This window comes from Carya illinoinensis, chromosome 16, assembly GCF_018687715.1.
Source record: "Carya illinoinensis cultivar Pawnee chromosome 16, C.illinoinensisPawnee_v1, whole genome shotgun sequence".
In the NCBI taxonomy this organism is placed as follows: Eukaryota; Viridiplantae; Streptophyta; class Magnoliopsida; order Fagales; family Juglandaceae; genus Carya; species Carya illinoinensis.
Window position 1 is genome coordinate 14,692,063 of NC_056767.1, and position 144,179 is coordinate 14,836,241.

Here is a 144,179-nt window from a genome sequence, read left to right on the forward strand (position 1 = left end):
TCATTTTCGGCGGATCCGTTTTGGTTTCCGGATTGAGGATTGGACCTCATTTCTTTCCTACATCTTTTCTTTTCCCTTTTTCCTTTTTCTCTTTTCTTTCTTTTTTTCTTTTTTCTTTTTTCTTTTTCCCTTCCTTTTTCCCCTCCCCTTCCCGCGCGTAACCACCCCCGTTCGTCTCTCTCTCTCTCCTCTCCCACGCCGGAAACATCATCAGCCCAGACCCACCACCGCTGGCCACCGTGAGGCACACCCCCCCTACCAAAATCTTCCCCTCCCTCTGGTGAACCACCCCACCAATTTTCACCGCCAACGGAGCCACCGTTTGGTCGGAAAAAGCCTAACAAGCCTTACGGATTTTGCTCCAATCCGCCGCCGTCACTCCACCTCCGGCCACCATCTCTTCACCACTTTATCACCGGCTCCTTGCCATCCTAACCCACTCATTTCCGACCTCTAATAGTCACCGGAACAACTCCCACGAGCTAGCTTTCCATTTTGGAAAATCCGGCCTTCCTCCGCCATTTCTGCCGCCACCCACGGCCAAACTTCACTTCCATTAGCTTCATAAACATCCTTAGACCCTTCCCTATCAATCCCTAGCCTTGGTTTGTCCCCGTTCAAAAGTGGGTATTTTACAACCCACGGCCACAGTGAATTTTCACTGTTACGTTGCTTTCCTTCCGCCGTTTGCAACGCCGCGTGTTTTCTAAAAATACCATATAGCGCTGTAAGTATTTTCCAAACCCTATTTTCAAATTTAAATATATTTTGCTCATTCAATAAATATTTATCTATTGGTTGGTTGATTCCGGACTGAGTCCGAGGAGTTCGGGGGTCGGATGGATGGAGGACGGAGTTGCTTGTTTTATTGATTTATGGATGGTTGATTATTTTGTGCATTGATATCGCATTTACATGGTGCATGCACGTGCATTTTTATTTAATGGAGAAAAGCCTGTTTTATTGGCGTAAGTGGTTTTTCGGGTGTATGTGTATCACGACCCCAAGCCGGGATGAGGTATTATCTCGGTGGAGCTCCTTTGGTCACTCGGGAGGGGAATAAACTAAGTGACGTCCCTGAGTTGATGCTGGGCGACGACGGGAGCGGGGGCTAGGGGATGCTTGGCTATGAACGCGCCGGCCGCGGAACCGGGCATCGCTCTACGCACCGACTCTGTGACCCTTCGCTGGCGAGGGCTAGAGGATGCTTGGCTACGAACGCGCGGGGCGCGGAACTGGGCATCGCTCGTTAGGTGTCACATGCGTGGTCGTAACCTACTGTGTGGCACTGGAGCCAGGGTGTGCGGATGACCCCTAGGGGAGGTCATGGTGCATACGGATTAATTGGATAATGGTTTGAGATGGATATGGGCCAAATGTGACTTTTGGCGTGATATTTGGAAAGGATATGTTTTTGGGCCAAATGGGATTTTTTTGGCGTGCGTGGTAAAAATATATTTTTATGGGTTTTGAGATGTGGTTTTATGAGACATGTGCATTGGGCATACTTCATGCATATTGTTTGAGTTTTATATGTTTTCATCTGGTAGTGTTTGGATTTTACTTACCTGCGGCGCCATTTTTGGTTCCGTAGATTTTGGTGCAGGGTTCGAGGAGGAGAAGGAGGGTGAGCCCGAGAATGTGGCTCCGCCGGAATTTTGAGTTGAAGTTGTGCTTTGTAGCTGTTTTTAAAACTATATTTGTGTTATGTAATATTTAATCTATGTATGTTTTAAACAGCTTGTATTATATTAAGAAAAATTCTGGTACTTAATTATATGACTTTCGTTATCCGCTGCATTTCCTGTTGCACATTTGTTGCTCTTACACACACTTGGCACTCGTCGATAGGGTGGTGACCCGGGTTGTCATCATCCGGATGTCTGGATTTTCCCGTATCCGTGCGGGAGGATTTGGGGGCGTCACAAGTGTCCAATTCACATCTCATACCTGCTAGAGTCCCTACCATATTCACTCTGTAGTGTATCAAGGAAGTGGAATAGCTTTCATGATTGTGGGGCTTGATCATAAAGTATTTGATCATGAAGTGATGCTGTGTTGATAGCAATGAAGTGTAGCAACAAATAATAGGAAGGGAAACAGTCATTATGTTAAGTGCTATAAGTTGTAATGTCATTTTGTGTAAATGATACATTGTCAGTTAGATAAGTTGAACGTCGGCATTTTGCTCAGTGTCATATAAGTGATTATATTTATAAGTGGTGTGACATCATTAATAAATTTTAATACAGTGTCGTACTGATTCATGTAAGTATGTAGAAACTATAAAAGAGCATAATGCAAGAAGGAAAGGCATCAAAATTGATTCACAAGTTTACATCTCTCTCTCTCTCTCTCTCTCTCTCTCTCTCTCTCTCTCTCTCTCTCTCTCTCTCTCTCTCTCTCTCTCTCTCTCTCTCTCTCTCTCTCTCTCTCTCTCTCTCTCTCTCTACTTTGGGACTAACCATCTTGAACAGGTTAATTATGCAATGGGTCCATTATAGTTGGTATCAACAATCATGGTTGAGGGAACTTGATCCTTTGCTCAGTTGAATGAGGTTGTGCTGCAGTTGAGGCAATAGTAAGAGAGGCAACAGAAGTAGCTTCAAGAAACTGTTGCAATCTTGATACAACAACAACAAGAGAGTCAATAAGAATGGATAGAGAAATCCATGATAAGAGATTTAATAAAGTTTTATAGCAAATTTCAAGAATCTCAACTAGTACATCAATGGGTAATAAAGATGACTGCAAAAATGGCAATGATAATCAAAATCTTGTAAGGAATCGGGAATCAAATGAAGGTGTTGGGGGGATTTTTGTCAAGGGCCTAAGGCCCACAGGGACCAGCCCAAGCCCAATATCAGGTAGGTTCCCCATATTCCAGATAGTCGAAATGGCCTGACCTAAACCTGCAGGAGCCTCCCAATGGCTTGGGAAGAACCATGACCCATGTAAATCAGGCATAACTATCCAAGTCAAGATGGGATGTTACAGGAGAAGCGCGAGAAGCTGGGCTGGAGGATGAAGAAGGAAGCACGCCAACAGGAAGGGACTGGACTCCAAAGTAACGTCAAGAGACCACACTGCATTAAATGAGTTCACTAGATAACTACACCACATTAATGACTAATCCCAGAGGGCCACGCTGTATTAAACACAGTATGGCAAAGGGAGCTTTGAGAGGACTTTCCTTCTCCCAGGCCATAGGGTATGGCCTCCTGACTCTTTGGGCCCAGTATAAAAGGCCCCTTTGACTTCCAAGTAGAGGATCAAATCTTCCCACTCAAACACTGGCACTCACTATCTTCTTGCTTCCCCACTGCTTAGTAAGCTATTACTAACTTAGGCATCAAAGGGCACCCAGGCCACCCAAGGGCCACCTTTCCCGATCCCTTCTTCATTATTGCAGGCCTTGAAAATGAAAGACCCAGACCCAAAGGTGTACGAAACACATCGTTAATAGAAGGTGTAGGAGAGGTTCATCATAGAGAAACTTTTGATAAAGGGTTTCATAAAGCCATAAAGTGGAATTTCCAAGATTCTCTAGCAAGAATCCTACATGTTGGGTGTATAGAGTTAATCAATACTTTCTCTATCATCAGGTTCCACCAGGCCAGAGAATATTCATAGCCTCTTGTCATTTGGATGATGAAGCCTTGGTTTGATTTCAAGATACTAGTGATGTGGGTGTTTTTCATTCTTGGGAGCAGCTTGTGCAAGCATTGCAAGTGAGGTTTGGGTCATCTCCATATGATGATACAATGGAAGCATTAACAAGATTGAAGTAGTTGAGTATAGTTATAGTTTGTAAGACTGAGTTTGAGTCACTTTCTAATAGAATACGTGGCATTTCTATAAGAAACAAGTTAAGCTACTTTCTGAGTGACTTGAGAGATGAAATTAGGCTACTTGTGAGAATGCTTAATCCTACCAATCTAAATGATGCTTTTTGGTTGGAAAAGATACGAGAATAGTATGTATGGAGTACTAGGAGATCTTAGAAGAATGGATCTTTTGAGGGTAAGCATCAAATACCTAGGTGGAATGTGAATAAGTTTGGTCCATCTGGTTCTATCTTGGGTGCTCCTAAGGTACAAGCTATTTCTAAGATGCCTTACCAAAAGGTGTCTGAATGTCAAATGCAAGAACAAAGAAAAGCGGGACTCTTACTACTTTTGTGAAGAGAAGTGACATCAAGGCCACAAATGTGTTAAGCCCAAGTTGTATTTGATGAAGGGTATGGATTTTCCTGGTATTGTTGATAAGGAGCCAGACTTGGAAATGGAGACAGTTCTTGAAAGGGCAGAAACTTTTACTGATGTTTCTACTGGGATTGCTTCAATCTCAATCCAAGCAATGGAGAGGACACCTAGTCCTAAGATTATCAGAGTGATTGGTCAACTGAAGAAAAGAAGGGTGGTGATACTTATAGACACCGGTAGTACCTTTGGGGATACTATAGTGGCTAGTAAATGTGGACTAATGATGCAACAATGTGGTGCCCCCATCCCCCTCTTGGAATTTGGCAATGACTAAGATGTCAAGACATGTAATACAAGGCCACACACCCCTCGTACATGACAGATAACATGCAATGCTCCTAGATATACTAGCAATACACCGTAAACATGCAATGAAATATAATAAAAGGTCAAGTAATCTAAGCAATGTCGTAGGCAATTGCATAGCACATGGTCACATCATCCTTAAGAAACATAGTCATCAAAATATAGTAACGAGTTTCAATCTCCCATAACATGAGACTAGTCAAAACAAAACATGTCTCCTAATAAAAACTCATTTTTCACATCCCTTTATCAAAGAAGATCTAAATCTTAGGCTCTCACCCTCTTCATTCCAACAAATCCACCAAGACTTAGACTCCAAAAGACCCTGTGTGATTGCTGAGGCCTGGGAGCTAATAGTCCTAAGTCCATGGCTATTCCCTTTGCGTCAGTCGAGGCCTTAGAGGCTCGCTCAAGGAAAATAGACAACTGGTCCATGTTCCACCAAAACTTTAGATTCTTGGAGGGCTCAGTGAGTGTAGCATCAATCTCAGTCTCACTAATACTAGCTAAGATTTCCCTTAGAAGCGAGGCCGTTTACTTTAATACATCTGTGGTATAGTTGTAACGAGCTTCTACTGTATGCTCATCCTCCGCCATGGAACCATCTATATTCATAGTTTCGTGGTATCCAGGATACCTATCAGAACTTCTACTATTCCATTTGGATAATGGTAGTGGAAACTACCACAATGAGATTCAAAAAAATCTCAGCAAGTAAACACACAACATACCAAAGTAAACACAAGCAGACAAGAGGTATATCATGCAATGCGTGCATGGACATGTACTTGACACATGACTAAAACCAAACTTTGACATATGCACTAACCACTTTCAAAGATTTGTGTAACAGAGACTTGACATTTTTAGAAAAACATCTTTAACTTTCCTTTTTCATGTTGATCTTTAATAGAACTTTCATTTTCAAAGAATATCACAAGATTTGCATCGAGTGATCCATAATATATGAGCTCTTTTACGTATTCAAAGGGTGGAAGCAAAACAGTTCCCCTTTGCACCGCGTGCTCCTACTAGTTACCGCACCATTACCAGTCCGTGCACCGTGATGAATACATCTTAAACATAAACATAACTTATTAACTCAATAGTACTTCCTCGGGTTACTTGCCTTATGCACCTACTAGTGTTAGGTGCTACCTTGCTCCAGTATTCTTTAAAAAGAATTCATTCGAGGCAAGTCGACAATTCTTTGTTGACACAGGGGTTACCACTTCATTCTTAAGCACTCCAGAGTGGACAGAGGAGTTCCACTAAGACATTCCCCCACCTTAGCACTTGGGGTTGTGATAGAACTTTTAGACTCATTTTATTTCAAAACATTTTTTAAAACACTTCCCTTTTGAAACTACCTCTCCCAAATGCATGTGACATGAGAATTAAGATATGCATGCTTGTACTTGACATATGACATAAGAGATACCATGCATGAAATAACCAGGCATAATATGTTCAATTCATGGCATGATAACGTAGAACTCATAAGATATTAAAACACAAACATGGAACTATGAAATCTAGCCTTGGCCAAAACTTATAGGTACAAGAACATGGAAAATCATCACTTAAACATACTCCACACTTCAACCATATTGCTTAGAAATCAAGGCATAGTAAAACAAAATAGAAAATCATAGCATTTGAACAAGATTCGAAACTACCAAGACATGTTATAGCGGAATCATCGAGTGTCTCAAATTAACAACATTGTTTTCCTTAAAATCGAAACATGCAAAGAACATTCTTGCCATTTTTATCATGAACCAAATCATACTATTCATTCTATATTCATATTCCAAGTTCATGCAGGAGTATTCAAACAAACAAACAAGAAATAACAACCAAAGCAATAGAATCAAACCAAAAAGGATTTACATAAATATATACATGAATTAACCAAGAGCAAGTTGAGTGTATACATAAATATATACATGAATTAACCAACGAATTAGGGTTTCCATGAAATAAAATGAAAAAAAAGTTGTAATTTAAAATAAAACCCATTAGAATAAGTATCTGAAAACCCTAATTCGTGTTCTTGAGTGTGTGAGGGTTTTCTAGTGTTACAACTTTTGGCCTCTAGGGTTTTTCACCAAGAAACCCTTCGTTTCACTCCTAAACTTGTACCAAACTCAAAATGGGACAAAAACATATGATGGGGGTCAAAAATAGGAAGGATGAACACCTTCCACCAATCGATTTCATGGGTTTCCAAAGCAATCGTGAAGGAAACGTGTGTGTTTCACCATTTTGAACTCCATTGAGATTTGGACTTCATCGTTGAGTTAGCATGATGAAGAGTGAGTGCGAAAACTAAGGAAAAACCATGTCTTACCTTGGCCTCCCTCTTGAAGATGCCAAAACTACTCCTTGAATAACCCCTTGCTTGGATGGAAAGAAAAAGAGAGAAAATATGGAAACCTTCAAGTTAAAGTGTGAGAATGGTTTGGAAAGGATGAGGGCACATACAAAAATCGAAAATGGGCAAGAGGAAAAGCCCATAGGCTTGTACTCCTTCCCTTTTATACTTGGTCCCTTCATCTCCCTCTTGTTTGCCTCCAAAACCCTAGCATGAGTGCCAGGTGGCATATTCTTCTTCTTCACTCTTCTCCATTGCTGAGATGGCCTCTTGGTATTCCCTCCTTGGAGTGCATTGGGAATGGGCAACATGGGTGGCATGTAGATTTTCCCCTTTTGGCCAAAATCCACATCTTTCCCTTTATGCCTTTCCCTCTTCTAAAACATATGAATATTTCTTCAAGGGTATTTACATAAAGTGACTTGTGCATTTTCCTTTTCCCAACAGGCAATCTCTTGGCATGAGTAACAAGTGGCATAGGCGTGTGCCTTGCCTATTGCCGTCCACTGTCTCTCTCTTTCTTCTTGTTGCTTCATCTTCCCAAGATGACTCTTCATATGCCATTGGTTCAATTTTAGAAACTTAGTGACAAGTGGCAAGTGGTGGTTCAGCTTGGACTAGTGATGGCCAAAAATACAAGGGTAAATTTGTCCATAGTGCAAATTTCTTTTCATCAAATCTTCTAGAATGGTGTGACTTAGGAGTGTGCATTGCTTGTTATCTGTCATGTATGAGAGGTGTGTGGCCTTTTGTTACATGTCTCGTCATTTCAGTCATCGCCAAATCCCAAGCGAGGGTTGGGGGTGCCACAGAGCATGGTATCAGAGCAATTACATCTCTGGGTAAACCCACACAATCTTAGGAATACATGGTACTTCTAACTAGGTTTGAGATCTGTAGTTATAGGCTACGATCCTATGGCAATAGGCTTGAATCTCTGAAGAATGGAAAGAAGAAGAAAATTGCATATGCGACCTTGGGAATGCTGAGTAATGGAGGGTTAAACTATTAGAAGGAGACTGATCTACATTGGTTTTCTGCTTTTCAGGAGAAAGGAGGAACTATGGAACGAAACCGGCATGAGAATATTACTCTAAGAAGAGAGCAGGATGCCGAGAACCCACCCTTGGAAGGAGGACAAGCGATAGCGAAGGCTATTCGTCAAATGACTGAAGTGCTGCGGAATCAAATGAAACAAGGGTACAATGCTAGACAAGGACCGCCCAGAGGAGAACAAGGATATTCCTATGAAACATTTTTGGTGTATAGGTATATATCCAAACTTTATGAGAACAGAAGGACCACTAAGGCCCAACAAGTCGCCCTTGGACTTGGAAAGGACGTTCGATATCAATGTATGCATGGAGGAGCAAAAGCTCTAGTATGCGGGACATATGCGTCAAGGAGAAGCTGATGTATGGTGGGATACCAAAAGACTGCTATTAGCTCGCGAATTAGGGAATTTGACTGCACTCACATGGGATCAATTTAAGATGGAGTTCAATAATCGTTTCTTTTTGGAAATGGCAAAGCAGCAGAAGGCTTTAGAGTTTGCAAACTTGACCCAAGGAAGCATGATAGTCGATTAATATGCGGCTCATTTTATGGAGATTGGGAGATTCGCACCTCATCTGATTGGCACAGAGCAATGCAAGCAAGGAAGTTTCAAGATGGTTTGCAACCCTATATCTGAAATCAAGTAGCCTATATATGGATAGAAAATTTCCAAGAATTGATCAACATGGCTTCAATAGCAAAGGCGGAGCAGCGAAGACTAATTGCATAAGCCCAAGCAGATGGGAAGAGAGGATTGCCTTACTTACCAGGAGGTAGTACGGGAAAACAGAAGGCCCCTGCAACCCCAAACAAAGGAAAAGGTGTGGTAATCGGGAAAGCAACACTCGTTACTCCACCACTATGTTGACGATGCAAGAAAAGGCATAGTGGAGAATGTCATTTAGCCTAGGAGCATGTTTCAGATGTGGCCAGACTAACCATATGATTCAGGATTGTCCACAGAGTATGCCTAGAGGGGCATCGATGCCAAGCGGTAGACCAAAGACCTCTTTGAAAGCTAAGGTCTATGCTATTATGCCAAGAGAGGTAGACCTTGAAGCTTATGAGATAGCAGATGCGAGAGTAATTATTGGTAACATTTCCAACTTTGCCTTAGCTCCTAGTTAGCCTTTTTTTTAGAATCTTTGAGTAATCTTAGCTACCCTATTAGGTAAGGTTAAATTGAAGTAGTACATGGTATGTGCTCTGTTTGATTCCGAAGCATCAAGATCCTTTATCTCTAATATTTTTGTGCAACAATGTGAGCTTGAGGTAGAGCCAATGTCTCGGAAAGTGTTAGTAGCTACTCCATATGGAAAGGTTATTGGATGCACGAGTATAGTTAAGAATTGCCTGTTAGAGATCACAAACTTGGTTTTGATCACGAATTTGATTGTTTTCCATTTAATGGAATTTAATCTAATCTTGGGGATGGACTGGTTGTCAAAGCACCATGCCAAGATAGACTGTCAAAGTCAGGAAGTAATAATCAATCTACCTACTAAAGAGAGGCTTTGTTATATGGGTGAACTGTTCAGTTAAATCCATCAATGGTGATGACTGGACAAGTCAAGAAGAGCTTCATGAGTACCGCTTATCACGTGATGGTGATAGACGTAGTTGAGGAACCTAAGGGAGTCCAAGGGATCCCCCTGATTGAGGGTTTTCCTAGGGTTTTTGCCGATGAATTACCTGGATTACCCCAGAATCGAGAAATGGAATTTGTAATTGAGCTTGAACCGGTCACAACCCAATGCAAAAGGCACCTTACTGAATGGCCCTTGCAAAATTGAAGGAGCTTAAGGTTCAAATTGAGGAACTATTAGAGAAGGGTTTCATTCAACCCAACTCATCGCCATAGGAAGCACCGGTTTTGTTTGTTAAGAAGAAGGATGGGACTCTGAGGATGTGTATCGATTATAGAGATTTGAACAAGGTGACTATCAAGAATAAGTATCCCTTGCCAAGGATAGATGATCTGTTAAATCAATTGCAAGAGCTGGGATTTTCTCGAAGATTGATCTACGATCAAGATATCACCAACTCAGAATTAGAGATCAGGACGTGTCTAAGATTGCCCTCCAAACTCGTTATGGACATTTTGAGTTCTTAGTTATACCTTTCGGGCTAACTAATGCTCCAACAGCATTTATGGAATTGATGAATCGGATCTTCGGGTAGTATTTGGATAGTTTCATGGTAGAATTTATCAATGATATATTAATCTACTCATGAAATGATGAGGAGCATAAGAAACATTATTGTGTTAGAGACTCTCCAAGAGCATCAACTTTACGCCAAGCTTAGCAAATGTGAGTTTTGGCTCCAAGAAGTGAGATTTTTGGGACATGTTATCTCAAGTGTGGGAGTAGCAGTGGACCTTGCTAAGATAGAAGCAGTAATGAAATGGCAAAGGCCAACAAATGCACACGAGATACGTAGTTTTCTTGGATTGGCAGGATATTATCTAAGGTTTGTGGAAAGTTTTTCCAAACTTTCTAGTCCTCTAACAGTGCTCACCAGAAAGAATGTGAAGTATGTTTGGACTGAGGAATGTGATAAGAGTTTTCGGGAGTTGAAGAAAAAATTAACTTCAACACCCGTGTTAGCATTGCCCAAACCCCATAAACCATATGTGGTCTATAGTGATGCATCTAGCATCTAAGATGGATTTAGGACATGTCTTAATGCAAGAAGGTAGAGTTGTCATGTATGCTTCATGACAACTCAAGGATCATGAACAGAACTATCCTACTCATGATTTAGAATTGGCCGCTATAGTTTTTGCCTTAAAAATCTAGAGGCCTTACTCTCTTTTTTTTTTTCAAATAGTCGGTAACCACTTATAACATGGCCTCATCCCAAGTTTATTAATAATCCCTCACTTATGGAGGAGGAATACCATGGTTACAGATTAAACAATTGGGAGATGACAAACCCTCCCAAGTACCAAACCAACAAAGACCAACCCAAACAAAAAAGACAAAGACCAATCTAAAGCCGCCCATAAACAGCAAGTCTAAACAAGTATTGAAAAAGAAGAACAAACCACACTAAACAAGCCTAAGCCCACGGCTAGAAAAAAGCCGCAAACCTACAAAACCAGAAAAGAAACAAAACACTAACTAAACAAGCCTATTGTCGAATAGAGGGTAGACCCCACCTATCCAAACAAAGGATCCCTTTAAGATAACGAGGTAGAGGATGCTGCTCTTCGTAGATCACGTTCTTGCCCATTTCTCCCTCTCTAGCAAGAAAATCAGTAGCATTATTACCTTCCCTATATTGATGAAGCACCATGAAATTCACCCCTGCTAACTCCGCCACGAGCTCCTCCCAAAAATCCCAAAGATACCATAAGGTGCGTTTACCTTTCCGAAGCCAATCAACAACAATGCGCAAGTCACTTTCAATTATCACATTAAAATAGCAACGCCGTTTACACAAATGAATTCCTTCCAAGATTGCTTTTAATTATGCGCTATTATTTGTACCGTGTCCAAAATTACTAGAAAAAGCCGCTATCGCCATGCCATGGCAATCTCGAATAATAACCCCACCTCCTGAATTACCGGATTACCCCTACAGCTACCATCACAGTTTAGTTTGATCCAACCATAAGGAGGCTTAACCCATGAAACAAATTTATTGGCCTGGTGCAAATAGGCTGATTCAGAAGTTGGAGTTCTCTAACAATAGCAATATCTGGCATCGTAAGTTTCCATAAGGCACTTGAGTTCTCGGCAATAGAACTAACCCAGTACCTAACTTGTCAGCAAACTTGTTCCGCATTTTGTTGCACAACTTCCATTCTTGCTTTGCATCTTCTATTCTAGAGGCACTATGTAGTCACACATAGAATCACTCCAATTAAAATACCTTTGATAGATGATTTTCTGGCATAAGAAAACCAGCTTGTAACTGTTTTCCCAGGGAATAAATTGTTGAAAAGGAATCCCCAACATCACACTAGCCTAACGCCAAACCTTTGCAGCTACCTCGCCTAAAGAGAGGATGTGATCAACATTTTCCTAGCACCTCTGCACACAGCAATCACATGCCAATGCGATGTCATCGAAATGCCTTTGGCTTGAACTCTATCATCTACCGCCAAGCATTTGAACCAGACTTTCCATAAGCAAAAAGATATTCTTTTAGGAATTAAAGGACGCCAAAGCCAATCACTCCACACCAAGTTTTCTCCACGGCTTCTCACCACCTCCCATGCTATTCTTGTGGAGAAATAACCATCCAAGGTAGGCTTCCAAATGAATACATCCTGACCTCTTTTACGGGCCAGTACATCGTGCAAAATTTACTTAGTTTTATTGGCTCCCACCAGCTCCAATAATAAATCAAAATTTCAGTTATTATTTTTCCAGCAGTCCCGAATACATAACTTATTGTTGGAGATCACCTCTGTGCTTACAGATAACGGCCCTAAAGCAAGCCACCTTTCAAACCAAAATGAAGAGTTTCCACCTCGCACCAAGATTTTCACATTATCCATGACTTCCGAAAAGATGGCCATCATAGATCTCCAAAACCGCGAGTCATTTGGTCTCTCCTGCCAGGCTAGAAAATGGTTATTTCTACAGTATTTGGCCCTGAAAAAATTTGCCCATAAATTGTTAGATGTAATCAATCTGAAAGCAAATTTCATATTAAGAGATTTCTAAACTTCTTTAAGATCTCGCACACCCAAACCCTCTTCTGAGGTTGGTTTACAAACCTTCCCCCAAGATTGCCAATGAAACTTCTTTTTACCTTCCACCTCGCCCCACAAAAAGTTGGCCAAAAGAGAATTAATGCAAGAGATAGTGCTCAGCGGAACATTAATAACGAAAATCAAGTGTATAGGCATATTAGAAAATACATGTCTTAACAAGATCAATCTTCCACCTTGCGAGAGCAACTTAAATTTCCACCCTACAATTTTCTTTCGAATCTTTTCCACTGGATGCTTTACTTGTATGGTGAACAATATGAAGTATACACGGATCACAAGAGCCTCAAGTATTTGTTTAGTTAGAAGAACCTAAACATGAGGCAGAGAAGATGGATTGAGACTATTAGTGACTACTAGTGCGAAATCAAATATCACTTTGGTAAGGCTAACGTTGTGGCAGACACACTTAGTCTCAAAGCACAGGCTGGTATGGCATCTCGTTTGGTTGCAATGAGGAGTTTGTTGATTGGAAACCCTCCTCGAGTTTCTAACTGGGCATTGATGCAAGAGATTATACCGGTAACTGATGAAGAAATCCTAGATGAACAGTATAAGGATGACAAGTTAGAAAGGCTAAGACAGAAAATTTTGAAGTCCGAAGGACGTCAACATTTCACAATTAGGAAAGTTGGGATGTTACTCTACAAGGAGAGAAAAGTGATTCCTAATGTCGTAGAATTAAAGGAAGAGATTTTGAAAGAAACACATTGTACCCCTTATTGATTGAGCTGAAATATTGAATATTTTTATACATTTAGAACCAATATATTTTAATTTTTTCATTACATTATTATTGGTTTTAGATGAAAAAATGATTAAGATGCATAAATCCGAGTTGTGATTTAAATTAATAAATAGCATGGTTTTTACTTAATATTATAACTTGTGATTTAATAGGACAATGTTCCTTTACATGCATAACATATTTTTAATATTCTATTCTTTATTTTTATTTTATTTTATTTTACTTTATTTCTAATTTTTATTTTTATTTTTTTATATAGACTAAGAAATGAAAAGGGACTTAAAGCGCACAACATATGCTTTGTAATTTGACATGAGACTTGGAGAAGGGCACGGCATGAAGGGTTTTTCATTTTATTTCAATTTTAGCAACACACTTCCATTTTGACTACTTGGTATATATTGGTGGAGTTTGACCTATGCAACACTACTTTATCATTTGGGGAGTTCAAGACTTATATATGGCAACCACTATTCTATGAAGACTTTGACTTGGGACAAAAGGAGAGGATGCATAAATTCATTTTATTCATTGAATACTGCACGTTGATTGGTATTAGGACTTCGACTCATGCACGACATCATTTATTTTGACCCAACGCCGCAACACATTTGGAGGCAATATATTCATTATGCGCCGCAGATAGCAATTTATTATTTTGGGGGCATTTCGATGGCAAACTATTTTATTATCTTTGGAGCATTTTTCAACCACACCAATTTTATTTCTTCGAGCATTTTGTAGGCTACACATATTTTTCTCTTGGGGGCTTCCATTCAACTCCACACGGAATTATTAATTGGTAGAAGATGAACTACAGCACCGTTGAAGAACTCCTTAAGGAGTCCAATTGCTGCTACAGTTCAACCTCCTCCACTGCTTTCAATCTTCATCTCCATTCATTTGGCTTGATCTTTTTATTCTGTACTTTTTATTTAAGTTCAATTTGAAGTTTATGGTGTATTCTTGATATTTTTGGATTAAAAGTTGGTCATTTTATTTGCTGTTTATTTTATTTTATGTCAGTTATTTTTCTTATTTCTTTAAACTTCTATTAAATATGCATTACAATTACATTTTAGATTAATTTTAGTTTATTATTTAATTTTTAGATTAATTAAAATTGTTTAACATAGTTGAATATTTAATTGTTAATTTCAATTTGTTAATTTTTTATGTTCCATTTTGACATTAAAAATCCAAGAGTATGAATCTAGTCTATGACTAGTGCCTTTTTCATTTCCATTGCATCCTTCCATTTTCGTTGTACATACCACCACTTTTATTTGTAAAAATTTTCACCATTTTATACGAATTTAGATTTAAACAACTTTCATCCAGGAGATGATCTAGGAATTTATTCCTAATTATTACATGACATCCTCCTGCACTTGGGATAGCATTTGTGATACTCAATTTTTAGTGAGTCACTTAGACAACCCATCCTGACAGTACTAAGATGTATAGGGATTTGAAAAGTCATTATTGGCAGAATGGTCTTAAGAAAGAAGTGGTAGAATTTGTGGCAACATGTTCTGTCTGTCAATTAGTGGTGAAAGCTGAGCACCAAAGACCTGCAGGAGAATTACAAACGTTGCCTATTCCAGAATGGAAATGAGAAGACATATCAATGGACTTTGTAATTGGTTTGCCAAGGACCCCATCTAGTAAGAATTCAATACAGATCATAGTCAAGGCTATACAGAAAACTGACTGGAACCAATCAGACAGGCCGTAGGAGCAAGGAACCAACCGAAACTGGCAGACAACCGGTCGGCCTGCGGTAGGATTTAAGCAAAATCGACTTTGGCCAGTTCGGTTCGTGGTTTGACCTAGGGAAAAACCACTGAACTGGCCGACGTCACTTTATGTATATTTTTTTTCAAATATACTTATATGAAATAACGCCGTTTCACTTAAATAAGTAAAACGATTTCGTTTTGGGAACACAGGTTGTAAAAAAAAATATAAATGCAACGGGCCAAACGGCGCCGTTTTGAATTAGGGTAAAAGACATCTTACAGCCCTTCTTCCTCATTTTTCCTTTGAAATTTCTCCTTCATCATTTGGAACTTAGAGATTCTCTCCAGCGGCAGCCACCACCCCAGCCTCCATCTCTGATGCGATGATACCATCTCCATCTCCGATGCAGTGATGTCCTTTTTTGATGCAGGGATACCATCTCCCTCTCCCTCTCCCTCTCATCTCCCTCTCAGTCTCTCAAAGCCTCTTTCTTAGACTCTCATCTCCCTTTCATCTCTCTCTCTCTCTCTCACATTCATGGGATATTTGATGTTTATTGTTGAATCTACATTGTTGAGTGTTGAGAAATTTGTATGACTCATTGGAACTGATGTTCACATCGATGAACCGATGGCAACCAGCTAAAACTACGCCTATCAGTTTTACCACTCTCCATCAATCGGTTTCGGTCGGTATCTTCCCCTGAAATTCATATTGGTTCTGCTTTGGTTTTGGACCAAAACCGAAACCGAATGGTCAGTTTTCACCCTTGGTCATAGTAGATAGATTGACTAAGAGTGCATTTTCTACCTATAGCCAAAACAGATTCTTGGATAAACTTTCTCGAGTCTATGTGAAGGAGATAGTTCAGTTACATGGAATACCAAGAACCATAGTTCAAATCGAGATATTAGTTTCACTTCACATTTTTGGAAAAGCTTGCAGAAGATGATGGGCACCCAATTAAAATTCAGTAATGCATATCACTCTCAAACAGACGAACAAACTGAGCATACGATTCAAACTTTGGAAGATATGTTGTGAGCATGTGTTTTGTTTTGGAACTCGGAGGTAATTGGGAAAGTCATTTACCATTAGTTTATAACAATAGTTTCCAAGCTACAATACAGATGGCCCCATAAGAAGCCTTGTATGGAAGAAAGTGTAGAGCCTCTTTATATTGGGATGAAGTGGGAAAGCGAAAAGTACTCAGACCAAAGTATTTGCATGAGGTTCAAAAGCAAGTAGCTCTAATCCAAGAAAGAATGAAAGCAGCACAAAATCGACAAAAGAGCTACGCTGACAATTGACGAAGAAGCCTAGGATTCTTAGTAGGAGATTGGGTATACCTCAAGGTATCATTGATGAAGGGGGTTATACGTTTCGGTAAGAAAGGAAAATTAAGTCCCCGATATGTAGGACCCTTCGAGATTGTGGAAAGAGTAAGTCTGGTAGCCTATCGACTGGACTTGCCAGCAACAATGCAAGGAATACATGACGTGTTCCACATTTTGACTTTGAAGAAGAACTTTGGAGACAAGCGACCAGTGGTGATCAATACTAGCAATTTTTAGTTGCAACCCGATTTATCTTACGAGGAACAACCTGTTCATATCATAGATCGCAAGGAGCAAGAGCTAAGGAATTGAAAGAGACCGTTGGTGAAAGTTCTCTTGAATAACCCAGACTTTCAAGAAGCAACTTGGGAGCGGGAGGATTCAATGAGAAAGAAATACCCTCATTTGTTTGTATCTTAGAATTTGGGAGCTTTCGATGCATGTATGAATTTGTTATATATATATATATATATGACTATTTTGTTGGATTGAATCTTGTCTGCTGAATGATTGTAGTCTTAAGCGTAGTAACCATGTATGCAACTACCATTCCCTTTGAACAGGGGATGGCACAACCTAGGAAGACGCCTCATATGTCAGTCAATCTCTTAAATGGCACAATTGGGAGAGCAAAGAGAACATAGTCGCAAAGAACACCTCAAGAGAAGGAAGCAAATGATGGCAACTCAATTAAGACAGGTGGAAAGATTTGAGCACCATCATATGCACGTGATGGATGCGGACTCTGAAGACATTGAAGCTTTTGCTCTCTTCAAGAGCTTGCAATTCATTACACACGACTCTAACTTGTGGAATGGGAGTCCTCGTTGAGGTCAAAATCCTCCAATTTAAAACGTTCTTATGAATGCTAGGATGCAATTGCTTCATATTCTAAAGAGTTTTTCTATTGAAAGATAAAAAAGGAAATTGACTTCATATTATGTAAACTCTTTTGATACTGGGTCCGATACTTTGATTCAATCGAAAAAAACTTCCCACTAACATTCCTCGATTTTAAGTTTTAACAATGTTGATTGGCAGTCCCTTTTTTTTTTTTTTGTTTTTGTTTATCTTGAATTAGAAGCACGTACAATCATACGCATAATAATTCAAAGGAAAATTACTAATCAATCGGGACAATAGAGTGGACCAAATGCGGCTGGGAAGACACATTTGGGTAGAAATTTCCAAAAACAAAATACAAAAGGGTTCAAATAACTTTAAGAATCAAGGCTTCAAATATTAAAATAGGGCTAACTTCTCGTTTGGTTTTCGGGTTTTTCATTTTGAATCAGAATGATTTTTCCATCAATAACTCTTCGTGCGACTTATAAAAAGTAAAATAAATAAATAAATAAACTTTTCATGCTTCACTTCAGTACCATTAGCCTCGTTTGTTTTCTTATATAAAATAAAACGAGTTGAGATAAAAATTAAAAGTTGAATAAAATATTATTAAAATATATTTATTTAATATTATTTTTTATTTTAAAATTTGAAACAGTTAAATTATTTAATTTATTTTGTATTAACTTTATTTTATATAGAAATTTGAAAAAATTATAATAATTAAATATATCGTGATGATATAAGAATAGTTGTGAAATCAAACGAAACAATGTCCAAACCGTGAAAAGTGTCCAATTCACATCTCATACCTAAGTGTAATGATTAGACTTGTGACAAGTGTCCAATTCACATCTCATACCTGCTGGAGTCCCTACCCTACTCATTCATTGACAGTTAATCCGAAATGCACAGAAACGATACTCTTCATTAATAAGCTCAGAAAACCTAGTTCCCAAATAGTGATGTCAAAACTGCTAAAACATAAATCATAATAATAATATTAAGGAAATAGTTCGTTGGTAGACGCTTATCTGGGCTTCCACTAATTCTTCTTACCCTGCTCTAATCTTTTGGTTCATACTCTCTCTCTCTGACAGCTCTCTCTGCAAGTACATAGGTAAGACTCTTGAATTTTATTCCTTCTTTTAAGACATCCATGTATTATATTTGAGTTGACAGGATTTGAAAATGGCTTCATCTTGTGCTATTAAAAGATACGGCATACAAAAACATGATACTTGTTCTTAATCCTGCACCAAACCGTGAAAAGTAGAGATAATGAACAGATTGCAAAAAGATATCTTCGAAAATAAAGGAATTTCTGACAATCATCAACTTAAAAAATATTGGTATACAAGTTCATGAGGCTTACAACCTTCCCAGACTTTGTTGCCTCAAACTTCTCTGGTGCAGATTCTAACCAATCACAATACCCTGATCACCAAATCAATAGCAGTTCATTTAGAATGCTCAACGTTTATATTAGAAAGAAAATATACTACTTCAAAGTCCTTTTTGTCTGCATACATATTCCAATGTCTGTTCTGCATGCCTTTAAAGGAGTTAAGATTGCAAGTTGTTGGTTTGAAACCAAGAAACATATCAAATCGAGTTCAACAAAAACATTTCCAAAAGTACAGAGTATTTGAAGTTTTGTGATGCAATTTAGCACTACTCGTACAAATATTTTTGCTGCTTTTGGGATTTTATCAATGCTATTTTTTAGCATTTCAAAATTGCTACTTTAAGTATTTGAAAATTGAGGTTTGAAGTTTGGGATGAACACCAATCAAGACCTACTTTTAGCAAAGGAAGTTTCTTGCACATTCAAAGTAAAAAGAACCCCTAACATGTATTTTTCGTGATGACAAAGAAAACTGCGTCACATATCGATAGGCTTGGCGAAACATAGTCTAGTTACACTGGTTAGCATAACCATGTCATGCCAAAGGCTCAAATTGAACTAGTTACACTGGTTAGCATCCTCGACAAAATCAACAAACACAAGCACTTTAGAATGACAAACCTCTGGAGGATCAAATTTGGCTCCAAGGTTGCTCAGTTTGGCATGGGCTTCAGCATAATCCTTGAAGAATGTTTCCTGATCTTCAGCATATTTCTCAGCATATACCTGAAAATCAGGCATTATATCGTTAAAAGGTTTTACACTATAAACCCTGTCTCACAGCAAAATGTGATTTTGTTTTAACCTTGAATGATGGATCTTCAATAAGAACTGCATCAGTTGGCAACACCAGTAAATCTTCATCCCTTCTTTCTTTGATATCCTGATATGGTAATTACAATCAGCAAAAAGTATTCTGCAGACAGCTTCTTATTGGATGCATGGGCTGGATTTCATAATGTTCAAGAGGGCATTGTGATTTTCAAACCTTAAAGTAGGAATTATCAAACTTCAACCATTGCACTGTCCAGGACTGTCCTCCTGGTGCTCCAGGCCCAGATTTCTGTAATTAAATAGATGACAGTCATATTTCTATACCGATCAAAACAAGAGATCGTCATATTTCTATCAGTTGGATTTGCTGTTTTTCATCTTTTAATTTTCTTAAGCTGTGACTAGTGGTTAATCCTAAATTACTGAGCCATCTTCTTTGGGTTAGTTCTTAACCTATCATTCCTACAGAACAGAAGAAAATGTAGAAATGCCTGACTTAGTTAAGTCAGAATCAATTTACAGACAGCAAACAAAGACAGAAAAGAGGTATAATACAGATAAAAAAAAAATACTCATATGTTGCTCAATAGCAGTAACGCTAATGATAAAATCCTTGAGAGCGTTTATTCAGCATCATTTACTGCCTCGAGTGACCAGGATTGAATGATGTTCCTGATAATATAATCATGCAGTACAGGCAAACATGATGGGTGGTAATACCATGAAATTGGCATTAACCAGTCTCATAATATTTTTACATTACTTTTAAGCTATCTTTCACAGTAGATTATGGAATCAATCGTATTGCCATAATTTATGATGGTTCACCCTTTAACACGAAGCAGTGATTTTCTATCCTTGGTAGGTTTGATCAGAAAAGAAACTTTCACAGCTCTGACTAATGGGTATGGATCTCATTTTCAATTTTCTAAGATTACAGATTTTGTCATCTAATGATAAAATCCAAAATCCATGGAAGAGTATAGCATGAAATGCACAACTAAGTCACAAAAGGCTCTTCTGCACTCATGAATAGAAGATGATTCAATACCGTGTACTTTGTCTCTGGCTTACCCCAACCACTGCGTTCTGGTCTGGACCTTCCCAGTGTGTGTGCACCAGATAATGCAACAATTTCCTGCACATCAAACAGCTTCACAGGTAAACATCACATGCATGGTTTGGTTAAAAAAAGAAAACCAAGTATACAGACCATGAAATTACCTTGTCACTTAAGCCCATTCTGTAGAAAACATCACGTAGATGATCAGCAGGTGAAGGGGGACCAGCAGCTAACAAGTGGATGATTTTCAAAAATAAGATAACAAAAGTAGAAGCAAAGTGGATTTACAAGAAGAAAATATAACGAAGCCGGTGTGTGTGTGTGTGTGTGTGTGTGTGTGTCTATATATGGCTGATCAGTTAAGCGGGAAACATGTGGAATAAGGAAAAAAAAAAAAAAAAACTGTGTTTGTGTCAGAGTACCAACATGCTTTCACTCAAGGGCCCTTTATATTTCCATTATTATTTGGTAACAAACATGTTTAACGTTAGAGTCAAAGATCAAGAGCAAAGCGTTATTTGCAAAATAGTTTTTGAAATATGACCCAGTTTATTCAGAGTCTAATTTATTAAATGGAATATTTGGCTATTAAGAGACATGGAGGAGATGATTAATTTCTTGTATTTTCACTGTTAGATTATTGGTTCTGGTAAATGCCTTTTTAAAAGCTCTAGGAGTCAAAATATATGAGCCATCGCTTCCCCTGTTGTTTTGTAACACCCCAGCCTTAGCTCCTTGTGGCTGATATGTGAGTATTTTTATTGGACCCACGAAATCTCTGGAAGCCTCTGTGAGATTTAGATTGGATAGTGCTTGTTTTTGGTTGATAGACCCTGCCCATTAGGTATCAGCCAATTGACCTGCCTGATTGTCCCTGGCACCCTGCCCTCTAGGCATTTGAAACCTCATCACTGTAGGACTACATTGACTTGCAACCATCCCAATTTGCCTAACTTGCCACAGTCCTACTTCTCAAATCTCTCTTGCCCACAGCTCCAGATAAAGCCAAAGTACCTTCCTCCTCTTTGTATACTGTTCACGCACATGTTCCCTTCTCTACATCTTTCATGCACTCACATTTCACCCCAGATCGGCAACCCCCCCCCCCTATTCTCTCTCTCTCTCTCTCTCTGCCTCAACATCGAAAGCCAGCTCTTGAGCTCATGGCCATCTCATCTGCACTAATAAAGACACCAGAAGCCAGCTCAAGTACACACCCAAATTCTCGTTGGGTCTCATGTCTATCCTTGTGCACCGTTAAAAACCAAAAAAACTAAGGCCAGCTCCCTTTCAAAGCACAGGATGGTAAAGGGTAAAGACATTCAGTATTTTAGCCAACTCTGTTGGGTTGATATTTATGGTAGTTGGAAAGGAGAAAGATCATTTTCTGGAAGATTTAATAGGTGCAAAGTATGGAGAAGCATGGGGTAAATTACAATGACCTCATTAGTGGTCTTGAAAAAACTATAGCCAGCTCGGATAGATTTTGTGTTTTTATTTCTGAAGGACAGTAGATAGATGGAGATTTCAGTTTTGGTAGGATGTTCGGTCTGGGAACTATATTTAATGCAAATATTGCTCAACTCATTTGTATGGTCTTCTTACCAGGAAGCCTTCCTTCTTCTGGGCAATCTGTAGGTCCTGTAACATCCACTCTTCCATACTTCATGGGGATTTTGGGGCCCCCAGATTCCTGAAATTTCCAACAAACTCGTTAGGAGATTCTTTTTTTTTTTCTTTTTTAATTGAATGATTGATGTAATGCAAAGGCACATTACATCTGCACATTCCAATCATAGCAATTTCTACAGTTAAAGAAAGGACAACCTCCACTGCGGTAGCACTGGCCAACTGAAACAAGTCTGCATATGTCACACCAGAATACTTGTCTTTGATAGGATGAAGAAGTTTCAATGCATTCACAAGACCTGAAAAATGCAAGCATATAAGACTACGGGCTCGTTTAGACACTTTAGAATATCTTAGAATTATGTGAATAGTAGCAAAATGGTTTATGAATAATAATAAAACAGTTTAAGTTCAGATGCTTTATTGAGTGTTAGAAAAGAAGAGAGAAAAATTGAAATAAAATTTTATAAACTTAAAAATTGTTTAAATATAATTTTTTAATATTTTTTTTGGAAATTTGAAAAAATTATCATTTTTTATGTTTTGTTTGAAAGTATGAGAAAGTTGTATTAGGTTTTGTGCTTGGATAATGATTAGATGAAAAAGTTAAAAATTTGAAATTGAAAGGTATCTTGTGTTTTTAGTGATTTTTAAAAAATAAATTATGAAAAATTTTAAAAATATCTGAGAATACCTCGTCGCCCAAACAAGGCCTCATGACTGTCAACCAAAGCTAAGTAACAACCAATGATGATGAACCATACCAGCATTAGCTCCATGTTTGAGCTCAATCTCGAATCTCAAACTCCCATTAGCTCCACCTCTTTGTGGCCATTCCTGAATGTTTTTGTTGTAAGTACCAGCATCATGCCAACCCAAGCGAACCTGTTTTCCACACATGAACTACGTTAGCTATAGGGAGACGCCAGGGGGGCGGGAATTTTTTAATCTTTTCCCAAAAGATGTGTCTACCCCGTACTTTAACATCCACAACGATCAAATAAAAGTCTCGACAGATCGTAGATTTAGAGGGCACAGGATGAAATAAAAAAATAATTTATATCCAACTAAAAATGCATCGGTACAAAATGCAATTGAATCTCGAAAAGCTGCATCAGAATTTTGTCAACAAATGAAGTTTGCAACCGTTCTGAGAAGCATTTTGTGGAAGTGAAAAGCGAAAGAACCCTGACTTGTACAACATACTGAGGCATTCAACGATATGGTTTAAGTAAATGCAGAGGAAAAGTATATGTACTAGAATAGGATGGCAGAACGTGGTCTTGAGGAGCTCCTTGATATCCTCTCTGGCACTCTTCAACTGGTCAGGATCAGAAGCCACGCATTTCGGAGTAGCCGCGGCGCTCAGACCTCTCTCCGAAAAGCAAGGTGATGGTGATCGTCTCTAAAAGTTTATTAAAAAAAAATCAAAAGATGCGGACAAATTTTCAGAGAAAATAAAACAAAAGCAGAGACAAAGCATTAGAGAGAGAGAGAGAGAGAGAGAGAGAGAGAGAGAGGTTGGACCTGATTGAGAAATAGATGAGAGACGAGAGGAGAGGATCTGAGGCATTTGAAAGAGGAGAGAGAAGTGGCAGAAGAAGAAGAAGAAGAAGAAGAGGAGGAGGAGGAGGAGGAGGAGAAAGAGAAAGAGATTCTGGCTGAAAAGGCGGCGGCCGCGGGGACGATGCGAGGAGAGACGGCGGCGGCGTTGCCGAAGAAAGCAACCTGCATGGCTAGGGCTGGCGATGGTCGGTTAGTGCAGTGACAGTCGCTGTACCATTTGCTGCCTCTCCTTTTATTCTGGCCAACGGCACCACGAAACGCCACGGAACGCAAGCAATTGCTCGGGCCAGACTCCCTTTTTTTTCTTTGTAATAATTTTCTAAAAAAATTAAGTAGAAGGATAGTTACTATTAATCTATATAGTTTTAGATTTTTGAGTATCAAAATAAAATATAAAAGATTAATAAATTGAAATTAATAATTAAAGAATCAATTAAATTGAACAATCTTAATTAATATGAAAATTAAACAATAAAATTGAAATTATTTAAGTCCTAATTAAATTTTAATCAATCTAATATGCAATGGAACTAAGAGACTAATAAAACTAAGCTGATAATTAAATTAGATTAGAAAATAATTGACAAAATACGAATTGAAAATTAAAAAATCTCAAAATCAAGATTCTAGAGTTCATTCTTGTATTCAAATCACATGTGACGCCCCCAAATCTCCGCTCACGAACACGGGGAAATCGAGACGTTCGGATAATGACATCACGATCACCACCCTCTCAACGTGCCAAGTGTGTGTAAAATCGACGAATGTGCACGAGAAATACGCAGCAAAAAGCAAAGTCAATAACTAAGTATCAGAATTTTTCTTAATTCAATACAAAGTTGTTCAAAACATACATAATAAAACATTACAAAACACAAATATAGTTTTAAACCAAATAACAAAACTTTAACTTTAATTTCAGCACCCCGGCGAAGCCGCATCCTCGGGCTCAGTCTCCTCCTCCTCATCCTCGATCTCTGCACCAAAATCTACGGTACCAAAAATAGTGCAGTAGGTAAGTAAAATCTAAATACCACTAGATAAAAATATATTAAACTCAACAATATGCATGAAAGAATGCCATGCACATGTCTCATAAAATCATAATTTTTTCACGCACGTCAAAAACTCATTTGGCCCAAAAACATAACCATTAAAACCATTCTTCGTCATTATCCCAGATAATAGCCCAAAACCGCTACTACCATTTTTTCAGAAAATAGATCAAAAATCTCAACACATCCTCGCCATTATCCCAGATAATGGCCCAAACCACTATTTTCCCAGAAAATGGATCAAAAGCCTCGAAACCAAACCTCGCCATTTTCTCAGAAAATGGCCCACATCCGAAAACCATAAAAATCATCCAATTATGTATGCATCATTATCTCCCCTAGGGATCATCCGCACACTCTGGCTCTGTGTTATACCGCAGGTAACGACTACGCGTGTGACACCTAAACGAGCGATGCCCAGACTCGCGCCCAGCACGTCCCTGGCTAGGCCATCCTCTAGTCCCCACCACTCTAGGGACCACGGAGTCGACACGACAGCGTTACCGTATCGTGCGATCCGGTCGTCACCCTGCGACAACCCAGGGGATGTCACTCAGTATTATCCACTCCCGAGTGACCAGAGGAGCTCCACCAAGATAATAACCTATCCCGGCTTGGACTCGTGAGACACACGCACCCAAAAACCATTTACGCCAATAAAACAGGATTTTCTCGATTAAAATGAAATGCACAAATATGCAATATGCAACGCACACCTCATGGCACGAATAACCAACCAAATCACAAATAAACATAACCAAGCACTCCGTCCTCAAACCATCCTACCCCCGAACTCCTCGGACTCAGTCCGGAATCAGCCAACCAACAGATAAATATTTATTGTAAGAGCAAAATATATTTAAATCTAAAAATAGAGTTTAGAAAATACTTACAGCGCTATATGGTATTTTTCAAAAGCTTGCGGCGTTGCAAAAGGCGGAAGAAAAGTAACGTAACAATGTAATTTACACTGTGGCCGTGGGTAATAAATTACCCATTTTCGAACGGGGACAAACCAAGGCTCGGGATTGATAGGGAATGGCCTTGATATATTTATGAAGCTAAGGGAAACGAGTTTTGGCCGTGGGTGGTGGTGGAAATGGCGGTCGAAGGCCAAAAAGGGGCTGAACGGAGTTGAGCTCGTTGGAGCTGCTCCGGCAACGGATCAAGGCCGGAAATGGGTGGTTTAGGTCGGCAAGAGGTAGGGGAAGAAGTTGTGAAGAGATGGTGGCCGGAGGTGGTGCGACGGCGCCGGAATCGGTGAAAAGCCATATGGCTTGGAGGAGCTCGTGGTGGCTAACGGTGGCTTGGATGGAGGTGAAACTTGGTGGGGATGTTCACCGGTGAGAGGGGAAGAAAACTAGGTGGGTGGTGTAGGCCACGCCGCCGGCGAGCGGCGTTTTTGAGCTGCGAAAGCAACCGGCGACAGGGGAAAAAATAGAGCAGGTGTAGTAACTTCCAGGGGCTCATGGCGGCTAACAGCTAGTCCGATGGCTCTGAAAATTGGTGGGGATGATCTCTGGTGGGAGGGGAAGAGAATGGTGGGGGTGGTGTACACACAGCCGCCGGACGGCGGCGCACCAGGCGGTCAAAGGGGCGTCGACGAAATGAAAAGGAGAGCTGCTGCTGCGCACGGGGAGAGGGAAAACGGGAAGAAAAAGAAAGAAAAGAAGAAAAAGAAAAGGAAAAAGGGAAAAAGAAAAAGAAAGGAAAAGAAATGAGGTCCAATCCTCACCTCTGAAGTCCAACAACTGATCCAACAAAAATAAGTTTAAAAGCAATAAAACTAAGAAAATATTTTAAACACAACGTAAAGATAAAATATAATAAATAACTAGTAAAAATAAACTATTTAATTTTAAATCCAAAGACAAGCTAAAATAAATTCAACAACAATTTAAATTCAACAGCAATTAAAATCTAATTAAAATCCGATAATTTAAAATAAAGGAACTATTATATTAATTAAATTAAATATTCCTTCAGTGAAAATACATATAAAAACGGGGTGTCACATCACAAATTTTCAAAATTAATCTATAATAATTATAATCACTGTTAAATGAAAGCTTAAAGGAGCGAGAAAAATAAATAATACGAAATAAATAAATAGCAAATCAATTTTCCAAATTTCTAAGTCAAAAATTTCAAAAATATTCCATAAATTTTAAATTGAAATTAAATAAAAATAAAGGAATAAAAAGATCAAGCCAAATGAATGAAGATGAAGATTGAAAACAGTAGAGGAGGTTGAACTGTAACATCAATTGGACTCTTCAAGGAGTTCTTCAACACGGTACTGCAGTATGAGTGAGTGCCCCAGAAAAAAATAGTGTTGCAGTGTGAATGAATGTTTGCAATCTCCCCCAATACGCGGTGCCTCTTTCTCTAGAAAAAAATTCTCCTTTCGGCTTAGGTAAAAAAAATATCTATATCCCTTTTCTCTCCCGATCAAAAGTCCCATATATCCCTTAAAGTAGCATGCGGCGCTTCTTAAAATCTCCCAAAAGGAAATCTATATTTATGTGCAGCGCCATTCTCCCAAAAATAAAATTGCAGGTCAAAAATAATAGAATTAATGTTATCTCCCACCAGGTCGTGTGGCGTGCCCATCAAGGAAATTATATATATGCTTGCCGTCTAGCAATCCAAGTCCAATATCAAATGAAATGTCTAGTCCGTACAATTCTCTTTGACTTTTCAAAATGAAAAGATCTTTTTTCTTGTGCATTTCTTTTGATCACTACATTTAAAAATAAATCAAATCAAATAAGAATAATAAAATATATCTAAAACAAATATGTGTTGTGCATATAAAAAAAAAATTACTCAATTAAATCACAAATTCTAAAATTAAATATAAATCATAACTTGGATTTATTCATCTTAATCATTTTTTTATATAAAATCAATAATAATGTAATAAAAGAATTAAAATATATTAATTCTAAATGTATTAAAATATGTAATAAATCAGCTCAATCACACCTCCCAACTAGCATTTTGTTAATCTTTGAGCAAAATAATGAAAATCAATTGAGATGAATATTGCATAAAGATCGAAATTCAAACAGAAACAATCAAACACAATTTTGAATTCTCACAAAAGTGACATGTTACTACTCAATCCCCAAGGGCTATACCCACCAAGATTATCTCAACAATTTTTCACATAGAACTGAGGCAAATGTCTCAAAATTCAAATGTGTGTGTGGAGCTAAACTAGCTGTGTGTTCCTCATTTCTAGCCATGATTTTTCATAGGATTTTTCAACCTTAAGATTAATTATTGCTGATTCTAACAACCTCAAAACCCAATGGACTAGTAGTTTTCACGCCAACTCTGTTTTTAAAGGTTGAACACAACCCCCAAAATCTTGGGTAATTATTTCTAACCCTTGTACTTAGGAAAGTTCACTAAGTCGCCTTTATTCATTTTTTCTTTACAAAAATCTTATCAAGTTTCATCTCAATAAATATAACATCCCGGTATTTCAAGCCACACATCAACAAAATATAATGCATCAAAAATCATGTTCTATGCTTAAGCTTGAAAATAAATCTTCACAAAATGATTCCGCTCGACTACTCCACCAAGATGCTCAAATTTCACAAAATGCCAGAAATGGAGTGTGTGTGATGAGTATGCGAAAGTGCACTCTATATACCCTATTATTGGACTAAAATGCTAAAATGTGAATAGAAATCATAGGAGTTAATATGTATTCTTAAATTGAATTTCTATTTACGTTGGGATACTCTTAAGCAGTTTTTTTATGTCTAATTTCAAAGTTTATAAAAGAGCAAGTCAAGCCCAATCAAATTCAAAGGAGGACATTCATGGGGTTTGAGAGTAATTTGGAAGAAAATAAAAAGAAAAAAATCATAAAATGAAACCACAAGAAGTCCAAGTTCGAAATTCGCTAGGAGACAGTCTGGACATACTTTAGTCTTTTGACTGTATCTTTTTACTCACATATCAGATTGATGCGATTCTTGATGCATTGAAAAGCTATCTTAAAGGGATATAACTTTATCTCTAATAAGGATTTCCAAATTCAAACTCCTGAAGGCCGTACGTGGCTGCCAAGATAAGTCCTAAAATTTAGACGTGGTTTTTATGCTGAAATTAAGAGGACATTAGGGTTTATTTCCTACCCTATATAAGCATATCATTAGCACGAAATAGAGGTGGAGGAAGAGGCACAAGAGGCAGATCTGAAAAGAGGAGAAAATCACTTTCATGACCACTATTCGCTTCAATTTTTTCTGGAGATTTTTGTTCTCCAGTATATTTATGGGTAACTAAATTCTCTAGTAGGGTTAGGGATGAACTTGCACATTAGATGATATTTCTAATTTATTTTTAATTCATGTATTTGATTTTTAATTTCTAAAACTTTTTTGTTTTATCATTCTCAATTCATCGTTGATGTTTTCTTCTCCGAATAATCATAGAATTTATTCTGTTTATGGATTCAGTCATGCTTTTTCTATTGAATGGATTAGTTCTTTGATTATGTTTGGATCAATTATTTATCTATATTGATTTAGTTTTTGCTGCAATATCGCTTCCTGAATATATTGTCGTCATTAGATTTTATCAATAGGGGTAGTAATTCACGTTTTTTAAAAGTGGTGAATATTTTTTCAAAGGGTTACATTTTATTTAAGTCTTATTTATAAATCTATACCTTCCAATTGAGAATTGCGGGAATTGAGTTCGTAATTGAGTTATCCAATGAATTAAGAATAATTAAAATACCAGATTTGTGCAAGGGATTCCCGACGCTCTACTGTTTGTCAAATTTGAGTACTTTTTGTGTTAATCACTTTGCTTCACTTTAATTTACATTTAAAATTAATATTTGTTCTCTATTACTTAGTTAATATTTTTCTTTAGTTTCTTTGTTCCTCTTGCTATTCTTTTAATTTATCTCCCTGTGGAATCGACACTCCAAAGTTGTGCTACAACTACCGCGTTATTCTTTGGGCGTAATCAAATTTTGGCGCTATTGCCGGGGAGACGGTAGAAGAATTGTGAGAGAGTTTTTCTTTTCAACAGTTTGTAAAGGCGGTAACTTCGTTCCCTCTTTTAGCTTGCTGCATTTTTTTTTCTATTTTTTTTTGTAGTTTTTTTTTTGTGTTGCGTTTTTCTCTACCTTGCATGCACAGGTATAGAGACGCCTTTGGTCGGTTTGCTTGTAAACCTATGTTAGAGTCTGAGTTTAACTTTTCTGATCATTTGTTTGAAAATTCTTCTAATTCTGAGAAAATGAGTGAACATGAAGATCAACCCACTAGGACCCTTCAGGATTACCTCCACCCTACACGCACAGCCACACCATCATACATCATGTTTCCAGCTAATATTCGCCAATTGGATTTTAAAACAGGGATGATACAGTTACTCCCTACTTTTCATGGCTTGGAAAATGAAAATCCATATGTGCACATTAAGGAGTTTGAGGAAGTAGTTGCGACTTTTCATAGTCAAAATGCAACTGATGACATTGTGAGACTTAAGTTCTTTCCTTTCTCTTTGAAGGATAGAGCTAAGAGTTGGCACTCGTTGAGACCACGATCTATTGGATCATGGAATGAGATGACTCAGGTCTTCTTTAATAAATATTTTCTCCAATATAAGACCAATGCTTTAAAAAGTCAAATCTCCACCTTTGTACAAAAGGACAGTGAGACTTTGTATCAGTCTTGGGAGAGATTTAAGGAGCTATTGAGTATGTGTCCTCACCATGGGTATGAGAATTGGCGCTGAGTGAGCTATTTTTATGAGGGACTTACACCTAGAGAGCATCAATTTGTGGAGATGATGTGTAATGGTGAGTTCTTACAGAAAGATCCTGATGAGGCCATAGAATACCTCAATGAGCTTGCTGAAAAAGTTCACACTTGTATTGGACCTAGTGCTACTGAGAGCACAAATAGGTCACGACCTGCAGGAAACCTAAATGGTGGTGGAATTTACCATCTCAGGGAAGAAGATAACCTAAAGGCTAAAGTTGAGATGCTCACTAGGGAGCTAGAGGTGTTGAAGAATAAAGACTTAAAGCCAACACACGTGGCTAATCATGCAGAGTCTTTTGGACGATGTTTTGTGTGTGGTGGGGTAGATCACCTTGCCCAAAAGTGTCCCACATTTGCTGCGATGAGGGGGATGTATGAGAAACAATGTAATGCCTTAGGTATGTACATGAAGCCTGTTGCACCTTTCTCTGATACCTACAATCCTGGGTGGCGTAATCATCCCAATTTTAGCTGGAAGTCTGAAAACCAGCCGCCTGCACAACCCCCTAGATCATATCCTGCACCATATCATGCACCTTCATCTTCTAGGAGTCCTTTAGAAGAAACTTTGCATACTTTTATTGAGACACAGAGTAAAACTAATCAAAAGTTTGAATATTTGATTATGCAGGTTGTTGAAGAAAACAAAGAGATAAAGAGTCATATATCCAAGATAATGAGCTCCTTGAGTGTGAATGAGCGTGGCAAGTTTCCTTCTCAAGCTCAATCCGCACCCCAAGGTCAGCATATGGCACAAAAAAATTTAAAAGAAGTCAATGTCATTATGACAAGAAGTGGTAAGTCTTTACACATCCCAACAACTGATAAGCAAGAGGATGTTGAAGAGGAACAAAGCAATGATAGCACCGAGTTCCCCAAGGATGCCGAGGTAATCAAGAGTCCAGTTAAGGTACCATTTCCTCAAGCTTTAAAATCTGGTATGCGAACTTTGGATCCTAGTAATGAAATCTTGGAGAACCTCAGGCAGGTAAAGATTAACCTTCCTCTTTTGCATGTTATTAAACAAATTCCCACTTATGCAAAAATTCTTAAAGATTTGTGTACAGTTAAGAGGAAGCACCATGTTAAGAAGACAACATTTCTGACAGAGCAAGTTAGTGCTCTAATTGAGCAGCGAATTCCTCCTAAGTACAAGGATCCTGGTTGTCCAACCATTGCATGTAATATTGGGAATCATGAGTTTGGACAAGCCTTGCTAGATCTAGGAGCTAGTGTTAATTTGATGCCTTATTCCATTTATTTGCAGCTTGGTTTGGGTGAAATTAAGCCTACTTCTGTCGTGCTTCAGTTGGCTGATCGTTCAGTTAAGAAACCGAGAGGGATAGTTGAGGATGTTTTGATCCAAATTGACAAGTTTTATTATCCTATTGATTTCTTAATTTTGGACACTCAATCAGTTGTTGAGTCTAACTCTAAAGTTCCTCTCATATTAGGTAGACCTTTCCTTACTACGGCTAATGCACTTATAAATTGCAGGAATGGGTTGATGAAGTTATCTTTTGGAAACATGACCATGGAGGTCAACATTTTCCATATTGAGAAGCAGCCAACAGATGACGAGTGCCACCAAACGTATATGATTGATGCACTCATAGACAAGGGAGTTCACACAACTCATGATTTTAATCCCCTTGAATATTCCCTTGTGAATTTGAGTTTAATACATCTGTTAGTGATTCATCTAATGTTATTGATATTTGTGCTATTTTTTATGAAACTCAGGATTATGACACACAGGTTTGGCAACAGAAATTTGAGGAGTTGCCTAAAAAATGTGGAAAACAGATTCCTGTAAGTATGAAAGCACCAAGAGTTAAATTGAAATCTTTGCCTAAGTCTAAAGTCTATAAGGTTAAAACGAAAAGGTTTCATGATAAAAATATTCTTAAGAAGAGGTTTAAACCTAATGACCGAATATGCTTATATGATTTTGGATCTCACAAGCACAAAGGAAAACTTCAGTTTAGGTGGACTGACTCATTTCTAGTGAAAAATGTTTTTGTAAATGGGGTGGTAGAAATAGAGGATCCTAAGGATGGTCGGATCTTTAAAATAAATGGTCAACGCCTTAAAATATTAATTGATAGGCAAGTTCTGGAAGTGGAAGACATTCCACTTGTGGATCCAGTCTATCAATCTTGACCACACCACCAAGGTATGTGTTCTTTATTTATTTTGTTTTGCTTTGTTTTGTTTTTATTTTTTCTTATTTTCTTTCTTTTCATTTTTGTTTACTGTTGTTTTCTTTGTTTTTTATTACAGGATAGTTTCATTTCGTCATTTCAGATTACCATCTTTGGTGTTTAGGAGCTACCCACGTCACTCATCAGGTGTATTCTGCCATTTTGATTCTTAAACATTGAGGACAATGTTTCATTTAAGTTGGGGGGTGGTGGTACAAATTTAGTATTTAAAATGCTTGTTGGAACTCTGTGACATATTTTCATATGTAAATTTTTTTTAATTTGCATCACACGTGCATCATTTTTACATGTGTACTCATTCTCATTCATAGCCATCTTCGTGAATTCACCAAACCCACCATAATCATTTTTGCTGAAGCATTCATAGAACCCTTAATGCACTTATCCAAGTTTTGTGGTAAGATGGTGGTTTGACACATGTAGCTAGAGAACTCTTTTGCTTAAGTATTCATGTGAGTTTGGAGAGGATTGAGAGCATACAAATGCAGTAAATTGTGATAAGCGTTCATTGATCTGTTGAATTGGACACTTCTTTTGAGAATATCATTACATGGTTTGCGGTAAAATGGTGGATATACTTGGGATATGACGAAGGTCAACTTAGGATTAACGTTCGAGCTTTTCAAGCTATCCTTTCCATCATAGACTCCTAGTAGCCAACTTTGAGCCAATAAACACTTGTAGCTTTTTCTTTTCATATGCCCATATCATCCATGCCTCTCCACATTGGAGTATATAACCTATACACAGATTTTCTTACCCTTTTTACTTCCAAGTGTATACTAGGTATGAAATTTGTATTTTCTTTCTTTAATTTTATCATTTTCAATTAAGAAGAAGAAGAAGACGACAGAAAAAAGAGAAGAGTATAAGTTGCAAAGTGTTCAATTGAGTGAGCTCAAAAAAAAAATGTTGGTAGAGATGGAAAGAATACAAAAGTGACATGTGTTTGTCCATCAAATTGTTGAAAAAAAAAGAGGAAGAAGAAGAAAAAGCATTATTATTTGATGATCTGAAAAGTTGGAGAGTACATCAAGTGAGAAGTATGGTCTATTGAAATATTTAATAAAATTCCCTTTGTATGTACTTGAAAGTTTTTGAATCTCTTTCATCCTTTTTTTTCATATAGCCCCGAAACCAAGCCACATTACAACCTTTTTTGTTGACCATTCTGATCCTAAGTAAGCTGTTGGAAAGATTGATGGAAGTCTCATTTGTTAGTGTTCCTATCATAAGATCAATGTTTGCTTGTTGCTTGTACATAATTGCCTAATTTTTCATGAGAGTGTGTATACACCCATTGTCAACTCCATACAGAGAGCCTTTACACGAAACACTATTATACCCGTGAGTTATGGAGTTGAACCTTTTGCTTAAGATGTTCTTGATGTTGCATGTGTCAAGGTTAGTGATACGATGGTTATGGCTTAGAGAACACACACACACTCTATGGATTGCTATAGGTGGATTGATCTTGATGGGTTATTGGATTCCTTAGATTGTTTTGATATGTGAATCTGGAAAGTGTGACTTGATGGCCTTTATATGTGATTTTCTTTGGTCTCTTTCGTTGTTTTGACATGAAAATTGCTAGGGACTAGCAATGAGTAAGTTAGGGGGTGTGATGAGTGTACGAAAGTGCACTCTATATACCCTATTATTGGACTAAAATGCTAAAATGTGAATAGAAATCATAGGAATTAATGTGTATTCTTAAATTGAATTTCTATTTACGTTGGGATACTCTTAAACAGTTTTTTTATGTCTAATTTCAGAGTTTATAAAAGAGCAAGTCAAGCCCAGTCAAATTCAAAGGAGGACATTCATGGGATTTGAGAGCAATTTGGAAGAAAAGAAAAAGAAAAAAATCACAAAATGAAACCACAAGAAGTCCAAGTCCGAAATTCGTTAGGAGACAGTCTGGACGTACTTTAGTCTTTTGACTGTATCTTTTTACTCATATATCAGATTGATGCGATTCTTGATGCATTGAAAAGCTATCTTAAAGGGATATAACTTTGTCTCTAATAAGGATTTCCAAATTCAAACTCCTGAAGGCCGTACGTAGCTGCCAAGATAAGTCCTAAAATTTAGGCGATTTTTTTATGCGAAAATTAAGAGGACATTAGGGTTTCTTTCCTACCCTATATAAGCATATCATTAGCACGAAATGGAGGTGGAGGAAGAGGCACAAGAGGCAGATCTGAAGAGAGAAAATCACTTCCATGGTCACAGTTCGCTTCAGTTTTCTCTGGAGATTTTTGTTCTCCAGTATATTTATGGGTAACTAAATTCTTTAGTAGGATTGGGGATGAACTTGCACATTACATGGTATTTCTAATTTATTCTTAATTCATGTATTTGATTTTCAATTTCAAAAACTCTTTTGTTTTATCATTCTCAATTCATCGTTGATGTTTTCTTCTCCGAATAATCATAGAATTTATTCTATTTATGGATTCAGTCATACTTTTTCTATTGAATAGATTAGTTCTTTGATTATGTTTGGATCAATTATTTATCTATATTGATTTAGTTTTTTACTGCAATATCGCTTCCTGAGTATATTGTCGTCATTAGATTTTATCAATAGGGGTAGTAATTCACGTTTTTTAAAAGTGGTGAATATTTTTTCAAAGGGTTACATTTTATTTAAGTCTTATTTATAAATCTATACCTTCCAATTGGGAATTGCGGGAATTGAGTTCCTAATTGAGTTATCCAATGAATTAAGAATAATTAAAATACCAGATTTGTGCAAGGGATTCCCGATGCTCTACTGTTTGTCAAATTTGAGTACTTTTTGTGTTAATCACTTTGCTTCACTTTAATTTACATTTAAAATTAATATTTGTTCTCTATTACTTAGTTAATATTTTTCTTTAGTTTCTTTGTTCCTCTTGCTATTCTTTTAATTTGTCTCCCTGTGGAATCAATACTCCAAAGCTGTGCTACAACTACTGCGTTATTCTTTGGGCATAATCAGTGTGTCAATCATATATGTATCAATGCACATCATTTTTTTTTTGTGCACACAAGCTACCCCAACTAGTAAGAGACATGGTCCTCAATTAATCGAATGAAAGAAAACAAAGTGCACAGAAAGAAGCAAGCAAAATGAAAAAAATCAACATAAAATATAAAATCAAAGCAAAATAACAAATAATAATAATAATAAAATGCAAGTAAAGAAAACTGTAAATAGAGAAAAAATCAAAACACTTCCCTGGAATCTTGCACAAATAAGATCTCTTCGTGTGGATCAAAGACCTTCAAAAATGACTTTAGACATTGTCCATTAACAGTGAAGCAATTATCATTCTTCGAATTGATAATGTCTATTGCGCCGTGAGGATAAACCTTCTTTACAATGTACAGCCCACTCCATCAGGATTTCAATTTACCAGGAAAAATATGTTAGTAAAACTTGTAAAGAAGAACTTCCTGGCCAAGTGTAAAATGATTTGGATGAATTTTCTGATCATATAGAATTTTCATGTGTTCTTTCGCCAGCTGAGCGTTGTCATAAGCATTCTGATGAGTTTCATCCAATTCATTGATCTGCAATTTTCTCAACTCTGAAACTTCATCAAGTGACATGTTAACATGTTTTATAATCCAAAAAGCTCGATGCTGAATATCAACAGGTAAATGACAAGCTTTACCATAAACTAATCGATAAGGAGACATCCATAGATTTGTCTTAAAAGCTGTCCTATAAGCCCACAAAGTATCAAAAAGCTTAACTGACCAATCTTTCCTATTAGGATTGATAGTTTTCGCTAAAATAATTTATCTCTCTGTTTGCCAATTCTGCTTACCCATTTGTTTGAGAGTGATAAGGGGTAGAAACTCTGTGTGTGATACCATATTTCTTCATGAGTGTAGAAAATGGTTTGTTACAAAAATGAGAACCCCATCACTTACGATAACTTCGGGCATGTCAAAATGAGTAAACAGAGATTGCAAAAATTTTAGGACAACACGATGGTCATTTGTTTTGCAAGTGATGGCCTCCACCCATTTTGAAATATAATCCATAACTAATAAAATATATATGTTTCCAAAGGAAACTGAAAAATGTCCAATGAAATCTATTCCCCAACAATCAAATGTCCAAGAAAAGAGGCATCATGTCTCTTTTATTAATGGATCACAATTTTCGATAAAACTCACAAGCCTTACAAAAATTATAAGCATCTTTAAACATGGAAGGCCAGTAAAAACCGCTTTGTAAAATTTTAGCGACTGTTTTCTTTGTTGAAAAATGACCACCACATGCACTCATATGACAAAATCTCAACACCAAAGACAACTCATCATTAGGAATGCATCTTCGAATCATTGGTCCGAACAATATTTAACAATATTTGAAAAGCTATGGATCATCAAAGTAAAAATGTCATACCTCAGAGAGAAATCGACGCTTATCTTGGGTGGACCATTTAGAAGGCATTCGCTCAGTCACTAGATAATTGACTATGTCAGCATACCAGGGAGCTCTATTAATCACAAACAGCTGCTCATCCGGGAAACTATCACCAAGAGGAAAGCTGACATTTGAAGAGGAGAATGATGACAATCTAGAGAGGTGGTCAGCTACCACGTTTTCAACTCATTTTTTGTTCTTAATGTTGATGTTGAAATCTTGAAATAGTAGAATCTAGTGAATCAAGCGTGGTTTTGCATATTTCTTAGCCAACAAATATTTAAGAGCAGAGTAGTTAGTGAAAATAGTAACAAGAGAACCAAGAATGTAAGTCCGAAATTTATCAAGTGTAAAAACCACTGCAAACAATTCTTTTTCAGTAATGGTATAATTTTTTTGGGTATCATTCAAAATTCTACTAACATAATAAATCACAAAAGGTTTATTATCCATACGTTGCTCCAAAACAGCTCCTAAGGCATAATCACTTGCATCTGTCATGATTTCAAAGGGAAGGTCCCATTGTAGGGGTTGCATAATAGGGGTAGTGATAAGCGATTTTTTAAGGGTATCAAAAGTTTTTTGGCACTCATCAGTCCAAACAAATTCAATATCATTTTGTAAAAAAGTGCACAAAGGTTTTGCAATAGAACTGAACCCTTGAATAAACCGCCTATAAAAGCCAGCATGACCAAGAATGTGAAACCCCGTTTTTACGTATATTTTCACTGAAGGAGTTTTTTAATTTAATTAATATATTAGTTCTTTTATTTTAAATTATTGTATTTTAATTGGTTTTATTTTAATTTGATGTGGTGTTTAATTTATTTTAGTCTTTTTATGGTTTTAAAATCGTTTTTGTCGGATCAGTTTTTGAACTCCGGAGGTGAGAACTGGACCTCATTTTCTTTCTCCATCTTTTCTTTTCTCTTTCTTTTTCCCTTTTTCCTTTTTTCTTTTTCCTTTTCTTCTTTTCTTCTTTCTTTCTTTTTTTCTTCTTCTTTTTCCTTCTCTCCACACGCGCACACGAGCTCTCTCCCTCTCATCCCGTCGCCGTCCAGTTGAGCCACCCAGACCCGCAGACGTGGCTGACACAGCCCCCACCGGTCGACTCCCCTCCGGCTGGTGAACCACCCCACCAAAAACCAGCCTCATCCTAGCCGCCGTTAACCCCCTACAGCCCATCTAAGCTGCATGGCTTTGGGCCATTTCCGGCGCCGTCGCTCCACCTCCGGCTACTATCTTTTTACCATATCATCCCCTACCTCTTGCCGTCCTAACCCACCCATTTTCGGCCCCGATCCATTGCCGGAGCAGCTCCCATGAGCTCAACTCCGATCTGCCCCTTTTTGCACTTCCACCGCCATTTCCAGCGCCATGCACGGCCAAAACTCACTTCCATTAGCTTCATAAACATCTTTAAGCCATTCCCTATCAATTTTAAGTCTTGGTTTGTCCCCGTTCGAAAGTGGGTAATTTACAATCCATGGCCACAGTGTAAAATACACTGTTACATTACTTTTTCTCCACCGTTTACAACGTCGTGATCTTTCAAAAAATACCTTATAGAGCTGTAAGTATTTTCCAAACTCTATTTTAGATTTAAATATATTTTTTCTCTTACAATAAATTATTTGACTGGTTGGTTGATTCCGGACTGAGTCCGAGGAGTTCGGGGGTCAGATGGATTGAGGACAGAGTTGCTTGGTTTTGTTGTTTTGTGATTGGTTGGTTAATTGTACCTTGAGGCATGCATTACATGGTGCATTCATGTGTATTTTATTTAAATTGAGAAAATCCGATTTTAATCATGTAAATGGATTTTCGAGTGCGTGTGTGTCACGACCCCAAGTCGAGATGGGGTATTATCTCGGTGGAGCTCCTCTGGTCATTCGGGAGTGGATAATACTGAGTGACATCCCCTGAGTTGTCGTTGGGCGACGACCGGATCGCACGATATGGTAACGCTGTCGTGTCGACTCCGTGGTCCCTAGAGTGGCAGGGACTAGAGGATGGCCTGGTCCAGGTACGCGCTGGGCGCTAGTACTAGGCATCGCTCGTTTAGGTGTCACACGCGTAGTCGTTACCTGCGGTGTGGCTCATGAGCCAGAGTGTGCGGATGATCCCTAGGGGAGATCATGGTTAATGCAATGATTGGAACGGTTTTTCGGATATTTGGATACGGGCCATTTTCTGGGAAAATTGCGAGGTTATGTTGAGGTTTTGTGATCTATTTTCTGGAAAAATGTTTTGGGTCATTATTTGAGATAATGGCAAGGATATGTGATAAAGGTTATGCTTTTGGGCCAAAATGGGATTTTGGCGTGCGTGGAAAAAATATGGTTTTTATGGGACATGTGCATTTGCATTCTTTCATGCATATTGTTTGAGTTTAATATGTTTTTTATCTAGTGGCGTTTGGATTTTACTTACCTGCGGCATCATTTTTGGTGCCGTAGATTTTGATGCAGAGGTCGAGGAGGAGGAGGAGGCTGAGCCCAAGGAGGCAGCTCCGCCGGAGTATTGATTTAAAGTTTATGCCTTGTAGTTGGTTTTGAAACGTATTTGTGGCTTGTAATATTTTTATTATGTATGTTTTGAACGGTTTTGTATTAAATAAAGAAAAATTCTGGTACTTAGTTATATGACTTTGTTTATCCGCTGCGTGTTTTCTTTTACACACTTGTTGCATGTACATACACTCGGCACTTGGCGATAGGGTGGTGACCCGTGTTGTCATCATCCCGAAGTCTCGATTTCCACTTGTCCGCACGTGGAATTTGGGGGCGTCGCAAAGAAAAGAACGAATATCCTTAACCGTCCTAGGTATAGGAAGTTTATATATTAATTCAATTTTTTCCTTGTCAACCTTTATACCTTCAGAAGAAACAATATGTCCAAATACAATGTCCTGAGTAACCATAAATTGGCATTTCTTTCAATTAGGTAAAAGATTTTTTTCCTCGCATCTCTAGAGAATACGTGCCAAATTATGCAAACAGCTATCAAAAGGTTTTCTAAACATAGAGAATTCATCCATGAATATTTCACAAATATCAACAATCATGTCAGAAAAAATACTCCTCATGCATCTCTGAAAAGTAACTGAAGCATTACACAAATTAGAAGGCATTCTGGTAAAAGCAAACGTGCCAAAAGGACATGAGAAAGTGGTTTTCTCCTGGTCCTCAGGCACTACAGCAATTTGATAATAACCATAGTATTCATTCAAGAAGCAATAAATTGCATTACCAGCTACTCTTTCTAAAATTTGATCCAAGAATGGTAAAGGAAAATGATCATTCCTACTGACTGAATTAAGTTTTATATAATCAATGCACATTCTCCAACCAGTAACTATTCTAATTGGAATCAACTCATTTTTATTATTTTCAACAACAGTTAAACCAGATTTTTTTGATACTACTTGAGTTGGACTTATCCACTTACTGTTTGAAATGGGGTAAATGACACCCATTGCAAGCAGCTTAAACACTTCCTCTTTAATAACTTCCTTCATGGTAGGATTGAGCCTAATTGAGCATCACGAACCGGTCTAGTATCATCTTCAAAATGGATTCTGTGGGTACAAATAATAGCATTCATACCTTTGATGTCGGCTATTGTCTAACCAATTGCGCCTCAATGCTTTTTTAAGACTTCAATCAACTGGGTTTCATCATTTTGATTTAACTTTGAGGAAATCACCACAAGAAAAGTGCATTCTTCAAGACCAAGAAACACATACTTTAAATCTTGAGGAAGTGATTTTAGTTTCAACTGGGAAACTTCTTCTTCTGAAGATTTAAGTATGTCTGGTGGTGGTAGAGTTTCAAACTGGGGTTTCCATCTTGCGCCTCCAAATTGTACTTCAAGTGGTAAAGAAGAATCTGCAAAACAGTCCAAAATTCAACATGGTCAGTTTTTTCATCAAGTAAAAACTCAGGTGTCTGAAAAATAGAATCATTATCAGAGAAAGGAAAAGTTGAGCAAATGAATCCTGTTGGTGTCAAACTCTCCACAGCATTCAAATCACTTGTGTCATCAAAATGTACTGGCATCTTGCAAGTATTGAAAACATTCAACTCAAGTGTTATGTTCCCAAAAGTAAGCTTCAGAATTCCACTTGTGCAATTAATTAAAGCATTGATGTAGCTAGAAATGATCTTCCAAGGATGACAGGAGCTTGGTAAATAGTGGAGGCTGGCTGCTGCATATCAAAAACTACAAAATTCACTGGGTAGTAAAATTTGTCCACCTGGACCAGCACATCCTCTACAATATCCCTCGGCTCCTTAACTGATCTGTCAGCCAACTATAGCATGATGAATGTCTTTTTCAGCTCACCTAATCCCAACTATTCATACACTGAGAATGGTAGCAAGTTCACACTACTCCCCAAATCAAGTAAAACTCTACCAATGCGTGACTCACCAATCATAATGGAAATATTGGGAGAGCCAAGATCTCCAAACATCTGAGGAGTCTCGCTCAATATCAGTGCACTAACTTGCTCTGTTAGGAAGACTTTCTTCTTCACATTTAGCTTCCTCTTCACTGTGCACAAGTCCTTCAAAAATTTTGCATACGAAGGCACTTGTTGTATGGCATCCAAAAGTGGGATATTAATCTTGACTTGCTTGAAAATCTCTTGAATCTCAGTGTGATATTTGCTCTTTTGGCCAGTTAACAATCTCTGAGGATAGGGAACCACAGGTTGGTACCACCTACCAGTTTCAACATCCGTACTCGCAGGCTTCTTCAGCTCTGGTCTCACTACCTTTGGTTCTTTTTCAGCTTCACTAGTCTCTACTGCATCTTCAGGTATAAGAGCAACTACCTGTGTGTCCAAAGTCATCTCTGGTTGGGGAACTTTCTTCCCACTTCTCAAAGTAAGAACAACCTTCACTGTCTCAATAACGTCCCCTGAGACATTATGCACTTGCTGTTGTTGTTGCCTGTATACTTGAGGATTAGACTGAGGTTGTGCTGGAAATTTTCCTTTCTCTAGAGTGCTCAATGTCGTGCTCATCTTATTAATAGTGCCATGCAACTCATTTATGACCTGAGTGTTCTAATTGTTTGTGGTGGCCTGAATCTGCATAAATTACTGAAGTGTATTGGCCATCTGTGTCATACTGTCATCTAGAGACTTCTTTGCAGATGATGGAAGTTGAGAAATCTGTGCAGCTACATGAGGCTGAAATCCAGGAAGAGTTACAAAAGGATAGCTCTGAGAACTCTGATATGGCTAATACTGGTGCTAGGGAGCACCCTGATGAAATGGCTGCTGCTGAGATGTGGAGACCGGCCAGGCTGATCATTTCTCCATGAGAAATTTGGGTAATTCCTCCACCCCAGATTATATGTGTTGAAAAAAGGCTGATTATGTGCTCTGTTAACCCAGTTAACTGATTCCATCTGCTCAGACCAACTTTCTTGAAATACTGGCATGATCGGGCAGTCTTGGGTCTTATGGTTCGAATCAGCACATATAGAACATGCCTCTACTACTTTCACAGCCTTCACTTTTTCCATTTCCATGACCTCCAGCATTTTAGTTAAAGCAGATATTCGGGCTTGAACATCAGTGTCCTCCTTAAACTCATATCTGTCCCCTCCAGAAATAGCCCCTTAGTGGCTGTGTTGTTAACGACATTCAATCAGTACTAGTGTTCTACTGTTGTGCGCTCTCTCAGCAAGATAGTCAAAAAATGATAGTGCTTCTATCAGGTTTCTTGCTAAAGAATTTTCCATTGCACATCGTCTGAACAAACTGCTTGCATTCTGGAGTGAGACCAGTGTAAAAATAGCTCACCAACCTTTAAGATTCGAAACCATGATGTGGACAGATGTTTACCAAATCTTTAAATTTTTTCCAACTAGCCTGAAAGGTCTCATTAGGTTTCTGATTAAATTGACTGATTTGCTCTTACAAAAACTGAGTTCTCTGAAAAGGAAAAAATTTTTATAAGAATTCACGCTGCATATCAGACCAATTAGAGATAGAATTATGTCTCAAAGAATTAAACCAAATCTTCGCTTTATCCTTTAAAGAGAAAGGAAATAAACGAAGTCTAATAAATTCATCAATGATGGCCCTAGTAATAAAAGTAGTGCAAGCCAACTCAAAATCTATCAAGTGCTAGTAAAGACTCTCAGAATCCATCTCATGGAACTGAGGTATCACTGACATCATACCATGCTTAATAGAAAAATTAGGTGTATCTTCGGGTAAAACAATGCATGAAGGTGTAGTGGTGCGAGTGGGTTACAAATAATCCTCGTGATGCAGGTGTAGCCATGGTTTGTTTAATTTCAATATCCTCGCTCATAGAAGAGACAGAAGAGCTATCTACCTCTAAGCTATGTATACTACTCTCAACACTTGATGTGACTCTAAGCAACCTATTTGAGTTGTCTCTCACCCGTGACATGAAACATCAGTCTAAATAGCATATATAAGGTTCAAGAAACTGAGTGGTAGATGCAAATGAAATGTGTAACCACATATAAGATAGTGAAATAAAATGAAAAAAAAAAACAAATTTAAATTTAAGTTAGACAACTTTTTCCGAAAATGGCGCCAAAAACTTGACTCATTTAAAAATGAGCAATACAAAAGTATCCTAAGTAAAGGAGGATATCGCGTAGTAATTAGGAATAAATTCCTAAATCGTCTCCTCAAAGAAAGTTACTTAAAATCAAACTCGTTGAAAATTGTGAAAATATTCACAAAGAGAAAATAAAAATGATGGTATGTGCAATGGATGGAAGAGTGCAACAAGAATGAAAAAGGGCACTAGTCATGGACTAGATTCATAGTTTTAGATTTTTGAGTATCAAAATGAAATATAAAAGACTAATAAATTGAAATAAACAATCAAAAAATAACTAAATTGAACAATCTTAATTAATATAAAAATTAAACAATAAAACTGAAATTATTTAAGTTCTAATTAAACTTTAATCAATCTAATATGCAATGAAACTAAGAGATTAATAAAACTAAACTGAGAATTAAACTAGATTAGAAAATAGTTGACAAAATACGAACTGAAAATTGAAAAGCCCCAAAATCAAGATTCTAGAGTTCATCCTTGTATTCAAATAACAATTTTTCAAAATTAATCCATAGCAATTGTAATCACTGTTAAATGAAAGTTTAAACGAGTGAGAAAAATAAATAACATGAAATAAATAAATAGCAAATAAATTTTCCAAACTTCTAAGCCAAAAATCTCAAAAATATTTCATAAACTTTAAACTGAAATTAAATAAAAAGTAGGGAGTGAAAAGATCAAGCCAAATGAACAGAGATGGAAATTGAAAGAAGTGAAGGAGGCTGGACTGTAGCATCAATTGGACCCTTCAAGGAGTTCTTCAACGGTACTGCAGTATGAGTGTGTGCCCTAAAACAAATAGTGTTGCAGTGTGAATGAATGCACTGCAATCTCCCCCAGTATGCGGCGCCTCTTTCTCAAAAAAAAATTATCCTTTCGGCTTAGGTCAAAAAAAATATATATCCCTTTTCTCTCCCAGTCAAAAGTCCCATATATCCCTTAAAGTAGTGTGCGACGCTTTCCCCAAAATGAAATCTATATTTATGTGCAGCGCCACTCTCCCAAAAATAAAATTGCAGGTCAAAAGTGATAGAATTAATGTTGCCCCCCCACCAGCTCGTGCGATGTGCCCATCAAGGGAATTATATATATGCTTACCGTCTAGCAATCCAAGTCCAATATCAAATGAAATGTCTAGTCCATACAATTCTCTTTGACTTTTCAAAATGAAAAGATCTTTCCTTGTGCATTTCTTTTGATCACTACATATAAAAATAAATAAAATAAAATCAAATAAGAATAATAAAATATATATAAAAAATATGTATTGTACATATAAAGAAAAATTACTCAATTAAATCACAAGTTCTAAAATTAAACATAAACCATGCTATTAACCAATATAAATCACAACTTGGTTAATCATTTTTGTTATATAAAACCAATAATAATGTAATGAAAGAATTAAAATATATTAGTTCTAAATGTATTAAAATATGTAATAAATCAGCTCAATCAACCACCAGCCACTAAGTGAGCAGCACATGTCAATTTGGGTGCACGACAACGTAATGGAATCCTCGCTTGCGCTTAGGTGTTTACAGTAGTGTTGAATTGATGAATCAAGGGTTACCTCAGGGTAACACCAAGATCCGAATTGGTTGGAGTATGAAAATCAAGACTAACTCAAGCTAGCACTTAATTCTCAGCAACATGTGTTTAAACTTTTATTGAAAATAGCATAATGAAAATACAATATAAAACCGAAATAAATAGAGTTAGTATTCAGCTAGCCCTCCCACAATCTAGATCTCAATCCAAACTCTTAAATCTAAGGGAAACAATCCCTAAATTTTAATTAAATAAATCTACTAATTAACAAATTAGTAAAATTCCTAATTTTTAGAAATAACAACTAGGTCACTTCCTCCAATCCTCGTCATCCCTAAAATCAAAGGATTTGCCTCATTCTCTACAATTAAGGGATTTCACTCATCCTCTAAAATTAAGAAATTTGCCAACAAGTCTCATCTCTAAAATCAAGGGATTTGCCAACAACTCAATTAACCTCTAGGTGGCAAGTGGTGGGTCCTTTTTGCATCTCCATCAGTCCTCCCCTTTTCAAGACCAACCTTGTCCTCAAAGTCAAACACCAGAAATTGCTCCTTACTTTTTCTCCCCTAAGTCTTCCTCCTCCTCCGACTCCATCTCAATGAGAAAAATTTGCTTCACCTTATATTTGTGGCCCATTGTGAACATCTCATTGTAATTGAAACAAAACCCATTTTCTCTTCGTCATTGCATCTCTTCCCATGATAACCTCTTCATGTATGCGGATAGTGGTTTGACTTCATTTGATGCACCTCCACTAGTGCCTCCCAGTGAAAAGTCCTTACTAAAAGTTTTGTTTGCACCAAACTTGAAAATCATTGGGGATGGTTTCCTTACTTCAAAGCAGCTATTCTTCCTCAAATTTTGGAGTTGATCCTCCTTAATCCGTGCAACCTCCAAGGCTTGCATCGAGGTTTTTGACTTCTGAAACTTTACCTTCACTGCTAATTCACTCTTCAAGCCTCCCACAAAAGTTCCAATGAGGGTTTTTTCCAACCCCATGTACCCTTGTAAACAAGTATTTGAATTCCCTTTGATAATCCTTTAAAGATCCAATTTGCATGATCTTTGAGAGAGTCTCATGGTAGTCCAGATATTCGGTTGGTCTAACCTTCCCAAAAGCTCCTTGAAAAATTTCCGCCATTTCAATTCCCTCATTTGAGTTCTATAGGTCTTCATCATCCATTACCACCATTGGTTAGCTCCCCTTCAAGAAGGTAAGCGGCATATGACACCTTAGCATGGCCCTCCATGTGATTATTCTCGAAGTATTGCTCGGTCCTACTTACCCAAATGCTCGGGTCATCACCATTGAACTTGAAAAAGTCCATCTTAGGTTTGATTGCTTCCCCCCTTGGCCTTCCATTACAAACACCTCTTCTCTCATCTCGGCTTTTTTCTTTCACTTTCCTCGGTTGATTCCTCATCGGAGTTTAAGGATCTTATTAGATGAATCCGAATCATCCACCCTCTCATGGTGTTGGCTTCTTCTAGATCAATGAAACTCTCGGGATTATGGTGTCTCTCAGTCCTTCTTCTATGGCACCTTTCGCTTCCATTCTCGGGTACCCTTCTATGGTTTAGCAAATACTAGAATACCTTCTCTATCCTTCCAAGTTGTTGGGTTGTTGTGCCTCCAAAGTGGTTTCAAGGTTCTCAATTCGCTCCTTATGTGTTAGTTGTCGATTGGCCATGATCTTCCTCCTTGGCTTCTTCTCCACGGGTTGGATGCCTCTCAACAAAAGCGCCAATGATGGAAGCCTGGCTCACGCTTAGGTGTTTACAGTCATGTTGGATGGATGAATCAAGGGTTACCTCGAGGCAACACCAAGATCCAAATTGGTTGGAGTATAAAAATCAAGACTAACTCGGGTTAGCACTCAATTCTCAGCAACAAGTATTTAAACTTTTATTGAAAATAGCATAATGAAAATACAATGCAAAATCAAAATAAATAGAGCTAGGGTTCGGCTAACCCTCCCACAATCTAAATCTCAATCCAAAATAATTCAAACTCATAAATATAAGGGAAACAATCCCTAAAATTAATGAAATAAATCTACTTATTAACAAATTGGTAAAATCCCTAATTTTTATAAGCAACAACTCGATCATTTCCTCCAATACACCTCATCCCTAAAATTAAGGAATTTGCCTCATCCCCTACAATAATTTGCCAACGAGCCTCATCTCCAAAATCAAGGGATTTACCAACAACTCAATCAACCTCTAGGTGGCAAGTGGTTGGTCATTCTTGCATCTCTATCACACAGTTCTAGTCTATCCCTAGGTCAATTTGGAGTCACACTGGCTTTCCATTGGTCGGTATGGACACACGACAGTGCTATGGTCCTTCTCTAGGTAGATGTTGACCTCCGACAATGTCATAGATCTATTCGTGGGTCAACAATATCTACACAATGTGTTGTCATTGCCATGGATCTCCACACCATCAAATGGTCCCTACTATTTTTTTTTTTTAGAAGAGTTGAAGCCACATGTCCACGAGCAGCCCTTTCCCACTTTTAATCATAAACTCTCACTTATGGCGAAGGAAAACCGTGGTTACAAACTAGCGAACCCCACCTATATCCAAAGCAATAAACAAAACAACACCAAAACTCGAATGCTCCCTACTTGCATGTTTATAAATAACAACTATAAACACCTCTCACCCTTGACGCCTCAACCATTTCTTCACAATGCAATATTATCACTCTCCTCCACATTACTTGATACTCATTGCTTGTTCGATTATATATAACAACCATAACCACCTCTCGCCCTCCACACCTCAACCAATTCTCTTACGATGCAATATTACTACTCTTATCAACTATTGATTGTGCCGACCTTGAGTCTTTGGTTCTCATGTTTGGGTGATACTTTTCAAGGAAAAGTGAATAAGGAGAGGAAAATAAGTAGTTACATTTTTTTGTGTTGGAGGAAGACAACTAAAAGAATAAATAAGACAATCTTTCTCATGGCAGGGCTCTCGATACGAATAAAAGTTACATAATAAGAGTGAATGAAGAAAGTTTGTAGGTGAAAAGGCACTACGTACGCAAAGCTGAAAAGATAGAATAAAAGAGGAAGTAAGCTAATAATGGTGTCAATTTAGTAAAATAGGCACAAACAGTAGACTAGCCCATGAGTATGCCAACTAGATTTATAGGCACAAAAATTATATTTTAGAAAGAAGAAATGCTACTATGTCGCTCCAGTTATAACATTCATTTTATCCCATTGACATAGCATCATCATGTAGTGCCATGTGATTTATTAAAAAAAATTAAAAATAAAAACATAAAAGGAGTAGAGGGAACTTAGGGGTTGTCTTCCTCTTTTTATGTTATCAAATGTCATTTTGTTTTGAATAATATTTTTTTTAATAAACTACATGGCACTATGTGGTGCTGCCACATCAATACGATAAAGTGAGCAATATGATTAGGGTGACATAGTAGCAATACTCTTTAAAAATATGGCAGAAAATCCAACAAAGTATACCATATTTTATACAATTCTACTTCTAGGTGGTTGGGCTATTTTTTGAAGTAAAGCAACCCTCCTCAGCACTGCTGCCAAGTCAGAAATCATACAAAAATATGAATAGTCTCAACCACACACAATAGAAAAGAGACGTTTCACCCACGAGCCCCTCCCTTTCATCTCTTCTATTAGAAATTCATCTACTCCAACACCACCATCTTAGTCCGACGCCACCGCCCAAGAGCAAAGTTTGTTCCACCACCACCATCTCAGTCTGATGCCTACCAACCGTACGTTGCCTACTTTGGTGTTTCCTACCATAGTTGCTCACATGAATTTCACACCATCATTGCACCTTTGCATCCATGTCACACGGCTGCCCCTTCACATCTTAGGGCATGGCTGGATCTGTCGAGAGAAACGAGGCAAAATCGCGTAGCAATACAATATACACTTGTGATTTTCTCTTATACATTTTAGCAAACACCTTGTATGCACACTGTGTTCTCCATCGTAGCAGCTCTTCTGCCTTTCCATCATCCTTATCCTTAATACAAATAGCCAAACTCCATACCTCCAACGTAAACCCTAATACTTCAATCAATCAAAATAGAGAACAGAAAAATTTTTCAGGTCCCCTTTTCTTGTTGCAAATTTTATGGATTTTGCTCTTGTGCAATTCCAAGAAACAAAAACCCTTGATATTGTATTTATTTTCTTTGTATGTGAACTTGAAGAAGCCTTGAACCTTTTGGGAAAAACACACTCTGCTCTCCATATACTTGTATTTGACTCCTTGATCTCGAGATTTCACCCCTAAAGATGGCGATGGAGGAGATTTAACTATGCTCGAAAATGGAGCAGCTGCCTAAGGAGGAGCAGAAACAGTAGGAGTCACTACCGAAGAGGTGGGAGATGAGACTGGTGGAGATGTCTTATAGGACAAGGTGGGAGATGAGCTTTTTTGTAAAGAAAGAAACAAGTGGGGGTTGAGATGCACAACATCTCCATAATAGTTGTGGTGGGATGCCTACGTGTCACTTAATTATTGATGGGCTGTTAATTGAGTAATATTGGATGGACCGGTGCTAAGGTTTTCTTTATTTTATAAGGAAGACCCATTTCAATTTGAGGACGCGCTTTCATGCATGTATATTACTTTCATATATTTTTTGAAAGGATCCTACCATTCCAATTATGGTGCTGACAAGCACATGATGTTAATTTTTCTTTTTTGGGTATAAGGTTGCCATACACGTAAAACAACATCAATGCTCTAAGTAATATGTTTGAATAACAATGTCCTAGGAATTGATTGTCATGATTAATTCATTTTCAAATAAGACATAATTCAATAGCATAAAATTAGTCGCTATCAAATAAGCCATTATGATATCATAGTTATATAAAATCATCACTTGTTCTAAAAATTTAAGCTGATGGAATAATGTAGATTTTATTATTTATTTTATATATTAATATTCCTTCTCACGTGTGGGCCAAATTCTCCCTCTATATGTAACCCAATATATGGAATATTTAATTAAATGGGATAGAGTGTAAAGTTAGAGTTTGAACTCAGGACATTTACTTTGATACTATGTGAAATCATTACTTATTCTAAAAACTTAAATTGGTGGGAATACTTAGATTTTATTGTTTATTTTATATCTTAATAAGTTACATATTTCATCCTCCAATAAGTCTTTGTCAAAATAAAATGTAATAACTAACTATTATATATCAAGATAGGATGAAATATCATATTACTTAATTGTTAGGCCTATACATGAGTTTCAATAATAATTCTTTACGGACTTTAACACCAAAGAACACCTCCTCATACACTCGATTGAAACATACTATCTATATTTACAATTTTACTTATATAATCATACGCACTGATATGTTGGCTATTGAAAATGATTAAAATTTTAAAATTCAAAATTTAAATTTAAAAAAATACTAAGTGGCAAATACGATACCAACATATCAAAATGTCCACTCACAAACTTTTAAAGTTGGTTTGTAAATCTCTTAATACCAGCTTTAAAAATTTCTAATAGGGAATGAAGAAGGATCAAAATCACAAACTATATATGAAATCTTGAAAGTCCATTTGTCAACCAAAAAATGTAGGAGGCTTAGGACTGCGTCCCATGGAAAATATGAATGCAGCTTTACTAGCAAAAATAGGATCGGAAATGAGTCAACCCAGTACCTGTTTTCAAATTTTTAATGGCTCATCAATAAGGGTTTGGGTAGATCCTTGGATACCAACTATGGAGAATTTTAAGCCCCTCCCACTTAGCCACATTACATATTTCCCATCAACTCTTAGAGTTTCATATTTGATAAACCAAGCCACTAATATTTGGGATGCTCAGAAAATGCAAACCTTATTTAAGCAAGAATGCATCATAGAAATACAAAAAATACCTTTGCCAAATTCCACTCATAGAGATGATAGTCTGATCGGACAAAAAAATCAAAATGAGAAATTCTTAGTCAAAACAACTTATCATCTTACTTCCGATAGTGGGAATACAACATTGAATATACTCCCAAACTTTCCCATGGACAAGATTTGGAAACTGAAAATCCATGATCGACATAAGCTCATTCTCTGGAAAATAGCTTGGGGATATCCTTACCACGAAAGAGAGAATCAAAAGCTTTATCCTCAATATTCCATCGCTTCAATGCCCACTCTATGATGGTCAGGAAGAATCTCTACTCCATCTCTTTATTGAGTGTCCGATCACCAGAATTCTGTGGAATCAAAGTAGTTGGCCTCTAAATCTCTCTTCATTGGCTATAAGTTTGATGAAAGACTGGATCCTCCTAATTCTCAACCCAAAGATGAAATTTGGATTAACCACTCAAGAAGTGCACCCTTTTTTAGGAGTGTAACTGGTCCGGTTCAGTCTGGTTTTGAATAAAATCTAGGACTGAACCGGTATGTACCGGAATTACACACCAATTACCCCCCTAAACCGGTACGTCAGGTTTTACCGGCTCTGGTTCGTTTTGGTCTGGTTTTCCGATTTTAATATATTAAGTATATCAGTATTACTAATGTATTTATAAAAAAAATATATTGAAAATTTATTAGATAATAAAATGTATTTAATATATATTTTATATTTAAAACATATGATCAAATAAATATTCATGTTTAAGATTAAAATGTTATGTTATAAATTATAATATATTATTTCATACATAATTATATATATTATATAATATTAAAAATTAATAAAATATATATAATATGTGAACCGGACCTGTTTGGTGTTGGAAAATATAAAACCGATTTCAGACCGGATTTGACTAATTTTTAAAATAAAAGAATCGATTTTGAATCGAACCGGTTGAAAACTGGACCGAACCAATCGATCCGGTCTGGTCTGATTTTCCTGTTTGTCGGTTTATTCTTACACCCCTACCATTTCCAGATTTTTACAGCACTGACTCTATACTTTATATGACAACTATGAAGTGATGTAGTCCACAATCAAATTGAACCCTTTCTCAAAAAAGCATCAAAGCAACTGAACTTCTCATACTAAGAAAATTCTTGAAGCTTAGACAAGGAAGAAGATGTCAAAAACTGCAAATATATGGCTGTGCCCATTCGGAATCATTTTAGTATATCTTTTGATACATTTGTTAAAATCTCATCTTCAACAGCCTCAACTATTTGCAGAAACTCAGAAAGTGAAATCATATAGATATGGACAGAGGAGAACCCTTCTATCATATCGGTTTTCACATAAGCTTTAGCAGCAAAATTGGAAACCTAATTGGCAAAGCACCTAAACTTTTCTTCAATCTCTCTAGAAGGCGATGTACAATTTTTAATTTTATCCATCAGAGGAGAACTCACGGACTGGAGAATCTCTACTATTATCGATCATATTGCATCAACACTGATTACTCACAAATGTTGGTACTTTAAAAAAATTGATTGATCTCAAAATTGATTTGCGCACTAGGTGGCACAATGACGCTACATTCATTTAGGTATTATGTCTTCTAGTTATCTGTTTATTGATAGTAGAAAAGACCTTCCTTAGACTAATAGTGAGTATCCTTATTTCCTCTCAATAAAAGCTTGACTAGAAAAAAAGAAAAAGAAAAAGGATAGTCGACTATGTTGTAACAAAAATTTTATATACAGTCAATTTTACATATTTTTTTATACACTTCATTGATTTGATTAATTCTATATTAAAAAATTAATGTAATTAATTATATTAATAGAGTATATAAAAATTACATAAAAATAAATATATATAACATTACTTATATTGTAAACCAACCCGGGATCGGCATCCAAGTTTACACCAAAACTGTCTCTTTCTCGTTATGACAGATGGTACGATTTTACTAACTACACTACAATATCGAGATCTTCGTTTGAGTTTAGACCGTAACTATCTCTTTTCTTATGACTACGATTTCAATAACTGCACCGCAATATCAGTACATAATAAGTGTATAAAAGGATCAGAATTGCTTTTGCTCTAAAATAATTTTATAAAAATAAATTTATAGATTAATATAATTTAATATTATATTAAAAATTATTTTTATTATAAAATAAGTCGAATTCATTTATGAAAATAATTTTCGTACTTTAATTTTATAAAATATTTTTATTACTCTAACTTCTCTAAAAATTAGGGGTATAACCGATCCAGTTTTAGATAAAATTTAAGACCAAACCAATATAAACCAAATACGCAACGGTTATTTTTCTAAACAGATATTCTAATTTTACCGATTTTCGATCCAGTTCGGTCCGAATATAATATATATAATATAATATATTATACTATATAATACTATAGTGATAATATTATAATATTGTAGTATATTATAATATATAATATAATAATATATTATAGTATATTATAATATATAGTGATATAATATTAGTATAACTGTTAATACGTATTATATAATATTAGTATAACTATTAATACAATAAGTAAAATGATATAAGATTTTAAAATTTAATATTATATTAATTAATAATTTATTATATAATACAAAACTATTTTATATATAGTTATATATTATATATAAATATTATATACAATATAAAAAATTAATATATATATATAAATTAGTTCGGTTTGATTTAAAAAAAAAAAATTAAAATCGAATCGATTTTAACCGGTTTAAAAAAATATTAACTCGTTATCGGATCGAACCAATTTCGACACCGGACCAATGACACCAATTTGATCTAGTTTACCAGTTTATCAGTCATTTTTTACCCCCTTACTAAAAGTTTACACCCGACCCGTGGGCCGTGAGAAAAGAAAAAAGTTTTTTAAGTCTACAGAGCTAAAGAGCTCATGGTAGCCCTCACAAACTTAAAAAATAGATTCTAACTCAGCAATCGGTGCTTCAAATATTTTAAATAGCTCCTAAGTCCTAAGTCTTAAGTCTGTCCCCTTATAATCTTAAAAAGTGCTGTCTTTTTAAAAACAAATTAGATCTCCTTAAAAAGAATAATTTTTTTACATTTTTTTTATAATATGGTCTCTTTTTTTTTTTTAATTAAAAAAAAAAGAAACCACATATTTATCCATTTAAAATTTGCACAAAACTTTGCCCCTGTCAACCATACGTCTCTCCAATGGTCATTCAATTCAGAATCCATCTCTAGTTTAAAAATTAAAACAAAAAAGAAAATTCCCTGTTCCTACCAATTTTAAAATGAAAAAAATAAAAATAAAATTACGAGGAAAGAACCTCGAAGAACCGAAACACAACAAATAAATTCCAAGCCGTCATTCAACAACTACAGCAGGATGCCAGGATCCTGGATGTGACCACCACCCCCAAAAACCCCATTGACAGACAAATCCAAACCCCTCAAAGTCAGATACCCGGAAGCTCAGAACAAACGAAGGGTAAGGAAAAGTATCACTTTCCTCCGTTAGACTTGTACAAATTCAAAGTTAGAGAATTCATACAGCCTTCCCCAGTTCTCTTTCATTTGTTATTTTCTGTCGGTTTTGTCGGCTCTCTCTCTCTCTCTCTCTCTCTCTCTCTCTTTTCCAATTCAATTCTTGACAGTTGACACTTCCCAGAGCCGGGGAGTGCCGGGGTTCTGTTTCCTCTCCTGAAAAAACCCTTTTTGACATTCAACATTTCCGTATTGTGGATATTAGACATATAGACCGACCCACACCCAAACAATCGATTTTCGGTTCGTATTCTTAATTTGCTAACCCAAGCAGCGCTGCAGCGGCCGGTACTGGATTGATTATTCATTCATTTCGCAAGTACGTGATTCTCCTGAGGAAAAAAAAGTACTTATTCTCCTATTATTACTCTTCGGTGGCTCTTTCTGTCTGAATCTGTTGGCTGTCGGATTACGCTCCCTTTCTCGAACTCCCCAATTTGTTGTTCCTCGCCAAATATTCAACCATTTTTCTTTTTGGGTTCTCTTTCTTAGCATATCATCTATCTCTGATCTCACCACAGCCATTAATTGTATCTTTTTTATTTTTTATTTTTCATTTTTTCGGCGATGGTATTTTTAATGATTTATCATGCGGATATTTTGAATCCTTTTGGGTGCAGATTAGGATAGAGAGCAATGTTCAGAAGCGTGAATTTACTTTGTAAGCTGCGCTCTCGAATTGTAAGTTCTTTTTTTTTTTTTTCTTTGCCGTGACGAGAGATGGATATGGGATCGACTTTCTTGGATAGTGAAGACAATTATTTGAATTTGTTTGGAATGGAAATTAATAATGACTTAAACCATGCAGGGCGAGCAGACTAGTCTCAAGAATTCCGTTAGATGGTTTCAGATACAGAGCTCCTCTGATCTTGTAATCTCTCCATCCCTCTCAAGTTTTCCTGCTGAAAAGGATTGCAGCTCGTAATTTGAGTCCTTGGTGCTATTTCTCGGTATTTCGTACTATATAGATTTGATGCTAAATCAAGTGTTAGTGCCCTTAGTTGATGTGTTTGGCAACCTGGTGGTTATATTCAGTCGGCTGTCTCATGTCAACGTTTGTATACAGTAATGCAGCAATTGATTTCTAATCTGGCTTCACTGCCGAGCCCCTTTTGATAGAATTCTGCTTATTTTAGTTGTCCTTTTGTCATCGTATATTTTATTTTATTTTTCCTGCTGCTTTCTTTACCAAAGCTTCTCTAAACTATACGTGTTATCTACATCCCAAGGTATGAATGTGGTGAAGCTTTGGAGTATGTCTTGTGCGTTGTTATTGATTGATAGTTGCTGGTACTTTAAAGTAATAGCTTATTCTGAACCTTTGTCTTCCGTAAATTTGCTCATACTATTCATTTTTACCACAGGATCTTCATTCCCAGCTAAAGGAGTTGATTCCTGAGCAACAGGTTTGTGTATTCTTGACTTCTGATTACGACTCATGTTCCAGTGCCTCTCCTCTTGTCTAATAAGCATCTGAGTTATTTATTTATTTTTATACTTCTGTGTTGAGTTTTCTACTAGTATTAAATCAGCAACCTATTTCAAAAAAAAAAAATCAGTAACCGATCCAGTTGTGATGGAACTTGTGTACCTTGGGAATTAGTATGGAAAGAGGAGTGGTTGCTAAGATATCAATTCGTATGGGAAGGAGGTGTTAAGATATAGATGTGGAAAACATAGAACAGCAGCTTGCGACTCTAGCAGATGCATTGGCTTGTAGTACTTGTTGGCCATCAAATGAATTGGAAAAGAATCATAACTGGGTCTTCCTTCCACCATGCTGTTATGATTCTTCAGCTTTGTTTTCAAACCAACCAACTCCCAAATTTGAACTTGTAATTCAAGTCATCATGCATTTGGTTTATCTAGGATGTGCAGTGAGGCAAAGGCAATGGTATTGACCGTGGACATTGTTCTTGGTTTTGAATTCTTTGCATTGCATTGTAAATGGGTTTTACATTGGATTGAAGTGCTAGTTAAGACTCCATATCCTTTCCATAGACAAGGATTCAACCTGCATCAGACTCGAGCTTGCTTTGTCATTACATTTCTAGACTAGTTGTATAGCTACTTTTTTTTTTTTTTTTAACAAAAAAAGGACTGGTTATATATGCTACAAGTGATTAGACTCTTGATTATAGCTAGCAAAGTATGTGAGAAGAAGTCTTGATTAGATGCTCATTTTCTTAATTTTTTTTATCTGGTTGCAGGAGCGCCTGAAGAAACTTAAGGCAGAACATGGGAAGACTCAACTTGGGAATATCACTGTTGATATGGTACATATGCTTCCTAACATTGGTGGTTGGTCTATTGCTACAATCTAATGTCAATGGCAAAAGTGAGCTATAACTTTTTTGTAACTTCTCACTTAATTATATGTCTCTCCCCAAGGTTCTTGGTGGAATGAGAGGAATGACAGGGTTGCTGTGGGAAACCTCATTACTTGACCCAGACGAGGTATAATGTTCAATAATAATTCTTGATTGTTTGCACAATAAATTTCATGGAGTGGGGATTTTCTTTTGCTTCATGTTATTGATTAATTTTAGGTTATGACTTTCATTCTATTGGTTATAGATCTGAAGGTGGCTTGTAATCTTGCAGGGAATTCGCTTTAGAGATCTAACAATCCCAGAATGTCAGAAGTTATTACCAGCTGCAAAGCCTGGAGGAGAACCCTTGCCTGAGGGTCTTCTCTGGCTTCTTTTGACTGGGAAGGTGTGTACCTTGTGTGTGAAACAATACACCGTTTTAGGATATATTGAGAACTCAATCCATATAAGAAAGCAGAAGAAATTACATATAACTTGAAATGTCAATAAAGATATGTGAAACCTTATTTGATTCTGTTTTTAGATGCGTGATCTCAACAGGTTTAGTTGTAGTGATACTTATAAAAAAAGTTTAGATGCAGTGCTACTTATAAAAAAAGTTTAAATGCGGTGATAATTGCCTATCATTCAACAATATCTTTTGCTTTTATTTTTTGGTTGGATGAGTGTAAAACCCCACTCCCCCAGGGTTACGAATCAAGTCATTTTTAGAAATCTCGGGAAACCCGTATGCCTAACCTTGACTTTAAGATTTTTTCTCCTTCATGAAGCACCAACTAGGAAGGATTCTCTATAATAAATAAAGTCAATCCTTATGAAAACACTTAAAGTCTAAAAGAGAGTTTGTGGAAGCACTTATTAAAATAAATTAAATCTCGTGCTTATCAAGAATAACTTCTTAAACTGAAATCATGAAATTGAGCATGTCATAAACTATCTAGGCCTCCGCCTCGCCTCCCTGGACCAAGTCCTGTCTTGCAGCTCCATCCTTACAAAGATCCTCACCTGGGGTGGTTAAAACATTTTTTTTTGATAAGTAATAATTTTATTGAAGAAATAGGCATAAGCCCAAGTACACAGGAGGTATACAAAGGATAAACATACAACTTCCAGAAAGAAAAAGAAAACAAACCCAGAAAACTAAAACAGGTTCAGAAAATTATCCACCATTACATAAGCTTTAGCCCCAAAACCCAAAGTACTCAAGAAAAAAACCCTAAGTTCTTCCAAAGAGCGTTCTTTATCTTTGAAACATCTCCCATTTCTTTCGATCCATAAGCACCACATAAGACAAGGGGGAATCATCTTCCCAACACATGCCGCCTTCTTACAGCCCTCCAAACCCTTCCACCCTACCAATAAATCCACCACATCTTTGGGCATTACCCAATGTAAACCTGTCCAGCTCAGAACCTCATCCCACAAGAATCTAGTCGCTTCGCAGTGAAGGAAAAGATGATTTACTGATTCTCCATCCCTTTTGCACATGACACACCAGTTAGTAATAAACAATCCTCTCCTTCTAAGATTATCAGATGTCAAGACTTTGCCCAAAGAAGCCACCCAACAGAAAAAAGCAACCTTGGGAGGAACTTTCGTTTTCCATATACTTTTCCATGGGAAAACACAACTACTATGACTTGACAAAACTCTATAATAGGATGAAACTGAAAACTTAGCATTTCCAGCAGAAGTCCATACCATGCTATCCTCCCTTTCAAGCACCAACTTTAAGTTGTAAAGTTAAACTGCAATGCCTGAACTTCATCCACTTCCCAATCATTAACATCCCTTTTGAAAATAACATTCCATTCAACCTTATTGTTGCTGCTGCAGTAAGAATCACAAACAGCTGCATTTTGATCCCTTGCAATTCTGTAAAGGGCAGGAAATTCCAGCTTAAGAGCAGCATCCCCACACCACAAATCATGGCAAAAGAGAATTTTCTTTCCATCTCCCACCTTCAATCTAAAATTATTAGAGAAGAAGTCCCATCCTTTTCTAATAAATTTCCACAAACTCACCCCATATGCTCCACTAGAAGCTTTAGAACACCAACCTCCCCACAAACTTCCATACTTCACATCTATCACATTTTTCCATAGAGCTTCACTTTCCAAATAATATCTCCAAAGCCATTTCCCAAGTAAAGCTCTATTAAAAACCTTTAAATCTTTAATCCCCAAACCACCACTATCCAATGGTTGACAATCTTTCTTCCAACTAACCAAGTGAAACTTTTTTTCCTCTCCTATACCGCCCCATAAGAAGTTATGAAATAAACTCCCAATTCTCTTTTCAACCCTTGCAGGAAGAGGAAAAAGAGAAAGGAAATAGGTGGGCAGGTTAGACAAAGAACTTTTAATAAGATTTAATCTTACCCCCTTAGACAAATAGATCCTCTTCCAACCCGCTAACCTCATTTCAATTTTTTCAATCACCCCATCGCATATGTCAAAGACTCAGTAATAGCACATCAGACTGTAAATGTAGTTTAACTTAACCTTAGGCTTGACTTTGAAAACTTCCATGCATAGTCATACATACGTATAGCATTTGGATCATTAATCAGTAACTTAAGTGGAATTTAAGAAGTAATCATGGCAATACATATAACATGTATGAATGAGTGATTGACTCCATGCATCTAACATGATTTATGCATGACTTGTTAATCTTGTTTTTCACTGGTATAGTGACCATTATAGCATATTTGTATCGATCCAATTGTCGTTGACTGCATAAATCATAGCATAACATATGATGAAGCACGCTTAGGTCCGTGTCACCGCATACATCATAGCATAGCATATGGTGGAGCATGCTTAGGTTTGTGTCACCGCATGCATCATAGCATAGCGTATGGTGGACCACACTTAAGTCTTTGACTTGAACATCCACCCATAAAATAAGGCCAATCATTAAAGCTTACCTATCGTTCACATGGCTTCTTTCTTATCTTATCTTATCATAATGCATGTGAACATGTTGACTTCATTAATTTTCATGATGTGTCATATGCATGGCATATCACTAAACATGGCATATTAGCATGATCATTACGTATCATAACATAAGCATTACATAACGTAATATAGCATAAGCATTACATAACATGACATCCCTAATAATATTGGGTCAGGGTGTTACAATGAGTGATTTTGAGGCGGTATTATCAAGAACTCCTAGTTTGGAAATGATTTATGTTGATCCTCTTTGTTTCAATTAATGAGTTAGTCATTTAAAAAACTGTGGAATTTCGAATCTGGGGACTTTTAAGTATCCAAGTTCAAATTCCTTGGGGGAAGGCGATGTCCTACAAGTATTATCAACTTTGCTATTCTCGTGCTATTATCACTACTCTTTCACACTGCTACTATCATCCTCCCCTCCACTTCCCCTCAACCGCTAGCACCACCACTATTGCACCTGCACTTGCCATCATCATGATCAGCTCACCATTCCAGAACCATTTCCAAGTTACTATCGTTATCATTGTAATTATCATGCCACTATTTCTTAAGTTTAAGTACACTGCTTGTAAAAAAAAAATAAACTCATAAAAACCATAGAGATGTACATGAATTTCCATGATTTTCTTTATAGGTGAAATTTCCATGAATTGAATTCCATCCCTCGAAAATTAGTTTTTTTAAATGTTCATCCAAATACAACCTTAGTTTTGAAAGTTTTGGTGTATTTGAAATCATTTTTTTTTTTAATCTTAGGTACCAAGCAAAGACCAAGTAGATGCTTTATCAAAGGAATTGCAAAGTCGTGCAAGCATCCCAGGTTCTGCAGCATATTTTTCTATATTAAACTACTTATAAATGAATTATATTCGTGTAGAATGGGGCAAATGCTCATACCCGAATACCAGCCTATAGTTTCTTCTTTATTTGAGCTATTGGAAAAGGTGATTGGATTTTGTTTTTGTTTTTTTATATAAGTAAGAAGAATTTAATGATCCATGTAATTAGGCCTTGCACGGGTACACAGGAAGTATACGAGAGATGAACCTAATTACATGCTAAATGCTATGGAAAATAGCATAAAAGTCATTAAAATCTCATTAAATACAATAGCCAAAGCCCAAAGTAACAATTTAAGAAAGGAACGGTCATTGAGTTGATTTGTATTATTCTTTATAATCACCATCAAAATACCAAAACGCCCCATCTTCTTTGCCTGGAGTCATGAGGTGCATTGCAAATGAATTCACTGTGCATTATCTCTGGTTGCAGATTATGCATTCAAGGCCATTGATTCTCTACCTGCTACAGCTCATCCAATGACTCAGTTTGCAACGGGTGTTATGGCCCTCCAGGTTGATTAATGGACTTCCAAACATATTGATTGTTAAATGATCTTCTTTTCTTGGATATTCTGCAAGTCAGTCTGTTCTTCATCAATTTAAATTTTCGTTTGAATGGTCAACCATTTGGTTTTGCTGGTTGTCGCTTCATCTTAAGTTTTCCTGAGCTCCATACCATAAAATCTTTGGGCTTCCCTTTTTAATTCATTTCCATCAATACTGATTTTGGAAGCCCTTCTTTACTGATCACGGTCAAGAGGGGTTCATAAGGGACCAACATAATTGCTCTTGGGCTTGGGGGTTATTAACTGCAATTTATTTGAAGAGTTCTTTGTTGCTCGCTGCTTCTTCTGATGTGCTTTTGTTTTCCTGATCTTAGTGATGCATGATACAGAGACCAATTTTCTGACCTCAACAATTTTTTTAGAGCTTTTACTTGATCCTTCTGCGTTTGGCCTTCTTATTAACAGATGCATATATTTTTATTCATCTATAGTTTCATTGGGAGTAGATGTTATGTTGTTCTCCTTGGGATCCCACTTCTTTTTACAAAGGCCTCATTGCTAATGAAATAATTTTGTGCTCATATGAAGCAATGAGAAACTCAGTAGTTCAACTACAAAATGACGAGTTTCTTCCTAAAACCTAGGTTGGTTTTATTGATTTTCTGAAGGTGGATGAGAAGCTTTCAAATATTTAATGATCTGATTTTTTATTTCAGGTTCAGAGTGAATTCCAGAAGGCATACGAAAAGGGAATTCATAAATCGAAGTAAGGTTCTTTCGACTGTATATTTTTTCCCCTAATCTGAACTATTTAAATTACATTTGGGTGTATATACTTTGTTCTTAGGTACTGGGAGCCTACATATGAAGACTCTCTTAATTTGATTGCTCGAGTGCCAATAGTGGCTGCCTATGTGTACCGCAGGTCAGTAAGGATATTATTTGTTGTTGATATTGCATTGGAGTTGTTCTGCAATGATGTAAACTTAAGAGCAGAGTTATAGAAGCCTTTAAAATCTTAAATGCAAGGATAAGTGTACTTATTTCTTACAAAAAATATCTGTCTCTTTGCAATTAGAGCAAACTTAGCCTGTTTGGGGTCAGAATTATTGCTGACTTCTTACATGCTTTTTTTCTTGAATTTTCTAAAATCATGTTGGGTTCTATTTCTTTTGTACGTGCATGAAGGATATACAAAGATGGGAAAATCATACCACCGGATGAGTCACTGGATTATGGTGGAAATTTCTCACACATGCTGGGATTTGATAGTCCTACAATGCAAGAACTTATGAGGCTTTATGTCACTATTCACAGGTTTTCCATAACGTTTTCTTCTAAACAATTATATAAATTATGAAATTGATTCATTTTTATTTAGCTTGACCGAGACATATTGGTAGGTAGGGAAACTCATGAGATTTAAACATGTTATTTCATATGTTTTTTGCAGTGATCATGAAGGTGGAAATGTTAGTGCTCACGCTGGACACCTAGTAAGTTACCCTTATTTGTTTTAAGCATTTTATTTGAGGCGCGTGTGTTTTGTATTTAATACACAGAATTTTCTGACTTGTACTGGAGTTAATGAAATAAGAATCAGTTTTTTTATAAGTAATAATCATTTCACTAAAAGGTATATTACACTTACAAGGAGATGTGTAAAGGACAATTATGTAGCTATAATTTGAAAAAGATACAAGATATTCATGAAGATTATGTCCATTAAAATCTATGGATGCGGTCTAGTGGAGAGAGTGAAGGTCTTGATCTCCTCTATTGCCATTTCCCTATCCTGCAAATTTTCTCATTTCTTTCCCTCCAAATGCACCATATGAGACAATGTAGGGGGGCTGTATTCCACACCCCTGAGATTTGTGGACTTCCACCTAATCCTCTCCATAAGTTAAAAAGATCTACTGTACATCTAGGCATAAACCAAGCCATACCAAGCCGGTTAAAGAAATAATTTCTGGAATACTAGCTTCCTGGTAATGTACTAAAATATAATATGCGGACCGACTGCTCTTGCATATATAACACTACTACTCAGCCTGATATATCTTTTTCTCCTATTTTCCATGGTAAGAATCTTCTTGGGTAATGCTGCCCATGTAAAAAATTCAGCTCTTGTAGGTACTTTTGTCTTCCATATTTTCTTCCAAGGGGTATGCTCCCCCTAGGTCTAAGGTTCAAATCACCTTTGGTGCAAACAATCTCTAGGAGCTATCGAATTGGAGGATTATTTTGTTGAATTACCCGAGGTGTACTTGCGGGAAACTCCTTGCCGAGGGCCTGTGCACCCCTGGGATTAGTCGGGATGCTGTTCCAGAACACCCAGTGCCAAAAAAAAAAAAAAAAAAAAAAAAAAAAAACAACTTCATTGCGCAAAGGTGTTCCAATGCTCGTGGTCACTACATGGCTTTAGTGGAGTACGGTGGTGGCGGTAGACGTAGTTTTATTTTTATAACAGAAGAGAGAGGGTTAGGGATGGAGGAGGTGCTGTGGGAGTTTGTAGAACAGGGTGGAAATAAGAGGGGTCCTAGAGGTGGGGTAGCTTTGAGGCTAGTGGCAGTGGTGGATCAATAGCAAACTCGATCATACAGGGAGGCCTTGGTGCAGATAGTGGTGCCGCTGCAGTCTCATGAGCAGAAGAAGGGTGGAGGTAGGGGTGCTATGGAAGCTCAGAGAGGAGACACCAGAAGAACCAACAAATGTTGGGGCTAGAAATGTATGGCCCTTAGGAGGATTTTATGTCCTTAGTGCCGACGCAAGGATTGCACGTTTGACAGAGTGCTCTTGATTAACGTGATCCTGCCACCTTTCGACAAGTACAATCTCTTCCAACTTGCCAATAAACGTTCAATCTTCTCAATTACTGGGATATGTATAGCCCTTGAGGCGGCCCGTAGGGGAAGACAAAGGTAATTCATGGGGAGAGAGGAGACCTTACATCCAAGAGTGCTAGCTTGTTGCGGACATTACCAATTGGAACCAACTCAGACTTGGCTAAGTTCACTTTCAAACTGGACATAGCCTCAAAACAAAGTAGAAGTGCCCTTAGTGCCCGAATTTGGCTTTGTTCTGCCTCACAAAATATTAGATTATCATCTGCAAACAACAAGTGAGAAATATTAAGAGAATCACTGACCAGAAAGCCAGCCACATAACCTTTGTTAACCAAGGCCGAGATCATTTTGCGGAGCGTCTCCATGACAATGACAAACAGTAGTGGGGACAAAAGGATCCTTCTATCTTAACCCATAGGAGCTATTGAAGAAACCCATCGGACTACCATTCACCAACACCGATAATTTCACTGTTGATATGCACCATTTGATCCATGAGTACCATCTCTCTCCAAAGCCACACCTCTCAAGCAAGTAAAGTAGGAACTCCAAATTAACGTGATCATATGACTTCGCCATATCTAGCTTAGATAAGACACCTGAGTTGCCAGACTTGAGTTTACTATCTAGGCAGGCAATGAGAATCAAATCCAGAATTTGTCTGCCCCTAACAAATGTGTTGTGGGGGAGATGAAGCACTTTGGAGGTACAAGGGGCGTTTGGAGTGGGAGTGTGGAGGCATATTAGACAAGGATGAGGGGTGTTTGCCTGCCACACTAGACTTGTGTTGGGGGATGGCTCTAGAATAAAATTCTGGTACGACTTATGGTGCAGAGCAAATGCCCTCAAGGACTCATTCCCTTCAGTTTTTAGGATTGCAGCTGAGAAAGAAGCTTCAGTGGCAGAACTCATGGAGATATTTGGGGGCCTAGTCTAATGGAATGTGAGCTTTACTAGGGCTGCCGAAAATTGGGAAGTTGATAGCTTTGAGGACGTCTTTTGACTCTTGTCTTCCATAAAACCGAGCCCTCAAAGAGCTGCTGACCCATTGTGTTGGGTACCCTGCAAGTAAAGGTATATTCTTGGGTCACTCTTTCTATAAGTCTCACACACAATTGCCGAACAGCCACTTTCCATGGAGAACGATTTGGAGAAATAAAGCGCCTCCCAAATCGGTGTTTTTTGCTTGTACAGCTTCACTGGTTACAATTTTGATGATTGACAACTTGCGGAAACATGAGGTGACTATAGTGGACTGGTGTTGTATGTGTAAAAACAGTGACGAGACTGTGGATCATCTCCTCTCCTCTTGCATTGTTAGGTTGCCAGAGCTTTATGGGACGTTATATTCAAATGGTTAGAGCTAGCCTGGGTTATGCCTGCTATAGTGGTTCAATTTTTGGCCAGTTGGGCAAATCTAGGCGGTTTTCCACAAGTTACTGCTATATGGAAGATGGTACCTATTTGTATTCTTTGATGCGTATGGCAGGAGTGTAATGACCGAATGTTTGAGGACAAAGAGCGCACACTAGAGGAGCTGAGATTATTTTTTGTTAGAACTTTGCTTTTATGGGCCAAAGTTGTTGATTTTAATTAATGGCCTTGATCTTCATGATTTTCTTATTTCCATTTCTCCCTCCTAGATAGGTGTTAGCTCTTGTCTAGCATCTTGTGTACTTGGGTTATGCTTATTCTTATTAATAGAATGGTTTAATTATAAAAAATTAAATAAATACATTATAAAAAGACCAAGTGCCTCCCTTTCTTGGATGGGGCTTAAAGTAGCTTGTCTTCATCGCCTTCTCTGAAACCAGTGGAGTACATCAATTAAAGATTGTCATAGATGCCTTGGTCTCTCTCAATCATGAGGCACCTTGAAAAACTTAACATTTCATTGGGGCTTGATGGAGTCAATTGGTTGATTCCATAAGATCTACCTGAGGCATTCTTATCTTGAGCCAGAATCTAATCCTAGTATCATATTTCACTTCAAATCTAGTGTGCTTAGCAACCTTTCCCCACCCTTTTCTTATATGCTTACGTAATCCCACCCCCCATAAGAGCCTTGAACCTCACCCTCCTATGAACATCTATACTTAGCATCCACCATCACTCTCTGCAAGGCATTTCTCTTGTTCAAATATAACCAAAGCCACTTCTGCAATAGTGCACAATTAACGAAGATCAAGTTCCAAATTCTTAGCTCACACTTGGGGACTTGAGAGCATACTTTGACCACAATCTTACCATGTGGAACTTATATTCTTCTCATATCCCAACCCAAATAATTTCCCTCTGTATCTTTTCTATACAGTTAGCTACATTGGCTCGAAGTTGAAATAAAGACATGAAGTATGTTGGTAAGTTATAATACTGTTGATCAACATGATCCTTCCACAATTGGACTGATGCATCCTTTCCAACCTGCCAACCTTCTTTCTATTTTCTCAAAATTGCCTTATCCGGGAAGCCCCCAAAGGAAGACCGAAGTACTTCATTGGTGAAGTTGATTCCTTAGACCCTAAATTGTCTGCTAAACCCACTGCAACCAGCTCAAATTTATCTGAACTTTTAGCACTGGGACTCCTTCAAAGCATAGGAATAAGCATGAACACAACGAAGGTAATTTGGGTTTACCCACAAAACAATAGGGTATCGCCAACATAAAATTAGTGTGATATGTTAATGTTACCATTATTTTGCCTCCCAAAAAAAAAATAAAAAATAAAAAATAAAAAATTAAGGAACCATCCATCAACGCTGCGAACATTCTGCCGAACACTTCCATAACTATGACATAAAGCAAAGGTGACAGCGGCTCTCTTGGCATAGGCTACGTGAGCTACTACAGAAACTGGAAGGAATCACATTCACCAAGATAAAAAAGCACGCAATGGATATATATTGCTCAACCCATGAGCACCATTTTCCCTTGAACCGCATCTCTTCAATGGATATAGAAGGAGTTCCCAATTGACATGATCATAAGCCTTTATGATTTGTACCCTATACAATACTCTTAGCTCTTTGGATGTGAGTATATTATATATATTTTCGTTGGCAATAAAAATGAAGCCTATGATTTGTCTTCCTCTAAAAAAAGCATTTTGAAGCTTCAAAATCATATTTTCTCACTGTTTGTACCCTATTCGCAAGTACTGGGGAAATAATCTCGTATACCTCATTCACCAAGCCAATAGGTCTATAATCTTTGACATCACTACCACTAGTACTTTTTGCATAAGTGTGATGATTTTAGCATTGAACTTTTTTTGAACTTACCATGGGCATGGAATTCATGAAATACGTGCATTATATCCTTATCCTTATTCTCCTTAATCACCTCCCAACATACTCATAAGAAAGCCGTAGGAAAACCATCCAGACCCGGTGCCTTGTCACTGTTAACAGCTTTCACCACTTCAAGAACCTCCGTCTCCTCAAATGACCTTTCTAGTCTGATAAATGACTCCTCAATGAAACCAAAATATACGCCATTCAGCTTAGGCCCCTGGTCAGCGTGCTCAGAAAACAATCTTTCATAAAGCTGTGTGATATGGCTTCTTATCTCCTTTTGATCCATACATGTTGAGCCGTCAACCATTAGAATCTCAATAGAACCATTTCTCCCATCCAAGTTGATAGAAAAACCAAAGCACTAGCTTTGTGCAGCTCACCCACAAGTCTATCCCATCCCAGTCCTTTAAGGCCTTCTGGTATAACTACAAAGCCTTGTCGACCTCCTTCTCCATACTCTGCAATGGCTAATATCTCCGAACGTTGTTGGGCCAAATATGCTCTGTTTCCTCCCCGAGTGTGTCTGATAAACTCTGGCTGGCTGACTGCCTGAATCGTCGACACAATTGTGTCCTCCACCTACCCAACACTAGTATGGCTTAAAGAGACACTTATCATCGCCCCTCTACTCTTCTCTATTATGCTCATTATAGTAGCTCCTGTTTCCATTCTTGCCTCGAAAACCTTGGCTTCACCCGAAAGAATCTCGGTATACCCATTTTTTCGTCTTTGAAAACAGATTTAATAAGATGTTGGAGTTATCCCATAACAGTGAAGGAGAAAGAAAGCAGATAGACGAGGAAACTATTCCCAGCAAGGATCACTGTTACTATCCATTGGAGTGAGGGCGAGAGAGAATGCAGTAAAATAAAAATTTGAATTTATCAGTCCTAAAACTTGTGATCATTTTATTAATGTTATGACTTTTTTATGGGTTTTATTAATGTTATGACATTTCAATATAAACAGTTCATTCTGCTGATGTTCAATTGATGGGTTATACTGAAATCAGGTTGCTAGTGCACTTTCAGATCCTTATCTTTCATTTGCAGCTGCATTGAATGGTTTGGCCGGACCACTCCATGGTTTGGCTAATCAGGTACGCTATCTTCTGTTGTGACATCATAGATGACCTGCTTTATAGAAGAAATCACCTCATATTCCCTTTTTATTCCCTTCCTTTTAGTAACTAATATTGGTGTTGGAAATGCATGCTTGTATTATAAAGGTTGATACAGAAGTTTTTATGCTACTTGTGTGTGCTGTGGTTAACAACTTAATTGGTTTTCAGAAGTTTCTCTTGTATACTTCCTGTGTATTTGGGCTATGCCTATTTCAATATTAATAAATATCTTCTTACTTATTGAAAAAAAATAAAATTAATTGGTTTTCAGATCTCAAAAGACATGAATTGTATACTTCTCGATGCAATACTTCAATGTATATTCAGTGGTCATAATTGCATTGTATGTACTTATATGGAATAAGAGTCAGCACCACAACATTTATATATCAATATTAGCTTTAGCTGGTAGCTGGATGCCTATTTTATTATGTGAACTTAAAAATAAGATCTTTGAGGCCTCCTCCCCCCCTCTCTCTATAAAAAATTTATATGTACTCATAAAAAATATGTGATTGAAGAAACAACAATACATATCCTTGCTAATTTTGTAAATGAGGCTGTATGCTGTTTATGGATGTCCATAGCTGACTAGCTGCTTCATTTTACTTTTGCTGTAATCATAATCAGCGGTGTCTTGTATACATAATCTCACTCCTCCATATACTTGAGCATTCTCTCTTTTCTGTTGTTTTTTTCTAAAAGACAAGAAGTTGTCATAGTTGCTTCAGTATTTTGGCTTTACATGTCTTGAATGGTCATCCTAGCAACACTTCCTAAATTTCTAATCATGGGATACATCTCCTTTCTGATTGCAGATATTTGTTGCTCCTCCCTTTTTCTCTCTCCCTTCTCTGATTTCCATGATATTGTGATTGCAGGAAGTTCTGCTTTGGATCAAATCTGTAGTTGATGAGTGTGGAGAGAACATAACCACAGAGCAGTTGAAAGAGTACGTTTGGAAAACTTTAAAAGGTGGAAAGGTAAATACTATCTTAAAGTTATCGCACCCTAGCGTTGAGGTTTAATTTAACCGGGCAATTTGAACTGCATCCAACTGGGTAACCATAAGTGCATATGCTTATATGGTTTGAGATTAACAACTGGGCGGCCTGTAGGTGGTTCTGGTTACTCATATATTGTAGTTCTAGTTAAGATATATTGTAGTTCTAGTTAAGAATTCTTATGTTGAATGGAAAAGTCAGTCTCTGGCTCCCTCTCGCTTAAATCTCAGCCATTTATTGCTTATCTTGCTGGTAGTTGTTTCAACCACTTTTTATTTTGATTTGAACCTCTGCCAACATTGTATGTCTGCGTGAACAGTAAAAATCCAAATGATTGCACAGGAGCCTGATATAGCCCTTAATTCTGCTTCCTAAACCTTTTTTTTTTTTTTTAAAAAAAAAAATTCCAATCTTCCTATTGATGACATATCAGTTTATTTTTCGTATACTGCCATCTTCAATTGTGATTGATGGCTACTTTTGGCAGCGTTGATATTTCTTTTTCTATTTTAAAAGCAGCATTCATACTTCTTTTAAATTTAATGCATGTTTTGAATCTGCATTGTAATTTTTAGGGAATCTCTTGTACAACACCTTGTATGGATGATGTCTTTCCTTGTTATCAATGAAATCTCTACTTTGAATTTTTTGCTTTTCTTCAACAAATAATTTCATGGTCCAGATTTAGTCTTCTTTGAGATTTGATCTATTCATCTTTCTCTATATGTGCTTTGCAGTTTCTATGTCTTCCAACTGTCAAATTTCAGTGAGTAAAATATATCTAAAAAAATATAGCAAGGAAAATGAGATGCCTAATAAAACTGAATTTGCAACTTTGCTAATTCAAATTTAGTACTTAAGCTGGAGATTACGTAAGAGTTGTCAAAATCCTTTTATTTACAAACTTGCAAATGAAGAAGAGTATAGCCATTAACAGAAGGGGGAACAAAAGAGAACAAAAAGGAAAGAGAAAAGAGGAGCTCTCCACGGTTGTGATATTATTTTATTTTGGTGGTTTGCCTCTATGAAAATAACTTTTTTTGTTCTCTGCTGTTTTATGCCGACCTCAGGAAGTTGCAGTACCGCGATATTTACTTGCCACTTGTGGTCTTTTTATTTTGCTTAGTTTTCTTTCAACTCCCGCCACTTAAATTCATCATTTTTAAGTCTTGGTCTGGAGAGCTGTTGATTCTATCTTGAATTCATCTTAGTTCTTGTTTGAATTTACAGGTTGTTCCTGGATTTGGTCATGGAGTTTTGCGTAAAACAGATCCAAGATACACATGTCAGAGAGAGTTTGCATTGAAGCACTTACCCAATGATCCGCTGTTTCAGCTGGTTAGCCCTCAAGCCTTGATACAGGAACCTGAAGAAGGGTGTTTTGTATTTGGTAAATGATTTCTTTTTGTGCTAATCTAGCATTGACCATGACAGGTTTCCAAGCTTTATGAAGTTGTGCCTCCTATTCTTACTGAGCTTGGCAAGGTAATTTGCTGATGTTTGCTTTGAGCACAAAATACATAATTGATTGGTTCTTATGCTGAATGCCTATTATTATTTGTGTCTTTCACCATACTGAAGTAGAAAAACTCTCGAGAGTCAGAGAGTTGTGGGCAAAGTCTGTAGGACATGTTAGAAAATTGTTCAGCATTGTCTTTTATTTCTATAGCGTGGATGAATTTCAACATCAACTAATAAAATCAGGATTAACAGTTTGGTTGTGAAAGTACACATACATGGCTATATATATGTTTGTGTGTGTAAATATTCTCTATGAGGGATTGCTATCCTTTCCAAATGACTTGGTCTGCTTAGGGGAGGCCCAACCTATCATCCTATTTCCCCCCCTGCCCATTATTTTTCTACGTTTTTCATCATATCTCTCCAATTAGAACTGGAGCTGGCTCTTTCCTATCGTATCTTCCTGTTTACCCCTCCCCATTTGTAGACCTTTACACTGCATGCTGAATCAGAATTTCTTTCTTCAAGATCATCATTATACTGTGGTTTCTTTTAATCTAGCCACATCATGATAAAAAAATGCTGATTGTATTTGGTCTTTGCAATTATTGTAGGTTAAAAACCCATGGCCCAATGTTGATGCTCATAGTGGGGTGCTGCTGAATTATTTTGGTTTATCTGAAGCAAGGTATGACATTCTGTTTCTCTCTGAAATATTTGGACGTGATTTTTTATTTAGCTATAAATACTCTTTGTGAGAGGTGATAATGTTTTTCAACATTGACAGATATTTTACTGTCCTTTTTGGTGTATCAAGAAGCATTGGGATTTGCTCTCAGGTTTGATTTGCCCCTACTTGCGTTTTCAGTTATTCACTTATGTCCCTTAGTGCTGTAAACTCCTGTGAAGGCTCAAATTTATCATCTACATTCTTAAATGCGCAAGCAATAGTGAATTTTCCAACTCATTCTTCTACTTTTTCTACCATCCTTCTATCACAGATGAACAAAATCCCACCGGAAGCCCCACATTTGCACCCCAATGGCACCATAGGGTGTCCCACTCCCTCAGTCCCTCCACCTCTTTGACTAGAGCTACCTCTCTTGTGCTCGTAATTAATAGAACATGTCAACCTTTGTAGATTTCAATTCTCTCTAAACTTGTTAGAACCAAAGTTTGTTGATAACGGAATGCCTCAATGGCAGTAAACAACACCATTAATTCCGCTTCAAAACCTTCACAAGACCGACCCATGTGAATATAGAAACCTTTCATCTTCTGTACAATCCATTCCAAGTATTTTGGGGGAGGGAGATGTGAGGGTCTAGATGTTACAGGACTCTTCCATAACAGCTGGATTTGTCGTTGGCATTGTCTGTGCTCCCCGTGGCTATTAATTCTCTTGTTTTCTGGAATTTTAAAGATTTTTGCTCTCTATTCTTTCTAGTTGGGTGTTTCCTTTTGTATACTTATGTCCTTGGTTGTCCCTTTTCTCTTTAATAAGCTTATGTCCTTTGGAAATCATTTGAATTGTATCTTTCTTTTGTTCAGCTGATATGGGATCGAGCTCTTGGATTGCCGCTTGAGAGGCCAAAAAGTGTTACAATGGACTGGCTTGAAAATTATTGCAAGAAAGCAGCATCAACTTGAAAATTGGTGGTGTTTTGCGTCAAGTATTCTAATAATATTCAAACAAGCTTGGCGTTTTGCAACAGATGAAGGGATTGTCCGAGAGTCGTCAGTTACTACTGTCTGTGGTCAGATTGCAACGAGCACGATTAATCGTTTCGAAACTTCCGTTCCTTTTTACATGTTTTTCTTTAATTAGAAAGAGCAATCTGCTCTATGAATCTCCACTTTGGTTTATGTAGAGACCAACTTTGTGTGGTATAATAAATGGAACTAAAGAAAGCAAAGCCTACTTGGAGGCATCTGAATAATAATTGCTACTAGACGTGAATAGAGACTGTATTACGTTGCCATTTTAAGCCTTGGAGCATCAGTACTGAATCTGTGAGCTTCGCTGCTCATTTTTTTCATATTACACACTGCACTTAGGTTTTTTTTTTTTTTTTTTTTTTTTTAAATCATTTAAAAAAAAAATAGTTTTATTCTTTTTAAACTAATTGAGTTATTATCCATACACTACATATTTAATAATTAACTTTTATTGAGTTAACTAAACACGACTAGTTTAACACGTTTTGTGTAAATTGCTTAAGCTAACTCGTATATTTAACTTGACCTAATTAATATAATTTTATATATAATATGTTCATAGATAAACTATATAAATCATTAACTATCAATATTTAAATCAATTATTTATAAGAAAATTAATATATACATATAAATCATTGACAATTAAATAGTCAAATACTAATGTTGATGTCACATCCTAACAATAAATATATATAAGTCTAAACATCCACAGAATTTATTCGAATTAGAGAGGTAGATTGCAGGTTTCTGAGTTGACCTATAATTAACACGTTTATTAATCATCTTATTAGGTCAACTCATTTGGACAAAAATCTGTTTATATAAAATCAAAATACACTTATGTTTGCCATCTTCAAATTAGAATACCTCTACCACGGGACACCTAAGAGTAGGACTGTTTATTAGGGCCGACTCGGTCTGGAACCCGCATACCCGGATTCCGGTTTCGGGTTCTAGCCCAGATTAAGTTTGGATTGGAACCTGCATCATTAAAACTGGATTTATCCTGTTTAGACCCAGGTAGAAAATCCAGGTTCCATATTCATAACCCGATTAACTGGGTTTGTATATAAAGTACAAAAAAAAAAAAAAAACCTACGTCTCCTTCCCCTCCCCCCACCCCCCCCCCCCCGATTCAGTCTCTGTACGTCTCCTTCCCCTCCCTCCCGATTCAGTCTCTCTACATCTCCTTCCCCTTCCCCTGATTTAGTCTCTAATTTTAGTCTCTCGATTCAGTCTCTCTATGTCCCCTTCCCCTCCCCCCCCCCCCCCCCCCCCGGATTCAATCTCTCATCTGCTCTCTCTCTTTCTCACAACCCTAGCTATGAAACCGTAGTCGCCGCTGCCGTGATGATCTCAATCCCCCCTTGTGACGCCCCCAGATTTTACTTGGGATCGAACGAACATCTAAAGCATCGGGACATACAACACAAGATTACTTGTTCCTGTTCATAATATATAAGATGCATCTAGCATTATGCAATATTCGCAGCGGATAATTTTTTTTTAAGCAAAACTATGCACCAAACTTATAACATCACAAATAGTTAAATTATAATCTAAATATACTTAACAAAATAAACATCCACGATTTCAGTACGAGTCTCAGAAGACTGTAATATCAAAAACATGTGAGGTCAGATTCTATATTTACATTATCAAAATACACTATTGAGGAAGTTCGTCGAGTAACTCGTGTAACTCGACTAATGAGGCCAGAATACTATCCAAAAAATAACTAGAGAAGCTATAAGCTCCGCGTCATGTCTGCGACATCTAGTCAACCTCCTTCAGTCTACCAATATCTGCTCCCTGCTCTGATCCTGATACATTGCCTACCATTCGGAGGGGGGGGATGGTAGTTGGGACTACCACGGTGAGATTTGATTACAAATCTTAATAAGTTAACAGAAAACTCACACACAGGTTAATGATGCATGCATGGCAGTAAAAGCATGAATGCATAATTAAAATCGTAAGTAAGCATATCATAACTAGACATATAGTATGACATAACTGACATAACCTGAACTAAAACATGAACTGAACTTGACTTAACATGACATGAACTTGAACTTCTAATATAACATGGGCTAGCAACATAACATGAACATAAACTTGAAACATAACATGGACTTGAATCATAGCATGAACGTGAACATACATAACATAAACATGAATTTGAATTTAACATAAACCTGAGTATAACATGACATAAACGTGAACTTGAGACATAATGTAAACATGAACATAACATAACATGAACGTGAACTTGAACAAATATATACGTGAATATAATATGACATGAACGTGAACATGAACATAACATAACATGATATGAGCATCAACTTGAAACTTAACGTGAACATGAACATAATATGTACGTGAACATAACATAACATAACATGAACTTGATTTGAAACTTAGTCTTATCTCATGGGGTCACCATGATTGCTTATTCTTACCTCCTTGACATAAACTTGGACTCTTGTTCAATTGACTTAATTAATAACGTGACCATATGGGTGCTACACGGGTCCCCTTGAGCCATGTGTCCCTGCCGATTACTGCATCACAACACAGGTATCTACACTAGCTGTGAGTGCGTTAATATGTACTCCACAGTTGTTGTGGCCCCACATATTCTACGTGTCACAATTGCTTTGTCTCACATAGTGTAAACTCCACAGTTGTTGTGACTCCATACTTTATGCTCCACAGTTGTTGTGGCCCCATGAATTGTTTGTGCCACACTTGTTGTGAATACACGTAAAATAAAATATGGCACCATTGGTGTTAGTGCCTGGCGCGCTCTGGTGACCAGTTAATTAGGCCCCATTCGCAACTTGTTGATTGTACTTTGTCAACTCAGGAAATTTCACATCTATTTAGACACTCCATCGTGAACAAAGGAGTTTCGCTAGGATATTATCCCATCCTAGTACTTAGGGTCGTGATTGACATGAATAACTTAACATAAACGGGATCTGAAACTTGATTTAACATAAACTTGATTTGACTTCTTTACTTAGTATGACATACTTGCAATGGTGAATATTACATGATATGACGTACATGTAACATGTGGCATACTTAACATGGCATGCTTATAACATATAGCAATACGTGACATAATAGATTGTATAACAGATAAATAGTTGTGATAGAATAAATCATGCATAACAGATAAACATGTAATGACGTGGCGTGACATGACATATATGATAACATGCATACATAAATTATAGTTCTATTATCCATCATACATACATAGTAAACTGATAGTAAGTTAGAAGCTAACTTACCTCGTTTGTCACGTTCTATGAAAATAAAGTGCGAAACATGAGGAACTGTAAGAGGGTATTCTAAAAGTTATAAATTTAATTACTAACAATTGGAAGCATGAAAACAAGCTAACTTAGAGTAAAATGACCATTTTACCCTCTACATGTGAGAAAATGACCATTTTACCCCTAACTTAAGGATTTCGTACCCTAACTCCAAAAATATTTTCACCTCATGTAAATTTTGTCCTAAACTCAAATATCAACTCAGAAAAATTTAAAACAAATCACAATTATGGAAATCACACTATGGCTGAAACATCCATAGGTCATTTCTCTTGATTTTTGTTGCAATTCCTTTCAACTTCAAAACTCATGCTTAAATCAAAATTCTGTAACAAAGATCTTCCTATTCTAAGTTTAAAACCATACTTAAAATATTCATTTAGAGAAAACTAATAATCAACACCAAACTTTTTATAAAAAGATCCAAACACTTGAGTCACAAGCTTTGACCCTAAATCAAAACATTTACAAGAATTCCAAAAAATCAAATCTTACTTCTAACATATTCATAACATCATCCAAAGATCAACCATGCTTTAAATCATCAAAATAAAGTCACCCAAAATCACAAAATAACACTTGGAGTTTTTGGTTTTATACTTAGTCAAAAAATAGAAACTTTTTCCTCAATTAGCTTTGATTAATCTCTTGATCAATGGCTTAAGAAGGTGAGATCTTTAAAATAAAGGATCACATGGTTTTAAAATGTGTCCTAAAGAATATCCAACCATCAAACTTAAAATCACATGGCTAAAACTCAATAAAACATGGATCTAACCCAAAAAATCAAATCTTAGGCCTAACCGAAATTCTCTTGCATAGAAAAATTATATCTTTAAAACTAATGCTAAATATATTCAAAATAACATCATAACATGAAAATAAGAGATTTGGGATCATCGTATAAAAATATCAAAGCCATTAGAGTAAGATCAAACCACGAAATATTCAAACCTTATCCGAATAAAAACTGTTTTTCCACTTCCAGTTTTCAAGTTTCTAGATCTAAGAAAATCTATCATCAAAAGATTTATTCATGCAACAAAACTTCAATGATCACTCTTAAACACATGCTAAAAACACTCCATAAAAGTTTCAGACTAAGATATGTCCATTAGTTTGGTCAAAAATTCCAAAACATAATATACTCTCCAGTTTCAAGCCTAGAATGACCTTTCCATGGTTAAAAATACTTTCGACCAACCAAATGACCAAGGAATGATACGACTAATATATCTATGGCAACTAGACTCAAAGAAGAAAAACTTTTATGAGGATTCATCATGTGAAAATACTTACAAAAGATCGAAAAGCTCCATGCAAAAAGACCCAGAAATCTGCCCGAGAGAGCTCTTTTGGGTTTATCTCTAAGAACATGGTGAAGAAGTGATAAAAGGGAAGGAGGTGTGTCTTGCACGACTCAAGGCTTCTGTAGGGGGAGATATGGACCTGAATGACCTTGATTGGAGGTGGCTATGTGACATAAAGTGGAGAATAGTGAGGGGCAAAGGATAGCTTATAGAAGCTATGAGGTATGGGGATTGATGGGGTGGGTTTCTCCATCTCATCAAGGCACTATTGGGTGCAGCTAAGGACAGTGAATGGTCTGTCATGTGGGGGAGGAAATTTTTTCAAGAAGCTTTACCAAGGTGGCCAAATTCGTGGGTCTTGGTGGGCCTCAACCAAGTGGGCTTCAATTTGGAGTTTAAAAGGGGTTTGGTTAGGGTTTGAGATGCTATTAAGCACAAATCCAATTTTTCTTGGCCCAATCAAATTTCTAAAGTTTAAAAGGTTGGATAAAAATGTCATAACAAGGATTTGAGAAATTAATAGCATGTGGAAGTGATTTGATCAAGTAATTAAATACAATGCTAAAAATTGGATCAAAAGGGTTTGAAGGCCAACTTTAGGGTTTGGGGAAATTGTTTAGGGTTTCGGTTTCAACCAAGCTTTTGGGGTTTCAATTGGTTTCTAACCATTTATGCTTTCACTAGGGTTGAAACCCCCTTTTGATCTGGCTCAATTTGGTTGATCAGATGAAAAATGTTTTGCTTAGGTGACATGATCTCACACCTTAATTCCCTTCACAAATCCATCTAATGGTTCCTTTTTGTGTCAAGTGTCTAATACTATTCACTATGTGTGGCTAAGATCTTTCCAAGTGTCCAAATAAAACTTCTCTAAACTAATTTGGACATTCCACACTTTGAAAACACTGCACTTAATATGCTTATCGAGGTTACTATTCACTCTAGAAAAAAAAAACATAATAAACCTAGTACTGAAAAATCCTAAATATTCATATTAACCTACATTAAAAATAGTTTATCAAAACTCAACCCCGAAGTGCCCCTAAAAAATAAATTCATAATTTTGAACAGCCGTTTCATCTGAAATTATGAAAATGGGTTATTGTGACATAAAATCCTAAATATTCAACTGAGTCTAGTGGTGTAGACTATAACATATTCTGACACTTCTAACTACCCTAAATAATTAAAAATGCATTTCTGGCATCATAGCGAGTGATAACACTGACTATGTTGACAGACTAAAACCTTTGCTATTAGTCGATTCGTGAAAACTTATGGTATTTTCACGAGGTTCCTAAAATCTATAGAAATTCCATCATTAAATTTCTAACAGGCTGTTACACCCCTCTTTCTCCCACCAACACACTCACACCCATCAAGCTCTCAAACCCATTTCTCACCGACATCTATCCGAGCCTTCCAGATCCGGTAAGCCTCATTTTGTATTTTTTTTCTCATTCTTCAACCTTTGATGTAAAGGTTTAGTATCAGTAGGAGTAATGGTTTCTGGGATGGGTTCGTTTCCTTTTTTTGTTGATTTTACCCTGTTTTTCCTTATGGAGCGAAATGGAGATAAGTTTTTTTTTTTTTTCCTTTTCCCTTCGATCTCAAGGAGCATATTATTTCTTTTTGTATTTCTAAATGAAAAATATTTTTCTCTGCACATACGGCCAAGATTTGAGCAGGAGATCAGTGGGACTATGCACAAAAGGCGTTGGATTATGCTTGTAGAGCTGGAGCTGTGACTGTCCTCCGATCCTTCAAAACGGTGCACCAATATGATAGTTAGAAGAACATTGATGGGTTGATGAGTATATTTTTTCCTTTTTGCCAAGATTCTGAGTCGATCTCACCTTTGTGACCTCTCTCTCTCTCTCTCTCTCTCTCTCTCTCTCTCTCATGCATTTTGGCAGAGAAGATCTATGACCCATATTAATGATGCATTAATATTTCAATTTTTGTTTTTTCCCCATTCCCCGAGCATGTATGGTGCATCAGTTAGCAGTTATCTGATGCATAGAGCTTGTATTCCTTAATCTGCAAGTCATGACTGTATGTTGACCACATTTCCTAATAATGTTGAATGCCTTTTATGCTTTATGGTCTAGGCTCGGTTAGCCATGCATTTTTCAAGGTTCTGTTTGGCTTTATCTATGAGCTATAAAAGCTATGAAGCATTTAATAGCTGATAGGCTTTAGCTGCCATGCTGTTTATTTATAAGTGAGTTTTTTCTTATTTTATAATCTACTGCATTTTTTTACTCGTGTTTCATGCCTGCTTTTCTATTAATGTTTTGAGCAATCATCTTGAAATACAAATTGTCATAATCCAAAAACCTTTAATGATGCAGTATATGACTAGAAGATTGGAGGAGGTAAATTTGGATTTCCCTTTAGGAATGTGTAAGAGTAGTAATAATGTAGCTGTTAGGCTACCATCTCTTTGAATGACTTCCCATGCAGTTAGAAGATTTCTTTGTTCTTTCTCTGGGAGAAGTTGATGCTAGGCCATCTTATCAGTTAACTAGATCTGGCCTGTGGGTTATAGATCTTGTTGGCATGATAAGATTAGTGGTTCTCTTTTTATGTTTGAAGTGCTGGATGGTGGCAACTCTAGACCTACCTTTAGAGTCAAAAGGTGCTCATGCCATTCATTGCCCATTCCTAATGGCATAACCGTCCTTAGTTGGTCTATCTCTAGACTTTTTGCCGGTCATGCTAATGAAATAAGTGATGACATTATTTCTAATGCTTTATCTTCTTTCCTTTTATGTTTTTCAACGACATAATTGCGGGGTTTTGGTAAAAACTTATGAGATGAGTCCATTGATTCATCTTCCGTTTGGGTGGCTATAGTGAATAGACTAAGTTTTATTTGGTGTGATTAAATCATATGGAAGACTATGTTATTGATAGGTAACTCAGTTTGTAATTTTATATTTTGTAATGTAATGTAATTTCTAGTGTATTGCATGCATTTTAATTTTTAATTTTTATATATTTTATTATTCTAGACAATGTTAGTATTATGCTTTTTTAACATTACCTCTTAGAAAAATATTTCACAAAATATAGGCTTTTATAAAATTAAAAAAAAATGATGATTTTCAACAATTTCTTTTATAAAATTTCTATAATAAATATAAGCTTTTACATAAAAGAGAATTATGCTTATGTTAGTTATAAAAAAAAACATGATTATGCTTATGCTTTTCAATTTTTCTTAAAAAATCTTTACTTAATATAGGTTTAAAAAAAAAAAAAAAACCCAGAATCTGAGTTTCACAAAATCCAGATTCATTTGGTTTCCGGCCTGAATCTAATCCGGGCTAACCTGAGCCAAGTTCCGATCAGGATTTAAAACCCGGGTTGCGGTCCGGGTATATCCGGTTCCGGGTCGGAACCCGGATGAACAGCCCAGGCTATATATAAATTTCTCCTTGCACCGGGGAGCATTGGAATTTTGGATGCAAAACCGATCTCTGAAGTCGGAGGCAGTTTTTCAGTCCTTGTATTGGAATTCCTCACAATTTTCTCTGACGGGAACTACTCAAAAAATCATATTCAATATATTTGTTAAAAAATAAAAGATTTACAAACTAAATTAAAAAGAAAAAGAGACGTTTAAAATGGCATTATATCAAACCAACATCTTAAAAAGAACGTACAAAGTTCCACAATATTCACAAAGACTTGGATGAAAACCTCTTATATACAAACATAACGGGCTTTAGGGAATGCCTGAGAAATGAGATAAGATGAAAATTTCGTAAAAATAATAGTGTTTATGAATAATAGTAAAATAGTTTGAGATATGATGTTTTATTGAGTTTTGAAAAACGAGAGATAAATAAAAGTTCGAATGGGAGAGGCAGAAAATCAAGAAAACAGAAGTCAGATTTCAGGAACTAATTGGAAGCTTTCCCATTCACTTCAGAGTGATCATCTTTGAATGGCACGGTAAAGTTACGTCTCTCCTCAGCAGTAGCAGTGATTACTGGCATCCAAACATCAGCAGTGCCGCTCAAAAGTGTCTGCACCTGGGGATCTGCAGCCATTGCTGAAGAAATCTTCTCATCTACATCTTCTAACTTCTCTGATAATTCATCCAGCTGCTTGGCTATATCGAGCTGGAGGAATAAAAATCACAATTACTGGCTAATTCATGCAAGTTATTTCTCTTAAAAACACATGCTTGTGGGAGTAAGAGAGAAAATGTGAGACATAATGTAAGGGGGACTCAAAATTACCTCCCCAAGAGGCTGCACTGCTTTTGAAGGAACTTTCGTAACTTCTAATCCCAGGGCTTCAATTTTGGAGCGCAATTCAACTTCTTCTTGATTGGTCAATGATTCCACCTGCACAATACAAGTAACTGAGGAAAACCTATTGAAAAACATTGGAAAGTGTAATTCCTGCAAAGATATTCTCTAGTCAGTAATTGCATGATAATATACCCTCTTTTGCAATCGTGTGACATGTACCAAGTCAAAGGGTAATTTTCTTATTAAACCTGCAATATCATGATCTTATACCAATGCATATCAACAGGCAAGAAATGATTACTAACAAGTCACAGTAGAGAATGTGAGTTGACCGATGTATCATCTATTAGGACCCTCAATAGTCTCTCAATTTGTATTCTTGTTGATAACAATCTCTGGAGACTTCCAATATAAACTACAAACCAAAAGCTTCTGACTCTTCATTTCTTGGTTTAAAATTCTGAAATGACATAAAATTTCATTGGAGTTCTCCATATAGCAGCTTATTAGAAAATCTCTCTTTTGACATCAATGCTAGCCAGACTATCTACATTTAAAATCTTACTCATGGGAACCTACTCTAACTCAGCCAAATTTACTTTCAATCCAAAAACAGCTTCAAAGCATTAAAAAGGGACCCTCAAAGAGCGCCTACGTTCACCCCACAAAATATCAAAGGTATGATATGTAATAGCTGAGAAGTGTGTACACTAATATTACAAGGCCCCACAAAAACATAATTGTTTACCATTTTGCTGAGAGCCTCATTTACAATATTAAAAACAATGGGGACTATGCCGTTCGCCCGGCCCGGCCAGAATGTGAAGCTTTCGACCCGGCCTGAAAATGTTTATTTCCAAACAGGAATTCCCAATCTCAATTTCCAAAGCCAAATTCTGAACGAGACTGGGTTTTCCAACCCTTTTTTTAATTTATTATTAATATTTTTTTTTTGTGAATCTTGAATTTTAATTACAAAATTGATGTATTTTACCAAAGTGGATGACTTTTAATTTTAGATATTGTAATTTTTTATCTGTTTTTTATTTATTGCTAGGTATTAACCTTTTACTATCATTTAGTTTAATTTAATGTTTATATTTTACAAAAAATTACATTTTCTGAAGAATATAACCCATCTAAAGCCCTTGGGCATAAAAGAACTTTACTGCTCTGAAAATCAACTCCAAAATGTCCCAACTTCACTATTTTTTTCACGCCAACATAAGGAGAATAAGCTGCTATAGAACAGAACAAAGATTTAGCTTATTTGGTAGGCAAAATAACCCACCTAATCAAGAACAAGCAACATTTGGCTTTCATCCCAACAGCAAAATCATAAGAAAAATTCACCACACTCAAAACTGGTGGGTATGTGAACATATTTCATTTCAATGACTGAAATCATAAGCACCACTGCCTGCTCTTTTTTCTTTTTTGGTTTTGTTCTTTAATAAGATCACATACCCCACCAGTTTTGAAATAAGAAAAACACAAAACACTCAATTCCTTAACAGATGACTGGACTTTTCTGATTGAAAAAATATGGGATAACTCCAACACTTTTAAAGGGTCTCTCTCTACAACTGTGAGGTTGAGTGAGTGAAGCAGAAAACAGAGTAGGAATGAAAGTTGCATTAAAAACAAAGGAAGTAAATTGGATAAAAGTGATCTGCTCAAATTACATTCAATAATCACCCTACATATAGACTCCAACATAAAGATCCAATTGAAAAGACCTGAGAATATGGCACAAGGTTTGTGCTTTTTTGCAACTGACAGAGATTAGGTTCCAAGACACAACAAAAAGAAAAAGCACAATGGAAGGGCATAGAACACATTTCAAAATGCAAATCACTTAAACTTCATTATAATAGCAATAATACTGCCCAATATATCAAGATGCAGTAACAAAACCAGTCTCTCAAGGAACAGATCTAACCAGTGAGTCACATTTCAGGAAGTCCTTGGGACGCTCCTTGTAGCATGCCAACCAAATGCTTGTTGAACATAAAAAGTACTTTGGCCAGACCATACACACAAATTTCCAAAGGCAAAGGCAAAGCGATCTAAGATATTATAAGAATTCAAGACCAAAAAGAACCATCTGTGCAGCATTGTATTCGAATTAAAGTTGGACAAAGACCGGACATGAAGGCTGTGAGTGCAATCAATTACCTTCATAATTAATTGCTCAATTCAATTTCACATTACAACAACATAAAAAAGTTGATTTGAGATGCTTTACTCCCTGCTACTAATAGAAAGTGAATCATCCTCAATATGAAACTTTCTTTTCTTGGTTTGTAAGCTTAAAAAGGTGATTCTTCAGAAGGGTCAGTCAACATAAAAAAGCAATAAGATATTATTAAGAAGAACTGATCAATGAGATTTTCAAGAAACATAACCTGATTTTACAATTTCTTCTGCCCCTGATTTTACAGGAATACAAAGACTCTCAACCGTACAGAACCTCAGTAGCAATTTTCTCAAGAACCATAATTTACACTGCAATTAACCAGAATAGCCGATAGGTAATAAATCTTTCAAATTGCAATATTACAGCTTCTGTAAGTACTCCAGATAAACAATATTCCCATCTCAAAAGGTTACATAGTTGGCTGTGAAACTATTTTACACGAGGGGCTTAGCTGCTAAATAAAACAGGATGACACACCTATGAATCCACAACACCAGATTTTAAGTATGCATTACTCTTCCATTCAAAGGATACCCAGCCTGTTTTGTTCACACAATTCCATCCAAGAACGAAAAGTTATCTTTTTCATCTCAATGGTTTGTGATTCAAATAGTGAATCATTTTTTGTTCTCTCTAAAAGCTACAAGGACCCAAAATTATTTCCCCAAGTCTCAACCATGATGGGTGTTAATGATAGAAATTCTAAATTCTCATACTAATAGCTCAAAGCATGTCTAAAAGTTTGGGAATCAATAACTCCACCACTACATACAGCATATATTTATACCTTGACAAGAGAATAATTATGCAGTAATTTTACCCACCAAATTTTTTCAATCGCACAAGCCCACTGAATTTCAAGGTAAATCCTTACTATGATTTCTGCTTTAAAAAAGGCTACTAATGTGATTTTTCCTCTTGCTTGCTTCGAAGTTTTAATATAGGAAAGCACTCCAAGTTTCACCCATTTACTTTCTACATTGCAAACTTGGTAACATATATGACAGATGACTGGAAGAAATTTCTGAAAGAAAATTTTCCCCAATTACATCCCAAATCCAACAACCCTAACCCTAGCACCTCATAAAACCAACCCACCAAATCAAATAAAACCAAGACAGATGCAAAAATGGTGTACAACCACGATCTCCTGTCCGTCGTTCCTTACCTTCGATTAGTGTTCACCGAACCTTGTAGAGAAATATCACACGATCCAACTAGTGGAGAGAGTAAGCGAGAGAGACAACGAGCCTTGCAGAGCGAGCGAGAGAGAGATAGAGATATAGAGAGAGAGTGAGACACATAGAGAGAATGAGACAGAGAGAGAGAGAGTTGCGATGAAAGTTGAGAGTGAGAGCAGAGAGCAGCGTCGAGAGTCTGAGAGGCTGAGAGCTATTAAAGTTATGGTATAAGTTCAGACAAATTCAGTTATCGGTTAATAAGCGATCAAATTCGGAAGACAAGCAGTCATTTCCACTTCATCTTGAAACAGTTCGGGTATTTTTGAGTCGGGTCGAAAAATTGGCCAGATTAAGTATAGTTTTTGCAAACTCTTTGGGGTTCCTCGTCATTTAAAAAAAAAAATGATCATAGACCTTTGACAAACAAATTATGCGGCTTTGAAAAAATCTTTTCAACGGTCCTACTCATCTGATTAGCAAGAACTTTAAGGGGAGATTTGGATAGTGAGTTGAAATGAGATGTAAGTTGAAAATTGAATAAAATATTGTTAGAATATTATTTTTTAATATTATTTTTTTTTGGGATTTGAAAAAGTTGAATTGTTTATTGTATTTTGTGTGGAAATTTGGGAAAGTTGTAATGAGTAGATGAGATGAGATGAAATGTTTTTTTGTATCCAAACCTAGCCTAACAATTATCTTCCACACATCATTCACAAGACTTATGGGGCAGTATTGTTTCACATCCGTTTCCTAAAATTTTTTAAGGAGGGTATAAATATTAAGTTTTTTTCAAACTTACTATTGGTGTGAGACTACAGGAATACCCTCATAACAGAAATGCTACAGACAGGGAAGTTGGCGCAGGAATTGCGCACACCTCCAACTGCCTCATTTTTTATGTTTCCTTTCGTGCGCAATTCCTGCACCAAAACACCTGCATCAATCATTTTTCCCCTCATAATGTCACCTATGATCACATCCCAAAACCTTGAACGAAAGCCATATTATATGCATTCGGGTTTGGTGCCTTTGTCATTGATTGTACTTTTTCCCACAGTCACATTCTGTTCAAAAGGGCTCTAAAGTTACCTGGCCAACTCTTCCTCTATGGACTTGAGTGTTAGCTTGCTAGGCTTAGGCCTCCAGTAAATTACCAAGAAAACTAACTTTCATAATACTGCCAACAAGATTCCTAGATCTCATATTGATCAAAGGAGATTGAGTTATCAACCAAAAGCATCTGATATGTAGTAAAGACCCTAGGAAACACTCAAATAGTGGCTGCCAACACTTGGAGTTTGTATTAAGAAAGTGTAACAACCCAAGGAAGGCACAAGCCACATCTGCGCACATACACCAAATGGGCTAATCAATATTACAATTATGCCCCCATGGAGTCATAATAAAAGGTTGAGCTTCTCCCTTCTAAGCAAGGTGGGATCCATTCACCACCTTCCTATAAATAATGATGGGTATTACAATCTCCTCTCCTTAAATTCCTGACATCCTTGTCAGGCTATTCCATCATCGATGGCACAACTCATATCACACACTTTTGATTTTAATAATCTCTTATATAACTTGTAGCGACTCAAGGAAGGCTCAAGCCACATTTGGGCTCATTAAAAAAGGAATAGTCAAAGTTACGATTAGAGTCCTTTGGAATCTTTATAAAGGGCTTGAATATCTCCCTCCCAAGCAATGTGGGGTCTCGTGCACTACCTTCCAATACAGAATTGGGGATATTAGAAAGCTGCTTTTTTGGTGAATGCTTAGGTTAATCAAAGGTCACCAGTTGATTCAATAAGGTTCACTACATGCCTAAAATTGTCATAAGCTTCTTCCTCAATGAACTCCAATTGATGTAATAAGGTTCACCCATGACTTTATAGGGAAACAAAATGCCAATCCTAAGGCCGTTAGAAAATCCAGAAAATGAAAAAAATAAAATAAAATCCTACAAAAGAACTAGTAGATTCAGAATGCCTTATCGAAAATAGGTTATATTGGCAAACCCTCCAAATCCCTAATGGAAAAGAATCCTGAGAATTATTATGTCTACACAAGCATTTACTAGTGGAAAAGTATTTCTTATTATGTCTCCAAATCGAAATCTTCTTATTACCGTAAATAAAAATTCGAATTTTTCTAGTGGAAAAGGATTTCTAACTTATTAAAAATAAAAATAAAAACTCACGATCCATAACGGAAAATGATTCTTTATTCTGCTTTCTTTTGCCAATAGAAAAAGAATCAATATCAGCCAAAAAATAAAATATCCCCATTTCATCACGAAAAATATACTTGATTATAGATAAATTTATTTTTAACGATCCACAGTAGAGAGAAGAATGTAAAGATAAAAAAAAGAATAAATTACAAAAGTCACCAAACTCGTTCAAGTAACTTTTAACATCACAAATTTCACAAAAATCCGATAACATAACGCTTTTTAGAAGTCAATCTAAACCTATTCACGAAAATTGAAATCAAATGTCACGGCAAAGAAAAATATAAGACCGAATAAAAGAAAATTAAGAATCATCGTATAGATAAAAGGACAAATCGACTGAGATAGAAGAGGAAAGACAATACCTGTTGGAGGAGACCAGAGAGGAGCTGAAACAATTGGTCATCTGCTTTCCCTTCCTCTGCCATAATTTTCCCGATGTTGTGTTTGGGTAAATTTGCTTTCTGTGTTTATTTTCTTGCGAAATACTTCCCCCGGGGGTCTCTATTCTCTACTTGTTTATTTTATATATTATATTATTTATCTCTTTTGTTTTTAGTGCTTGATATTACATTCAAGAAGTAAGTTTAAACAGAATCATAAAAATAAAAAATTAGATATTGACGTGTAGTATAAGAGATTATAACTAGGTTTTTTTTTTTTTTTAAACTTCAATATCCTCCGATATTGTGGCATAAAAGTATGATATTGTGAGTAAATAAATGAGATAATTAATCAATGAACTTTCCTTTTCAATAGGGCTTGTGACTATCATCCCTAAGCATAACTCTAAAAAGAAAAATGTTTTAATACCATATATAATCAAACATTTGACGGCATCTCATATTATTCCAATAAACATTAAAATGATTAGTAATATTGGAAGGAGTTCTAACAAAATGTTTAAGGATGGTATAAATCAAAGTATTAACATCATTAGGGATGAACCTTACCTATTCTCTAGTAAAATAATTAGAGGTTTTTCAATTTTAGAAGTCGAAGTGGAAATAGGACTCTTGACCTTTTCTTCAATATGATCTAATTGCTGACCTATAAAATGAAGAGTTTGATTGAAAAAATTGTTTTGTTCACTAATCTTTTTTGTTTCAGTAAAAGTGGTAGTTTTAGGATTAACATTGGGTACTTTAAAGGGAGAATCATTTATTTCTACTCCCATATGAGAAATAATAATTGTCTCTAAATGAGGCTGGTTAAACTATGCTTAGAAACATAATAATTTTCAAAGAAATCAAAGAAAAGTATATACTTCTGTAGGGCATCCATTTTTTCTTTCAATTTCCTTTTAACATGTAATTTTTCTAAATCAGAAAAGTAGCAAGATAAGATTTTCTCTTATCACTATCTTTAGCAAAACTATATTCTAATATAAAGCAATTAAATCAATTTCAAAAACTCTATTAATCACAGTAAGCTATATGTGATGAATAAGAGCAATCATATCTGAAGTTGTTGGGGATAAAGATGAAGCATCTTCTTCTTCTTTATCAGTTTCTTCCTTTATGACTTTACCTTTAGATACGTCAGTATCCTTGATAATATAATAAGTAAAAGTAACATGAGAGGAGGTAAAAAAACATTTTAGTTTTAAATTAGGTTTAGCAGTTTTTACTAAATCTTCTAGAAGATTTTTGAGATTTTGATCTTTTCTTTCTGGGTTATCAACAAAAGATCCAACAAAAGAACATCTAGCTCTAGCAAAAGAATTGCTTCTTTCATTACTTACTAGAGATTGATCAAAACTAATTTTAACAGTACCATTCAAATATTGTCGAATAGTCAAGCTTAAGTTCATCATAAATAACCTTAGCATGACGAGCTTCATGTTCAGTCCATTCACCAAGAAGAGCAATATCTTTCCAATGAATCATTTTTGGAATTTGAATATTAACATCAGGAGTAGAACTCTAAATTATCAAAATTTTATTTTTTGAAGTTTTTAAAAATAACTTTAGCATTCAAATTAGTTTTTAAAATCCGAAAATAAATATGGTAAATTATGGCAAGAGATTTGCTACCTTCTTCCATATCATACCTAGATGTCAAAATATTTAAAGTCAAAGCTTTAAGAATGTTAGAATCATCCAAAGACAAGAGTTAAATCAAAGAAACAATCAAAGTGGACAGGACCACTAAACAGAGAAGATTGAATCATACCAAGTATGCTGGTTTCAAATTTCTTAAACCTAGCATCGCGCAACGAAAGAAGTACCGAAGCATTGATGTCTTTCCTCATGAGAGGTTTAACAGCAACTTGAACATAACTAATATCTAGAAATTTATAACTTTTTTACCAAAACATCTTGAATCGATTTTCTATTAAACATGAAACATTTCTCATGGGTTTTAGAAATATCATAGGTTTGTTCAATAGTTTTAACATTGAACTTAGTCTTAAAAGCAACTAAACTCAACAGGTTTTGTAAATATATTTAGCATCAATCTTTGGAACAATCCATTTGTTAAAATCAACATCATCAATTTCTTTAATAAAAAAGTCCTCATTAATGATATCAGGAGGTATACTAGATCTAGAACTAGTGGCGATTTAGATCTAAACATTTTATTTATCATGAAATCAACCAAAACTAAACTTAATACTCACTAATCCTATCTTCACCCATGTACCTGTTGCATCTCGTAACATATACCCTGAGGTCAACCATCTACCCACTCATGCCCCTTTTGGTATCAGAGCCAAATTTGGCTTCTGGTAGGTGATTTGTATCTGTTCATCTTATCTATTGTGTTGTCTCCCTTTCTTTACTTCGTACTTTCTTAACATTGTTCAATTCCTATTTCTATTGGCGCCACCCTAGTTGGCTAGATTTAGCTACTGTCATTCCTTCTTCCTTGACAAAATTGGTTTTAACAGAATTTAAACTACGTTTAGAAACATAATAATTTTCAAGGAAATCAAAGAAAATTATATGCTTTTGTAGGGCATTCATTTTTTCTTTTCATTTACTCTTAACACATAATTTTTCAGAATTAGAAAAAGTAGCATGATAAGATTTTCATAATACATAATATATATTATATTATATATAAAGTATAATATATATAATTTCATACAATATAACACTACATTCGAATGCTTTGGTTACACATTCGAACTTAAGGCTAAAATTGCGTTTATATTTTTACATTCGAATGTTACTTACCAATTTCCTGCGTTAAAACCTTGTTTCTCTCCATTAACAAAACACACATCTCTCCTTTTGAACATTATCATTTAATGCTTGCATGTGGTGTATCATGTGCAAATGCACATTTGCACGAAAACTTTTACTACGTAACATTCGATAATTTAAAACATAACATTTGAACGTTACGTTTATATAAGCGCAAAGTTCGAATGTCGAACGTCAATTGCACAACCATTGTGACACTGTCGTCCACCTCTTCACAACATAGCCAAAGAATGCCACTACAACCCTCACAACAAGGTTAGTGCCCCTCTCACATTCTCTTTAAGGTTTTTTTAAAGTGATTTTAAGGGGGTTTCGATGTGAACCGAAACCCATTCTGAAACCAACATTCCATTGAATTTTCTTGATGTAAATATGCAGAATTGGAATCTTTTGAACCCACAATTAATTTGAAAAACTCACCCAAGAAAGCCAAAATCAAGTCAATGGATAGAAGAATCTAGACCCGTTGCGAACTCATTTCAAGAATCTAGATTATATTAAAATCTAGACCCGTATAAGAACCCATTTCAAGAACCCAGATTACAAAAGAGGAATTCCACAAAGGTTGTGATTTATATTTGATAAGTTCAAACATTCAATGAAGAACAAAAGGAGATAAACTCAACTCACAATAAATATTATTCATCAATTTCATAAACTTTCATATATTCCAAAATGAGGCAATAAGGAGTATTTAAACTAAAACCTCACAAAATCCTAGGTAAAATGAAGCCCAATCTTCCAAAAATGCCCCTGAGTTAGGGCTGTACAAAATTTTGAGAATTTTGATTCTGTCTGAACTCTATTTTGATTTCGAGATAGTTAGAGTCGGAGTGGTTCGAGAATTCATAGTCGGAGTTGGAGGCAATCCGAAAATTCAAACGAAGTCGGAGTCGAAGTTAAATGACGGCGTTTCTCAAAATAGGAACGTCGTCGTTTTGCACAACCCTAGAAGACCCCCATCCTGTGGCCCTTTCTTCTTCCATGAATCCTTGGGTTGTTTGCCGTTTAGTTTTGCAGCTTCTACTCTCTCAATCTCTCAAATTCTCTACTCTCATCTCTCACTGTCTCAAGTGGATTTCAACGGGCATTTCATTTCTTCTTTGTGAAGAAGACATGTGTCATTTCATCCCAATTTCATTTCTTCTTGGTGCTGCCGTTGTAGCTGTGCCGCGCGATCCACCATTTGCCTTATCGGTCCACAAGGTAATCCCAGATGGCAAATACACCTTTCTCTTTGTTGCTTTCTTGTTTTCCAATACAGTGGCAGATTTATTCCATCCAATTCGATCCGAATCTAAATTTGAATCTGAATCATTTTGTTTGCTTGCAATTTTTGTTTTTGTTGTTATTTTTGTTTTTTGCCATTTTTAATTTAGCTTTGAACAATGATAGTTTCTTTGGGAACTACTAGTCTATGGGAAGTTGGATTTGTTGTTACTTCATTGGGGGGCCCCATACGACTTGTTCTTCACTCCCTAATTAACTTAGAAATCCTACACAAATTGCATGTATATATGTATGATTAGATCACTATATATATAGACATATGCCTCCAACATGAAGATGAGGATAGTGAATACTACGAATGCTCAATTTTAACTATTTCCCATGCATTAACAAGATCCTGATCATGGCTGGTGTGGATGGACCATGTCACGTTAAATGCATGCACTATTTAAATTTCAGCCTATGCAATTTCTCTATTTCTAGTCCACATGACGACTATTAACTCAATTAGTGCAAACACCAGCATGCGGCTAAGTTGGGTTCATGTAACTGTATCGTGCTAATGAAGAATCTCATCAACATTTTAATAGTATTAACAGTTTAGCAGGAAAAAAATGGTAAACAAATGGAGGCTCGGTAGAAACAAGTGGAATTATTGGCAAATTTCTGGGCCAACTGATCATGATGTCATGCATGCTGATGTACTTGGAGTTATCCTCATTAAAATTGACTGAAGAACTAAAACGATAAAAATAAAACATGTTGGGGCTGGTGAGAAAAATTCTTGGTGACTTTCTTTTCTCCTAACCATAGTTTCCTATCTCTCATGATTATTTTTCCTTGAATGATTGCATGAAAAAAAATTTCTCCTAACCACAGTTGTATTCAAATTGTTTTAGTCATTCGATGAGAATTAATGTTGTATACTCCTAGATATATAGTACTAATTAACACAAAGTACGTACCGACAAAACATCATTTTTGGGATTTGGCAAATCATGTTAGCACAAAAGGGAGAAAAAAAAAAAAAAACTCAACATTTCATAACAATGATTTCAAATGGGATCAACATAATTGCCATACCTAGGCTATTTATAACCATGAGAACTTTGATTCATTCAGCCTGCATTTTTCTGTTTTCTAATTCTATCTTTGAGAAGTATGAAAGATGTGTATGAATTGCACTCGAGAAGTATGAATAGGGTTGGTTGGTAAAAGTATGTTCCTTTTTGTTTTGTATTTAAGGTTGGATGCCTTATCAAAAAGTTGCCCACATTTTCATTCTCAAACTTATGGTTAATCCCTTGAATTAGCAAGCATCCTTTTGTAATTAATGAGATTTGCTAATTACCATGGTCCCTTTTTTCATTGCTAGTCCACATATACTTGTCAAATAATTTGAGAATAACCTAATGGCCATTGAACCATTGTCCTTAATAGTTCTTCCCTAATCTTACATTCACAAAGTTTTATAACTACCAAAGGAATCTATGCCTTTCCAAAAACACAATGACAGTTGAATTAGGTGAAGTAAATGGTGTGCTTCATGTTTGTTTATATCTTTACCAACATTGTTTACCATTTTACATACATTTACTTCCTCAAAATAAAAAAATGAAAAAAATGTGACTATATTATGAGATATGGATTTTTAATTCTTTTTTATTTTTCTATTTATTGTAACTGTTTATTTTATTTTATTTTTTATAGATATGGATGCTTCACCTAGTGGAAGATCAGAAGGGAATCCAAATGCCACAATTCCATCACTGACACCGACATCGAGATCTAGACCCACTTCTAGAGCGGCTATTTCTTGTGCAAGTAGTCGATTCCCACTCTCAGTAGACATAGAAGATGAGGATGAGTTTAATGAGGATGAGGAGATGAGTATTGGGGATGATCCAGATCTACCACCTCCATCTGCAAGCAACCTCAGCCATGAACTACTAAAAATAGGTCTTGGACATGTGACCATTTCACCAAGATTCCTAGTGATCGTGAGAACCCACAGGCGAGATGCCACCACTGTGGGCAACTTTGTAGATGTCATTCGAAGAAGCAAGGCACCTTTGTCTTGATAGCCCATCTTAATGGTTGCCAGCAGTTAAAATAGCGAAGAGATTGGCGGCCACTGATTAGACCAAGCTCAGTTACGAAACTTCTACGGCCACTAATGGTACACAGATTAAGAAAATGGTCATCCCTCAATACAGACAGAAATTGTTGAGGATATGCTTGCAGAGATGATAATTGAAGATAAGATGCCTTTTACCAAAGTTGACAAAAGAGGCTTCCGAAAATTTGTCAAGACTATTGAGCCACGGTTTCCATTGCCATCACGGTATATAGTGATGGGGGATTGTATGAAGAGGCATGCAAAGAGAAGGCAGAGATGAAGAAGATGTTTATTACCACTAGCCAGAGAGTTTCATTTACGACTGACACATGGACTTTGATACATAACGTTTTCTACATGTGTATCACAACACACTACATCGACAGTGAGTGGAATTTGAAAAAAAGGATTATTGGATTCAAATAAATTATTGATCATAAGGGTAAATCCATTGGGGCAATGATGGATGATTATTTAAAGGATTGAGGAATTCAAAAAGTTCTATGTATTGCAGTTGACAATGCCAATACCAATAACACTGCAATTGAATGGTTTAAGAGGAGTACGAGTGTGAAAGCTGATGTCATCAGTAACCATGAGTTTATTCATGTTCGATGTTGTGCTCATATAATCAACCTGATTGTTGTTGAGGGATTAAAAGAGGTTGACAATTCCATTACCAAAGTCTGCAACATTGTGCGGTATGTGAGTGCTTCCCCTAAAAGGCTATTAAAGTTCAAGACAATAGAAGAACAGCTTGGGATTTCATGTTCTAAGACATTGTTCTTGGATGTTCCGACTTGATGAAACTCGACATACATTATGTCGGACGTGGCACATAAGTACAAAAGAGCGTTTGAGCAGATGAAGGTCGAGGATGGAGGCCTTAGGTATGATTTGCTGGAGCCTGCAGGAAATGGGCTTGGTGCACTGGATACACATGATTGGACTAGTGTGGGCCACTATGTCACATTTTTTCAAGTTTTTTATGAGATGACTATACAGATATCTAGATTCGCATATACGACTGTGAACTTGTTCTTCAGCGAGCTCTCAGAGCTTCAGTTACCACTTGCAATAAGGTTATACTAATTCTAGCGGACTATTATTTTGTATGGTTATGAGGATGCAAACCAAATATGATAAATATTGGGGGGATGTTGAGAAAATAAATCGATTACTCTTTGTGACTGTGATCCTTGACCCCCAATATAAGTTGACTGTGATAGAATTTTGGGCAAATTTGGTAATGGGGCAGTGAAGGCTACACGGTTTATTACGATGCTTAAAATGGATTTTGATGACTTATATTCCTTTTACACCAGTAGTGGTCAGCCTTCATCCACAACGGGTACCTCACACTCAAATTTGAAACCTCTCTCCAATGACCTTAGCCCAGATGGAGTATTGCATCCACACCGTTGAGGTTACAACATTGTAAATCAGTATCATCAACTCGTTGCAACGAGGAATATTATGCAGTGTACTTTTAAGGTTGAATGATATTTTATGAAAGATGTCAAGGCACCTAGCTATGTATTTCAGTTATTAACTTGGTGGAAGGTTAATTCCACCAAGTATCCAATCATTTTCAGTATTGTCTGAGATGTGCTAGCCATGCCTATCACTACGATTGCCTCTGAGTCGGCATTTAGCACTGGAGGTCAAGTATTGGATTCGTACCAGAGTTCATTGTCACCATCTATTGTGAAGGCCCTCGTTTGCACACAGAACTGGATAAGTGATATGCCCATTAGACTAGATACCATTGGCATTGATGTTGAGAGCTATAGATTTGAATCAGGTAACTTTATTTAAGTATTTCAATTGATTTATTTAATTGAAATACTAATTTCATAAATCTATTAAACTTCTACTTTTCATGATTTCATAGATATTGTGACACCCCGTTTTTACGTGTATTTTCATTGAAGGAATATTTTAATTTAATTAATATAATAGTTCCTTTATTTTAAATTATTGGATTTTAATTGCTGTTGAATTTAAATTGCTGTTTAATTTATTTTAGCTTGTCTTTGGATTTAAAATTAAATAGTTTGTTTTTACTAGTTAATTATTATATTTTAGCTTTACGTTGTGTTTAAAATATTTTCTTAGTTTTATTGTTTTTAAACTTATTTTCGTTGGATCAGTTGTTGGACTCCAGAGGTGAGGATTGGACCTCATTTCTTTTCTTTTCTTTTTCTTTTTTCATTTTTCCTTTTCTTTTTCTACTTTTCTTTCTTTTCTTTCTTTTTCTTCTTCTTTTTCTTCCCGTTTTCCCTCTCCCCTGCGCAACAGCATCTCTCCTTTCCATTTCGTCGCCGCCCCTTTGATCGCTCATGGCGCCCCCGTCCGGCGGCTGTGTTGTACACCACCCCCACCATTCTCTTCCCCTCCCACCAGAGATCATCCCCACCAATTTTCAGAGCCATCGGACCAGCCGTTAGCCGCCACGAGCCCCTGGAAGTCACGGCACCTGCCTGTTTTTCTCCCCTGTCGCCGGTTGCTTTCGCAACCTAGAACCTCCGCTCGCCAGTGGCGTGACCTACACCACCCACCCAGTTTTCTTCCCCTCTCACCGGTGAACATCCCCACCAAGTTTCACCTCCATCCGAGCAATCGTTAGCCACCACGAGCTCCTCCAAGCCATACGGTTTTTCACCGATTCCGGCGCCGTCTCACCACCTCTGGCCACCATCTCTTCACAGCTTCTTCCCCTACCTCTTGCCAACCTAAACCACCCATTTCCGACCTCGATCCGTTGCCGGAACAGCTCCCACGAGCTCAACTCTGTTCAACCACTTTTTGGCCTTGGACCACCATTTCCACCACCGTCCACGGCCAAAACTCATTTCCTTTAACTTCATAAACATCCCTAGACCATTTCCTATCAATCCCGAGGCTTGGTTTGTCCCCGTTCGAAAATGGGTAATTTATTACCCATGGCCACAGTGTAAATTACACTATTACATTGCTTTTCTTCCGTCGTTTGCAACGCCGCGACCTTTCGAAAAATACCGTATAACGCTGTAAGTATTTTCCAAATCCTACTTTTAGATTTAAATATATTTTGCTCATTCAATAAATATTTGTTGTTGGTTGGCTGCTTCCGGACTGAGTCCGAGGAGTCCGGGGGTCAGATGGATTGAGGATGGAGTTGCTTGTTTGGTTGTTATGGATGTTTGGAAATTGTTGGTTAATTGGTGTCGTATCATTTGCATTGCATTGCATTGTGCACGCATATGCATGTGTTAAATCTTGAAAACTGGGTTTTCAAGCGAGAAATGTTTTATTGGTATATATGAACGTATGGATTGATTGGTTTGATTCAGAGGCATGTGTAGGGATGGTGGTAAGCAGGGATGGTGGTAGAGTCCCGCCTGTGATTCTCGCCTACGGTGCACGCGGCGTAGGGATGGTGGTAAGCAGGGATGGTGGTAGAGTCCTTCCTACGGTGCACGCGTAGGGATGGTGGTGAGCAGGGATGGTGATAGAGTCCCGCCTGCGATTTTCGCCTACAGTGCTTTGATGGTTTGGTTAATGGGCCATTTTCTGGGAAAATGGCGAGACTGGTTTTTGGGCCATTATCTGGGATAATGGCGAGGATTTGATTAAAGGATATATTTTGGGCCAAATGGGATTTTTGGCGTGCGTGGGAAAAATATGATTTTATGGGTTTTGTGCATTGGCATCTTTTCATGCATATTGTTTGAGTTTTATATGTTTTTATCTGGTGGTGTTTGGATTTTACTTACCTGTGACACCATTTTTGATACCGTAGATTTTGGTGCAGAGATCGAGGATAAGGAGGAGGAGGTTGAGCCCGAGGATGCGGCTCCGCCGGGGTGCTGAAGTTAAAGTTAAAATTTTGTTATTTGGTTTAAAACTATATTTGTGTTTTGTAATATTTTATTATGTATGTTTTGAACAGTTTTGTATTGAATTAAGAAAAATTCTAGTACTTAGTTATTGACTTTGCTTTTCGCTGCGTATTTCTCGTGCACATTTCTTGATTTTACACATACTTGGCACGTCGATAGAGTGGTGACCCGTGATGTCATCATCCGGACGTCTCGATTTCCCCGTGTCCATGCGTGGGGATTTGGGGGCGTCACAAATATAGTTGTGAACCATAGCATACTTGCTGATGACTGATAGTCTGGGTCTGAGATGAACAACCATTGGCCGTTGGGATCATGGACTTGGAGTCTTGGAGTGTGGATAAGCTGATAAACCTCCTTTAAATTTTATTGGTGAGAAAAGATAATCAGATTTTAATTTTAGCGTGTTCAATTTTTTGAATCATTTTTTTCCTTTTATTGATTGTGACTTATTATCTTAATTTCAGGTATCACTAACAACAAAGCATGGTGTTGCAGTCTTGCAGATGATGTTTTTATTTTTATGGATTGTTCAATATGTTTTTCCTTATGAACTGTTTGAAATGAATGGATTATTTTTACTATTATCAATGTTTTGAACTTATTGTATAGGAGTTTTTGAATAATGCATTATATTAAATTTATTGTTTTTTTTTTTTTTAATTTAGGGCTCAGAATTGGCCCAATCCCATCATTAATGAATCGGAATTCCGATTGAAAATCTGATTTTCGATCTTCGATTAGAATTTTGATCAGAGCTCCAAACTTCGACCTCCGATCAGAGTAGGATTCTGAGCCCTGATCGGAGTCGGAGTCGGAGCTAACTTTTGACTCTGACTCTAGTCAGAGTCGGAGGTTGGAAATCGCTCTTCCGACTTCGTCGGAGTTGGAGCACAATCCTACCCTGAGTGAATAGCGCAACAACTATAGTACCACACTATAGTAACTCGGCTACAGTAACCCTCTTGAAACCCTAGTTGAACAAAATAATAACTTTTCCCAACATGCCCTTAAGTCATTCTCATAATAAATTAAACAAGTTGAAAGCCTTCAAGTGCCCAAAGCCTTTAAGTCATGTTGTTGCCCTCTTCCATAGCTTGTATCAAATGAATCAAAATTGAATCTTCATCCTTTAAGCCCATCTTGAATGTTGGGCTCTTGCTAGACTCATCCCTAGTGGATTGCACTAATCCTTGTATTGCTTCCTTGCTCTTCTTAGCTCTCGATCTTGTGATTGCCCTATTTGGAACTTGCAAAGGATCTCTAAGACCTGGTCTACCTTGGGGCCCATCATTCCCCCTCTCCTTAAAAGAATTCAACTTCAAATCTCGACCTGCATCAAAGGGACAAAAAGATCAGTAACATTGAAAATAGCAGAAATATGATATTTACTTGGAAGATCCACTTGATATGAATTATCATTAATTTTATCAAGAATTTGGAAAAGTCCATCCAAGCTACTTCTATCATCACAATCAAAAGCATCAAAACTAAAAGAATAAGTGGATTAAAACCATAAATAACTTCAAAATGTGAATAAGAAAGAGCAGTATGCATGGTCTTATATTATATGCAAACTCTAATAATGACAAATGATACTTTCTTGCAAATGTTCATGCAACAATTCAATGAATGGAAAATGATACTCCGATAAATGTTTATGAAACACATCTAAAATCTTCCTTACTTCAAAATGAACACTCCAATTATATACGACCTCAATACCATACTCCCAAAAGTATTCATGCAATACTCCTAAACTCTTCTTTATACCAAAGTGACCAATCCAGTTATATGCAAACTCAATGAATGGGAGACAGTACTCCCACCAATGGTCATGCAACACTTCTAAGGTCCTCTTTACACCAAAATGTCCCATCAAAGTACCTCCATATGCTCCACACACAAGCAACTCACGTATAAAACTATTAGGTACAAAAAGTCTATTTTCTGTAAACAAATACCAATCTAGTCTATAATACTTACCAAATGATGCTTTCTCACATACTCCATACACACTATCAAAGTCATCATCATTAGCATGTAATTTCTTATCATATTCAAATATCAATAACTTTGCAACCAAAATGAAGATAAGGACATACCTTCTTGCTAAAAGTATCAACCACAAAAGTTTTCTTACCATGTGTGTACTTAATTACAAGAGGAATAGTCTCAATACATTCCTCCCATTCGACATGCATCCTAGTCAATTTACCTTGTTCTTTCAAGTGTATCAAGGACTTATATTTGGTATGTAGGACAAGCTCTTTTGGCCAAAGGTAATGTTGCCAATATTTCAATGTTGTCACAAAATCAATTTGATGCTTTATTCTTCTAATAAGTGACAACCCACTAAGAACATCCCTAGGCAACACGACCTCATATCCCTGCAACAAAGAAATAACAACATTAGGCAAAGATTCGTTAAGTTCATTAGTATTAAAATTTTCCTTAGCATAAAAACTCAATCCTCTCTTTGTTTTTCTCTCACTTTCTTCACTCTTGCTTTTCTTTTCACTCTCTTTTTTCTTTTTCCCTCTATTTTTTTTTTCACTCTCTTTTCTTCTTTCACTCTCTTTTTCAACATCTTTTTTTGAACTCTTAGCCTCACAATTGTTTTTCAACTCATCCTCTCTTTTTCTTGAGGTTTTACAATTACTTTCTTCATCAATCTCACTTCCACTCTTTCTTTTTTCGATCAATCTTATTTTCTCTCTTTTTTATTCGATCAACCTTACTTTCACTCTTTTTATTTTATTTTATTTTATCAACCTTACTTTTCAACTTCAGTTGGTCCTCATGGACCTATGTTGGAGTTAAAAAAGCTAGTTTGATTGTTTTTATATCATTTTTAAAACTGTACATGTTCATGAACCTATCATGGATCACTCTCCTATCACACTGCAATGGCTTTCCCAATAAAATATGGCCAGCATACATAGGCACAACATAACAAAGTATCTCATCCTGATACTTTCCAATTAAAAAAGATATTAGCACTTGCTTATTTACTTTAACCTCCCCACAATCATTTAACCACTGTAACTTGTATGGTCCAGGGTATTTCAAGGTAGGTAAATTCAATTTCTCAACTAAAGTAGTGCTAGCCACATTAGTACAACTCCCTCCATCAATGATCATACTATATACCTTGTTGTTGATGTAGCATTTAGTATGGAAAATATTCTCTCTGCTGCTCTATGTCATCCATCTTAATTTGTGTATTGAGAGCATGCCTGGCAATAAGAGACTCACCGTGCCTTTCATTCTCATACTTATTTTCATGTCTCCTCCCATCTCTTCTACCTTGTAGATTTCTAATCATTGTACCTCATTGATCTATCATATCCCTCACTTCCCCCAATGCCAAAGTCAACCTTTCAAACTTTTGTTACATGGACTGCAACACAAAGTACGAATTATCTGCCATTCCATTCTGTGATGTGTGAGACATCGTAATGCGCTACACAAAAGAATGTTAGTGGTAAAAACCTCACACACTCCCTTACGTGTTTATGCTCGAATAATGGTGCTCCACTCGTATATCACTCTTAATTGGCTTTTTCCCGATAATGATCTCACACTTTTTTGCATTTTATCTCAAGAGTTTTTCCACTCAAGTTCTTTAAGAACTAATTGAACTAAATCAAGATAATACAACCTTATTTTATTCCAACTAGTAATTAAATCCAAGAAACAAGAACAAGAGAAACACAAAAGGAATAAAACGACACGAGAATCAAGAGAATTATAGGAATGGAAGAGTAACTATAAGATAAGATATCAACTATAATGATGTATACATCCCCTTTGATGATAAGGCTCAATATATAAGGAATGGATTTTTTTTTTTTTTTCTTTTCCTTTCCTTTCTTTTCTTTTCTTTTCTCACCAATTTAATCACAAACAACAACATTCAATGGTGACAATCAAACCATTGAATCCAAATACATAAAAATTGACAAGGAAATAGAAGGAATAATGAAACCCTAGATGATGAAGAACACGACAACTTTAATAAGATGGAATTTCTGCACATTTTTTTGATAAGTAATGCAAAAATTAAAAGATAGAATCAGACCTGATTGGAAACTGGCTCTGATACCAAATGATGTGAACCCGAAGAATTTGAATCCTTTAAACCCATAATCATTTGAAAAAATCACCAAAGAAAACCAAAATCAAGTAAATAGATGGAAGAATCTAGACCTGTTGAGAACTCGTTTCAAGAATCTAGATTATATTAAAATCTAGACCCGTTGAAGAACCCGTCTCAAGAGCCCATATTACAAAGGAGGAATGCCACAAAGGTTGTGATTTACCTTTGATAAGTTCAAATGTTCAATGAAGAACAAGAGGAGATAAACTCAACTCATAATGAATGATATTCATCAATTTAAAAAACTTTCACATATTCCAAAATGAGGTAATAAGGAGTATTTAAACTAAAACCTCATGAAACCCTAGGTAAAATAAAGCCCCATATTCCAAAAATGTCTCTAAGTGAATAGTGTCGCGGTTACAGTACAGCGATACAATAACTTGGTTACAGTAACCCTCTTGAAACCTTAGTTTAACAAAATAATAACTTTTCCCAACATGCCCTTAAGTCCTTCTCATAACAAACCTAATTATTATAAACTAATAAAATAAGTCCTTTAAATAAATTAAACAAGTTGAAAGCCTTCAAGTGCCTAAAGTCTTTAAGTCATGTTGTTGCCCTTTTTCATAGCTTGTATCAAATGAATCAAAATTGTATCTTCATCCTTCAAGCGCATCCTGAATGTTGGGCTCTTGCTATACTCGTCTCAAGTGGATTGTACTAATCCTTGCATTGCTTCCTTGCTCTTCTTAGCTCTCGATCTTGTGATTGCCCCATCTGAAATTTGCAAATGATCTCTAATGCCTGATCCGCCTTGGGGCCTATCATTTTTGGTCGCCATGGCCAGTGATTAGACAAATGGCTGTCGTATAAAGTATATACTTTTATATACTTCAATTCTACGATGGCCATTACATGAGTGATGGTGTGGTTGGAGAATTCAGAGATGGCTGAGTGGACTCAGCCATCTATAGATTTGTACGTTTGAACGTATGGTCATTCGAGATTCAATTTTGAATGTATCAGTATACTCATATTTCTATCTTTCTGTTAGATATGTCTTATCATTTGACAACACGAAAATGGGATAGGGAAGGAATGCTGAACACGTCACAGATCAACATACTTATAAGTATACTCATATTCACATACGAAGAAATGCCAAATGCGAGATCAAGATCGACGAGGGGGAAGATGCGAATTGAGAGGGAAGATATACCTGTCCATGGTCTGCAAGTTCTACATGCAAATGCAAGACATGCCACATGATGCAGATCCCCATATGTGTATGCGGTGTTTAGTTCAATGTATCAGCATACATCTTTACCAACCTACTTGATATCCCTCAAGTATTTGAGTCGTTTATTACATTGGATCAGGCCACGAATGCACTGGATGTTTGGACATCTGGATAATTTGCTGGCCCTAACATGGCCAATTCAACGAGCATAAATGTAGATCAGTCAGATGGCGATGAGACTCAGTCTCAAGATGATGATTGCAATGAGGGATTCTTCACTCTCACAGGGAGATACTGCACCCCGCTTGAGATGAACTCCTTCCACTAGAGCACGTTGCTACCATTTTTACGGATGTTGCAACTCATAGTTGCAACGACGTAAATCCTGTGACACATAAGGCCACATGTCTCATGCCTATTCCTTTCTACGGTTGGCAAGTGGAGACATTATTGACTTGCTATTACGGATATTGTGAGGTTCCACTGTGAGGCCAACGTCATCTCCACTGACAACATTCCATATGGGTGATCATTACTTGATTGCTACTACAGTGGGCTGTAGCACCCTAAGTCGAGAAGTGGTTGGCCAAGAAAAGGAGCATGTTTGATATGATCTCACAACGGTGGAGCCTTTGACAGGCGAATGGGTGTGCTTGACTAAGGCTAGGCCTCCACCAGATCTTGTGCCATCAACACAGTTTGGAGCTAGTGTTGCTCCCACAACGAGAGTACTAGTGGGGGAGCTAATGGGTGCAGCTATAGAGAAAGCGCACCCTGCTTGTGTCGATGTGATTATGTCTAATATTACTGCACACATCAACTGACAGATTGGTTCTCTTCGGGCATCAGTAGAGGACACTATATCCTCAATAGGCCATCATTTAGATATCCTAAATGAAAATGTCAATACGTTGTCAGATGAGTTTCATACATATTTAAACAACGAGTACCCATAGCTTTGCTGATCCATTTTTTAGTTTTGTGTTTATCATTGCATATCATTTTTTGTTATCTTTCTATAAAGAACAATATCAGTTAATATATTTTATTTTTATGTGTTTCAGTTCTCAACAATCTTTTAATATACAATTTCTTGTTTAATAGTATATTCTTTCTTTTGGTCTAGATATTTAAGTTTTCAAATTTAAACTCCAATATACAACAAGCGTTCCAATGTTAAGACATTACGTTCGAACAATATAACCGTAAGGTTTGCACATATCTTGTACCGTTTGCATGTAATTCATCCACATAATATAAATTTAATTTATATGATTACGTTTTCACATACACCACATAACATTTGAATTAACTACAAAACTGTTAGTACATATAAACATATGTTCGAACATACTATATGCATTCACACGTATATTGATAGAGTTCGAGTGTACTCAACAAAAACCAACGTCTTGTTGACGTTCGAATGTATAAGTTTTAATGTTTGAATGTTAGTGTTAATGTCATGTTTCGTATGCTTTTGGGCCGAGCCCTCAACAACTCAAGTTTTCGATCTTGGGATTGCACACACAAAGAAAAACTCCAGAGTCTGGCGTCTATAGTGGCAGTTGAGGGAGCCTCCAATGCCTAAGTCAATAATGCTTCGGGCAAAGGAGTAAGGGAAATGTAGTAGTGAGAAGAGTTGAAAAAGTCTAACCCCCATTTCAACATCCTGGAGTCGTTTTTATATTTGCGTTTGGGGTCAAAGACCCATGCCATGTCGCCTGGGTGGCATGCTCCCTGTGGCTTCTCTGGCCATGCCCATTTAATGCGGCATGAAACTCTAGAGAGGCATTTAATGTGGCGCGGCCATTATCCCATCCAAACATTGCGGGTGTGATGCATCCGGTTGCCTCTATCCTTGTCGCTCGTTGTTAGAGAATCATGATTCTTCTGTTCCATACGGGTCGATACTTCTTTGGGGTTAGGTGGCGTGATGGGGACCCGATCATCCTTATGCCTTTCTGGACTTGAAAGGCCTAGCTGGGCTGGGGTTTACTTGGGTTGTCTAGGCACCCCTTATCTGGGCCTATATTCTTGGGCTTTAGGCCCCTGGGAAAAATCCCCCGTGTTAGGGAGAATTTTCATTAAGGGTCTAAAGCCCATGCTAACAGCCCCAAGCCCATCACCTTCCCCCGGCCCCATGAATCAAGATATCACCAGTCCAAGCCCGTGAGGGCCCCCCTAGCAACTCAGAGTGGGATCCGGACTCGTACGGGTTGGAGGCAACTACCCGCGTTGAGATGGGACATTGCTGGAATAGTGCTGGAAACCTTTGTTAGAGGAAAGGGAGAGAAACACGCTAAGAAGAAAGGACTGAACTGAGCAGTAATGCCAGAGGATCACACCGCATTAAATGAAGATACTAGACAACCATGCTGCATTAAATGACTGACACTAGGAGACCACGTCGCATTAAAGACAGCATGGCGATGGAGGCTCCGGGAGAGGCCTCCCTCTTCCCTAGAACGCAGGGTATGGCCTCCTGACTTGAGGAGTCGAGTATAAAGGGATGCATAGAATTACGAGGTACGGGGATCGATTCATGAAAAAAAAAATTGTTATAAGACTTTTGTATTTTCTTGGAAGCATTTTCCGAGAAGAAGATTGACTTAGGTATCGGAGGCTTCCCATGCCACTGAGAGCTACTCTTTTCCCTATTACAGGACACTGATCGAGCGAAGGCCTGGGCCGCCGAGCAGCCTAGCCCAATGGCATACGAAACATGACGTTAACAGTTGGCACCGTCTATGGGATTTGTCAAATTTTTAAGTCGGGTGTGTCCTTCGTATGCCTGCGAGGACCCATTCTTAGTTGTTACATGATCAAGTCGAAGAGATGACAAATGGTGTGGAAGCGAGGGTGGCTGCTATGGAGCAGCTCATTGAAAGGCTCATTAACGAGATGGATGTCATTCGAGAAGAAAATCAGGCCCTCAAGGATAACCTCTACAAGTCGGTGCATCAAGAAGACCCAGTACCAATGAACACCAGGAATCTAGAAGAGAAGAAGAGGGTGACAATGCCCTGGAAGAAAGAAAGTGCATGCAGTATGAGCTGCATAACCTCCAGGAAAAATATGAGGAGGTGATGAGAAAAATGGGGAGCTCATCCACAGTAGATCTGCTACTTGTTAGCACGGGCTTGCCGTACAGCGCAAGGGTGATGGTGGTCCCATTGCCACCGAAGTTCCAAATCCCACCCATGGAAGTGTACGATGGGACCCGAGAATCGGTCGGAGGAATGTCGCTAATGCACCTTGTCCCACAGTTCTGGACAATGCCGATCACCTTGAAAAAGTCACGCTCCACCCAATATCCCCCTTTCCAGCGGTCGTAGAGACAATGCTCCAGGGAAAGGAGCCCTGCCAAGGAGTACAGACAAGGAAGGCGAGAGAGCCTGAGGTAGAGGGACATCTAGCGTGAACCACCATGCCTTCCCATGGCGGATATTCGCACCATTGCAGAAGGGTTCATCAGTGGAGGAGTACTTCGTCCATGAGGAAAGCCCATGCTAGAGAAGCCCGACACCGAGAAGTCTATGCAGCCTCCTACTATCCCACGAAGTACCTCAAAACTGAACCCGCTCCTGTGATCTCCTTTGGAGAAGCCTATGAGGAAGGGGTGTTCTGTCTGCATGACGACGCACTAGTAGTCACCATGTAGATTGCCAACTTCACAACCAGAAGAATCTTCGTCAACAATGACAGTTCCATGGACATCTTGTTCTGGGAGGCATTCATCCTCATGGGGATAGACGTGACTCAGCTTCAGTCGGCCCCAATGCTACTCAAAGGTTTCTCGGGGAAAACAATTTAATTGGTAGGGACAATCACCCGGTCAATCTTAGTGGGCATCCCACCCTGCATCACCTCAGTCATGGTTGACTTTTTGGTAGTGAAGGCTCCCTCCTCCTATAATGCCATCATTGACCGTCCAATACTCAACAAGCTGAAGGCCATCACCTTCACTTACCACTTGAAGGCTAAGTTCCCAACGGTTCAGGGAATTAGGGAGATCTGAGGAGAGCAGACCTCGGCACGAGAGTGCTACATGCAGGAGCTAAAATCCACCACAAGAGGAATGACACCCAACATGAGCATGCGCCACTCATGAAGTCACATCGAGCACTCATCGGACGCGAGCTATCTTGACTAGGAGGGGGGAGTAAGGGCATATGCTAAGAGGAAAGGATAGCCGAGACCTCTCCCATGTCTTTTTTCTTGTTTTTTGTTTCTGTAAATTTGGTTTTCCTGTTGGTTAATGAGAATGCTAGGTCTCTTTGAGGAAGCTTGTGAAACTAGTCTTCAACTGCAATCACTTCAAAGCTCTCCTGAGGGAATGAATGAACCTCCCCCGAGGAAATATACATCGCATGGGAAAGCTCCCCTAAGGGAATGAACAAACCTCCTCTGAGAAAATGCACCTCGCATTGGAAAGCTCCCCTAAGGGAATGAACGAACCTCCCCTAAGGAAATGCACCTCGCTTGGGAAAGCTCCCTTGAGGGAATGAACGAACCTCCCTTGAGGAAGTGAACTTCGCGTGGAAAAGCTCCCCTGAGGGAATGAATGAACCTCTCCTGAGGAAATACACCTCACGTGAGAAAGCTCCCCCGAGGGAATGAATGAACCTCCCCCGAGGAAGTGCACCTCGCGCAGGAAAGCTTCCTTGATTGAATGAACGAGCCTCCTCCGAGGGACCCAAGGGGAGGGTATGGTTTGGGGCACCCCTGCCCCTCCCTCGGTGGAATGCAGGCAGTCCCAAGGCTAATCCAAGCCCACAAAGACCTTGAAGTCCCACCGCGCTAAATCAACGAGGAAAGTTGGTAATTATCAAGTAAAGTATACATATCTAATTTCTGATTTTGCATAATGTATGCGAAGGATTTGGGCGAGTTTGGCTTACGTGCCGCTCGGTCCCTTCCGAAGAGTGCCAAGATCGACTAAGCCTTACTAGTTCTGCATATCGAAGGTATTTCTATTGCGGATTTGACTATGCGACATGCTCAAGCAAAATGGGGGCCTTGTGTACGAGATCATTGGCCATTTATGCTATAAGGGGTCTCGCATATCGCTAAGTGTAAAGGGTCAGTCGTACTCGACGGGGTGTCATCGGAAAGGTTATCAACTCACCACAATATCGACAAGCGGCCAGTGTATCGCTGCCTATGAAAACCATAAATGATACAAGCAAGCATCACAAAGAAAGATGACAGAACAGGAAAAAATAAAAAGAAGATCATTTTATTCATCAACTGTCAGAACAATTACAACGAAAGGGCTACAGCATAACAACGAGAAACCATACAAAGAGAGACAATAGTAAAAAATAGCTCAAAAGTCCAAGTCAGACTCAGCGGGCTACGGTACCATTGGAATGAGGGCCCATCGGGGTATGGTACCATCAGTAGAAAAAGGTAGTGACTCTCGGGGTCCAAACAACAACCCTAGAGAAGCACCATCACAGAACTGCAGATCAAGGGAAAAGGCACCATCACAGAACTGCAGATCAAGGGAAGTAGGACAAGAATTGGCTCGAAGGGGGGCTTAGTCAATCCAAACTCTGTAGACTCCCCCAAAGAGCAGGAGGTGATGAAGAGCTCAAGTTGAAGGTAAGACCCTATGCGGTCTCCATAAAGCACCCCCCCCCCCGGCGAGGGCACCCCGTGGCACGGGCCTCCTCTTCTACTCCTCCCTGGGCCAAAGAGGAAGTGTCCAGGTTTGAGTAGAGTTAGAACTCCAGAAATCTCCTATGATATTCTGACCGGGGAAGGAAGCCCCGCTCTCCCCAGATGCAGGGGCAACCTAAGATGTAATGAGGAACTATGAACTGCACGAGGAGTTCTAAGGTAGAGAAACCCATTGAACAGCCCACCTATGGGCATGCCTTCTTTTCAAAGCATGTCCTGGTAATGAAGAACAACACGACCTTCAGAAGGGCATCCATTGGAAATCTGAGGGAATTGCCATGCATATATCTCCGCAAAAGCTCACCACAAGATCCAGCATCACAAGGCCGACCTTGAGCCAGATTGCCGAGGGCTAACGTCGGCACAAAGGGGAAAAAGGGGAGACAGAATTTTAGAACGCTTAAAGAGCAGGAAGAGAGAATTGATGGCAAACAACCAAGATGAGGAGGCCTATATATAGGTTGGGAATGATGGTCCGTCTCCCAAAATTCATGGTACATGCATGCTTTGCGGGCTCTGTAAGATCTAACAGGTCACTGTGCAATTCCCGAATAACCACATCCTGACCAGCAATTCTCTTATGGGCCGTCCCAGGTCAGCCATTACTTCCTTTTCATGGATTCTGGTTGCGAACAACAAAGCCCCGCAGTCCTCTGCAATGGCCGACAGGGTGGAGCGCTCCTTCTCCAGCATCTTAATCTGGCGGGAGTGGAAGTCTTGGAGACCCTTCAACTCCTCATTCTCTGCCTAGAGAAGGTCCTGCGACTCTTGGAGCTTACTTAGTGACTCCTGAGCCTTTAAGGCCCAATCTCTGGCCACGGTCAGCTCCGCCTTTAAGCATCTCCGCTCCTTACTCTCCTACTCCTCCATTACAGACCGAAGGACCTGTAACATGCTCGGCCAACCCTATCTCGTCTTTCAAAGCTACCTGGCCACCTGCAACATGCTCGGCCAATGCTCTAACTCCCTACACTGGCTTCGGGGTTAGAAAGAAAGGACATCAAACTTAAAAAAAAAAAAAAAAAAACTTCGGGGTTAGAAAGAAAGGACATCAAACTTAAAAAAAAAAAAAAAAAAAAAAAAAAAAAAAAAAAAAAAGAGAAGAGAAAAAATGCAGGGTGCAAGGCAAACAAAGAAAGAAAGACCTCAGAAGGAAGTTTTTACAGCTGCTCCACCTCAAGGTCTATAGCATGGTCCTCCCACAAAGCCTCGCCTATAGGTTTGAAAGGAACAACTTCACTCGTGGTCTCCAAATGATGCACAAGGCCATCGCTCACCAATAAAACAGGGTGCGCTATAGTGAATAGGCACCCTTATCCCCGTGTCTACCACTGTCCCACTCCGGGGGACTTACTGCTTCCACCACTACTTTGCCAAGACTCAATGGGGTATGAGCTGAAGGTGCTGTCAGCGTGCCTCCTCCAAGGTATGGCGAGGTGGAAAAGCGCAATCATCCCTCAGCTGCCCTTCTCCAGATCATTTAGCATCTTTAACGACATTCAGCCCAGTCTAAACTACAACGGGCGGGCCCTCACTGCTGTGGAGATGCATTCAAGATGGGAGACGCATTCATCAGCAGGCTCCAAATCCACCCTGAGTTGGCTCGAAACTCTTTCGGGATCAAAAGCTTCCACCAGGAATTAGGCAGTGGGCTACAGGGAAGGGGACATCTCTACATTCAACTCTGGAAGAGGTTCCACAACTCGAGTTTGGCAAGGCGCCCTGTCCAGAAGGACACCCCAAAAGTGCATGCTGGCCGCGTTTGCCATTCGCGAGATGTCCTGTGATATCTACTCATTCTTTCTTCTTCTTTAATTATGAGCCTCGTTCCAAGTGTTGAGCTTCGATCTACGTGCTGAGCCTTATCCTACGTGTTGTATCTTGATGGCGTGTTCTAAAAGTTATCCAACAGATTTCAAAGTAAGATAGATATTTTAAAACTTACGGATATTTTAATTGCAAAAATCACGTTTAAATATGAACACTTATCAAAATTCTGTTATGGCTGCAGAAGGTTTGGTCACTTATAGTAGGCTTGTCCTATCTACATCAATTCAGTTGAGGAGCCTTGGTTTGGTTATTGGATGAGGGCTGGACCTCTGGAACAGAGATGCATGGCAAGGCATGAAGAGCCTCAGAGAGAACAACCTCAGATTGTCTCAGAGAGAACCTATTGTACTTTCCACACCCAACAGTACATAGCCCATAGCAAAGACAGGAAAGAAGATCCTAGTTAAGCACCTTGGAAAAGGTAAAGTAGTCATCATAAACTCGTAAGGTGGAGGATATAAGAAGGAATTTTGCATCAAACAACTCTTTTCTAGTGCAACTTGCAGCAACAAGCCAACCCTACAAGACGATACTGTTCACCAAGCTGTTAGTCAACCCTCAAAGTCCAACCTTTCACCACGTGGCGTGTAACAGCCCGCTAGTATGGAGTTTTCACAAATTGGCTGATCGCACATGTTTTATGTTGTCAATATAGTTAGTGTTATCACTCACTGTAGTGCCAGAAATGCGATTTTAATTATTTGAGATAGTTAGAAGTGTCAGAATGCATTATGTTCTATGCCATTAGACTCAGTTAATTATTTAGAATTTTATGGTATAATAATTCATTTTCATAATTTCAAACGAAGGGTTTGTTTGAAGCTATGAAATTATTTTTAGAGGCACTTCGGAGTTGAATTTCAGTAAATGATTTTCACATAGGTTAATATGAATATTTAGGATTTTTTAGCACCAAGTTTCTTATGCATTTTTTTGGAGTGAATAGTAACCTCAGTAAGGGTACTTAGTGTAGTGTTTTTAAAACCACAATGTGGAATTTCTAAATTAGGTTAGAGAAGTTTTATTTGGACACTTGGCAAGATCTTAGGCATACATAGTGAATAGTATTAGACACTTGGCACAAAGAAGAACCATTAGATGGATTTGTGAAGGAAATCAGGGTGTGGATCATGCCACCTAAGCAAAATCCTATTTTTTCATCTGATCAACCAAATTGTGCCAGACCAAAGAAAGTTTCAACCCTAGTGAAATCCTAAATGGTTGAAATCCAATTGAAACTCCAAAACCTTGGTTAAACTGAAACCTAAATTTGGCCTCCAAACCCTTTTTTATCCTATTTCTAGCATTGTGTTTAATTACTTGATTAAATCACTTCTACATGCTATTAATTTCTAAAATTCTTGTTATGACATCATTATCCAACCTTTTATCTTTGAAAATTTGATTGGGTCAAGAAAAATTAAATTTGAGCTTGATAGCATATCAAACCCTAACCAAACGCCAAATTGAAGTCCACTTGATTGATGCCTACCAAGGCCCACGAATTTGGCCACCTTGGCAAAGCTTCTTGAAGAAGTTTCCTCTCTCGCATGGCAGGCCATCCACTGCCCTTTTCTGCACCCAATAGTGCCTTGATGTGAAAGAGAAATCCACCTCATCAATCTCCATACCTCACAGCTTCTGCAGGCAGTCCTTGCCCCTCACTATTCTCCACTTTATGTCACATAGCTACCTCCAATCTAGAGTCATTCAAGCCCATACCTCTCCCCTACAGAAGTCTAAAGTTGTTCAAGACACATTTTACTCCATTTCATCACTTCTTCACCCCATTTTTAGAGAGAAACCCAAAAGAACTCTCTCGGGTAGATTTTTGGTTCTTTTTGCATGGAGTTTTAAACCTTTTTTAGGTGTTTTAGTACAATTACTCCTTCATAAAATTTGTTTTTATTTGTGTTTAGTTTTCATGGATATCTTATTTGTCTTATTTAGTAGTCATTGGATTGGTCAAAAGTATTTTTAACCATGGAAATGTCATTCTGGGCATAAAACTAAAGAAGTATTTTTAACCATGGAAATGTCATTCTGGGCATAAAACTAGAGAGTATGTTATATTTTGAAATTTTTGACCAAGCTAATGGACATATCTTGGTCCAAACATATAATGGAGTGTTGTTAGCATGTGTTTAAAAAATTTTAATTCAGGTTTTATTGCATGACTAAAGATTTTGATGATAGATCTCCTTAGATCTAGAAACTTGAAAACTGGAAGTGGAAAAACAGCTTTTATTTTGACAAGGTTTAAATATTTCATGGTTTAATATTACTCTAAAGGCTTTGATATTTTTATGTGATGATCCTAGGTCTCTTATTTGCATGTTAGGATGCTATTTTAAAAATATTTAGTATTAATTTTAAAGATATGATTTTTCTATGCAAGAGGATTTCGATTAGGCCTAAGATTTGATGTTTTTGGGTTAGATCCATGTTTTATTGACTTTTAGCCATGTGATTTTAAGTTTGATGGTTGGATCTTATTTAGGATAAATTTTTAAACCATGTGATGTTTTAATTTGAAGATTTCATCTTTTTAAGCCATGCATCAAGAGATTGATCAAAGTTAATTAAGAAAAAAGTTTCTATTTTTGGATTAAGTGTAAAACCAAAAACATCAAGTGTTATTTTGTGATTTTTGGTGACCTTTTTTTATGGTTTAAAGCATGGTTGATCTTAGAATGATGTTATGAATATGTTAGAAGTAAGATTTGATTTTTTGGAATTCTTGAAGATGTTTTGATTTAGGGTCAAAACTTGTAATTCAAGGGTTTGCTATTTGTTAAAAAGTTTAGATCTTTTTACAAAAAGTTTGGTGTTGATGATTAGATTTTTCTAAATGGATGTTTTACATATGGTTTTAAACTTAAGATAGGAAGATTTTTGTTGCAAAATTTTGGTTGAAGCATGAATTTTGAAGTTGGAATGAATTGCAACAAAAATAAGAGAAATGGCTTATGGATGTTTCGGCCATAGTGTGTTTTTTATAATTCTGATTTGTTTAAAATTTTTCTGAGTTGGTATTTGAGTTTAGGACAAAATTTACATGAGAAATGTAAGTTTTGAAAATTTTTGGAGTTAGGATGTAAAATCTTTAAGTTAGGGACAAAATGGTCTTTTTTCTATATGTAGAGGGTAAAATGATAATTTTACTCTAAGTTAGCTTGTTTTCATGCTACTAATTGTTAGTGATTAAATTTTTAATTTTTAGAATCACTATTTTCAGTTCCTCATGTTTCGTGCTTTATTCTCGTGGAACGCGATGATCGATGTGAGTTAGTTTCTAACTTACTATCAATTTATTGTGTATGTGTGATGGGTTAGGAAACTACAATTTATGTATGTATGTTATCATATATGTCATGCTATGCCACTTCATTACATGTTTATTTGTTACGCATGATTTATTTTGTCATGAATGCTTATCTATTACACAATCTATTCGGTCATGTATTGCTATATGTTATAAATATGTCATATTACATTATGCCATTTGTTACATGTATGCCATATCACGTAATATTCACTATTATAGGTATGTCATATAATGTAATATTTACTGTTACATGTTATGCCATGTTATAAAATATTGTCTGTTACATGTTATATCATTCTACGAAATGTTTCTATCCAAATAAGTCATGTCTCTCAAGTTACGTTCAAGTCATGTTATGTGACGTTAGGACTTCTGTCCTTTCGTATTCCAGTCACGTTTAGTCTCGAATACTGTTGTGTATTTTGAAAATAGTTAAGTTTTAGTTATCAGTTAATTTGTACTACGGTCAAAGATGATACGCATTGCCTGGTATTGTGGTCAAGGCTATGCTTTGCTGAGTACTAAGGTGAGGGAGTATAATCTGTTGTACTGTAGATGGATAAATCAATTAAGTTGTATTACGGTCAATGATAATACGCGTAGCCTGGTATTGCGGTCAAGGTTATGCGCTGCGAGTACTATGGTGAAGGAGTATAATCTGTCGTACTACAGAAGGATGATACGCGCTGCCTAGTAATGAGGTCAAGGCTATGCACTGTCGAGTACTACGGTGAAGGTAGACAAATGTTGAGCAAGTTTGATTAACACTTCACATATGGAAGCAATTACAAGTGTAAAAAGGAACAAAGAAACAAGGAAAATGCTACTCTGCCGCCCCACTATTATCGCTCTGGTTGCTCCATCGACGTGGCAAGATATGGCATGCCACATAGTTAAGTTATTAAAAAAGAAAGAAAAACCCAAACTTACTCTCGTAAAAGCCAAATCCAGAGGCAAAGAGATTTCTTCCCAAACCGAGCATCCTTTCTCTCTTCTTTTTCTGGTAGAAAGGAAAAGAGAAACCACGACTCTCTCTCTCTCTCTCTCTCTCTCTCTCTCTCTCTCTCTCTCTCTCTCTCTCTCTCTCTATTTGTAACATGGTAGAGGACCTTCAATGGCTCCCATGAATGCTCACCTATGAAGAGAACAACCCCAACGTACGAAATGCTCGGCAACATGAGGGAGGGATGGAGGCAATTGGAGGAGCTGAGAGGGAACAGGATTTTCACTGGAAGTGGGTCTGGCAACTTGAGGATGGGAGGTAGGAAGAGAGGGGGAGGGGGGGAAGAGAGTCTTTGGTCTAGGGTCCTAAATCTTCAAACCCAAAATGTTTTGCTCGATCGCGATTTCATGGTCTACTAATTTTTTAAAACAAAAATATCAGCCACATGGCATGTCTGAAATGCCAAGCTGTAACACTCTAGCAGCCAACTAGCAATGCCTACGCTGCAAACCATATGCATAGTATAATCTCTTTCTTCTTCTTCTTCTTCTTCTTCTTCTTCTTCTTTTATATATATTTAAAAAAATCTATACATCACACTAACATCTTACTTTCATCCCACTATATAAGATGTGACACATTTATCACCATTAGATGATTCTTTGTTGGATGGTTTAAGAGTGATATAATTGTGTCACATCTTACATAATAAGATGAAAGTGAGATAAGAATGTGGTGAATGATATTACTCTTTTTTAATAGCAACTCGATTGAGCTGGTTAATTTTTCTTATGCAGTGCATGAATAGTATACATGCATAGTCATTTTAATTTAATTTAATTTTTAATTTATTAATTGTTTTTGTAGAAGAACTTCCCGCTTTCTTGTACAATACATGATGTTTTACATATTTTAACTAAATATGAAAGAACTTTTCTTTAGACACCCCAAAACCGCTCTTTGAAGATGAGTTCCTTCCTCCTCGTAGTAGACTTCCCTTTATGACTCATGCCTGCCCATCCACAAGTATCATCCCTTACTCACCTTACCTGGAAAGGAGCAAGTCAAAACTAGCCAAATTTGTCCCCTAGTTGTTCTGCCTTAAAGATCCTACCTAATCTTTCTACAACTTTTTCTCTAACCCTCACCTTTTCTCATCTCCCAAATATGGAAAAAAACAAATCAAACTTAGATCTTCCCATTGATCAAATGAAGGCCTTGATGTGGGATGACGATATAACTCTAGTCCATTATCTGAACTTGCGGCAAGGATCTCCAATCATGCTCTAGTTGGTAAGTTGGTCTCTGCCAAAGCTCTAAATAAGCATATATTTCACTCTACCATCCGTGTGGTTTGGAGCTTTGTTCTTGGGCTTACTATAGAAGATTTGGGGGTAAACACTTTTCGCTTTACCTTTCCTTCCCCTCTTGAAAAATTTAAAGTTTTTCATCAAAGACCCTGGATTTTCAAAGGGTATCATTTGGTGCTAAATGAATGGCTTCCAGGCCTAACCCTCCAAGAGATAGACCTTACTCATTCTACTTTTTGGATACAAATTCATGGATTACCCTTGGATATGGTGACTGAAAATAACACAAAGAAGATAGGGAGAGTCTTAGGATGTTTTGTTAATGTCGATCCATTGTATCTCCCCCACTTGTGCGCAAGACAATTTCTCCAGATCAGAGTCGAGATCAACAAGGAAAAACCTCTCTTCGAAGGCTTCATATTGCCAAGTGTCCTACAAAAATCACGTTTAGATATGAATGCTTATCATAATTCTGTTATGATAACATATTCTCTTTCATAACAGGGTCTAAACTTTTCAACATGAATGGGAATGGAGACTCACATTAGCCTCGGTTGAAGATGAAGCTAGATGATCATCTAAAAAAAATTAAAAATCAAGTTAGACAGATAATAAACCGAGTTAGATAGATATTAAAAAAAGTATTTCACGTTTCAAACTTACCTTCAAGATCCATCGACTCTATGTATTCTTCCCAATCCCGAATGTTGATTGGTTTGGTCCTTAACCAATTTTGAGTGCAAATGAGAGCTTCAACAGTTTCTAGAGACAAGGAACTCCTAAAAGGATCTAATATGCATCCTCTAGTACTGAATGGGGACTCCGAGGCAACAATGGAAATTGGGGTGGCTAACACATCACGTGCTACCTCATCAAGGACAGGATAATTAACGGCATTAATTCTCCACCAATCTAAGATATCGAAACCAAGCAAGTTGTCTATACACGTCTTAGGAAAATACCTATCTAGCTCTGATCTAAACTCTGTAACACCCCGTTCCTTAAGGAAGTTGGTGAACATGATCTTATATTTAGTAGAAACTGGTGCTGGCTCATTACCAATATTTATATTAGTAGTGCTTGGCCTCCCTTGAGCTACATTAGAACTCCTCCCACTAGCCACATGAAATGTGTTATACTTCTCAATCAAGCGGGCTAAAAGGAGTTTCACCCTGTCCTCTATCTTATTCGCCAACTCATACCCTCTGCATTTTTGCAACCAGAAATTCATTGCCATCATTTTATATCATGGATCAAGAACAAAAGCAACATATATCATAAAGTTGAACCTATTTTTCCTACCCCCAATACTTCTCATACTTGTTTCTCATATTTATGCCCATAGTACTAGTGATAATATCATCAGTCAAGCACATATCATTTAATGCATCTTCAATTGTGCAAAATTGCTCAAAATAAACATTAGCTATCATTTACAAAGAACCAGAAATGCTCAATGTAATATCATAAAAAACTTTCAGCAACTCCACAAAAATCCGTGCATTTTTCCAATCATTGCTAGTGGGGTTCACGAATTGGTCATCCACAAACACATATTGTTCAAAGGCTTATTTGTGTTTTTCAGTGGTACTCAACAACAAATATGTGGAGTTCCATCTAGTAGGAACATCCAAGAAAATAATCCTCCCACTAATTTTTTCCTTTACCGCACAAGTCTTGAACTTGGCAAATCTTGAAGGTGAGGATTTCACATACCGGACGGCATCCCTAATCTTTGACACAAAATCATAAACATCCTTCAAGCCATCCATAACAAACAAATTCAATATATGTGCAGCACACCGCATATGAAGAAATTCACTACCCAATAAAATACAATATTGTCTTTTATTCTCCTCCTCATATAATCAACAACAACATCATTTGAGGATGCATTATCAACTGTGATGGTTAAAATTTTATCAACACTCCATTCATGCAATCCTGAGTTTAATACTTTCCCAATAGTTTCGCTCATATGGTCAGAAATTTGGCAAAACTTAAGTATTGTTTTGTGCAATCTCCAATTGCAATCAATAAAATATGCGGCAATGCACATGTAGTTCATATTTTGCATCGATGTCCAGGTATAGGTGGTAAGACAAATTCTTTAACCATCCAACAATTTTGCATCGATGTCCAAGTATAGTTGATAGAGCTCCCTGGTATGCTGACATAGTCAATTATCTGGTGACTGAGCGAATGCCTTCTGAATGGTCCACCCAAGATAAGCGTCGGTTTCTCTCTGAGATACGACACTTTTATTTTGATGATCCATATCTTTTTAAGTATTGTTCGGACCAATTGATTCGAAGATGCATTCCTGATGATGAGTTTTCTTTGGTTTTGAGATTTTGTCATATGGGTGCATGTGGTGGTCATTTTTCAGCAAAGAAAACAGTTTCCAAAATTTTGCAAAGCGGTTTTTACTGGCCTTCCATGTTTAAAGATGCTTATAATTTTTGCAAGGCTTGTGAGCCTTGTCCAAAATTAGGATCCATTAGCAAAAGAGACATGATGCCTCTTTCCCCTATTTTGACTTTAGAAATTTTTGATTGTTGGGAAATAGACTTTATGGGACATTTTCCGGTTTCTTTTGGAAACACATATATTCTTTTGGCTGTAGATTATATTTCAAAATGGGTGGAGACCATTGCTTGCAAAACAAATGACCATCATGTTGTCAATCTTTGTTTGCTCGTTTTGGCATGCCAAAAGTTATTATAAGTGATGGGGGTTATCATTTTTGCAATAAACCATTTTCTACACTTGTGAAGAAATATGGTATCACACACAGAGTTTCTACCCCTTATCACCCTCAAACAAATGGGCAAGCTGAATTGGCAAACAGAGAGATAAAAATTATTTTAGAGAAAACCATCAAGCCTAATAGGAAAGATTGGTCGGTTAAACTTCTTGATGCTTTGTGGGCTTATAGGATAGCTTTTAAAACAAATCTAAGGATGTCTCCTTATCGATTAATTTATGGTAAAGTTTGTCATTTACCTGTTGATATTCAGCATCGAGCTCTTTGGGCCATAAAACATGTTAACATGTCACTTGATGAAGCTTCAGGATTGAGAAAATTGCAAATCAATGAATTGGATGAAGCTCGTCGGAATGCTTATGACAACGCTCAGCTTGCAAAGGAACGCATGAAAATTCTACATGATCAGAAAATTCATCCAAAGCATTTCACACTTGGCCAGGAAGTTCTCCTTTACAACTCTCGCTTGCACATTTTTCCTGGAAAGTTGAAATCCCGATGGAGTGAGCCATACATTGTAAAAACCATGCATCCTCATGGTGCGGTAGACATTGTCAATCTGAAGAATGGTAATAGCTTCACTGTCAACGGACAACGTCTAAAGTCATTTTTGAAAGTCTTTGACTCACATGAAGAGATCTTGCTTGTGCAAGACCCCAGGGAAGTGTTTTGATTTGCTTCTCATTCTTTACAGTTTTCTTTACTTGCTTTGTTTTTATTTGTTCTTTTGCTTTGATTTTATATTTCATGTTGTTTGTTTGTTTTGCTTGTTTTTTTTCTGTGCACTTTGTTTTCTTTCGTTCGACTCATTGAGGACTATGTCTCTCACTAGTTGGGGGATAGCATGTGTGCACAGTTTAAAAAAAATAATATAAAAAAAATATAAGATTTGTGAAATTTGAGCATCTTGGTGGAGTAGTTGAGCGGGATCATTTGTGAAGATTTATTTTCAAGCTTAAACATAGAGCATGATTTTTGATGCATCATATTTTGTTGATATGTGGCTTGAAACACCGGGATGTTATGCTTATTGAGATGAAACTTGATAAAATTTTTGTAGAACGAAAGACAAATTTTGAATGACATTTTGCACATGCTTACGCTTGTAGTGTTCCTTATTTACCATTCATTGATTTAACACTGGAGAAGTAAACTGCAGGACTACCGAGCCATGCCAAAAAAAAAGGAAAAGAAAAGAAAAAAGGATTTGAAAAGAAAAGAAGAAAAGAAAAAAAAAAGAGAAAAGGAATAAAGGCAACTTAGTGAACTTTCCTAAGTAAAAAGGGCTAGAAACAGTTACCCAAGACTTTGGGGGTTGAGTGTCCAACCTTTAAAAACAGAGCTGGCATGAAAACTGCTAGTCCCTTGGGCTTTGAGGTAGTTAGAATCAACAATGATTAATCTTAAGGTTGAAAAATCCTATGGCAAATCATGGCTAGTAATGAGGAACACACAACTGGTCTAGCTCCACACACATTTGAGTTCTGAGATATTTGCCTTAATTCTATGTGAAAGATTGTTGAGATAGTCTTGGTGGGTATAACCCTTGGGGTTGAGTAGTAACATGTCACTTTTGTGAGAATTCAGAATTGTGTTTGATTGTTTTTGTTTAAATTTCGATCTTTATGCAATATTCATCTCAATTAATTTTCACTATTTCGCTCAAGGATTAGCAAAATGCTAGTTGGGGGGTGTGATTGAGCTGAATTATTGCATTTTTAATACTTTTGGAACCAATATATCTTAATTCTTTCATTACTTTATCATTGGTTTTATATGGAAAAATGAATAAATCAAAGTTGTGATTTTAATTGATTAAAAGCATGAATTTCTGCTTTAATTTTATCAACTGTTGATTAATATGGTTTATGGTACATATCGCTCGAGCGGCGGCCAGAAGCCGCCGCTCGAGCGAAGTCAGGCATATTCAAACGCTCAACTTCCGCTCTACAATGGGCTCGAGCGAGTTGCGGGAAAAGAGATCGCTCGAGCGGAGGCATTTGGCCGCTCGAGCGAATTCGGGCAGAGTCGAACGCTCGATGTTTGCTCGACAGGCCGCTCGAGCGAACTTAGACAGAGTCGAACGCTCGATGTTCGCTCAACACTCCGCTCGAGCGAATATCGTATTTTACAGATCAGGGTTTATTCCGCCGTCAGAGTATATATATGTTTTTTTTTACATCTTAGGACGAACCTTTGGCTGGAAAACTCGGTTTTGAGTAGAAAAACACTTATAATTCATTATTTTCTATTGATTTTCATTCAGATTCGGAGAGGAGGATTCATACAATCGATCATTCACGCAGCTACACAATTTCCATTGGATCATTCACTCACACTACAACAGATTGAAGAACTCCTTGAGGGGTCCAATTGCCACTGCAGCTCAGCCTCCTCCACCGCTTCGAATCTTCATCTCCATTCAATTGTCTTGATCTTTTCAATTCCCTACTTGCTATTTCATTTCAGTTTTAAGTTTCTGAATTATTTTGGAGAATTTTGATTTAGACGTTTGAGTAATTTATTTGTTATTCATTTAATTCATGTTATTTATTTTTATTGTTTCGTTAAGCTTTCATTTTAATAGTGATTACAATTATTGTGGTTTAATTTGAGAATTTGTGATTTGAATACAATGATGAACCCTAGAACATTGATTTTGGGGCTTTTCAATTTTCAATGCATGTTTTGTCAATTACTTTCTAATTTAGTTTAATTCTTAATTTAGTTTTATTAAATTCTGAGTTTAATCCATTAGTCCTTTACATTACAATCCGACAATCAAAATCCAAAAACATGAATCTAGTCCATGACTAGTACCCTTTTCTATCCATTGCACATACCATCATTTTATTTTCTCTTTGTGAAGTTTTTCATCTTTTTCAACGAGTTTAATTTTTAAGTAACTTTCCCTGAGGAGACGATCTAGGAATTTATTCCTAATTATTACACGACATCCTCCTGCACCTGGGATAGCTTTAGTGCTACTCATTTTTGAGTGAGTCAGATAGTAATTAGCAGACAGATATTATAAATATATAGTTACAAAAAGGATCATGTCATGAGTCATCAAGTCACAACAGTAATTAATATTAAAAATTCACTAGTAGCATTAGTTTTGAGAATGTTATATATTCAAGACTATTCGCATAGGTTCAGTTCACACTAATTTCAAGCATTATAGTTAATACATGAAAAAATGATCTCCATGATTTTTGGCATCCATGCAAACACAACACTAACATTCTGGCAGTTTAATTTATTAAGTGAGCCAAGTGAACAAACAAATTTTGATGTTAAACACAAAGCACATCTAGTTTTAAGGTATTGATCAACAAATATCTAAAATTTCCAAAAAATGACACTAAGCCATTTATTGCAAACTGTTAAGCCAAAGCACTAACATGCATCTAGCAAGCAGCTTGTGCATTCCTAATAAAAAATAAAAAATAAAAATAAAAAAAAATTGCTTTACAAGGCAATTATATCACTCTTTAAAAACTATTTTTAGCAGAATTGAAAGTTAAGATAAAGAAGCAGGCAAAAGAAGAGAAGTGTCCATGACAAACATACAGAATATAGTTTAGTCATGCTAACAAAAATGTATTCCAACCTAGCACCAGACAGCTAGACTACTTGGACCATTGACTAGTGTTGTTGTTTAGTCTTGTTAAACTATATTAATAGGTTTGACCTACGAGGCAAACAACATCTTGCTGCAGCTTTTTTTTCAAAGGAGTTAACAGAAAAATGAATGCCAATGTGTGGTGCAAAAATGATGAACCCAAATCCTATATGTGATCTCCACATGCATAAACAATTGAAGTGGGGCATCTACAAAATTCTTGACTCATTACAAAGATATCTAAACTGCTCTCTTTTCTATTATGCACACACTTGTGAACGTAAATTAACTTTTTGTTATTAACTAATATATCAATTAAATTATGTACCAAACAAAGTCGGCTAGATAAATTTTTTTCTCAGTAAGAAGTACAGTCGGACAGAAGATAGAAGTTAGCTCAACCTAGTCATTATATAGATTGATGAAGGATTGCAATTTTAAACATTGCAAATGAAAATTTGACACAAATCACTTTTTTTTTTTAATAAGTAATAAGAGATTTTCTTGACAAGTAAATAGGCATAGTCCAAGTACACAAGAAGTATACAAGAGAAACTACCTAATTACAAGCCAAGAACTAGAATAGGCTAAGAGCAAATCATGAATTTGATACAAATCACAAGCCAAGGGTAAAATGAATTCAGTCAAGTCTCATCCATCAATGCAAGTTAACTGACCTGGATAGAAGTCAAACAATGAGCAGCTCTAATTGCTCGTGATACGAGCACTGAACCAAAGCTATAAAAGCAAAATTACAAGGTATGAAGTATGCAACATCACCATAAAAACTTTCTTGCCATACATTGTGCAAATACCATTTGTTTCATCATTGTCAAAAAATTAAAAACATAATACTAATAATAATAGAGAAATGTTTTACAAATAATACTAATAAAAATATATTTGTGTAAAAATTGTTGGGTACCCATAAACTAATCCAAGCTGCTTCACGGGGACCAAAACTGGGTAATACCTTAAAACTAAGTAGGATTCCGTATACAAACAGTGACAATTTCTCACTAAATAGCATAACAAATCATAACGCTTCAAAGTATTTCTCACTAAATACCTTCAAAACTGTTGCATACCCATAAAATAAAATAGAAACAGTACGTAGACATGAATAAAATAGCAGCAAAATTTATACAAATCACACCCAAAAACAGAAACCACACTAAGCAAACCACACCCACTAAACAAACCACACCATAAACTAAAGAACTGAAATGGAAGAAGAGTTAATAAAAAACTAACCTTGATTTGTAGTGTTTCTGAGGATAACGGAAGTCAACAACGGGATGACGGCGACGACTGGATGACGGCGACGATGGGATGATGGCAACGATGGACTGAGGGAGGGAGGCTGGGGTTTCTGGAAGATACATTGAGAGAGAGAGAGAGAGAGAGAGAGAGAGAGAGAGAGAGAGAGAGAGAGAGAGAGAGAGATTGGGGGGAAATCGAGAATTAGATGGGATTTGGATTTTTTTTTTAAAAAAAAAAAACCTGGGTACCGGGTTTTAAATTCGGTACCCAGCCCAGGAACACTTGGGTTTTAGAAACTAGGTACCGGGCCGGAAAAAAAAATCCAGCCTGGTTGCCCAGCCCTAATCATTAAACTCTAACCACTCACTCATCAACACCTTTTTTTTTTCTTTTTTTCTTTTTTTTTTTCTTTTTTTTTCTTTTTTTTTTTACAAGTGCATTGGAAAATATAAAGTTCTCTTGGAAACACTCCCATTATTATCCTCGTTTGAGTTTTATGGGTTTGATTCAGAGTTTTACTATTTTTCATTTTCCCCAACAAAAACATTTTATGAGGGGCTGTAATTTAAAGAGGGGGAATAAAGCTCACGATTTCTACAATTATAGAGTTCTTTTTTCTTTCTCTAATATTTTAGTTGCTGAATTTATATTAAAGATGTTGAATTCAAATTTATGTTTAAGAAATAATTGCATTATTTTATTAGTTATGATTTGCTAGTTTTCTTATTCTAGGGCCAGGATGTAGTCATTGAATTTTTTATATGATTGAGTATGGTATGATTGTATTGAATATCTTTTTTTAAAAGCAATTGGATGATTTTAGTTTCCATTCTTGCAATTTACTGGCCATGAATTGCATGCTTAAGATGTTGAATGAAGTAACAAAAGTTAAAGTTCAATATTAGTTCGTGAATTCATCAAATATTGGTAGTATAATTTAGAACTAAATACACTCATATGTGACCTAATTCAAGAATTCTATAGAGCATAATGAATTTATATTAATTTATGTGATCACGACAATATACATAGGATTAATATAGATATGGGTGTTAACCTTGTTTTGTATTATTACTCATTTATTCATTTAGACTGGCCCCACACTCTCGAGGTTAAATTCCATCATTTTCTAGGATTTTTAGGCTATTTTGTGTTTTTGTTTGTCAATTTACATTTTTTGTATTTAGTGCATGACACATAACTGTGAGCTAATTGGGCTTTTTTAATCTAGAAATTGAGAGAACCCTACATGCACTAAGGAGAAAACAAAGATTGGAGCTAGAGCAAGAACAAGTAATAGCCATGGCAGATAACCAGAATCAGAGGGTGTTGCGTGACTATGCCCTACCGAATGTCAATGGTGCTCAACCTAGCATTGTGAAACCTACAATCAATGTTAATAACTTTGAGATTAAGCCTAGTTTCATCCATATGGTGCAACATGAGCAATTTGGTGGAGGACTTGCTGAGGATCCACATGCACACCTTGCCAATTTTTGGAAATTTGTGATACAATTAAGATGAATGGAGTTAGCGATGATGTTATTCGGCTTCGGCTATTTTCATTTTCTCTAAAGGATAAAACCAAGACATGGTTGAATTCCAAAGTGCCTAATTCTTTCACCACCTAGAATGCCTTGTCACAAACTTTTTTGAGTAAGTATTTTTTCCCCATGTAAGACTGCCAAACTTAGAAATGATATTACCAATTTTTTTTCAGTTTGATGGTTAATTTTTGTATGAAGCTTGTGAGAGGTTTAAAGAATGGTAGAAGAAGTGTCCACATCATGGTCTTCCTAATTGGCTGATTATACAGACTTTCTATAATGGATTAACACATTCAGTCGGGATTACCATAGATGCAGCTGCAAGAGGTGATTTAATGAGTAAGTCAACAGAAGAGGCATATGAGTTGTTAGAAGAAATGACCTCTAACAATTATCAGTGGTCTAATGAAAGAGGTATGCCTAAGAAAGCTCTAGGTATGTATGACATAGGTGGCACAAACATGTTGAATGCCAAGGTTGATTCTCTGGTAAAAATATTTGGTAAGCTGGGTAATATGAATTATATTTCTAGTCTTATATTGAGTTGTGATTACTGTGGAGGAGCTCACATGAGTTCTAATTGTATGTAGGTAGAGCAAGCCCAATTTGTGTCTAATTTTAACTAGCAGCAGCAGCACAACAACCCTTATTCCAACACATACAACCTAGGCTGGAGGAACCATCCAAACTTTTCATGGAAAGATCAAGGTAACCAAGGTAGTAATTCTAGACCTTTCCATCCTCCTGGTTTCCAAGTAAGACCATCCCAACTAGAAAGTAAGCAGTCTTGGGAGATAGCTATTGAAAAGTTAGCCAATGCTAGTTCAGAGAGATTTAAGAGGTAAGCAGTCTTGGGAGGCTGCAGAAGCGACTTGTGCATTAAAGGCTACATGTCCTAAGCTGAAGTAGAGAGATATTCATTTTAAGGATCTAGGCAAAGGTAAGCCACTCCCTTCCCTTCCAATGTGTAAGCACCAGTTCTGGAGTTGAAGCCATTACCCTCAAATCTTAGGTATGCCTTTTTGGGTGAGAATAATAATTTGCCTGTGATTATGAGTGCTTCTTTGTCTGATGATCAACTTGACAAATTGATGCGTATTTTGAGATTGAGGAAAAAAAAAAAAAAAAGCCATAGGATGGACTATATCAGACCTTAGAGGAATTAGTCCTTAATTATATATGCATAGAATTTTAATGAAGGATAACCATAAACCTGTTGTTGAAAATCAAAGACAGTTAAATCCTAACATGAAAGAAGTAGTTAGGGCTGAAGCTCTTAACTGGTTAGATGCAGGGATTATTTATCATATATTTGATAGTTCACGGACTAGCCCAGTGCAAGTAGTACCTAAAACGGGTGGGATGACTGTGGTGTATAATGAAAATAATAAATTAATTCCCACTAGGACAGTAACTAGGTGTAGAATCTGCATAAATTATAGAAACCTAATAGTGTTATCCGTAAGAATCATTCTCCATTACCTTTTCTTGATCAGATGCTTGAGACATTTGTTGGGTATGCATATTACTATTTTTTAGATGGTTATTCATGGTATAACCAAATTTTTATATCCCCCGAAGACCAACAAAAGATCACCTTCACTTGTCCTTATGATACTTTTGCATTCCGTATGATACTTTTTGGTTTATGTAATGTATTTGCTACATTCTAACGTTGCATGATGGCTATTTTCTCTAATTTTGTTGAAAAGATAATGGAGGTTTTCATGGATGATTTTTATATTTTTGGATCTTCTTTTGATAGTTGTTTAGATAACTTGTCTCAAGTTTTGCAACGTTGTGAGGAAACCAATTTAGTCTTGAATTGGGAGAAATGTCATTTTATAATGCAGGAAGGTATTGTTTTAGGCTACAAAATTTCAGCAAGAGGTGTTGAGGTGGACTGAGAAAAAATAAAAATTATTGAAAAATTGCCATCACCTACCAATGTTAAGGGAGTTAGAAGTTTCCTTGGTCACGCAGAATTTTACAAGCATTTTATTAAGGAATTTTCTAAAATTTCTAAACCTCTTTGTAATATGTTGAATAAGTATCCTGTGTTTGATTTTGATAAGGATTGTTTGAATGCTTTTAACAGGTTGAAGCAAGAGTTGGTGTCAGCACCAATTATGGTAGCCCCAGAATGGAGTTTGCCTTTTGAGCTAATGTGTGATGCTAGTGATTTTATTTTGGATGATGTCCTTTACTAGAGAAAAGACAAAAAGTTGCATGTTATATATTATGCTAGTAGAGTTTTAAATAATGCAACTACTGAAAAAGAATTGATTGTTGTTGTGTTGCTTTTGATAAGTTTCAATCTTATCTTGTAGGTTCCAAGGTGATCGTAAATACGGACCATTCAACAGTCAAGTATTTGCTGAAAAAGAAAGATTCAAACCGCGCTTGATTCGGTAGGTGTTGTTTCTTCAAGAATTTGATCTTGAGATTCAAGACAAGAGCGGTATGGAAAATATGTTGGCAGATCACTTATCTAGATTAGAAGGACAATCAAGAGCAGATGAGGTGCAACTCAGACTAATAACTCTTGGGTGGTAATGAGATTTGTGAAGAAAAATATTTTTTCAAGATTTGGTGTGCCGAGAGCCATTATTAGTGATGAAGGCTCCCATTTTTGTAACCAGTCATTTGAGGCTTTGTTGAAAAAATATGAGGTTACTCATAAGGTGGCACTTGCCTATCATCCCCAAACAAATAGACAAGTAGAAATTGCAAATAGGGAATTAAAGCAAATTTTGGAGAAAACTGTGAGTAGTTCAAAGAAGGATTGGGCGAATAAGTTAGATGATACACTTTGGGCCTATAGAACAGCTTTCAAGACACTTTTGGGTATGTCTCCTTATAGACTTGTCTTTGAAAAATTTTGTCACTTGCCAGTTGAATTAGAACATAGGGCCTATTGGGCAATTAAGGAGTTGAACATGGACTTGAAAGCTGTGGGAGAACAGAGATTATTACAGTTGAGTGAGTTGGAGGAGTTTAGGTTGAATGCTTATGAAAATGCTTGAATTTATAAGGAAAAGACCAAGTATTGGCATGACAAGTATCAGATTAAAAATTTCAAAATTGGGCACCAAGTGTTACTCTTCAACTCAAGACTTAAGCTATTCTTAGGCAAGCTTTGATCTAGGTGGCCTGACCCATTCAAGATAACAAAAGTGTATCCATATGGTGTTGTTGAGGTGCATTGTGAAGTCACTCGTACATTCAAAGTTAATGGGCAGCATTTGAGGCCTTATCTTGCTGGTAATGTGGTTCCTAAAGGAGTTACTTACCCCTTGAAGAATCCTACCTACGGTTGATGGTGTAAAAGTTAAGCTAATGACTATGAACAAGCGCTTCTTAAGAGGCAACTTGTAACCCAAACTAGGTTTTTTTTTTTTTTTTAATAATGATGGTTGTGACCCCCCCTTCATTTGGCTGTGTTGTGTAGGTTTGGAAAAATCAAGGAAGAAGCTAGTTCTTATTCAATTCAATTGGACATTCATTGTGATCAGCCTTGCTAATATGAGAGTATTAGTCTTCCAGTTTTCTTTCCTTTCACATTGAGGACAATGTGAAAATTAAGTTTGGGGGAGTGGATATTTGATTATGCTGAATACTTGTACTGGCTATGTTTGTTTGAGAAAGAATTTTCTTTTTCTTTCCAAATTCTGGTTTGTTCACATTCATGCAAGTTGATTGGTGATCATATCTATGTCTTCCAAACTAGATTTTTATGTGAAAGATTAGGAGAAATAAACCTGCATTTGCACTTGTGTGAGACTTATTTAGAATTAACATTAAACTTTTGGGTTCTTTATTGTGTTAGACATTGCATTTTTTATTTAAGATAGGCAATATCTTATAAAGCAAGATTAAGTATACTTGTTTTCTTTAAGATTATTGAAGTACACATGTCCTTGCAAAGTTGTGTGACTATGCATAAAAGATGAGTGTGATGCTTTTCTTGTAATTATCCCATTTGATCTTGATGGGCACCAAGGTGAACTAAATCTTAAAGATTCTTTACAAGTTTCATATGGGGCAATCACAAGATCGAAAACTAAGAAAAGTAAGGAAGCAATATAATGATTGGTGCAATCCACTTGAGACAAGTCTAACAAGAGCCCAACATTCAAAATGGGCTTGAGAGAAGATCTAATTTTGATCATGTGTTACAAGCTATGGAAGACATGACTTGGGCATGTTGTTATTGAAGGCTTTGAACTTGTTTAATTCATTTAAAGGGTTTATTTTATTAATTATAGGAACTAGTCTAGAATAATTGGGCTTGAGGATGATCGGCCCACATATGTCTTATTTTGATGAATCAGGATTTTGGGAAGTCATTGTATTTTCGGCCAATGGCATTTTGGGGAAGTTTATGAGATTTGATAAATAGTTTTTCATTGTGAGTTGAGTTTATCTCCTCTTGTTCTTGAATGAACTTTTGAACTTATCAAAGGCAAATCACAACATTTGTGACTTTCCTTCTTGTAATCTAGGTTCTTGAGACAAGTTCTTCAACGAGTTTAGATTTCTTATAATCTAGGTTCTTGAAATAAGTTTTTCAACGGGTTTAGATTTTCTATTGGCTTGATTTGGCTTTCTTGGGTGAGTTTTCAAATTGATTGTGGGTTCAAGGAATTTTATTCCCCCAGGTTAATATCATTTGGTATTCAGAGCTCGATTTCTAATCAGGGTGGTTCTATTTTTTAATTCTTGCATCTTTAATTCTAGGGCTTCATTATTCTAGGGTTTCAAAAAACTTTTTTAAAAAAAAGCCTGCTAAATTCCTTTGTTGGGGTTGCCAAATTTCTTTGATTAGGGTTGCCTTGTCCTTGTTCTTTGATTAGGGCTGCTGAAATTACTCTATCTTAGAGTCGTGTTTATTGTTAGGGTTTTGTCACAATTGGAGTGTCGTTTCAGATTTGTTGAGTTTCACAATTGAATTCAATTCATTTTCACAATTTGTTTGTTTGAGTTCATTGTTACTGTTTGTGATTGAATCAGTTAGGAAAAAGAAAATAAAATAAATTCAAAAAGAAAGAAAGAAAGAAAAGAATAGTTAGCATATTCAAAGGTTGCTACATAATTACAGCAAAAGAGAGAGAAAGAAATTCGTTGATTGAGCCTTGTCTTCAAAGGAGCCGAATTGCTCTTGTTACATCATTTTAGTTGGTATCTTGTTTTATAATTCCTATTTTTCTAGTACAAATTCCTTGAGTATCGTGTCATTTTATTCTTGTCTTGTCTCTCATTCTTGTTTTTTGGATCTATATTATTGGTTGGAACAATATAAGGTTAAGTCTTTATTTAGTTTAACTAGTTCTTAAAGAACTTGAGCGAGAAAACTCTTGAGGTAAAAGATAAGAGAGTGTGAGACTATTATCGGGAAAAGTCTATTTAAGAGTGAAACATGAGTTGAGTGCCACTATTTAAGTGTAAACATGTAAGGGAGTGTGTGAAGTTTTTACCACTAACATTCTTTGTGCAACACATTATGATATCTCATAATAGTGACTCAACACCGAATGGGATGGCAGACAATTTATTTTTTGTGTTGTAGTCTATGCAACAAAAGTTTAAATGGTTGAATTTGGTGTTAGAGGAAGTGAGGGCTAGGATAGGTCAACGAGGTGCAGTGATTAAAAATCTGCAAGGTGTGAGAGATAGGAGGAGATGCGAGCCTAGTATTGAGAATGTGTATGAGTATGAAGAGTTTGGTGAGTCTCTTATTTCCAAGCGCACTCTCAATACATAAATTAAGATAGTTGATACAGAGCAGTAGAGAGAAAACATTTTTCATACTAGATGCCACATCTACAACAAGGTATGTAGTCTGATCATTGATGGAGGGAGTTGTACTAATGTGGCTAGCACTGCTTTAGTTGAGAAATTGAATTTATCTACCTTGAAACACCCTAGACCATACAAATTATAGTAGTTGAATAATTGTAGAGAGGTTAAGATAAATAAGCAAGTGCCAGTTTCTTTTTCAATTTGGAAGTATAAGGATGATGTGCTTTGTGATATAGTGCCTATGCATGTTGGCCATATTTTGTTGGGGAGGCTATGGCAGTATGATAAGAGGGTGATCCATAATGGATTCAAGAACATATACAGTTTTGTAAATGATAGCAAATCAATCAAGTTTACTCCTTTAACCACAAAACAGGTCCATGAGGACCAACTAAAACTGAAAAGTGAGATTGAGCGAAGAAGAAAGAGTGGGAGGGAAATTGAGAAAAAAAAAATAGTGAGACTGAAAATGAGAGAGAGAGAGAGAGAGAGAGAGAGAGAGAGAGATGAAAGAGAAAAGAAATGAGGGTGAGGCTGAAACCTCAAGAAAAAAAAAAGAGAGTGAAAAGAAAAAGGAAAGTGAAAAGAAAAGCGAGAGTAAAGAAAGTGAGAGAAAAATAAAGAGTGAAGTGAGTTTATATGCTAAGGCGAATTTAACGAATTTTTATGTAATGTTGTTATCTCTTTGTTGCAGGGATTTGAGGTTGTGTTACCCAGCGATGTGCTTAGTGGATTGTCACATATTAGAGAGATAGAGCATTACATTGATTTTGTGCTAGTTGCAATAATTCCTAATTGACCTTTCCTTGAAGAACGTAAGTCCTTGAAGCACTTGAAGGGACATGGTAAGTTGAATAGAATGCATACCAAATGGGTGGAATGTATTGAGACTTTTCCTCATGTAATCAAATATACACAAGGTAAGGAAAATATTCTGGTTGATGCGTTATCAAGAAGGTTTGTCTATGTCTTCATTTTAAATGCAAAGTTATTGAGATTTGAATATGACAAGAAATTGTTTGCTAAGGATGTTAACTTTACTATTGTGTATGGAGTATTTGAGAAAGCATTATATGGTATGTTCTATAGATTAGATTGGTACTTGTTTGGAGAGAATAAACTTTTTGTGCCTAATAATTTTATGCGTGAGTTGCTTGTGTGTGGAGCACATAGAGATAGTTTGATGGATCATTTTGGTGTAAAGAATATTTTAGGTGTATTGCATGAACACTTTTAGGAATATGGTTTACCATTCATTGAGTTTGCATATAATTGGAGTGTTCATTCTACTATTACTAATTTTTCACCTTTTGAAGTTGTTTATGGTTTTAATCTACTTATGCCTTTAGATTTAATGTCTTTACCTGTTGATAACAGGAGTAGATGGACCTTTTCAAATTGTTGAAAAAATTAATGAAAATCCATATAAAGTGGATATTTCAGGTGTGTATCATGTTTCTGCTACTTTCAATATTTCTGATCTTTTTCCCTTTAATATAGATGGAGATTCGAGGTCAAATCCTTTTGAGGAGAGGGGGAATGATGGGCATTAAGGTGGACCAAATCTTAAAGATCCTTTTGCAAATTCTAGCTGGGGCAATCACAAGATTGAGAGCTAAGAAGAGTAAGGAAGTAATATAAGGATTGGTGCAATCCACTTAGAACAAGTCTAGTAAGAATTGGTGCAATCCATTACCTCTTCCATATTCATCTCCTTTTCTTGTTGTTGATTTTGAAAACCTGGTGGAGGCTTGACAATATTCTGGGAGTTGCTCCATGAGAAATTTGGGTGGTTTCGCTATCCTGGATTGTAAGTGTTGGAATAAGGATTGGTAATTCAGCACAAAGTTTTCTTGCTCCGAACTATTGTTGGCGAATGGATTTCCCACTTGACAATCTACCCCCATATGATTTCCTGCATAAAATTCACAAATTGCATTAGTAGATTGAATGGAATTCACATTAATATTATCTAATTTCTTAGATAAAGCTGCAACTTGAGCAGCTAAAGCAGATAAAGCATCAATTTCGTGAACTCCCTGAGTTCTTTTTGTTGTCACTCGATCCACTGGCCATTGATAATTGTTGGTTGCCATCTCCTTCACCAACTTATATGCATCTTCCAGTGATTTCTTCATCAAAGTCCCTTCCGCTACTGCATCAATCATTGTACATGTTGTAGGCTGCAAACCATTATAGAAGGTTTGCACTCAAATCCAAACAGGAAGTCCATGATGTGGACACTTTCTAAGCAATTCTTTATACCTTTCTCAAGTTTCATAAAGCGACTCCATATCAAATCGGACAAAAGTGGTGATATTATTTCGCATCTTCACAGTTTTGGCTGGGGGAAAGAACTTTGCTAGAAACTTTTTAGCCAAATCTTCCTATATAGTTATGGTTAACGGTGGAAGTAAGTTTAACCATGCTTTTGCCTTGTCTCAAAGAGAAAATGAAAAGAGTCTCAATCTAATAGCATAATCATAAATCCCGTTATGTTTAAAAGTATCACATAACTTCAAAAAATTAGCTATGTGAGCATTTGGATCATCATGTGGCATGCCACAAAATTGCACCGTTGAAGCCATCATTTGAAGAATAGCTGACTTTATCTCAAAGTTATTGGCTTGAATGACAGGTCGTCTAATGCTAGAAGTAGCTCCGGTGACCAAAGGGACAGCATAATCTCCCAAAGTCCTATTTCCAACTTGATCTTCCATTATTTCATTCTCGATTGTGAAATCCTCCTCCTCATTGTTTAAACGATGAAGGATGCGTTTAATTTCAGGGTCATAAGGTACTAAATCCAAGCTTCAAGTACGTCTCACGCATAACTCGGGAATCCTGAAAAGAAAAATAAAAACAAAATTAACAATCAAGACTTAAAAAGAAAAAAAAAATCAAATTAACTTAGAACTAGTTGGTATCAAAAGTAATAGAAAATAAATAGTCACCGACAACGGCGCCAAAAACTTGTTGTGAAATTTTGTGAGTGTATGAAATCATACAAAGTAATATAATGATAAGAAAGATGTCGAACCTACGAAAACTATTTATCTATTAACTATTGAAATTGTTCTAATTCTAAATTATTTGAAAATCAAGAAAAGTGGTGGATTTTGAATTAGAAAAACAGCAATAAATTAAATTAAAACAACCTAAGAATTGACCAAACATTTAAAAAGAAGAAGATTTCAACCAAGAAGAAAACATTAAGTCATCCAACTCACCTAACCAATCCAATCTCAAATCCTAACCATATAATCAATCAATTATCATTCTATTTGATGGTAAAATATTCTAACTTATCTAAGACCCTCTTTCGAGTAAAATTAGAATTACTCAACTTACGATAACCCGCGATATGTCTATCCAAATTTAAAAGCATTTGAGCACATTAAGATTAATAATATTCTCATAAAAGCCGCACAAATCACATTGGCACATTCCTATCTTTTGTTCAATTCATAGCATACATCATACGAAGCTAAACTACATGCATCATCTCTCGAGTTATCATGCACAACAAATCATTCAACTATTGGCAAAATAATTGAAGGCATTAAACTCAATGATGTATACTCAAAAGGAATGATAAAATTATGATCACAATGAAATAAGTTTCGGGATTGTCATGGAGAGGCTACATCATAGTCTTATCAATAGAAATTAGTTTATAATCTAATCAAAACAAACCATAATAATTTTGGAATTCATAATGATAATTATACAAAGAGAATATTAAAGAGTTAAAAAGGAAACTCTATATAGATCAAGAATATCTATCGTTGATGAACTCCAATTCTGCAGATTTTTGACCTCCTACTTGAAGTGTTGTTTCATCCCTGAAGATGTTCGTTTTTGGCCCTCTCTTAAACACGGAAGTTGTAGGTTTTTATCTCAAATTTTTGCAAACACCAAGATTTCCCTCATTTGAGTTTTCTACAATAGTTATGCCTTAAATACTGAAGGGTATTTTAGGAATTTAGCAGTTTTATGACTTTTGAATTGATGTGCCCTTTTTTCCTTCTAGATATTCATTTTTGGCCATGGATTTAACACAAAAGTTCTAGAATTTTCTCTTGGATTTTTGTAGACACTGAAATTACCCTTATTGGAGTTGTCTAGAAAAAGTTATCCTCCAATTACCTAGAGTACTTCAGGAATTTCGAGAACTAAATGTTTCCTATTCTCTTGATGACTCACTCAATTTATTTATTCCTAAACAAAAATAAACAAAATAAATAAAAATCTAATAAATAAGAAAATTAAATACAAATTAGCATAAAATTAAGAATAAAAGTAGGACAAAACTTATATAAAAATTAAGCACATCAACCGTGACCTATGCTACGCTACGAGCCAATTCAAGGTTAGTCCATTTTCATGAACCTTTATGAATTTCGATGATACATGGTGACTAAATGAAACTCTCTCTGCCATGCTGATATGAATTGTTGTTAGAATGGATGATATGTTATAATAATCACATGTATGCCATGTAATATTCATATAAAATAGGGGTGGGCAGCGGGGCCCCGGAACCCACTGCCCCGCCCCCACATAGGGCGGGGCGGGGCATCGGCACCGTTAGGGCCGGGGGCGGGGCCCCCCGGCCCATATGCTGGATCCCAGCGGAGGCGGGGGACGCAAACGGACTCCCCCCGGTCCGTTTTTCCCCCGCCCCGCACCGGTTATTATATATTATATATTATATATATATAATAAGTTATAACCGGATGCTTATATGAAACGGCGACGTTTTGTAGTTGACAAAACGGCGCCATTTCATCTTAGGGGGGTTTATTATTAACCCACTAAATGAAACGGCACTATTTTGTCCACCACAAAACGGCGCCGTTTCATTAATGGGTTAACCCTAAGTCCCCATCGCCCCCCCCCCCCCCCCCCGGGGTCCCCTCCCCAGTCCCCTCCCCTCCTGAGTCCCTTCGGCCTTCGCAGTTCACACGAAATCCACTCCCGTCGCCCCTGTGTTCCCTCCTCCCTCTCGCAACCAATCCGTCCGCCGCATGCCATATTCCCTCCTCCCTCTCTCTCTCGCACGACGCACGACACCGGACGCACGCCGCACGGTACACAGTAAGTTAAATTTTCTCCTCCTCTTTTGATTTTCTCCGTTGATTTTTTATTTTTTATTTTTTATGAGTTTTGATCATTGGAGGAAGTATGGGGTTGAATCAGAGATGGAGGATGGGATTTGTGAATTGTGTGCTGTGGATTCGTGTGATTGGTTCGGATTGTATTTTTCTGGATTCATTGGATTGTTTTTTTTTTTTTGTAAATTTCATTGAAACCCTAACCCCTAATTAATTAAATTAGGGGTTTGGGTTTCGGATTGGGACCCTAAATTAAATTAGGGTTCCAATCCGAAACCCTAATTCGGGTTTGGGGTTTCATTGATTGAAACCCCTAATCAATTAGGGGTTTCAATCAATGAAACCCCAAACCCGAATTAGGGTTTCGGATTGGAACCCCTATTAGGGGTTCCAATCTGAAACCCAATAATTGGAGTTCCAATCCGAAACCCAATTATTTTTTTGATGTATGCAGTTTTTGTTGATTGTGTTGGATTGCACTTTGATTTTTTATTTTTTTTGTTGGAGAATCAGGAATGTCTTTGGATTTCAGTGATAGCTCGCCTTCCCTAGCCAACACCCCTACCCCAGAAACTAACCCTACTCCTACCCCTATAACAAGTACACATTGCCCTGCTCCGAAACCCACACAGGGCAAGAAACCTGTATTCATAGTTTGGCAACACTTTACCAAACTAGAGGGTGGTGACCCCAACAACCCACAACCTAAATGTAATCACTGTGGAAAAATGTATGGATGTCACTATAGGAAATATGGTACATCCCAGCTGAAAGTCCATCTAGAGGAACAATGCAAGAATAGTCCAATTTTAAAATCCTTAGTAGAGAAGAGTCAATTTAGACTAGATTTTAAAATGTCGGATAGGAGTAGTGGGGCCGGGGGGCCAACATTGAAGGGGTATACGAAGTATAACCCCGATGAGTGTAGAAGGAAGTTAGCTCGTATGATTGTCATGGACGAGCTGCCTTTTCAGTTTGTGGAGGGTAAAGGGTTCCAAGAATTTGTCCAAGAGTTGGAACCGAGAGTTGTACTTCCTTCTCGTCACACTGTGGTAAAGGATATTAAGAAGATATACCTCCATGATAAAGATGTTTTGAGGGGCCAATTGATGGGTTTGGTAATTTGCCTCACTACCGATACTTGGACTTCTATCCAAAATATGAATTACATGTCGTTGACTGTACATTTTGTTGATGCTGATTGGGTTCTGCACAAAAAAAATTATTAAATTTTGTCAAATAACTAATCATAAGGGTGAGACGATTGGGAAGGCCTTGGAGGCCGCAATAAAGGAGTGGGGGTTGGAAAAGGTTTTGTCTGTGTTAGTTGATAATGCGTCGTCTAATGATGTCGCATTGGGATATCTAAAGAATTATCTTAAAGATGCAAATAAGATATTCTTGGGTGGTGAATACTTGCATGTTAGATGTGCTGCACATATTTTGAATTTAATTGTGACTAAGGGGTTGAAAGATGTTGATGACTTGGTTGCACTAGTTAGAATGGCTGTGAAATGGGTGAGGTCTTCTCCTTCTAGATTGGAGAATTTCAAAGTTGCTGCAAAGGCTGCAGGCATAACATCGAAGAAGGTCTTTGTACTGATGTTCCTACCAGATGGAACTCAACCTTCTTGATGTTGGAGGCGGCGCAAGAATATAAGGCAGCCTTTCAATTATTGGGTGATGAAGACATCCAATATGTCAAATACTTTGATGAGCCCAGGGGATCACGAAAGCCTAATGATGATGATTGGGTGGTAGTTTCTACTTTCGTTGATTTTCTTGGATTATGTTATGATGTCACATTGAATATATCTGGTTCTTTGTAACCTACATCCCATGGGTTTTGTCAACAAATATGTAGGGTAAAAAAAGAATTAGAAGATATGCGTAAGGGTTCCAATGAAAGGATGAGGGGGATGGCAATGACCATGATACTAAAATATGACAAGTATTGGAGAGATTTGACTAGAATGAATATTTTCTTATATGTGGCTGTTATTCTTGATCCCCGTCTGAAAGTTTCAGGCTTGTTATATGGGTTGGGACTTGTTCACGATCAGGTATGGACTGAACTTATTGGTGAATTGGCCCGAGATACCCTGAAAAAATTGTATGATGAGTTTAATGCAATTAAGGGTGGTACTACATCAAAGACACATACACAGACCCCAACGCCTTCTACAGACACCGTGACCGGGCCTCCTACAAAGAAGCGCAGGATGCCGTGGACTAAGACCCTCGCACAGAATCTCACACTAGTCCATCAATCTACGGAGGTTGTTTCTGAGTTAGACAACTATTTGTCAATGGATATGGTCCAAGATGATGATGATCATTTCGATATATTAGGATGGTGGAAGAATGCCTCAAAAAAATATCCCATCATTTTTTAGATTGCCCACTGTATTTTGGTCATCTCTATTAGTACCGTTGCCTCAGAGTTAGCCTTTAGTACCGGAGGTCGTATATTGGATCCTTTCCGTAGTTCATTGTCTCCTACAACTGTAGAGGTATTGATATGCACATAGAGTTGGACGATAGGAAAGGATATTCATGTTCCGAATATTTTAGATTTTAAAGAGACCGATGAGGGTGGTGATCAGTCTGGATTTGGACCACCTGGTAATTGTTTTTTATTTTATTATTTTAATTTATTTATATTCATTTCCATTTCATCGTTATTAATTTTAATATTAATTTTTGTAGTAACACATGAGACGTCTAGCACCTCTGCAACATAAAAATGTGCTCAAACCCGGGTCGTCCTAACTGTCACATCCCTTGACTCAAAGACAAGCCACAGCTGACAAGCCTCTTTAGAATATTCAATTTTTAATTATTTTTTCAAATTTTGTATCCAATAATTTGTAATGTTGATACAATGTCCCTTGGACACTTTTATGTTTATAATTTTGTAATTGTTTAGCCTTTCAATTTTGTAATAACTTAGTTATTATTATTACTTTATTACGTATTAGACTCTTAGACTGGTAACTTTTATTAGCCATAAAATCAATTACTATTCATAACACTTTTCTTTTTTTAATCTGGTTTTTAAATTTTTTTTTCCTTTCTACTTATAATTTTATGGGCTGAAAAATGAAAATGGTCTACAAGCTTTTTTTGGGCCAAAAATACAACCTTGTGGGCCATTTTTGACCCATTGCTGAGGTTTCAGGGCCCAAAATGACCCAGAAAATGCTTCTGGGCCCAAGGGGGGGTGGGGGGGCGGATGGATTGCCCCCCCACACCGTACCCCGTGGGCGGGGGACGGGGAAGTTTAGATCATGTTATGCTATATCGTATGGTGCGGGTGCGGGGGCGAGGGGCGGGGAGGGGGGTCTACCCCGCACCGTATGGTGCGGGTAGCACCCCTAATGTAAAGTTTAGATCATGTTATGCTATATCGCGTAAGAAAAACAATAATATGCCATGTCTTATGTTATACTTTGCACGACAGTATGTCAAGTCATGGAAATTCATGAAGACAAATATGTTCACATGGATTGTGGAAGTAAGTAACACATGAATAATAAATAAACTGTAAAGAGGCCTCATGTTATGTGTTATGATGTGTGGTGCCAGGGACTTAAGCGTGGTTCACCCTATTTTTAGTGATAACATGGACTTAAGTGTGTATCACTATAGGATATGACATGTTACACGGTACCACGGACTCAAGTGTGGTTCATTCTATTTTTAGTGATATTACAGACTGTATCACGACATGATATGACACGTTGCCTGGTACCACGGACTTAAGTGTGGTTCATTCTATTTTAAGTGATATCACGAACCCAAGCATGTATCACTACATGATATGATATAATATGACACATTGCACGGTGTCACAGACCCAAGCATAGTTCACCTCATGTTATGGCATGTATGTAGGATCAACGACAATTGGACCAATGCTCACAGGTAATAATGGTCACTAAATGAGTGAAAGACAAGATGAGCAAGTCATGCTTGATTAATAGGAAATACATAGGGTCATCACTCATGCATCATGCTACATGAAATTCCATGATTTTGTTAATTCCGCATATGTTACAAAACATTGAAGTTTTTGCTAGAGCTAATTTAAGTTACATTATGATATGCTATTACGGAGTCTTCAACTCATTTGTTCTTTTTATGTTTTAATGTCTCAGATGTCGATTGCGTGGCATAGAGCTAGAAGGCTAGGAGTAGATTATTTTTAGGACTTAGACCGGGATAAGTGTTATTTTCTACAAGGATTTAGTTTATGATTAAAAGATTTGAATAAATGACCATCACATAGAACTAATTATGCCTTTTCATTATGTTTCACCTTTATGTTATGTTAAATTATTTGATGATTCAATAAATGATTTATTTTCATAATTTCAAATCTCTTTATTGGGCATTATGTTATGAATGTATGTAACTCACCTTACCTATGGGAACGGGTGTTATACGATGTCCTTCTTATTCAAGCCCCGTTTGGTTTCACAAATGGTTTTAACCTATATTATCTCATCTCAATATTCAAACATTATTCAAACACAAACATTTTTCAATTTCAAATTTCAAATTTCTTTTATCTAATCATTACTTAATCATTACAACTTTTCCAAACTTCCAAACAAAACACAAAAAATAATTCAACTTTTTTAAATTCTAAAACAAAAATTATATTATAAAAATATTTTAACATTATAATATTTTTATTCAACCTTTTCTCTCTCCTTTTCCAAAACCTCATAAAATATCTTAATTCAAACTATTTCACTATTATTTACAAACTAGTTTACTACTATTCACAAATTTCTCATATTATTTGTGTAATTAAACGAGATCTGAATTTTAAGGACATCATAAACATGAGAAGTGTATGTTAATGATATTTTTATTATTATCAATCTACAATAAAAGAGCAAGTTTATATACTACCCAGTAGGAATTCATGTGATGATTAGGACCAAAGTGCCCTTTTACAAATTTCATATTGGATTAAAATGCCCCTGCTATAGATATCAATTTGACCAATGTGTCCCTACTATAGTTCTTGGGTTGGGCTAAAATGTCTCTATTACATATCCAAATAGACTAAGGCCTCATTTGGATATTGAGATGACATGAAAAATCTATGTATAATAGTGAAATAGTTTGAGTTAAAATGTTTTATTGAGTTTTGGGAAATAAGAGAAAAAAATTGAATAAAAATATTATAAAGTTTCAACATTTTTTAAATTTTTTAATATTATTTTTGTTTTAGAATTTGAAAAAAGTTGAATTATTTTTTGTATTTTGTTTGAAGGTTTAGGAAAGTTGTAATGATTAGATAAAAGAAATTAGAAATTAGAAATTAAAAAATATTTGTGTTTAAGTAATGTTTGGGAAGGAAATGAAATGAGATGAGATTCATCTCAATATCTATATGCTGGCTAAAATACCTCTACAATAAACCAAATTAGACATAAACACCCTTATCCAAATCAAAGCAGTTGAGTACAACCAAAAATCTCCATAACAGTTTCATTTTTATCTTCTCTCGCACTCCCCACTCTCCATCTACTCTTCTTCTTATTCTTCTTCTTCTTTAGAACTATGTTTGTTAGTCAACCATGGTGTGACCCATGACAAAGACGGATGACCATGTCGACACAACCTTCCTTCTCTCACTCTTTTTCTGCACACCCTTCCACTTTTGCATGGCCCTTCTCTCACTTTTGCACTAAAGACCCATAGTGTTGTTGTTGCCATGGGTCCAAGATGGAGATTTCTGGTGGATATTTCTCTCTAGTCGTAACGCTGTCGTCGCCGTGGTTTTGAGATGGTATGGGAGCACTTTGTTGGGATGCTAGCACGTTTGCCTGCCCTAGGTTTCAAACACTCTTTACTTGTCCTCGAAGTGCAATATTCTTTGCTTGCCCTACGGTGTTTTAAGAATATCACTTTAATTATTATTTTTTTTTCATTTTCAAATATTATGTATGTGGAGAACTAGGCACTAACAAAGGTGTTGCTAGTCCTGGGCCACAAGCAAGGGTGTCTGCTCACCTCAAGGCATGAGCACTTTGCTAGATTTTGAGCTCTTTTGCTCACCTTCAGATTGTCGCTCACCCCAGGGCGCAGTGAGCAAGGTTCTTGCTCCCAAGTTTCAAATGTTGTTGCTTGTTCCAGTGTGAGCATTATTGAAAACATCACTTTCTTTATTTTTTTAAATGCTCTCCCGGATAGGAGTACTTTGCTCGCTTGGAGTGCTAGCTTTCTACTAGTTTTAGGGTGCGAAATATTTTCCTAGCCCTTAGAGAGGGGTACTTTGCTCCCTGAGGGGCGAGTTGTTATTGCTCGCTCTGGTGTGACGCCCTTTGCTTGCCCTTGGATGCAAGCACTTTTGCTCAATTGGGTGCGAGCACTCTTTGGTCGCGCTGAGTTGACAAGCTTGGGGTCCAAACTGTAACAATCCGTTAGAAATTTAATTGATTGAATTTCTATAGGTTTTAAGAACTTCGTGAAAATATCGTAAGTTTTCATGGATTGACCAATCGTGTAGGTTTTTAGTCTGTTAGCATAGTCAATATTACCGATTATTATGGTGTCAAAAGCACAATTTTATTTATTTGAGATAGCTAGAAGTGTTGAAATGCAATATGGTCTGTGCCATTAGAGTCAGTTAATTATTTAGGGTTGTACGGTGCAATTATCCCTTTTTTAGTTTTTGGACGAAACACTTGTTTGAAAACATGTTTTGTTTATTTCGAGGCACTACGGGATTGAATTTTGATAAACGAATTGAACAGTTAGATTTGTATGTATATTTGAGATTTTACAGTGCAAAATTTATTTTTCACTTTCTTGGAGTGAATAGTAACCTCAATAGTAGCACCAAATGCAGTATTTTTAAAATCACAGTGTGCAATGTTCGAATTAGGTTAGAGAAGTTTTATTTAGACACTTGGCAAGATCTTAGCTATACTTGGTGAATAGTATTGGACACTTGACACTAAGAGGAACCATGAAATGGATTGTGAAGGAATCAAGGAGTAAGATCATGCCACCAAAGCAAAACCTTACTCCACCCAACCAACCAAATTGTGCCAAACCAAAGAGTATTTCAACCCTAATGAAACCCTAAACATTTAGAATCTAATTGAAATTAGAATCTTGGTTGAAACCAAAAACCCTACACGGTTTCCCCAAACTCTAAAGTTGGCCTTTAAACCCTATTTAATATGATTTCTAGCATTGTGTTTAACCTCTTGAATAAATCACTTTTACATGCTATTAATTCCTCAAATTCATGTTATGACATCATTATTCAACTTTTTAAATCTTGAAAATTTTATTGACCCAAGAAAAATTAGATTTGAGCTTGATATCATCTCAAACTCTAACCAAACCTTCTTTAAATCCCAAATTAAAGCCCACTTGTTTTAGGCCCATGAATTTTGGCAGCCTTGGCAAAACTTCTCAAAGAAGTCCCCCCTCCCCCCCCCCCCCCCCCCCACCTCATGGTGGACCAACCTCTGCCCT

General features: G+C 36.9%; 2 protein-coding genes, 2 non-coding genes and 1 pseudogene across 7 annotated transcripts; 1 reads left to right on the plus strand and 4 right to left on the minus strand.

Moving 5' to 3' along the window:
• Positions 1-18,692: 18,692 nt before the first annotated feature.
• On the minus strand, positions 18,693-24,146 carry LOC122299806 (annotated as a pseudogene).
• A 6,404-nt stretch (positions 24,147-30,550) lies between these two features.
• Positions 30,551-30,658, minus strand: LOC122299966. Its single transcript, XR_006239818.1, has one exon. It is a non-coding gene; the product is annotated as a small nucleolar RNA R71 (small nucleolar RNA).
• A 24,139-nt stretch (positions 30,659-54,797) lies between these two features.
• LOC122299187 (citrate synthase, mitochondrial) lies at positions 54,798-73,435 on the plus strand. 3 transcript variants are annotated; one of them, XM_043109242.1, is made up of 20 exons: positions 54,798-54,953; positions 55,630-55,690; positions 55,818-55,880; positions 56,374-56,415; positions 57,220-57,285; positions 57,401-57,466; positions 57,614-57,727; positions 61,071-61,134; positions 61,587-61,669; positions 62,379-62,428; positions 62,510-62,587; positions 62,851-62,979; positions 63,116-63,158; positions 68,821-68,907; positions 69,813-69,914; positions 71,166-71,273; positions 71,370-71,420; positions 72,011-72,084; positions 72,184-72,235; positions 72,948-73,435. In XM_043109242.1, exons 2-20 carry the CDS (start codon positions 55,646-55,648, stop codon positions 73,044-73,046), a joined length of 1,416 nt encoding a protein of 471 aa, XP_042965176.1. In that variant the 5' UTR covers positions 54,798-54,953; positions 55,630-55,645; the 3' UTR covers positions 73,047-73,435. The 3 variants fall into 3 exon arrangements, with proteins under 3 accessions (XP_042965176.1, XP_042965178.1, XP_042965177.1); XM_043109244.1 differs by lacking the exon at positions 54,798-54,953 and adding an exon at positions 54,973-55,355; XM_043109243.1 differs by lacking the exon at positions 54,798-54,953 and adding an exon at positions 54,973-55,328.
• A 7,950-nt stretch (positions 73,436-81,385) lies between these two features.
• LOC122299357 lies at positions 81,386-88,183 on the minus strand. 2 transcript variants are annotated; one of them, XM_043109588.1, is made up of 4 exons: positions 88,026-88,178; positions 84,455-84,554; positions 82,032-82,156; positions 81,386-81,911 (listed from the first exon to the last, which is right to left on the minus strand). In XM_043109588.1, exons 1-4 carry the CDS (start codon positions 88,086-88,088, stop codon positions 81,690-81,692), a joined length of 510 nt encoding a protein of 169 aa, XP_042965522.1. In that variant the 5' UTR covers positions 88,089-88,178; the 3' UTR covers positions 81,386-81,689. The 2 variants fall into 2 exon arrangements, with proteins under 2 accessions (XP_042965522.1, XP_042965524.1); XM_043109590.1 differs by lacking the exon at positions 84,455-84,554 and having other exon boundaries at positions 82,032-82,139; positions 88,026-88,183.
• Positions 88,184-125,890: 37,707 nt separating this feature from the next.
• On the minus strand, positions 125,891-125,998 carry LOC122300017. Its single transcript, XR_006239861.1, has one exon. It is a non-coding gene; the product is annotated as a small nucleolar RNA R71 (small nucleolar RNA).
• Between the last annotated feature and the right edge of the window lie 18,181 nt (positions 125,999-144,179).

Bases quoted from the DNA above. Each gene is read 5' to 3' on its own strand.
- LOC122299187 (XM_043109242.1), top strand. From the start codon at position 55,646: ATGTTCAGAAGCGTGAATTTACTTTGTAAGCTGCGCTCTCGAATT. The intron at 55,691-55,817 runs GTAAGTTCTTTT...TAAACCATGCAG, and splicing joins GTAAGCTGCGCTCTCGAATT to GGCGAGCAGACTAGTCTCAA. The intron at 61,135-61,586 runs GTTCTGCAGCAT...CTCTGGTTGCAG, and splicing joins AAGTCGTGCAAGCATCCCAG to ATTATGCATTCAAGGCCATT.
- LOC122299357 (XM_043109588.1), bottom strand. From the start codon at position 88,088: ATGGCAGAGGAAGGGAAAGCAGATGACCAATTGTTTCAGCTCCTCTCT. The intron at 84,555-88,025 runs GTATTGTCTTTC...GGTTAATTGCAG, and splicing joins TCTCTGGTCTCCTCCAACAG to TGTAAATTATGGTTCTTGAG. The intron at 81,912-82,031 runs GTAATTTTGAGT...TTATTCCTCCAG, and splicing joins CAGTGCAGCCTCTTGGGGAG to CTCGATATAGCCAAGCAGCT.